This window comes from Archocentrus centrarchus, chromosome 24 (assembly GCF_007364275.1).
Source record: "Archocentrus centrarchus isolate MPI-CPG fArcCen1 chromosome 24, fArcCen1, whole genome shotgun sequence".
NCBI lineage: Eukaryota > Metazoa > Chordata > Actinopteri > Cichliformes > Cichlidae > Archocentrus > Archocentrus centrarchus.
The window spans coordinates 24,586,472-24,730,650 of record NC_044369.1 but is presented as its reverse complement, the minus strand read 5'-3'; the positions used below and the strand labels follow the sequence as shown (position 1 = coordinate 24,730,650).

Sequence of the window (144,179 nt, the reverse complement as noted above, 5' to 3'; positions counted from 1 at the left end):
GCACATAGTAAGGGATGGAATCAGGGATCTTTCAGGAATGATGACACTCACTGATGATGATGATGCCACTCCAGAGTAGGTTAGGTGTGAACCAAAAGTTACCCCATAGATGAACCGTAGTAAGAAACACCTTTGTAACAGTTACCTTGCTAAGCCCCTATCCTCCTGCATTGCTCAGGTCTCTGGTGTGATCCTACCTCAGCCCCTTAAGCCTGGCATTATTAACCTTGGAATCAATGGATAAGAGACATCTAGAAGAATTCTGAAAATACAACAAGTCTGTTTTCATCAAGTGGTGAGATTTGAAAAACTAGAAACAAAACTGACATTTATATTTCTGCTGGAACAAAATTTAAGCCTTACAGCAAAAAGTCAGCAAACAGCGAGCCTGACCTGAAAATTCTCACCTACAACTCCACCAAACCTGATGCAACAGAAACACAACAAATCCCACATGCTCTTTAGTCAAAGAAATACTAGATGGCCTCTTCAATGAAGGCGCCGCGTTCGGCTGCCTCCTAAAAATAGTGGCGGTTTTGCTTTTAATAGCAGACAGAGCCTGATCTTGGTGCAAGGCCCTCTGACTGGAAAGGTTTAATGTGTGTGTGTGTGTGTGTGTGTGTGTGTGTGTGTGTGTGTGTGTGTGTGTGTGTGTGTGTGTGTGTGTGTGTGTGTGTGTGTGTGTGTGTGTGTGTGTGTGTGTGTAATAAATTGAACACCTTTATTTTTATAGCACCTTTGGAAACTTTTTACAAGACAAGATTTTGGACAGACTGATAGGGCCTTGCTCGAGCATCTTATGCTGCAATCCGGCTCTTACAGAGTTAGCAGTTCACAGATGTAGGCTGAAGCCGGACCATGCAGGGCTTTAAAAACAAGCAGTAAAAGCTGAGAATCAATTGTAAAACCTGCAAGCAACCAGTGATAGGCAGCAAGGATTTCTTTCACGTCTTAAAAGCCCAGCAGCAGTGCTTTGTATTTGTACTGGTAGTCTTCTACTCGGGGGTGGAAGACACAAAGCTCTCCTTGGGCACATCCGACCAAGCAAATAATTTTTTTTTTCTTGGTGCAATATAAACTTTCCCTGCTTAACACATTATCACTGCCACTGCCAACAGTAAAGATTATTAAACCGTTAACAGGTAATAATGTAGGCCTGGATACATCAAAACGTCTATTTTAACACTGTGATAGCATGTTGGTGCAGTGGTTAGCACTGATGCTTCATAGGAAGAAGGTCCTGGGTTTGATTCCACCAGCCAGGTGGCATCTATCTGCGTGGGGTTTGCACATTCTCCCTGCACTTGCATGGGTTCTCTCTGGGCACCCTGGCTTCCTCCCACAGTTTAAATACATATACACAGGTTAGGTTCATTTCTAAACTGACCATGAGTGTAAATAGTTGCCTGTCTCTCTGTGTTAGCCCTGCGATAAGGCTTGTGTCAGCTTCTTAAAATAAAGCAAATATATACTAATGTAAAAGGCCAAAAAAAAAGCTACTGTCACAAACTTTGAGAGTCTCTTATTTCGAGCATTAAACTGACAGTAACTCAGCTTACAGTCAGATTGTGTTATCACACATTAATCGTGATTGTTATTACACTCAGAGTGCCAGTCCACTGACTGCTGCCATATACACACACTGTGAGATCAGCTTGAATTTTGGATCAAACCGCTCTGACATTGTGCATTAAAAAACAATTTCCCTCCTTCTATCAAGCTAAATGAATCCACTGCCAAATACAGCAGCTTGTTAAAGCCTGAACTTTAGATTTAACTGGGGCACAACGGATCTATACGTACTGGGGCACGTACTCCATCCAGTAAAAGGGGGTCTAGCAATGCAGTTGCTCCTGCTCAGACCAGCATGAAGCCTGTTGTAGCAGCTAATTGGAAAAAAGAAGACCACACCTGAATGACTTGAGTGTTAAAGTGAAGTGAAGACTACAACCCAATTTCAGGCCTTTTTCCTTCCACACAGGAGGCGCTCACACTGGAGTGTTCTGAATAAGTGTGTGTGTGTGTGTGTATTTGTGGTTCTATTTTTTCACATTAGCTTTTTTTTTTTTTTTTACAAAGCTGTGGGACCGCTGGACAGGGTGGATCCCACAACAAAAACAGGTTGGATTCTGTGTGTGTGTGTGTGTGTGTGTGTGTGTGTGTGTGTGTGTGTGTGTGTGTGTGTGTGTTGCGGAAGTTCTGAAAACATTTCGAAAGCACCTCAAGCAGTATAAGTAATTCTGAATTAGCATATTTATATTTTCATGCTGTAACCCAAACCTAAACATCTCTTTCAGCCTGTGCTCATGGACACAAACTGAGCAGATTTTTTTAAAAAATGCTATTTTCCACTCTCATAACTGCCTTAATTAGCTGCTGAGGAAAGTTCGCCCTCACTCACCTCTCTATTAAGAGAAGCCTGCACTCTTGAGGGTTGGAAAAGCATAGGGTTGACAAGCAAAATGGTCAACTTCTGTGTGTGTGTGTGTGTGTGTGTGTGTGTGTGTGTGTGTGTGTGTGTGTGTGTGTGTGTGTGTGTGTGTGTGTGTGTGTGTGTGTGTGTGTCAGATTAAAGGAGACAGTGATGAAACGATTCCTTTCTGTTGGTAAGCACGCAGAGAAAAAACAGGCAGCAGGATCCTTGACACCCGAAACCCGTGCGCCGGGTCTCACCACGGGAGGGCACCGCATCGAGTGTGAGTAATTACATGTGTGAGTACTTTGCTGCCCTGTAGTTTCTAAGAATCCCCGTCATAATTATCTCCCCACACAGAGCTGCACACACTCTCAGGCACACACGGCAAAACCGCATTCATATTGTTCCAATATGTCTCTCAGGCGCGCTAATTATGGGAATCAAGAATTGATTTTCGTGCGCTGTAACATCCTTGTGGGTTGGTCTCGTGTTTTAACAAATGGGATGGGTTTCTGTGGGTTAAAAGGCTGTGATAGCCACAATATACACAGTGAACATATTGGTCCATTAATCTTCTGCTACACTCAACAACAGCAACCTCATATACATCACGTGCTGTTTCTGAATGAGGACAGGATGTGGTCCGAGTCCGTCCTCCCGTATTGGAAAATCATATTTGCTGACACGAACGGGGGCACAATGGTGGCCTAATCATTTACAGCACAACAAAACCACCCATCTCGGTTACACTTAAACAATTGAGTTGTGCCCACTCCCCCCCCCACCCATCCACCACCCTCCACTAGCTGCACCACCCCCGCACAGTCCATAATGAGATTCCTTGCTGTTTTGCAATTGATACTCCATGATGAACTTTAATGAGATGCTTTTGAAAAGATGAGCTCAAATCAGCACTTTTTCCTGGATTACGGGCGGCGGCTCGGAGGAAGAAGAAGTGGAAAAAAAGAATCTTTTGCCAAGTGGGGGAAAAGCAGTATTGATCCATATGCATTGTCTCATTAATTTTGCCAGAGGTGTGGATTTCTCGTGATCAATATCCAGCGACTGCATCTTTATTCTTCTGTGTAACCTATTACTGTCTGTGAAATGCAAGGCCCGGACAACAATTAGAGCTGTGGAGCAGGCAAGGCCAATCAATAGCATAGATGTATGATCTGTAAAGTAGGAAGCAATAACTAGTCAAAGGTACAGGGTGAATTCTTCCAAGGCAAAAGGCTAATTTGGTTGAGTGACTCCACCTTAATCAACGGCCACCATGCTTCTCCAAAGCCCAGCCTTAATAAGAAGAGGGACCTTCAAGGCTTTTTACAGTAGAGCTCCAGGCCCCAGGGTCATTTCCATCAATCTACTGTTATGAAAGTAATGATCTGTTGACTTCTCTGCCTTTTGCATAAAGCTCTGTACTCCTGAAGAGGTCACACAGATTATAAGCATAAATATGACTGAGTAAAATAACGGAGACCCTGAAAAACATAATATGTACATAAAAAAGAAAGAAAGAAATTTAAAGCAAGAAACCTGAGAAACACAGATCAGGTCAGAAAAGTGCAAATACAAAAGACACAAAAAAATTATTTTGCAAAGTGAACTGTTTCTAAGGTGAGAGTTACCTTTGTTTTGACAAAAGCTCAAGAAATACTGGAACTTCAAGCATAGATGGCAGAAAACATGGACGTACCTTCTGGATTGGAAGAATGATGCCAGTGTGGAAACGCCTTAAACGTGCCTTCTGTCTGAAGACCATCAGATGACGACAGCTATGGTTGCAAAAGGTTTTCGGGTCCTACAGAAGTGAGTGGGGAAAACAGCTTTCTGGCTCCTGTAAAAAAGCCTTCCTGTTGAGTTTATGAGCTCAATCACTAGTTTTGGGTTATACTGAAAAAATTAATTCTGTTTCACAAATCTTGGTCAAACCATGTTTTAAAATGTAAGATTATTTGTGGGTTCAAAACAGAACTGGCATCACGGTAGCTACATCTATGTTTCATACTGTTTATAGGCTCGAGCTAAAGAAACCAGAGTGAACAGCATGATGTGCATATATGAAGAGGGCAACAAGAGGCATTAGCAATAGCAGTGGAGTGCCATGTTTATCTATAGAAGTATAAAAGTTAAACATTGCATTTTATAGCTAGCAGTGCATCACCGAGCACAGGTTATTTTATAGCTAGTGGACAGCTCTGTGAAGTGGTGTAAGTATATTCTTTTTTTTTCTCCTAGCAAGAAAACAGCTAAGGGATGCTAAACTGGAAAACATTACAAGCTTTATATAACATGAAGCCATGTCCAGTTATGTATATAGCTGTACATAATTAATGCTAGCACTGTTTGTAAAGCTTAACTCTGTGCACTAATGTAGCCACTCTGCCACTCTGCTTAACCTCAAAATCTCACTAATGTGCATGTTCTGATTGAGTTCAGGTTGACAACATTTTGGAACGAGGCTAATTATCCTTACTTCTGATTTTCTTCTGGTCTCTGCTGGACTCCTAAAGCTTGTACTACCACTAAAATGCTATGACCACAGTTCAGGGGCTAGTGCTGCTAGTTATTGTACTTCTGCTAACACTAGCAATGTTATCTCCCTCAGTTCAAGAGTTTTTAAAATGTGTCAAGAAAGGCTAACTAATTGTGATGCTAATTATATGAATAATGATGACATTAGAGAGGTGATTAGGACAATCAATGTTGCCAGGCCGGGGGCTGATGACAGGGCTGCAGCTGCAGAGCAAGATGACATCCTTGCATAGCTCAAAGCTTCCTCACCCAGCTGTATTTTCATATCAGCAGTACAGCGGCTGTTAGCATATTAGGCTGTCCTTTTCTGCCAGTCCCTGCCATGGTTTACAAGTAAATGGAATGACTATAAATCACCGGTAAATCACACAGCAGAACTAAGATTATGTTGAGAATAATGACATAGCTATAAATCTTCCATGGTGCTGACTGGACTAGACAAAAACACAAGTTTATTCTGGGGTTTGTAATATAATTTCCAATTCAGATTAGCCTGACATTGATGGATTGTATCATCATTCTCCCAAAATGCAAACTGACTTTTTTTGTTGACAGCCTGACAATTTGACATTAGTTTATTGTGTGGGTGGGCTGCTTTATCAGTGGTTTGTGGGACTAAAAAAATCAACTCAAATAGATTGCCAGATTTGCAAGTTTTATTAAATCTGTGCAAAAAGTTTGGGGGGCAAACTTTGCTGATAGTCATTTCGACATGTCTTCGTCGCTCGGGCAGTAGCAGAGAAGCAGCTTATAGATATTGGTGAACTACATGTCTAACAGCTTCCTTGCTTTCTTTTTCGGAGTGCAGAGGCACTTACTGGAGAACAGTGATGGCTGTTGGTCATTTGTATATGGATTTCACTGCCACGTTTGAGAAGTTGCGGCTCTCAGGTATTCACTGCAGCATGAAAAGCAATAAATAGCAGAGCTATCTCACTGTTAAAGTCCACTTACCTCCTGAGGGCCCAGTGCTCTATATGTAAATGAGAGTGCCTTGTAACAAGCACGCAGTCACGCACACACACACATTGAAATCCTACCTCTCTAATTCGCACTCAAGAACACACTTATAGTTACACACACACACACACATTCACCAAGTGACTCTGACGGTGTTCTGCCTTAGATGAAAACAAAATACTCATGAAGTTCTTTCCTCCAGCAGACTGGACGCGAGGTGACTGCGTCCTCCTCCACCATTCAAGTGCTTTTGCAAGCTCTGGTTTTTTTTTCTCTTGTTTTCCTTTTCCTTTCCCCTACTTCACACTGACTCAGAAACAATTGAATTAGACATTGTGTTTGCCAAGCTGTTAATATCCTGAAAATCACCAGGTGGTTTGGATCTTTTTTTGCTTCACTTCACATGGGCTTGTTCAAAGCGAGCCTTTAAGCTTTCCATCACAATATTGGGACAAGAGATGAAAGCCAGAAGTTTTGTTTGTTCGACCCCACCCCTCTGAGGTTCACCACTGACCTGGGAAAGTCTGAAGGTAATGCCAGTTAATCAAATACATCAGTCAAACTGAAGAGAAAGGCAGCAATGACCCCCGTCCACCACTCATTGCCATGGCGTCTTCATGACAGAAAGGGTTGAGCTGCAAGGAAAAACAAACTTCAAAAAATGAGTGGGTATTTAATTAACCATGACAACATAGTTTGGCGTAACGAGCATTTCTTCCCCAACTAAAGTCTGCCATCCATTCTCCTGAGCTTCTCACAGTTGCTCAGGGCAACTCAACATATTTGCCAGCTAGCCACAAAAATGAGTGGGAAGCTTGCCAAAGCTTTGTAAATATACATGAAGATGAAACAGCTCTGCCAACTTCCTTCTGGTACACTGGGAATGAAGCTTTAATGAAGTGTATTTCATCCTAACTTTTTTAATGGAGCCCACTCTGGCCTGAATGACACACAGCTGAACAGCTGCCCAACATGTGTTTGCTAATAATGACCTCTGAATAATGCTTTACTTCAAGACTTTTTATGATATCCAGTAAAAATAATGATTGTGAGTAATGAACTAGTCTGGTGTAACACATTTAAAAGCATTGCTTGGGCAAACCCTGTTTATGGGACCAAAAACTGCATGCATCAGTTTAACTCCTGTGTGTGCACGCATTTTTTTTTTAAATTATTATTTGCAATGGTAGCATTAATGGTAGCATTTTAACGCTACGATTAATGCTACCATGCTTTGGTTACAGCTCCTTGGTGGGATTGCTGTGGTAAGCACACATGCCGTTCTCTTTGCTACCATCAAGACTCACAGACTGGGACCCTCATTAACCATCAAGAGTTTCAAAGCAAATTGTGGGTTGTCTTACTGTGGTACATAAACTAGCCCTGTGCTTTAATACAGGGGTTCCACTGTATAAATCATAATGCAGAAGCACAGAATCGCATATAACTTCAGTGATTCATACTGATACATGAAACATTGCATATATAGGACATGGGACATTTAAGCTTGCATCAGATACAGCAAAACAATCACAAACCTGCATGCAAGGTTTTTGCTGGGATGTTTTAAGAACTTCTGCCTTTTTATTTTCTGGTAATGTTGCAATTGTTTTACGTTGAATGCTAAACTCTGAGCAGCCGCAGGAACAAAATCTCTTTTTTTGTCCTGTCTGCATTTACTGGCTGACTTCAGTCAGCTCCACCTGGTTATCTACTCATTTCTGCAGGGTGGGTGACACGAGAACTCTAAGATTACAGCCAGCCTGCCAGGCTTACCTGTATACTCACAATAATGAGCTATAGTTAGAACAAACAAACCAATATTTTGGGGGATTTTGCTGACTCTTAATTACTATTTATGACTGTTACAACTTCCATACCCCAATAATTACTAATATTACTTTTTAATATAAATTGCTATTTTGATAGTAATTATACTAACAATACAGTCTTTCTTTATACAGTACTTAACACAGAGTTCTGGCCAGCGGTGGATTGCCCAGCGCTGCGCTGGTTTGCTATCACCACAACTAGCAAGCTATAAATGTTCAAAATATATATATATATATATATATATATATATATATATATATATATATATATATATATATATATACATACACACACTTAACATTTTCAGTACTGAGCCTAACATAGAGGACCCCCATAACAAAACTGATAGATATACTGTGCAGTACTTTTGATATCCATTTTGGACCCGTTTGGTTACAAATCAGTTTTTTGTCCAATGTTAATGTTCGTGTGTTTTTAATATGCTAGAAGAAAACTAAGCAGTTAGGCAAATATCATTTATATGACTGGGGGAGAGAAAACATTACTGAAGCTGACAACGACAGATCAGAGTTCTGTAAGTATAATAAAAGCTTCCCAACAACTGTTAATTAATATATATTAGTTTGTTTAAACAGCCTGCACCTAGGCATTGTCCAGACTCTGTGTTCTGGGACAGATTGTAGATCTGCACTGTGTCTGACTCTATGTAGCAGGAGAACTTGTGGCTGAGTGGAGCAGGACATCCTTTCATATTTCCATATTCCTAGGTTTTCATAGTAAAAATGAGGCTAAGGTGTGGTCTTAAATACAACCCAAACCACTTGAGAGTATAAACAAAGTTGCACGGTGCTGTGGTGGTTAGCACCATTGTCTCAGAAAGAAGGTCCTGGGTTTGAATCTGTCGGCCGGGGCCTTTCTGTGTGTGTGGCCATTACATGTTATCTGGGTGGGTTCTCTCTATGTGCTCCAGGCTCCTCCCACAGTCCAAAGACATGAAGGGGGTTCATTGGTGATTCTAAATTGGCTGTAGGTACGAATGTGAGCATGAAATGATTGTCTGTCTCTATGCTTTGGTGCTGCAACTAGACTAGCAACTTGTCCAGGGTGCACTCTGCCTCCTCACCCTCCCCAACCCTGAACTGGATAAATGGAAGAAAATGGATGGATGAAAGCCAGGAGAAATTTATTTTTTTGTGATCCCATCTTAACATTGCTGCCGGGTTTATGACGACTGATTGTGAAATGGTCTTTGATGTCTACAAACAAATAATATTTACACTAGTTATCAATGTAGCACTACATTCAGTGTTGAAATGTGTTACCAGGTAGCAAAGGTTTATTAAAAGCTGAATTTCAGTTTGTTGTCACATACTCATTCCTAAAGCTTGTAGCTATTATGCAGTGAAAACACACATATATTTGCAACTTTTGTTGAAAAGGTGAAGCACATGCTGCAGTATTTCAAGGGCATCCACTTGGCACTGACAATGCATGCTGTGTCTCACCTAGAAGGCAAAGTACCCGAACAGCAACATATTTTTTTAATCAAGGACCAACAGCATGAATTCATTTCCAAAGCCCAATCCCGACAGTGTTAACTTAGACTCAGCTCCTTGTTCTTCCAAATCACAGATCATTAAAATATCCTTAAATGTTTGTGGTGAAAAAAAACACCCTGAGAAGTAAAGTGAGTAACTGTGAATCACTCTTAGATGTTATTTCCCTTAGCTGAATTGTTCGTGTTAAAGTTTTTTTATTTATAAAAGCATTCCAGTCGAAGCTTTTCTTGTTAGCTTAAATTCACTGCAGGCTTGAGACTGGAGCAAGCTATCTTCAGAGACAACACAGTTTTTTCACCTTTTTGTTGTGAAGAAAGGGTACAAAAATAGTTTCATACAAGCATAATATCCAATATGACAGGCTTTAGTGTGGGTGAGCAATTTTGGAGCGAACTACCCACCCCTGTCTGTGTATTTCTGTGCCGTAAAGCACTGCAAGCAATCGTAACCCATGCCCAGCTCGATCATAAATGAAAGTGACTTTGAGAGCAAACAAACAAACAGAGCTTAAGTGAATCAGTTAGGCAGAAAGAGGCATGTGGCAGGCAGGCAGGTGATGGATGGTGGCGCTTAGGAGCCGTGACTTTTGGGTAAGTGACAATGACACACATAAAGGCCACCATTACCCATTTTAAGATGCGGTTAAAATCCTTATCGACCCGCCCGCCTCACTTGCCAATATGCCAGAGCATCACGCCAGCTGGAGCTAGATGGCAGACAGGGAGTGATTTGCATTGACGAGAACTACCCCCATCCCCTCTTTATAACACTTGCACACGCTCTTTATAGACAAGTTTCCTTATGTGAGCAGGGTTTTAAACCCAAAAGAGAAAAGCACCCATAGTAGCAAATTATTGATGGATTCCAAATGCTGCACTTTGCAATTCGTCACAAATGCACTTCAGAGTAAAAGTGTGCTGCAGAGTCAAATTAATACCTTGACACCAATTTGGTTGAGGACACTTTCTTCCACATTTCCTAATGCTGCCAAGTGACTCTCACATGTGCCGAATAATTGCATGAAATTACAGCTTCTTCCACACTTTTCAAATGCGCACATATGCCAAAATGACACCTCGTATGATGCACCGATAGACCTACACCAAGCAGCAAATGACATTTTTCTTTTTCCGTGTTAAAAAGCATCTGTTCACGTAGCTTGCGTCCGTCAGACACTTGAAGATGGTGATTGTTTCAATCAGACACACCTATCCTATATTTTCACACTTCGGCGAGTCTACCTGTTTACCTCAAAGTTGTCTCTCTCAGTAGTCATTGAGATGTAAAAAAGAAAACTCATTTTTTTTCCATTTTAAAAAAACAAAGCCAGAAATTTGGGATGAATCGGGGCTGTACTTTCCTGCCTTCACGAGTGCTCTAAACACTATATTTCTGACCTAAGAACTGTTTCAAATAAACTAGCATGCTATTTACTCAATAAACAGCCAATTTTTGTTTTTCACTCTTGAAAGCTACTGGAACAGTTGGAGTAGCTCAGCACTCAAAATGTGACACAAACTGACTGTTGGTTGGCAAACTACAGTTGTAGGATGATGTTGTTGGTGTAACACTGTGTGCATCAGATGTTTGGGTTTCTTTTTTTCATGGGGGGCTGTCTATAGACCTTGTGAGAATTGGAATTGGATAACATCCATCATTTCATCCATTTTCTTCCACTTATCCAATTCAGGGTCACGGGGGGAGCCTCGGATAACATTTAATTAAAATTATGCCCAGTATTGATCAGGTACTCTAAGCCTCAAAATAGACTAACTGGCCTCGTACATTTTCTCTTGACAAAATGGAGCAAAGCCTGAAAACATGTGACGCGCCTCACTTGCCGTACAGGATGAAACTAAACAAACCCTCCCAGTTTGAAGGTCTTTTTAAAATTTTGCCTCTTTGCTAATAATAGAGAAAATCAAGTGTTTAATAATCAGAGTGCTGCCATCCTTAGAGTGTAGCTAGTACTAATATTTTGTCATTGTGAAAGTGGAATGAAAATGTTGCTATCAGAAATAAGTCCTGTCATTATATGAGTGGGAAGACCTGGCAGGATGTTTTATGATTGCATCCTGATAAAATCATGATGGAACGTAAGCATAAATTTACCTAAAGTCTGTTTGAATCATGCTGGTGTGACCAGAGGACATTTTTCTGTAAATTACATTAAAGTCCATCTTATATTCGAGACCAAGGTAATTGATAAGCCACTAAGGTCTGTCTGCTCATAGTTAGCACTGAAATTGTATCACTAATCCAGTTCCTGAAGGCTTATATAGCGTGATTTGTTGCCATAGAGAAAATAAATTCATGATCTGTGAAAGCACTTCTGATCACTGCCATTGATTATCCATCTATCAGCCTCCTCCCCCAGTAGGACATGCCTGAAATACTCCACCTAAGAGGAGGAGGCATCCTAGATCCTCTCTGTGAACTGTCACCTCAAAATGGTTGAGGGGTTTGTGTACCCTATTGATCCCAGGAGCTTTGTTGTAGGGTACAGTTTTCCCCTGGTAGGGTCTCCCAAAGGAAATTGGTCCTCAGTGAGGGGCCAGACAAAAATGATTCAGAAAAACCCAGGACAGGGTTACCAGGGTCCTACCTGGGAGCCAGCCTGGGGTAGAGGCTTGAGGGTGAGCACCTGGTGGCCGGGCAAAAGCCCATGGAGGTTAGCCTGAAGCAGCTATATGGGTTCCCCTGTGGGCCCACCACCTGCGGGAGGGACTGTAGAGGTTTGTTGCATTGTGGGGTGGGTGTCAGTCAGGGGCAGAGGCCTTTGCTGTGATCCTTGGCTTCCAAAACTGGACATCAAATAAGGTCAGTTTGAGACCAGACAGTATTTTTGTCTGATTTGGCAGCTACTACATCGGATTAGGTCATTATAAACACTTGCTGTGATATGGCACATTACACACGGGTCACAGCCTAATGTCAGTTTGCCATTTTTTTGGACTTGCTGGCCGTCATCAGGATAAAGGTGCCAAGAACCAACCTCTGCTGTAATCGTCAAGCCTAATGCATATTTCCAGGCTCTGTTTCTGTCTAGTTGGGCTATTTTCATGCCATACAAAGTCTAGACATGACATTGCATTTTGGTAAGCAATAACTGCTAAAGATTACTTCTAATAGCCTAAGGCTTTTCTGAGCATGTCGCTCAGAGTTTTTCGGATTTTGTTTTTAAAAGAGAAAAGGCTGGTGATTCTGAACTGAACTGGTAGTGTCTCTGGGATTACTTCCCAATGGAATGAAATGTTTTTTATATTCAAAAAGTTACTGTACAGTTTTCCGCTATCTTATATTTATTCAGACATCCAATAAAATTACAAACTGCTCAGAACTCCAATAAAATAAAGCATCTGCAGGGGCCATGATAACAATGAATACATATAAGACAAAATTTTTTAAAAAGGTAGTGAAGTATTTCAAAAATAATCAACAGACTACATTATAGACAATTGAAACTGCTCGGTGTCTGAGGCTCAGCTTCAAGGATTCTTAATGAATCATCTATGATTAACTTTGAATCAGCTGTAAATGGCTTTACCTCTATACCATCAGTTACTACTTTAGCCTACAAGCGTTAAGGAGGTGCTTAGTTAAAACAGCAGAATTCCTTCAAAATATTTTCATCATTACATCTACTGCTTGATTATAATTTTGAATAACATTATTTTCATAGTATGCACATCAAGCCCCAATGTCAATTTATTTAAATTCTACTTAATTTAACCCTGTAAGTACATAACACCCCACCCCCGCTGCCGTCATTGCTTCCTGTTGAATATACTGTGACCACAAAGTCATGTAAATCATTTCTGGGTGGGAGACAGCGATTCCAAAGGCCCTCAGTCAAGACTGAGGTGGGAGATGAAATGGATAAAAACTATGCATAGGGATTCTATTTCGCCCAAGTTAGAGCATGACACACACAGATACAGGGCACTCATAGAAAATCCATAAATGCAAATGGTGTTTCAGATGCACTGTGGTGGCTGCAGGACACAAGGAACTCCATATCAACAAGCTCATTGGCTCACGAGGGGGCCGAGTGGGTGCTGCATTGATTTCTGGCAAATGCCTTAAAGTTGATTTACTTATTCTTGGATGTTATTTATTTATTTACTTGCTTGCCTGTCATGTCTTTTTGCTGATGTTAATTTTTGCTGTTGTTCTGAACAATAAGTTAGGAGAAAGCCACATAACTGCAGACAAAAGTGTGGCGTTATTATTGTCATACATAGGTGTTTCAATTTTCTATCAAAACCGGTGGGAGGAAAATAATACAACTCAAAATTAGATGACTCACCCACAACTGTCTCTTATGTGACAGCAAATAACTCATCACAAACAGGGAGTATTATTAGATAAATTCTCGATGTGTCTGGCTGTGGGTGTGAGGGATGAAGTGGCAGCACTGGATTTTAAACTTCAAATGTCAAGTACTTGTTAATTTTAAACTAAAAATGACCTCTTTTGTCTCTTGAAGCTCAAGGTCAGCTTTCGCTTCATCTATTGCATGATCATCACTTGAGACCCTTTCCAACTCTCCAAAGCCTAAATGTCCGCAAACAGCCTCCCTGGTGCTTTGTGCTATGATAAGCAGATACCATGAGGCTGCTATGAATAGTCTTCTTTTTTCTCCCAACAAGAACATGACACATAGATGACACGGTGCTGGGAGAAAATCTATACATGCAAATACTGGTGTGCTTATTGTGGTAGCTACCGAGCGAGAGGATCTCCATATCAAAGCGCGATTAGCTAACCGGTTGATGCAGTTCAGCGGGTTTAACATTGATTTCTGAAAAAAAATGATCATCGTGGATGTTCGTGCTCTTCTTGTATCTCGTTTCCTGATGCAGAGAAGACGTGCAAATATTTCTGGGCCCAAACCATGTGTCAAGATAACCTAGCTTGTGCCTCTCTGACACTGTGAGTCAGGAAAACAGTCTGAAAAGAACCCTGAACAAGAGTGAATGGACACATAAAAGAAGCATAGTCATCCAGATTCTTTCATCAGTGCTATCCTTGCCCTCTCCCCACTCATTTCAGTTCAATTTAAAGACATTTTTGTCACAGAGCCAGAGGTTACACTAAGCAATGAATTTCTTACCTTGCGGTCTCTCCACAATGCTGTCACATAAAAAGAGTATAGAAGCTATCTAAAGTTGGCGAGATAAAATTACAACTTCTGAAAAGACATGGAGTAGGCAGTTAGGTATAAAAAGTGTTTTGATTTGTGTAAGTAACCTTAAATATGCATATATGCTGTGGTATATATGGGTGTTTAAGAAGCAATGACTCCTCCATACAGACATGAGAAAAACAAAGTATCCCTTTACTGCTTCCAAAGAAGTTAGGAGTATAAGTAGCTGCCTTGTGCTTCTAATTAAATGCACTTAATTAACTGATTATCAGCAAGTGTGAGCACCTTTATAAAAGCATAAGTTTTGTCAGTTTGCTGGTTTGAAGCATTCAGCTGTGTGTTAACATAATGCCACAATCTTCCCAGGAGCAGACGTGTCCACAAATTCAACACAAAGTCAGACCATGCACTCTACAGGCCTCAGTTAGCATGCTGTTTGTTATGGCTTAGGTTTGCAAAGCTGCATCTGAACAATCCACAGGATTTCTGGAACAATGTCCTTTGGACAGATGAGATCAAAGTGGAGATGCTGTGTTTGGTGAAGACCAAACACAGCATCTCATTCCAACTGTCAAGCACGGTGGTGGATGGGTGATGATTTGGGCTTGTTTTTTTCAGCCACAGGATCTGGACACCTTTCAGTCACTGAGTCCACCTTTAACTCCTCTGTAAATTATTCTATAGTCAAATGTGAAGCCATCTATTTGAGAGCTAAAGCTTGGCCCAGATTGGATCATGCAGCAGAACAATGGTCCCAAGCACAGCAGAAAATCTCTGACAGAATGGCTGAGAAAGAAAAAATGTGTTGTAATGGTCCAATCAAAGTCCAGACCTCAATGAAATGCTGTAGTGGGACCTTAATGTCCACAATCCTCAATGAACTGAGGCAGCTTTGTAAAGAAAAATGGGCCAAAGTTCCTCCAAAATAATGTGAGACTGATACAATCATAGAGAAAATGATTACCTCGGGTTTTTGCTGCTAAAGGTGGTTCTACAAGCTACTGAATCATGATGTGTGCTTAGTTTTTCACAGAACTGCACTGAGTCCTGTGAGAATTTTCTTTTTTACATGACTGTAAATGAGTCCCTCTAAATCTGCAGAAAGCTTATAGTGAGACGGTAGGGCCAACAATTTTTGAGGTGGATGGTGTGTGTGGTGTGACACCAATCAAACACAAAACATTCACCAAGGAAATTTAATTGAATCCTGCTTTAGTGATGCTTCACTTTATCATATTTCATTTGTCAGCTGGTGTTTCATAACGTGCAGGCAATCAACTCAAATGGTTAGATTTAGGAAAAGGCCACTCATTGGGTTAACAAATACACAACCAAGTGATGGAAAGCAAACTTGGTAACAACACCATTGCTGTTCTCAGAACAGTGGCGGGTGTGATTCCCTATGAAGACAGTTATTGTTATAAGTATGAAATGTGGCATGGCAACATAGCAGAGTGAGGAGACTCCATTAGCCACTGAGCGTACTCCAGATAATCATCCTTTCAAAAGGATCCAGTGCCCAGCTCCTTTCTCGCTTCCACACAGTAAACCAGTCACAGCTGTAAATGTTAGATCCTGGACCAATTAGTCCAGAGATAAAACAACAAAACCACAAAATCCACAGATCTTGTTATGTAACACAGCGCTCTAACATATTCTGCATGATTTGAAATAGCAGTTTTGGAATATGTGCCTGAGCACTCGTTCATTTATTTTTCTCTGGGTGGATGTAAACTGCAATCATGGATTATTTATTATTGCAGTCAGCAGCTTTTCCACAAGCGTGGATGTCACTGATGCGGATGTAAGGCATGTTAATGCTGATGAAATGCTTTGGACTACTTGTCACATTTGAATCATGTTAGTCAAAGAGATGTCAAACAGAGATCATCCAGAAATGTGCCAAATTAAAATATTTACATCTAACATGACATTTACACACACCCATAAAAAATCAGATCGTGCATTTATTCCAGTCTTTGACATATAAGTAGACTTTACTAACAGATGTGATTATCAGTTGTCTAGACGGCCAGAATGAGAGAAACAATTAGGCATCTGTTTTTAGAAGAATTATATCCACACAATCACTGTCTCTACAATTTCAGTGTTTAATAATAAGGTCTAAAAAACCAGAAAATTAATAAATGCAGACTTAACATTGGCCCTTCCCCTGTTAGCATGTGATTCAGTCAGGAAGGACTGCAGCTTTCTAGTGTCTATGCAATGGAATTAGTTTAGAGAAGTAATGGCAGCTGATTCAGCAGCTGAACAGGTGTTGTTGGAATTATATGACAGAATCTATTCATATTTAGGATATTCACACCTTGCATTAGGTAGCATAAAATCTACAGAAGAATTATTGAATTACATACTCTCCTGACATCAGTGTAAACCTGATAAAAGATCAGCTTCACAACCAAGGACTAAAAAACCACACACACACATACACACATTCTTGACTATTTTAGGACAGCATAGAATTTCTGCTCTTGTGCCTTGACTGTGAAGTGGAAATACTTTATTTCAAGAGGTGTTAAAACACAGAATGATGACTGCCACTGCTCCTTCATAAAGAAAAAGGGGCAAAAAGTCAGAATCTATACAAGAGAGCCTATAATAGATTAGGTTTCAGTTCCTGGAATGTAACTTTATTTAAAAAAACTGCTTTTTATATTTACCATAATGCAACTTTTAAGCCCCATTTGTCAGAAATGCCCTTATATATATATGTACATCGTCTTTTAAAGTCTAAGTCAAACATAAAAGGAATACCTTTTAGATATATATTGTTGTAAAATAATGAAATGAAACTGTCTTCCTGTGACAGGTTTTGTATTTTTTACAGGAAAACTGTTTGTTCCAAGTCATTGACCTCTTCTGTCATTTTGGTAGAAGACATGTGACAGTTGCTAGGAGAGCTTCTAGTGTTAAGCTAAGTAACTAGCTTAACATTGAGCTAAAATTACATATCTTAAGCTCTGGAGATTCATAGGTAATAAACTACAAATGCTACAAGCTTTGGCTGGTAGCAGGTGGGACAAGAAGGTTGAGGGGACTGGGTGAGACGAATCATGTGTTTGGTAGGCTTCGAGAAGGCATTTGACTGCGTCCCTCGGGCTATCCTGTGAGGACTCCAACAGGGTTCGTGATTTTCTAGGCATAGCCAAGCCTTCTGCCTTTTGCGGATGATGTGGTCCTGTTGGCTTCATAAGGTGGGGGCCTCCAGCTCACACTTGAGCAGTTCATAGCTGAGTGTGAAATAGCAGGTATGAGAATAAACACCTCTAATTCTGAGGCCATGGTCCTCAGCCAGAAAAGCGTGGAGGGCCCCACTTCAGGTCAGGGATGAGTTGCTGCCCCAAAATGGAGGGGAGAGGGGAGCGGGAGACTGACAGAGGGATTGAGACTGCAGCTCCATATTAAAAGGAGCCAGTTGAGGTGGTTCGGGCATCTGACTAGGATGTCTCCTGGGTGCCTCTTGGGTGACGTGTTCCAGGTATGTCCTACTAGGAGGAGGCCTCGGGGCAGACCCAGGACACAATGGAGAGCTATCCCTCGGCTGGCCTGGGAATGCCTCGGTGTACCCCCTGATAAGCTAGAGCAGGAGGCTGGGGAGAGGGAGGTGTGGGTTTCTCTGCTTAGGCTGCTGCCCCCATGACCCAGCCCAGGATAAATGGGAGAAAATTGATGGATGGTGTTTTAAGTTGCAGTTTTTAGAGCATGTGTAGCACCATCTTGTCCGCATACAGAATATGATGACACTGGGTTGTTAGTTGGTTGCCACTAACGTAGGACTATTAGCAACAACCAGCTTTTAAAATAGTGCTGATCGAATCTTGTGGGCTTTTGATCTGCCAGCTGATCGCCCCACTCACTCTGTACACCCGACCCAAGGAGGAAAAATCAAACAGAGAGTGGACAGCATCTTCAGTTTGTCAGTCAGATGAACCACCAGAGCACCTGAGTCAAACTGCTTCAGTTTCCTTGTTTTCCACTGAGTTATCGGTTCTGTCACTACCATTATCTTAAGGTGAAAATCTTAATTTGCATATTATGACAAAATTTAAGGAATTTTGAGATTTTGTTGCAGGAACCAAAAATGTATTTGACCATGATTCATGGACAAATACATTTTTAGTTCCTGCAGATAGCACACTAAGTACCATAACATCCTTAATGGGTGGAGATTATTGGAAAAGAGTCGGTCTGGCTGCAGTGATCATCTTCTCTTGTGTTAATTTTGGCACTTTTAAAATGATCAAAAGGAACTGAGCGTGGAACCCGTGAATGTATCTACAATCTGTAAGAGACAATCACGTGTGAACTGGATGCTCGCACAATTTGTGAGGATTTGAAAATTGCTTCTGCAGATCAGGCCCCAGAACTGCAACATTTGAAGCTCGGGTAAAATAGTGTGTAGGAAGTGTACAAACAAGATAACTGTGTAACATTTGTGTACATTCAAATCCTGCTTACTTTACCACCATCACACAACACCATCTGACAAGTGGTTCTGATGAAAGCATACTGGCAGCCTTTGCGCTATTGTGTGGGGAAGGTCGAGATTTGGTTGTTGTTGAGTTATATTGGGCTAAGTCAAACAGAGTTGTGTAACTGAGAAAATTATGATTATAATTGATTTGTCTGATGGCAAGATGGTGAGCAGACGATACCCCTGCCAGAACCTCAAGCTAAACAGAACCTTGACCGCATTCCTTCACATGGAAACATGGCTGGCCTCTCTGCTTTGAAAAATGTGCGGTCAACAGACTGATGTGACTCAAACATGATCTGGGAAAATGTTAGCTTGTTCTCACGCAGCTGGGAGCAAGACTACAATAACCCACCAGCTCACTTCATGCGATGTCCCCACTTGTGATTTATTATCACTTTCTGCGAGGTTAAAAAGTTATGGCTGACGTACTACTTGTCTTCCATATTAATTACATGAACAGAATAGCGTGAGAGGCAGAGATGGGCACTGATATTCCCTGGAGTTACACAAATCAATCAATATTGATCAACAATACCTTGATGTATGGCAACATCTCACATCCGAGACCTTGGGCAGCTTGAGCGATGATAGCATCCAGAAATGGTGCTGTCTCTAAAACAATTTCCCACAAAACAGACAGGATGGAATTGAGATCTAGGACGCAGACGCACACTCCCCCACACTCACTGCCTCATTGTTTCCCCCTCCTTCTTACTTACTTTCTTTCATGGAAACATGATTTTGTCTCAGCGCCCCACGAAGACACAGTCTCGTGGATCTTTTTCTCCAGGGTTGGTGAGATGAATACGAAATGAAATCCATATGGTTCTGTCAATATCATAGCTGCCAACACAGCTCCACGACTATTATAAGTGGCTACACCTCGGGCAATACGCAGGCTAATGAATAGTGCAAGCAACCAAAACGAAACATTACTTCATAGCTGCGCCATAAATGAATAAACATGAGTGAGAGTGTGCAGGGACAAAATGTTTACTCATAAAAATCCTGTTTCACTTAAACACATTTTGGATTTTCATTCTGACACTTCAATTTAACTGGGTGGCTTTTATTTAAATCAAGCTGGGAGGGAGGGAGTTAGGGAGGGAGGAAGTGAAGAAATTGAAGGATAAGAAATTGTGGGAGAGAGTAAACATGTATGCATCTATTTCTATACAATCGCACATGACCACACACCCTCACGAAAACACACACACACACACACACATACACATACACACATTCAAGGACAGAGGAGAATTAACAGAAGGCGGAGGCAGGTCTCTTTCCCTGGATGCCTTAGGCTATTTCAGGCGGCTATTTCAGGTCTTCTGTCTTCTTCCTGTGTCTCCTCTCTCCACATATCCATCTGACTGCAGCCGAGGGAGGACAGAGGAGTATTTTTAACGCTCTTTCTCAACAGCATTATTTATTTATTTTTATTTTTTTACCTCAGCTCCTGGTTTACCATTTTCTGTAAAGTGAAACGGAGAAAAGGCCCTGCTAGTCTTTAACACTGAGCTGCAAAAATGAAACAATGAAAAGCGTTGACACAGATGCCGATTCAGGCGAGCTTTTATTTATTTATTTATTTATTTGCTGCAAGAATCTGCAAGACCTGAATTATCAAGTCAATAAGAATTTCTGTAGACCAGTGTTAATTTTGACAGCAAATTTTGATTTAGTTTTAGTCATAGTCTTTTGACGAAAATGTAATTTAGTTTTAGTCATAATTTAGTCATCTGAATAGTTTTAGTTTTAGTCTAGTTTTAGTCGACGAATTATCGTAAGAATATAGTCGACTAAAATATAAACGGTGTAAAATGTAAATCCTTTTTTTCAGTTCCCTTGAATTAGTCATTATACACACAAAATTAAACACTTATTAAACGTTATGGAATATTATTAATAATTATAACATTAGCGTTTCACCTGCTTCCCACACACCTGATCATTACACCACCTTACTGAGATAATACGAGCATTTTACAGCAGGACGCTCTGAAAGGTACAGGGCAGTGTTCAGGACTAAGATTAGGAAAGGCTAATCCACCGTGGTGTGGAGATTTTCTCTAAACACAAACACTAAACTGGGAAAAACACTTTACCCTGCATGACATTAAAATTCTTACCTTTGCATGGAGATCTGGGTGACTGGTTTGCAGATGTCGTTTAAGATTTGTTGTGTTTTTACTCGAGATAGTCGCCCCACATGGTTTACACCTTGTTTTGTTTGTCACGTATCAAAGGACAAATGTGTCCATACATCGGCTCTTCTCTTTCTCCCTGCTGACACTGTTTATGTAACTTAGTTCTATCGGAAATAAAGACAAATCACAGGCTAGTTTGGTCTTCCTGGGTTTAGAGCAAATTTGTGCAACTGTGCGTTTGATTGGATGTTTTCCTAACTTGTCCCGCCCCCCTTTTATTATGACCTCTCACAAGTGGGTGATTTCAAGTGCAGTTTCAGCAATATGCATTGTGATGCATGTGCATCTATTAAAGTCAATTAAAATACATTTTTAATTACATCACATTTCACAGACAAAGTTACTTTGTCAGGAAACTTTTATCAGGACAGACAACACATTATTACACTGAATTAAATTGGCCATCTGCATCAGAAAAACCCAGCATGCATGAAAATAATAATAATAATAATGATGATGACAAACTAACTCACTTGGGATATCATGTTCAGGGAAATGATGCAGGTTCAGATAGTGCTGACATCTGTGTTTCACAGTGCCATTATATAATGGCAATGTCGTCCTGTGTTATGTGGAGAAACAAATGAAATCTCACACCTCTGGCACATTTTGTTTTTCACTTGCTGTGAGATAATTAGATCGAATGATTCAGCTGAATATTGTGTTCGGTGAGATGATGATGAACAACAGTGTCCTTCTCTGCTTTCACGGTCAAGATATAATGCATTAGTTATGTGACTGTGCTTCTGCTCAGACGTGTTTTACATCCACGTTCGATTCTGACTGACTTTGCATCAGACTGACTCTCAGATATTTCTAGAGTGACAAGCTGGAAACGAGTCTCTTTTTCTCTTGCAATTGCAATGCAATTAGAGCAAAAGGGAAAAGGTAAAAAATTGTATACACTTGGCTGTACAGCTGGCAGAGGATGTTTGGTACTGTGCCTCAGGTACAGACCTCACAACCTTGTCCCAGTTGTTTGGCATAGACAAATGAACTGTATCCCAGTGTGTCTGGGACTATAAGCAAAACTAAAAAAGTTGAGTAGGCAGTCCTTTCGAGGACTCACAAATTGGAAGATAGGGACAATATTCACATATTTGCACCCAACCTTATGAGGATAACTCATAATCCTCTAAAAAGCATTAGAGTGCAACATGACCATAAGTTTGTTCATGATCCAAGGAGGATTCTGAATCGAATGATCCAGATTGCTGAAAATTATAGGGTCAAACAATAATTCGCTCCTGTAGAGTAAGAAAACTAACACTAAAATATAGCTGAACCTGATGGAGTATGACAACATTGAGTGGTATCTATTGCAACGTAGTATCGGCACATAGATACATAAATTTTGCGTAGGCAAGGTATGTGCTCTACTGAGTGCCCTTCTAGTTTTTCATTCTGTAATACTTGTACATCGTAACAAGATAGTATGGCTAAGGTTACCAAAAAGATTAAGGTTTATAAGCTGATTTTGGGGTAAGGTATGATTAGGGTTGGGCACCTAACAGAATATCCATGTCAAAGCATGCAAAGTCAGTTAAAAGAGGTAAGGCAACACAATATAGGCTCAAAACACTACATCTAACAATATTTCAGACACAAAATGTCCAAATCATGTTTTGCATGTCTGGGAAGATCCAGTCAGAAAAGTATTAATTTGTTTGTAACTTTTGTGCGATTAGAAAATTGGCTGTTTGGGGCAAACAGAAGTGCTAAAATGTAAAATTACAGCCTGGTACAAAAAATACTTTGGCCTCAGTAGCGAGGTCTCCCCTTCATATCATCTCATCCATTGTTGGCTCAGTCACAACAGCAACTTCCTTGCAAGTAGTAAAAATCAGTTGTTTCTCAGTGATTGCATTGATTTTTTTTTTTTTTTTCGCATTTGGCAACCAATTGGAAGTAGTTGTATGACCAACTGGTCACCCAGAGGTTGAACGTGCAAAACCCTCAACCTCTGGGCGACAACTTTGAATTGCAAGGCAAGATAGATAGATAGACAGACTGACTCAGGCTCACGGAGGAGCAGTCATCTGCCTCGACCGGTTGGGGGTGAGGGGAGGGAGATATCATATCATATTAGATTAGATTAGATTAGATTAGATTCAACTCATTGTCATTGTGCACACAAGGCTCACAACAGAATGATCATTCCAGATCACTCATCCAAAGACGAGCACCTGCGGTCATGCACCCAGAGACCGGCGCTACTGTTAGGCAATGTGGTTTAAGTGTCTTGCCCAAGGACACAACGCACCGCAGGGACAGGGGCTCAAACCTGCAACCTTCCGGATGCAAGGCGAGCGCCTACCCACTGCGCCACTGCCACGAATATCATGGTCTTGATGCACTAAAGTTGCTTTTAAGACAACAACTGACTGCGAGTGATTGCAAACTTTGTCCCCGTCTTTGAAGCAGCCATTTTAAAGGCAACAAGATTGCAAGTTTATCGTACAAGTTCACACTGTTTTCCTCAGTGTGACTGCAGTCTTAGCCAATTGCTGTTTGGTAGATGTCACCGCTGCTGACTCCTGACCCTGTTTTTGTCGTGCCTTCTTGTGCATTTTTAATGTAATTATCTGACAAATAATGTGGCTTAATGTGCAGTACACAGCAAAAATTTGGTCTTAAAATCCGAATATTAGCCTGTTACTTAGCCCTGATTAGGTATCTGTCTATGCATTGCACCAGTACAGGATATGTATGTAGCTTGCTAACCAAGCTTGTGAATGTTAGCTAATACCATTTCACTAACTAGTCTAAATATGGTCAATTCTAGTTGGAAAAAAAAAAAATTAATAATAAAGTGCTAGTAGCCAAAATGCTAACACTGGGATTTTAAAATACAGATTCTATAAACCAATAACAAATTTAAATCAAATTTGCATGAAGCCAAATATCTGCTTGAATGCACCTTTAGAGTCTACAGCCATGCTTTGATAAACTGTACATATATGCATACCTGCTTTGATCTAAATGCTATTGTCAACTTAATAATCTTCTGATGTAGGAAGTATTGATGATTTTATTAGTTTTTGTCATGATCCTGGGCCTTTAGCCCAGTGTTTTGTGTTTTCTGAAGTTTTTTTTATTGTTGAATTTCTTCAGTTGTGTCTCAGTTTGTTTCTGGTTTAGGTTCTTCATGTTTGTGTTTCTCCATTTAGTTTGTTCTTCGTTCTGGCCATTTTGAGTTTTGTATTCCGGATTATTTCTCTTCATGATTTTATTCTCAGTCTTGGTTCTGCTTCCTTGTAAACTGTAATTATTCCTTGAGTTTGTTTTCCGGCCCTCCTTTGCTCCGTGTCAAGTCTGCGTCCTCGTCTGTGGCTCCTCTCCTGCTATGTGCTCTGTTTGTTCTTAGTTTTGTCTTAGATGAGGTATTTTTGGCTCCGATCTTGCTCTGTTTAAATTACTTTGTTTTTCTCTTGTGTACTCCAGCAAATAAAGCTGAGTTTTGACTTAATTCCTCGTCCTCCGAGTCCTGCATTTGGGTCCTGTTTTGCCTTCCACACAGCCGTAGCTTGACAGTTTTGCACGTAGTTGTATCTTTGTTTCAGTTTATTAATAGGGCAGCATGCAGTTGAAATGTAGTTGTCCAAACAATTCAAAAAGCAAAAGTGCCAACTTTTTGTTGGCGAGGGATCACAAAAGTAACAAGGATTTATCCTCAAGGGAATAAAGTTCCTAAGTCTGTGCATCTGATTATTGATATCTGGACCAAAGCCAAGGATCAGTAGACTGATATGGACACTACTACCATGGCCAAAAATCAATTAAGCTGCAAGTGCGGTTTTAGTCATTAGAGTTTAACATCTTCTGTATATGAATCCAGTTTCACCTGTTTTCAGTATTCATAATAAATAATGTTAAATTCTTGGAGGTTTTTTTGTTTTATCTTAAAACACATCTAGAATCAGATGTGCATTTGTAAGCGTCTCGTTTTGATTTGATTAGCGGAGACAGATTTTAAGGCCAGATTTGGACAGAGCCTGATGTTTATGAAGATATACCTGCTGTTCACACTGCAGTCACACTCGGTTTCCTGTAGCATCCCTCACTGGCTTATGAGTTCTCAGTCACCGCTCCTCTTGGGCAATGTCAGCTCCCACAAAAACAGACGTTCGGAAGCAGCGCCTGGCAGCTGATGTGGGACCGCAGCTGCTTTATGGATCTCTGCCATTTCTTCACATTTCCCCAAGGGCCCGGTGACAAGCTGACCAGAGAAGAGGAGAACAGGACGTATTGATCAGTAGCTAAGAGTAGAATGGAGCCACTCAGAGTATCAAGCCCAAAGGGAGAGGATAGAAGAATTGTACTTGTCCCCATGTGAGTGTGAGGAACTTGGGGAGGGGGGGGGGCTTTTATCACCAATCTGACAGGGCCCCTTGATGCCTCATTACAGTCAGCCATGCCTGTCCCGTACCCTTGTTTTTCCACTGGATATTTCTGTCTTTCTTAGAGCTCTTGAATCAAATATACCGTTGACTCTGAGGGAGAGATTTGGTGTAAGTAAATGTTCAGTGCTGAGCTGCAGCATAAAGCCTTCCTTTCTCTGTATGTCTGTCTGTTGAATCTGTTTTAAATTTCTCAGTGGACTGGGAACAAAGGAAACGGCTTGAAAGGTAATCAGCATTTCTTTACTGGTTGTAACAGTGGAGGGAAAAACTCATTTCATTTCATTTTCAAAGCAGTGGCTGTACAGCACCTTGCTTCGGTAATTGTTACCCTCGGAGAGCTGCCAAGTGGTTTGATGGCGTGCCAGATTAGCTGTGTGTGGTTTGTCTCTCACTTGGGCCCACCTTGTATGCGGCCTATCGCCCAGGCCTACATTGGCACGGGCCTGTACCATCTGTCAGAAACTTGGGCTTTGAACCACTTCCCCGCTTACCCCCATATGAAAAAGAAATCTTTCTAGCACAGAGAAATTGCAGTAACTGAAGACACCAATAAAAATATTCTTAAACTGTCTTTGCTGGGTTCTTTAAGTTTTAGTGCATGGAAAAACTTATGTAATTTAATCATTTCTCAGGTAGTAACAACGCTGGACCTGGGGTTTACTTTTCTACCACAGCACACCTCAACCAGTTGGTTTGGTTATCCATTTTACATAAATTAAAAAAAACAACTTTAAGAAAAGAACCATTTAAATGATTGCATACCGTGTACAGTAATTGCAACATAAGCAGTATACAGTTAGGTACATAATTTTATGGACAAAAGCACAGTTTTTGCCTCTGTACAGTGTATTTAAAATCAATCAGTATGTGATTAAAGTGCAGATTTTCAGTTTTAATTCAAGGGGTTTCACAAAAAACCGCATTAACTTTTTTGGAATTACAGCAATTATTTTTTTAATTAATTACTTAATTTTTTTACAAAGTTGCCCAAAAAATAATTGTATAACTGACTGACAGGCAGGTGAGGTCTGTTCCTGTGTTATTTCATGGCAAATTAAGCAGATAAAGGATCTAGAGTTGATTTAAAGTGTCAAATTTTTTATTTTATTGATATTTTTATAAATATGAGGTCCAAAGGGATGACCATGCAAGTGAGGCAGGCCATCATTAGGCTGAAAAATTAAAAAAAAAAAAAAACCTGTCAGAGAGATGACAAAAACTTTGGGAGTGGACAAATGAACAATCTGGTATATTCTTTTTTTTTTTTTTTTTTTTTTTTTTTTTTTAAGCCTGTCATGTCTGGTAGATCTTGCAAGCAGAATTGTGATCTGAATGCGTTGTTGTGCCAAACATATTTGCTATTTCAAGATGAGCTCTATAGGTTCTCAATAGGCTCTTCTTGTTGATGTTTTAACCCTTTATTTTATTTATCTGAGTTATTTTTCCACATACTATGTAACAGCCAGAGCTGACAGGCTGAAGAAGAGGAAAATAAAGAGAAGAAAAAGGGAGAGAGAAAGGGAGCAAAAAAAAAAAAAAAAAAAAGGGGAAAGAGCACAAGTCTATTAATCAGATACTTCATCACTTTAACATATAAAAAAATACTATCAATACTTGCAAAAATAAATTTGTGTGTGAAAAACAAAACTAACAAAGCATGTTACGCACACCAACAATTTTGTTGAGTTGTGATTGCGTGGGCGTTTGTGTCTGTGTCATGTTTGTGTCTGTGTCATGGAACGTACTTACCAATGAGGGCAAAACGCTGCAGCTCCACCCATCAGAAGCCAGAGGCAGGTACGGAAAGCCCCCGGAACCCCAGGCCACCAGCAGCCCACCAAGAGCCAGGAAGACCCCCGGCCACTCAGTCCAAAGACAACCGCACACCTACCCCAGCAGACGGGAGAGGGTGGTCTCAGACGGAGCCCCCCCAGTCGAGGAGCGAGGGCTCAGGGAACCCAAGGCGATGAGAAGCCAGCCCCCCCCCAGCGGCCAGCCCCCTGCACTGGCCGGCGGCAGGGCTCCCGGGCCCACGGCACCCAAGGACCGCCCGACCCTCCACAGAGCCCCCCCCCACGCCGAAGAAGCCAACGCAGCCCCGCACCGCACCCCCAAGGGGGGCAGGCCAGTACCCACGCCAGAACACCCAGCCCCACCCAGGAACCCCGAGGCACCCCCATCCCAGGGGGGTAGGGGGGAGGAGGCAACCAGCAAGGAGCGGCCAGGAGGCAAGGCACAAGGCCCAGACCCAGGTCCAGCCATACATACCAACACACCCAGACACCCGTGTACACATTTATACACAGATACTCATACATGCCCATACATACTTACCCACACACAGATATGCCATACATACACATTCACTCACCCACCCATACTCACGGAGACGGTGACAAATACACAAAGACACACATTCATCCATAGCTACCCACCCTCTGAAGGCGGGGCAAGTGGAAACCACCCCAGGGCCAACAGCGACCCCAGGACGCCACCAGCCCGGTCCCCAAGTAACCACCCGACCCCTACCCCGGGCGAGACGCAAGAAATCGGGGTGTAAGATGACCCATCCACCCCTCCTCCTCCCCAACTTGTAGGTCTATGTGTTAATGTTTGTGAGTGAATGAAGTGTATAGGGTGCAGTTAAAATTGAGGGGACAGTTATGCCACAAGCGCCAACTGTTGGTCGTCAGCGCTTGCCCACACTGCCCCCCCAAAACCCTCCATGTCTAAAGTGCAAATAAAATTTGGAGACAGACAGTGACGAGGATCCGAGTGGGGCCACCTCAGCGGCCCATCTCATCAACCTCTGAGTAACATGCCTGCCCCAAAGGTCCTATGTGTATCAGGTTGTAAGTGTGTATGTGTTGTGAGTTATAATGACTAAAGTGCAATTAAAACGGAGAGGCAAGTGGTGGTGCAGCTCTCCACGTGGCCTCTCCATCCTACATCTGTGAGTGATGTGTATTCTGTGTGTGTGTGTGTGTGTGTTTGTGTATGGGGAGGGGGAGGGGGGGGGGGGCATATGACCAGGAAAAATCCTGGAAGAAGAGAGCCAGCTGTCCGCTGGCTCAATAGGCACCCCGACCTCCCACACCCCAGCACAGGGCAGGGGGAGGTGAGCCCGGGGCCGTGGTGACAGCATCCCGGAGCACTGCAGCACCCGAGGTTGGCGCCCTCGCCCCCACCGCAGAGGGCGGCCCGCTCCTCCTAGATGCCCATTCACTCAACAATAGACACAAACAGGCGACAGGACATACTGGCCTGGGCATGGAAATGCAGTGCCCAGTCCCCCCCAACCACCCCACCGCGGCCCCATCCCCCACCCCACCCCCCTGCAATGCAGGCACCCCAGGGCCCCAAAAGCGTAGACCGGACATCCCGACGTCCGGCAAACCCACCCCCCCCGGCGGCGCGGCCGGGACAGCAGAGGCCCCCCCCGCGCCTGGGGGGGCCCACCGGGAGCCGGCGCGGCCCCAGTGCCGGGGCCCCAGACCCCAGCCCCCAAGCCATACAGGGAAGACCAGCCAACCGACCGAGGGCCGGCACCACCCCCCCAAGCACCCCGCCCACACCCCAGGACCGAGGGCAGCACCATCCAAGCCCCCACCACCATCAACCAGGACAGGCACACAGACATCACCAGAAGGTCGCCCCAGGACCCCAGCCTCAGGAGGCTACCAGCTACCCAGGCCCCCGGAGTCCCCCCCCACCCCCCCACAAAGCACATCAGGAGCAGAGCCCGCAGCCCACCACCCCCACTAAGTAATGGAGCTGAGCAGTGGGAACCAAAGAGAGTCAAATTCCTCCAATTTGTTTTTAGAAGAAGCAGACATTCTCTCTAAACTAACATGATCTACTAATAAATTTCTGTACTGAGTAATACATAGTTTATTTTTTGTCTTCCAGTTCATGAGGATCATCTTCTTAGCGATGCACAAGGCAGTAAGAACTATGTGTGATATATTTAACTCCATAATTAATTCACTGACATCACCTAAGATGCATAGTCTGGGGGAAGTTGGGATATGACAGCTAAACCATGTGGATAGATCTTCACAAATCCTCTGCCAAAATCTCTGAACCGGTACACAAGACCACAGAGCGTGTAGATGATTATCCTCTGAATTGCTTGTACAGTGGGTGCATATGTTTGAGTGTGTAAGGCCCATTTGGAACATCCTTTGTCCAGTGTAGTATGTTCTATGGAGAATCTTATATTGTACAAGTTGTATTTGGGGTCTTTTAGTCATTTTGAAGATATTTAAACATATTTCTGTCCATAAATTTTGATCCAGGTTGACAGAAAGATCACGCTCCCATTTTGTAATTGGGAGGGAAACTGAATCATCAGTTTTTATTAATAATTTATATAATTTTGATAACAATTTTGGGGTACAGAGGTTAAGAAATTCTGTTACCCAAGTAGGCATTTCTAGATTCAATTGATTAAGGTTAAATCTTCCCTGTAGGACGGACTTAACTTGTTGATATTCCAGAAATCTACCGTTGCTAATTCTATATTTTGATATAAGTTCTTGGAACGTGATAAAATTTCCATCTTGGATAATATGTTCTAAGTTATTTATACCCTTATCACGCCATAACGGAAAATTCAGCATTTTCTTTTTCTGACAAATATCTGGATTGTTCCAAATGGGTGTTAGTTTACAGGGGATGAGTGAAGACTTAGTTATTTTTAAAAATTCCCACCAGGCTGTCAGAGACGTATTTATACTAAGGACTTTATAGCAGTTATGATGTTTAATACTGGAACTAATGAAAGGTAAATCTGAGATTTTTATTTTTCCACAAAACGCCTGTTCTAGATCCAGCCATGGGTTGTCTAATGAATTGGATTTGATCCACTTTGAAATATACTGCAATCTACTGCTTAAGAAATAGTAATAAAAGTTTGGTAATTCTAGACCTCCACTGTGTTTTGGCTTTTGTAAAGTTTTTAAGCATATTCTTGACGGTTTGTTTTTCCATAAAAATTTTGAGATGTTTGAATCTAGTGACTTGAACCAAGGAATAGAAGGTTTATTAGGGATCAATGAAAATAGATAATTAATTTTTGGTAAAACCATCATTTTAATGGCAGTAACTCTCCCCATGAGTGATATAGGTAAACTGTTCCAACGTGTGAGATCATCCTCTATTGTTTTTAATAAGGGGATATGATTTAATCGTACCAAGTCTGAGAGCCTGGCGGAAAAATTTATGCCTAAATATCTAATATTTCCTGACTTTAGTGGGGTCCTAGAGGTTCTCTGGAAATTACAATTCAGAGGCAAAACTGTTGATTTACTCCAATTGATAGAGTAATCAGATATAGATGAGAACTTATCTATCAGTGTGATAGTCTTCAAAAGAGAGCCTTGTGAATTCCCAAGGAAAAGTAATACATCATCAGCATAAAGGCTAAGTTTATGGTCCATATTTTCAGTTTGAATCCCTTTAATATTTACATTTTGACGGATTGCTGCTGCTAGCGGCTCAATGAAAATTACAAAAAGAGAGGGAGAGAGTGGACAGCCCTGCCTAGTGCCCCTCTGCAGACTGAAACTTTGTGAAATGAGATCATTTGTCCTAACACGCGCATTCGGAGAGCTGTGTAGTGTTCTGATCCAGTTTATAAAGGATGAACCGAATCCAAATTTTTGCAGAACTGCTAGTAAGAATTTCCAATTTACCCGATCAAATGCCTTCTCTGCATCTAAAGACACGATTGTCGTCTCTAATTTGTTAATAGAACAATAGTCTATTATATTTATCAGTCGACGTGTATTATTGGCTGAGTGCCGACCCTTGATAAAGCCTGTTTGATCTGGATGTACAATAAATGGAGTAATACTTTCTAATCTTTTGGCAAGGGCTTTGCAAATTATTTTAAGATCTACATTAATGTGAGAGATTGGCCTGTAGCTGGATGGGAGTGTGGGGTCTTTGCCTGGTTTAAGAAGCAGGCTAATGTTAGCAGAGTTTAAGGTTGGAGATAAGATGTGGTCATTCTGAATCTGAGTTACCATTCTGAAAAAAATGGGAGCTAGCTCAGACCAAAATTCTTTATAAAACTCGGCTGGAAAACCATCTGGGCCTGGGGCTTTATTATTTGGGAGATGCTGTAGGGCTTCACTAAGTTCAGACAATGAAAGAGGTAAATCCAGAGCTGCAGCCTGGCTGTCATTTAGTTTTGGTAGATTTATATTATTAAGAAATTCTTCAATTTCAGTATCAGATGGGTTAATCTGTGGTGAATATAAGGCTTCATAGAAGTCTCTGAAAGAGTTATTTATTTGTTGTGGGTCATGAGTAATAATACCAGTCGAGTCTTTAATAGAAAAAATAGCTGTTTTTTCTTTATTCAGTTTTAATTGCTTGGCCAGGAATTTTCCAGATTTATTTCCATGCTCAAAGTTTTCCAAACGCAGCCTCTGCAACATAAATTGTGTCCTTTTATCAATTATTTCATTTAGCTCCAGTTTCAGTTTCCTCAGGCTGATAATTGTATGTTCTTGTGGTGAAGCGGCATAGGCAGTTTCTAAAGATTTAATTTTTTGTTCTAATTCTAACACAAGTGCTTTTTCTTTATTTTTCCTATGCGAGCAGTAAGATATTATTTTGCCCCGCATTACTGCCTTTCCTGCTTCCCAAAGAACACATGGTGATATTCCTGGAATATCATTATATTCTAAGTATGCTGACCATTCCTTTTTGAAATAATTAATAAAATCTTCTTCTTTAAGTAATGATGTATTAAATCTCCAGTTCCTGATTGGTGGTGTGACTCTTTTCTGTGTCAGAGACATAGACACCGGTGCATGATCGCTAATAGTGATAGGGTGAATCTGAGTGTCTGTGATATCCATCATTATGGAGCTGCTAACTAAAAAGTAATCTAAGCGGGAATGAGATTTGTGTACTGGTGAGAAATAACTATAATCTCTCAAAGTAGGGTGATGTGAACGCCAAGCATCGCAAAGTCCAAAATCCTTCATGTACTGTTTAAGAATGTCTGCAGACTGCCAGTTCCTCTGACTCACTGCTGTACTGAGCCTGTCAATATCTGCATTAAGTACCAGGTTGAAGTCTCCTCCTATTACAAGTGTGGTGTCAGAGTGATCTGAGAGTGAAGTGAACAAAGCATGAAAGAAGGAGGGGTCATCAACATTTGGTCCATATATACTAGCAATACATAAATCTGTATTCTGTATAGATAAATTAAGTATTATAAATCTACCTTCAGGGTCTATTGTACTGTTGCTAATGTTAAAGTTTATCTTCTTGTTAATCAATATAGCTACACCTCTTTGTTTGGAGTTATAGCAGGCTGAGTACGTGTGAGGGAACTGTGGAGAGGAAAGAGTGAGCACAGATGTTTTGGACACATGTGTCTCCTGTAGAAAAACAACATCTGCTTTTAAGTCTTTTAACCGATTAAAAATTTTTAGTCTCTTTTCCCTCGAACCAGCCCCGTGCACATTCCATGAGACAAATCTATGTCTGGTATATTCTTTAAAAGTAGCATCGGTCAGCTCAGATTATTATAATACAACGACAGTGGACGATGACAGAATAACGAATTCTTTGGACAGATGAAACCAAGATTAAATTAGCAGTATGACAGGAAGAGAAAGGTATGGAGAAGAAGAGGAACAGATGATGCCATTTTTATCCATCAAACATGGTGGGGGCCATATTATGGCATGGGCATATGGCTACCAGTGGAACCGAGTCACTGGTGTTTATTGATGGTGTGATTGTGGTAGAAGCAGCAGGATGAATTCTGAAATATTCTCTGGGCGACTGAATGTGCAGGACACAGTTGGAATGTTTAGAGGTTTTAATGAACAAAATCTTCAGTAGAACAACAGCAATGGAAATCACAGGTAAGGATCTTTGAACGGTCTGTTAGGCAGGAAGAAAAGTCAGATAAGTGTCTTTAGGTGGGTTAACAAACAGTAACAGATGCAGCGTCTTTCTTTGTTCTAGTTCAGGTGAGTTTCTCTGGAAACTCAGAGCTGCTCCTCTCTTTCTCCAGGGCTGAGCTCCAGTATTCTGTGCAGGTAAGCAGCGAAGGCTGGCTTTTTCTTCGAATTTTTTAATGATTGCTGATTGTTAGCATAATCAGGGATCATTAAAAAAAAAAAAAAAGGCTATTTGTTCTGCTTTGTTTATGGGTAAATACCACTGACAAAAAATATGGCCAAAGTAAGTCGTATACCTAGAAGGCTAGAAAAACTATCACTCATTAATATGAGAGGTGCTCGAGGAAAATATGACAGCGCACATTAGGAAAATATTAACCTAAAGCAGGTAATTTTATGCTGCTGGGTGAAACAGAGGTTGATACTGGAAAGAGACCCTGAGGCGGATGTCAGAGTGAGATCATTTTCTTACTGATCTGTGGAATAGTTTGCTTTGCCAAATCTGCAGATAAATATCTTAGTTAAAAGACTTACCAGCAAATTGCCTGCAATGATGAGTGATGATATAATGAGCAGTATATACATTTTGCATAGCCTTTGTCCTAATTGTGTAATAGTAGTATCAAAACTCCAAATTAACTGAAACAAGGGTGTGTGTGTGTGTGTATGTGTGTGTGTATATATATATATATATATATATATATATATATATATATATATATATATATATATATATAGATATAGATAGATAGATAGATATATGTACTTCGTGGTGCTTAGTGAGTAATCATATGAATATTAATGTTCAGCTGCATGGAGTTCACATATCACCATTGGTCCGCTGCTCCATGACACAACCATTTGAAATAAATAACTTTTTCTTAGAGTGACATAAAGGGTCAGTATTTGGAAGCCTGTCACTTCTAATCACACTTTGCGGAAGGGTCAAAACACGTAACCTCGCTAGCCACGCTTGGCAGCCTAGAAGTAGGTTTGAGAGACAGCAGACAGTCTGGACCCAAAGCACTCCAGGGAAGGGCAAGCTTGGCTACAGTATTCCCTGCTGCACACAGGCATACACATACATACACATATATAAGTGCTCTTCTCTCAACCTCCTGCCCCCATTTCAAACATTACACCAAAAAGCACCTTGCAAAAGAGCCCCACCTGCTTGTCAAAGCCATGGTTTGAAACCACCTGATCACTGGTGCAGATGGATGGTCGTGGACAACCAGCAAGATAACGGAGAAAGCGAGAGAGAGACTGGCGGAGTGCAGGGACGAGGGATCGAGGGGCGGCGGCGTTCCTTTGATGTACATGCTGCAGCTCTACCCCTCAGAGGAGCATGTAATGTTACAGTAGCAGACAAGATTTGCCTAATCTAGAAACCCATTAAGTGTCACTTTAACACCCTCTTTCAGCTGCTACAGTTCCTAATTATGCACACCCAAGCACAGAGCATCATTTATAATTTCTGTTCTTTAATTTGGCTGCCTCAAAAACAACTCCTTCTTCTCCGTGCTCTCTGTGGAAGAGAGAAGATGCAAATGGTGCAGCTTCCTCCTGCCCGAGCCCTTTAAATACATTGTTTTGCAACTAATTATAAAGTAGATGCGGGGAGGAGAAGGTTGCCTGCTGAAATACAAAACCTTTCACCAAGCTAAGGCACATATGTCAAATACAACAGCAAACGCATACTAGATGTAGCAGTAACATATATCGCACCACCACTGCAAGGTTTATTTATGGCCTTGTAAAAGTATTCCGTTAGCTTTGCACTGCTTGCACTCTTCACAACAGTTTTCTTTAAAGTCCAAAAATAGATTAACCCTGTTACCCACAATGCAGCTCCACTGGGGTAAATCTGTGCTTTGAGTGCGCCTTTAAAAAGAAAAATAGTGAGGGGAGAAGTGAAGGTTGAAGAAGGCCAATGCAGTGCTTTCCCTTTCACATGACTGTACTGAGCTATTTGAGAAAATGATATAACCATAAATACACAACTCCTGTCTTAGTGCAGGTTATATATGATAAATGATCCTTTTACCATTTTTGTAAATGGCTTAAATAATTTTTTAAATGTAAAACCAGATGTAATGAATTATGAATTCATGCAGAGTAGAAGGAGGAAATGGTTGAAGAACCCACACATTGGTGGGGAACATTTTCCCCCTGTTGGAGACGTGTGGCAGCAGCAGCATAAAATCAAACTAACATGTGATACAATGATTTGTTTGCATATATGTCTGAACAGCAAACTTTATCTTTAAATGAAACACATTAGCAGCCGGTGTGGCGTGCATTAACTGATGATTCAAAAGTACTTCAGACCAGGCTGTTATGTGAAACATGTTCAGTGACCTCAGTGTTTTATTTGTCCTGCGCTTAATAACACCTGAACCTGCAGGTATTACAAATGCACCATTCACTCCTTTACTCCACGCAGGTGCAATTTTCCCAGCATTCCTGCTGCCTGTAACTCCAAATGAATGCACATTTTATTTGCAAGACTTATGACTTTGTATATTGTCTGGGAAAGAAAATGACAGATTTTAATTGAAAGATTGCTTTAAGATAGGGCGCCCTGCTGTGCCATTAATTCTGCATAAATTTATGTACAACAAAAAACATCTATGAAAGCTATTTTACTGAGGCCTCCCGACTGATGATCCAGTTGATTTCAGTACAAAGGTTAATATCAGTATTTATCAAGTGGATTAATTAAGCACATTGTGCAGGATTATATATGCTGGGGTTATTGGTGGTTTTATTGTAATTTGGGGCGGGAGTGTATACCCATGTAGCTTCACTCTGCATACTTTATCTTCATTGTTTTACAGATGCATCAGCAAAATGTCCTCAGCACCTACTTTAAAGGGCACCTATTATTTTCAATTCCAGCTCCATATTTCTATTCTAGGACTCTGCTAGCTTTGCACAAGATCCAGTTTATAATTTATGCTGCGCCTTTGTGCAGCCCATGAGGTCATCTTCCATTACGTTAATCAAGCTTTCTTCTGATTGGCTGCCCCCCGCAAACGCAAGGGTTGGATTGCAGGTGGGTGGGGCTTTTGTGTCACACAGATCCAATACTAAAAAAAAAAAACAAAAAAAAACTACAAGGTAAGGTTATAAAGTAACATAACAGGCCCTATTTTAATGAATTAATGTTTGGAAAAATGGATCAGTGGTGTGAAGTTTTTGAAAAAAAGAACAGGGTAAACTAAATGAATTAGTGTAGGATTTAAAAGAAATACACTGCCTGAGCTGAAACCTAAAAATGTCCATCTCTCAGATATGAGCTGTAGTCTTTTGTTTTCCTTCAGCCAGTTGTTTGGTGTCGACTGTGCATGGAGAATGCACCGACTCATGGCTGTTTTCTTTGCTATTTGAAGGAAAATTATTGTCACGGTTCATGAGGACTGAAAGTGACTACATATCCAAGAGATTCCTGATATTTTTTGCTATCATATATACGTGTGTGTGTGTGTGCGTGTGTGTGTGTGTGTGTGTGCGTGTGTGTGTGTGTGTGTGTGTGTGTGTGTGTGCCTGCGCTCTAGAAGAAGAGGAAGAAAACAGAAAGACACACACATCTGCACCTGCAGTGTGCCGTGTGGTATTTGCTTTCTCCCCTTTTAACAGCAGCCCATAAAAACTTTACTGAGAGCCTTCCCTTCTGCTTTCATCAGCATATCACTTTGAGCTGCTATTATGCAAATGAAATCACAGCTCTATAAACCATATGTAAATGGAAAACACAAGCATGTCCAGACAAAATTACAGTCATAAATTTGATCAGCAGCCCTCTAATAATCAGAACAGTAAGTGAAGCTTTCCTGTTCTCTGCTACTCGGCGAGATCTTTTCCATTCATGAGCGCGACATGGCAGGTGAAACGTGTCAAATTGCCAGAATTTGAGGTCTGATTGTCGGGAAATATGTTGCAGCTTCTGTAATTGTTTGCTGCATTTCCAAGCATCTTTGTAGAGCACTCAGAGTACTCTCATAATATACCCGTGGCAGATAAAAAGGCAGTCAGCCCGTGTCCTTCAAATCAATCGCCCGTGCATTATAGAGATTTTCAGTAATTTACTTTAAATGTATCCTCTCTGTGTAACTGTGATGTATTGATCAGCTGGATACAAATTTCAAATCACACATATATATATATACTTTTCACACTTGAAAGCACTGAGATTTAAAAAGCCAACACATCGAGTAGAGAACAGAGTGAGATGGAGAAGCAGATTTAAAGCCCGTGTGGACTGAATGGATCCCATAAGCTTCTGATTCCCCATCACATTAATAATGAATATAGCCAACAGTAGACGTTAGTGGGATCCAAGCCCATGGAGCGATTGCTTTGACAGTGGGAATATAAAACTGATTCATCATTATGGGTAAGTGCATGTCCGAGACAGAAACTCGCAGCTGAAATGTCATCTAACAGATTTCCATTTGAAACTTGTCAATTTTGGTAAAGCTGCTGAGTGCAGCCATATGTAGGTGGCCTTTAAATAATATGCAAAATGATTAAGTCTGCTAAGCATCACTGAATTATGGATACCTGCTCGATTTCAAGCAATTGCTTATACAGTATACCCTTTTAATGTAGTAATCTGTGAGGCTTGATGCAAAGATGGTGTAAATATTTCAAATAGCAGCTTAACGTACAGGCGAATGCTTATTTTTACTGGTTTAAAACTGTGGCGTGTTTATTTTTAGCATGTTTGCCCAGTGCTGCTTGCTAGATATTTGATTTGTCTCAGTATTGATGTTTAAACCATTTATTTTTTCTATTTTGTTGCAGCACAAAAAGCTCTAAACAAGTTATTAGTGTAGAGGTTATTATGGCTGATGCATTTGTACATATTCAGCATATTGGAGCATCAGCAAACCCTTATATATAACCCTTATCCTTAACTGATGTGTGTTTATATATATATATATATATATATATATATATATATATATATATATATATATATATATATATATATATATATATATATATATATATAATTTAAGTAAAACTTTGTTGTCATAGGTGTTAAAAAAAACAAGACATGTTCAAAGTTCAAATGTGGACTTTGTTGCTTTTCAAATGAGGACCATTATGGGTTGCCATCCAGTGTTGCCCCAGTACATCGAGGCCCTCGATGCCAAAGAACACCTCGTGCATAGCTTTGCGTCACTAGCGGATTTGGTCTGACTCAAAGTATTTGAAGCCCAGGGTTCACCAAAGTTTAAAAAGGTGTTAAATGAGTTTTCCACTGCAACATCTTCAAACACTCTCTGAGTCTCAGGGCTCCACTTAGTAAAGCTCTACCATCTTTGAGCCTAAATTAAAATGGCACACAAGGATCCATTAAAGCAAAGGGTCTACAAAATAATGAACTGTCAGATCAATAGCCAGCATCACCGAGTATATAAATCTTTAAAGGTAACACATGAATTTATTCTTAAGTAATATTCACAAATCTGATGAGCAGGAAGTGTTCTCAAAGGGACAGCCAGCAGATTATCAGACGGTGCCCCGGCTCTTTGTTTGTCTCCTGCTGTGTTAATGGGCACTGGTCCACATCCAGAGAATGACCAGCCCAGCATGAAGCTGGTTACTTTAACGTTCACACAAACTGTGACGCTGTCACCTTTATAGTTGCTTCACAAGTGACTGATCACTGGTTGTGTTTGGTCAAACAGGGGATCTTTCTGTCTGTAATGGCGTATGCAGTGAAGGCCTTAAAAGCCTCATGTGTGGGCTGAAGAAAGCGCACTAACAATGGGTCTATATTTAATACAGACATTATGTGGCTCGATAGATTGTGTGAGAAATGAGAGCAAAAGTTTGCTTGATTTTCTAAAATGTGTCCTCTTCATATGCAACGACCATGAATCCAAATGCTTCACCTTAATTTATCCATTCATTTGTTAATTATGTAATTGAGAGATTTAAGTGGGATTTTTTAAAGGCAATTATATGTGAATGAATGGCTGTAAAATATTTTAGTGCCTTCTGTGGATTATTTGCAATTATGTATTTGAGGTAAAAAAAAAAAAAAAATTGAAACTACTAGAAAGCATTACAGTCAATTAATATACTACACTGAAAATTGGGGGATATTTTCATGCATTTTATTTTATTATCTTTTTTGAACCCCTTCAAACCATGTGCACAATTCAGTTTATACACACTTTCTCATCTGGGTTTCTACCTTCAGAAATTAACTTTATAAACATTCATCTCCGAGAACTCTTATGAATGAGTTTAGTGAAAAAAATTAACCCACATGATGGTATTTGATACGAGCTTCAAGGGCTGCTTCTTTGTTCCTTGAAGATCAAAATTGATAATTAACATATTTGCCAGCAATAAAAATTCAAATACTAATACTACTACTAACTATAACAATAGTAACAGTTTACAAAAAGTGTGGCAGCTTTTAAAATTAAAAAAATTCTGAAAATGGTTAAATTGTTACTTTTTTATATGAATTAAATTAAAGGATCTTTGCCTCTATTACCAAACACTTCACAGTGTTAGGGGCTATATGTAGATTAAATTATTATTATTATATATAATTTAACATTTTTGCTTCAAAGCATGGGAAAAGATGTTGAAGAAAGAAGTGTAAATGCTAGCTATATCCTGGGTATCTGAGAATAATTGGGGGGAATGTAAATTGTATGCAGCTCCTTTTGTTGTCCCTGTGCTGCTTTAGGAGCTCATTCACAAAAGAAATAACTGTGATGCAGATGAACTGACAACCTAACCTGTGGGTCTCAGGCTGCCTATTTCTGTTCTAATATGTAACAAGATTTTGCACATAACTGTTTATAAGCCACTGGGGGGAAATGAATACATCAAAATCCATTTTGCTTCATAAAATTCAATTTCCCCATGTCTGTGTTGGCTTCTTGGCTGTGAGCACCACTGGGCATGTCTGAACCTTTGAACTCGATGCGTTAAACGCTCCTGTGTCTATAACCGGAGTCTGACCCGGCTGTGCCAGGACAGCGGTGACACGGTCCCTCTCTCACAGGCTGTCACCTTCAAGTAAATGTTCAAACAAGCTCATTTCTTTTTCAGGAGCCACTCACAACATGCAAATAGCACCGTGTGCAACCTGCTCGCTCCTCAGATCAAATATAAAAGTCCACGCACATATGGCTTAAATATGCCCAGATGAAAATTTAAACACAGGGGGACACACACCTGCTCACCAACTGCCCATTTCCTCAAATACTCTTCCTCTCTCCCCACACACACTAACATCTCGGGCTCTGTCTTGCCCGAGGGCTGATCAAAACCACCATACAAAAGCTGTCTTGGTTCCCAGAACACAGATTCACTCTCTGAGTCTCTTTCTCCCCCGAGGCTCCTGAACCATCCTGCCCTGCCATCCTTCGCATCTGAGGCAACCCAGAGATGAAACAATAATTACTCACGTATCGAGGTTACATGTCACATATCAAACAATATGGATTTGGCAAGTGGGGTGCAATCAGATATTGGCATCTTAATAAAACACTGTCCTCTGCATTGCAGAGACTTGCTCGGCTAAGGAAAGGTCCAAAATACCGTCCAATCACCATAGTGGAAAATTACAGTTTTACTATTTGATTACTTTTTAAAAAAAATATCACATTCTCTTGTTTATACTTCAGGGTTTATATATTTTCTATGACCCTGCATCAGTGCACAGAGAAAATTATTATGTCTGAATGTACCCAAACAGCTGTAATACAACATCTGTAGTTAACAGTTAGTTATGAAGAGGCTTTTATTTTGACAGGACACACATACATCACATGACTTAGAAATACGCTTCAGTGTATGTATTGTTCATGCAGAGTGTAAACTCAGAGTAATCTTTTTATCTCTAGTACTTTTCCAGCAGTGACAGGGTTTTGTCTGCCTGATGATTGTGCAAGTGTGTTGTCAGTGTGTTTAGTCCGTGCTGTATCTTGTTTTCCGAGTGCAAAAAAAAAGAAATAAATAAATATTCAGCTGCCATTCTGCCCCAGTACACCTTTTCATTAGCACTGCTCATGCAAAAGCCAAGCGTTTAAAACCTCACAGTGCCCTCTAAAGCCTCTGGGCTCGCAATGTCCTGGACTTCAATATTTTAATGCTTCAGAAATGAATCAGTGTCAGGCCTGCTAAAAATTTTGGTGCAGAAATAAAGTCAAGGATCGTGATTTTTGATAAATAATTCAAACCACACAGCGAGAAAATAGCTGGTCGTCTCAGACACTGTGTTAACTACAGTTTGTGCTCATGAGGGTCAGAAGAGGGTTCTCAAAGCACCTGAGTATATAATATCTTAGTACAGGTGTATGTAATTATGTTATTACAGTGTTATTGCTACAAAAATTTCAAATAACAGTTGAAACTAAAAACTGTGTACAATTTGATTTAAACAGCAGTTACTTTTCTCAATTGTGCAGTGTTGCTGTATCATCATCACCCCCCCCCCCCCCCCCCCCCCAATTTCCATTATTTCAATATTATCTTATCATGTTTAATTAATAATTCATCTGCAACCTAATACAGACTCTGTGCCCTTTTTATCATGGCACAAATGTGAGAAAGAGAGTGCATTTTAAAATACATCCTGTAATGGAGCTAAAAGCACAGTGAGTGGTTATTTGGCTGCCATCACCATAGAGTTACATCAAAGCCTGTATAGAGGGGACAGTTCTCTCCTCTTTTTGGTGGCAAGGAAGCAAAATATCAACCCCCGCGATACAATGCAATAGACACTGGATGTTAATATAATATTCTGAGTGAAAATGTAAATCTAATTGGCAATTAAAGGCAAATTTGTTTCATTGTGTACTGCCGTTTTTATCACTTAATTTCCCCAGCAAGTAGTAAATGTCAAGACCAGTATTGCTGATATTCTCCAGATGAGGTTTACAGTAACAGAAATATATTTATGTTGAACCTATTTAACCCATAACTCTCTATCTTACCATGGTTTTGAGCTTAATGTTGTTGTTGTTGTTGTTGTTGTGTGGGGGTTTTTTTACATCTCTATTTGGAGCTTTCAGACATTTTATCATAGCACTGACTGAATTTGGATAGTGATGTTGGACAGGCAGCATTCAAAGACATTGCACAATTTATTGTAGAAAGGGCCTAAATTTTACAAGACCTCTGACATCATTGTGTTATTCTGTACTTCAGAGTTTTAACATTAACTGAGAGTTGTGAAGGCAAATCAATCAAAAATGTAGCAGTTGGAAAAACTAGGAAAGCTGAAATTCTAACATGTTATTTTTGAGGAATAATTTATTACATGAAGTCCAAATAGCATTTTCTCCACATATGACAAGGAAAAAGAGAGCAAATGCCTGGTCCTATGAAATAAAATATCTACCTATCAGTGCTTAAATAAAATCTGCCCATCGCTATTGTACACAAGCATTTTCAAACAAGCAAAACACACTGAAGCTGTATTTTTTAAAAAACGAGATTTATGTTGAGAGGCAATTCTTGTTGTCGGCACACCACACAGCCCTGCCAGTAAAGATCTCAGCCAATTCTACACTGTGTATAATGTCCAGTTTACATAAACTCAGGTAAACACAGTCTCATCCAAACTGACAGCCTTGAAATTGTTGGCAAAGTTCTGCATGAATTGCTTCCCACAGCAATATGGTTTTGAACCATCTGTTCAAATTGCACTTGAAAGAGTGTTAACTCCCCACAGAGTTCAGATCAAGCTCCTCACCTTTTGTAGTTTTAGTTTGATGCCACATATATTACAACTACTACTACTACTACTACTGATAACAATAATAATAAGTAATGAGACATATACTGGTAAAAAATTTATTATTAGATATATTCCCCAAGGTATTAACTGCTTGATCACTTCAGCCAAATCATTGCAGAGTGAATGAGCCTTGATAGCAAAGATTTAAGAAGCGCAAAGATCTTGAGCTGCATTTGGGTTAACATGGGAATAACAATTATTGTTATTCTCAGTGGTCAGTCCCATCTTAGAAAAGATTTAGAACTTAGAAAAGATATGAATAAAGCAGTGTGTCATCTGCATAAAAGTGTAAGCTAATACTGATACGGTTTTCTAGTTTTTATAGGTAAATGGAGGAAAAACAGGGGTGCAAAGACTATTCCTTGAGGCAAAAAAAAAGGAAAGAAAGAAAGAAAAAACCTGTGGAAGCTCTATGTACAACCACCAATAGCAACAGATTTGGACAACTTTAAAATCTGCTAAAATTAAATTTATTAGATTTATGAAAAATCTATTAATTTAAAAAAAAACAACAAAAAAAAAGACCAGTTGCTAAAACATTACTGAGCTCTTTTTTTTTTGGCCACAGCAGCTTTATTAGCAGTAGAGAGTGACAGGAAATCGGGAGGAGAGATACAGGTGAAGACACAGGAAATAGGCGACAGGTCGGGACTTGAGCCTGCGCCACCCGCACTGCTACGCCGCTTATGAATACAGTTGCCTGCTCAACCACTGAGCCACCCCGGCGCCCTATTACTGAGCACTTTGATGACTGCATATATATACAGCTGCTACAATGGTGGATTCTCATACTAAATATAGCCAAAGTTTTAAAAAAAAATGAGGTCTGTATAAGACATCACTTTGAGCCGGACGGTCGGTTTCATAACATTTTATTTTGTTTGTTTGCTTTATTTTTTTTTTTAATCTGCTTTTGGCTTTGAATGATGTCATTAAGAGTGGAGATTCTGAATATAGTTATAGCAGGCATTCAGCAATGGCTATGAGCACAGAGGCCCCACCCACACCATCCATTTGCAAGGGGCAGCCAATCAGAAGAAAGTTGAGTTTAAAGGAAGGGGAAAGGAGTTAAAACAGTGGCTGAAAACAATGGGTCAACTGAGGGGTTAGTACAAGAATAGAAATTTGAGTCTGCAAATTAGCATGATGTATCCACTTTAAACACTCTAGCAATTAATGACACACTGTTTGTACAGTTTCTGCAAGGTAATAGTAGCTGCTGAAATGCTGTGTGTGCACACGCGTGTGCGTGCGTGTGTGTGTGTGTGCATCAGACATTTTTGTTGGGATGAAAATACATAAATGAAATAGACACATCTGTGGAGTGACTGCAGATTTCTTTGATCCTCTGTAGTTGGGCATTTGCATTACAGCTGTCCTGTGTTAACACATGCTTTATGTACACAGAAGGTCTCCATAAATCATCAGTTTTTGAACAGATTTATTCATAAATCCTTCATAGCCACTTTTACACAATGGCTTTGAATTTACACGCGACGCTTCCAGTTGTGAGGAGAAATACAAAACTGAAGTCACAAAAAAGCACTATTTTAAACAAACTAGCAATATGTTGTAAAATCTAGGCTTGTAATATTTTTCAAGGCTAAAATATGCAAGACCTGACGTGCTTCCTTGAGTCTGCTGAATAGTGAATTTCACAAAAACGTATGTGACCCCATCTAGAACAAAGCCAGAGTCCAGACACATTCCCACTAAGGCCACCGTGTGCTCATGAGTCTGAAGCCGGCATTTGTTGTCTCCTTCTGTGCCCTTGAGTTTACTTTGTAGAGTGAAACATGCACTGAACCAGTTTTAATATCCTTCTCTCTTGTGATCCTCCTGCTGGATGATCTCTTTCCTTATGGCAGCCTTTCCTACACATAAAGCCACTTTGGCTTGAGAGGATTTGCTTGCTTTTCCAACACAGCACATAGCATTACGTAAGTTTCTGCTCATATTATTTGTCATTTTCTGTCATTTAATGCCTGGACCATCATATTTATCATAATTGGCATCCCTGTGTCTTATCCTAGTCTTTTTTTCCTTTTGCGGTTTTAGTGTATGGCATGTATATTATATAATTGTAAGGCTTGGTACACTGATTCTTTCTACCAAAGTTCATATCAGCACATCAAGTAATCTAGTGACTCAAATAGGCTGAGATGGAGGATATTTGACCATTGGAGTTGCTGCAATAAGAAAACAAAATTCATTTATCCTGTCAGTGCTTGAAGGCATGCTTATAACATGATCAAATCGTCAATGTGACTGTACCCTGTTGAACAGCCTGGCCCCATGAGAGATGCTTGCAGCAGCTAATATTTTATCATGCCATCATTTTAGCTTCTGCTTCCATATAAGATTGAATTTTTGGAGCCCATTAAATTCAGATCTTAAAGCAGGAGTAGATAAATTTGGGAAATATGTTTATTTACTCTCACAGGGGTGGATGGGAAGGAAAAAATACCGCTGTTATAGCTGTCCGGTGAATATGAAGCCAGGAGCATGGAAATGGTTAGGTTAGCATAAACAGGGGGAATCCAGGAACTGTATGTAAAAAAATGGATGTTGCTTCCAGATCTGATAAGCAAAGCCAATACAGAAAAGGAGGATGAATCAGAATATGCTTTGTGGCGAGTCAGGCTTGTGATTAAAAAGTCGCAGTCGTATGTGTGTGCGGTGTCCTCTCATCTGGCGACAGTGAAAATATCCGGTTCGAGACTTCACGACAGGATTTCACAAGCCAATGGGTGAAGACACGGTGACTACATCTGTTTTTTATGTACTGTCTTTGGAGGAAAGACCCAATCGTCCTTCTCTCAAAAGTAACAAAACCCATTTTTAAATAAATCATACTGTACTGAAAAAATGCTCACAACCAGGGAAGACCTAACAGATAGCCCCCTATGACAGCGCAAGTTGTATTTTTATTCTTCTTCTCTTCTGAAAAAATCATGTCTGCAGCCTCCTATAACTTTTATTTTATTTTCATTTCTAGTGGACGGCTCCCCGTGATCACATATGGTCTAAAGATCAGTCCATTACAGGGCAGAGTAATACATCTGTCCCAAGGATATAACATAGAGGACTGGGTCCTCCCGTAGTTTCCACTATTTTGACAAAGTTATAGCAAAAACAACCTCGCGACAATCACAGCTATTGTAGGCATTAGCACACCAGACAGACAACTAGACAACATATATGTTTTAAATCTCTCTTTCCATCCCTCTGTGAAGCACACTGTGTATTCTCTTGTGTCTGAATGCAATTGTACAAATAAATTAGACTTTTCTTTTCCTGTCAACCCGGCTCCTCTGCTTCTTCTTTGTTGTCTCTGATGTACTTTTAATGAGTTTGTGTCTAGTCATTTAGCATGTTAAGCAGATGCCACTCTGCTGTGTGCAGTGGACACTGACTTTCATATATGACGGGACCGCTGGGTTTTGTTTCTCTCACCTCGCGGCTGCTAACAATGACAAAATCAACTAAAAATAAGTTCATTTGTGACCTTTAAAAGTTTTGGTTGGCTGATTTTTTCCAACCAGCAGAACAAAAACAAGACAGATTTCCCTTTTTCCCCATGTTTTCAGTCTCTAGGCTATAGTTAGCTGAGCTTAAAATCTCCTGACCTACAGCTTTATTTAAAGAATAGAAACAGCAGTATCAGTCTCCTCATCTAACTCACAGAAGAAAGCAAAAACACATCTTTACCCAAAATGTCGAGCCAAAGCTCAAGATGAAGCAAGCACAATTCCTCCCACTCGTGTGAGTGAGGACAAGCTGTACAAATGCAGAAATGGTCTGCTCATGTTTGTGAACTCCTTCTTTCCTAAACCCAGCTGGACTTGACACTAAGTGGACGCATTTGACAGAGTAAAAAAAAAAAATGACAGAACTTCCCACTGAAACCATAACGGCCAGACCTGTCGCCAAAACTGAAAACAGATGTCTAAATGTGTTCTAAATACATTAATGTGTCACATCAGCTCGTGATAGCGGCTCGTGAAGAGGCTTTGTGTGGTGAAACAATGACCAAGCCTCTGCTGCCAAGACAGATTCAGATGTTTCTTTTGAATGAATTTACCAAAACAGCAAATATCCTTGTGTCACTTTCAAATTCAAATAGTCGTCTTCTTCCATTCTATTACCCCTCTAAAATAAGGTCTACTGTACATCCACACTGCTGTCGTACCATTTTTGGCTTCAGAACTATTGCACCTTGTTCCACAAAACAACAACAAAAGCCTAAATCAAAACCTCGGGGTGGATTGATTGCTTTATCCATATGAGCCCCCTCTATTCCTCCTCCACTCCTTCAATTTACTTTGTTCTAGTGAAGTGCACCTTCATGCTTGCCTTTGCAAATTGCAGTTTTTACTTAACAGAACGCTTAATTGCAGGCACATGCTCGAGTGGTCACGGTGCCCATCAGAAGCAAAATGAGTCACAGCAGCGCAGCATAGATTATTCTGGAATCAGCAGTAGCGGTGCCAGGCTCCCACTTTAAGCTCCCCTGGTTGCAAACCAGAGCCGAGTCCATCTCATGGGCAACAACACCAGATGGCAGAGCCAGTAACAGAGCTTTCGGGAGGGAAAAAATGGCAAGTAGGAATGAGAAATTGAAGGAGGAAATGAGAGAAAAAGTCAGAGATTGAAAAGAGAGGATGGAATGCATTTGCGTTCAGTCTTATCATTAGATTTCTAAACTCACACGGCTGCGGATGGATTTGCATAGCCTAAGGTTGGCAGTGGCCCACTTTCCCCTCACTGGCTTTCTGAAAGACTGCCAGTGCATTCCATTATTTGTGTCAAGGCGGGTTCTGTGATGAAGAAAATAACAGTACTGGCGCATACTCAGAGTTTATGGTCTCTCCCCTCCATTCCCCTCCCCTCCCGGTTTTCGCTGTGTCTGGCTGACTCCTGAACGCAGATATCTGCTGAGGAGGGGAGGCCGAAACAATGCAGACAGAGGCAGACATACAATAAGTAAGTGTAAGTGAATTGAAAAGAGAGAATTTGTTATGGATTTAGAGAGTGAGTGATCAGTGGATGGCACACATATACAGATTCCTCTGTCAAAGCTGCTCAGCGTTATTTGTTAATACTCAATTAAGAGACCTTATGGGGGGGGTCATAAATTTTGCCTCAATTAAGCCATAAGTCCATCTTATATGGGCCAGATGTGATGCGACCTTTCCACCAGAACAGGCCCAAACTCGCCGTAACCCGTGTTAGGTCCACTTTTGTGTCACGCCATATTTGTCGGTGCCATAACTGAGCTGTAAATGCCAAAAACAAAAGCCCAGATTAGGTCCAGATGTGTCCGCTGTCTGAGCTTTAATTATGTTTTATGTGCAGGAAAACTAATAGTATGCCTATTATAATATAAATAGTTTGTAGAATTACATATTTCTTACATAAAAATATTAGTGCTGTGATCATAAATTAGCAATGTGCATGCAAATTCACTGCAAGTCTACCCGAACTATGTTCAAAATAACACAGTTGAAAAGTGACATTGTATCTTATTTCATTTTAAATAGTGTTTAAATGCAAAATGACATATAGTAGCAATAGTTTACGCCTTAATCATTTGAGAATAATGCTTATAACTGCAGGAAGACACAGGTGCTTGGCAGCCTCACTTTTGTACAGGACTGCACGCAGAATACAACCAGCTCTCACTGGCACAAACTCAGATTTATTGCAGCAATCTGTCTGCATTTATAAATTAGACGGCAATTATTTGCTAACCTTCACCAGTCATGTCTGAAAGTGATTGCAGTCATTCCAAGTTGAACCACAGCTGTTTGGAGACAGGTTGCCTCCTGCCAGGCAACCTGCTTGCAATTGTCATCAAGCACAAAAATAAAATGAAATCACTGGGCAGCCACTGATTTTTCCAAGTCACAAGGAGGCTGCCGTCATTTTTTTGCTTTAGTGTAAATGAGTCCTAATTTGCAGTAATCGTGCAGTATTCTTGAGGTTTATGATGATTCCTCTGATGATGTTGAGTTGAGTTTTTGTAAGGATATATATAAATGTGTTGGTGTGTACTGCATTTACACATGATTGACATTTCATGCCTTTGTTCTCATGCTCCTAATTTTAATATTCAGCGTATAATGTGTTTTTATTTACTGCAAGGGTCAAAGTCCCTTCTCAGCTGCCTCACTCTCACTGATATTCTGTGAATTACAATGAATGCATTCTACAGGAAGCTCTTGTGGTATGGGGCTATTGTTATTCATGGGCAAGGTGTTTTCACTGTCTCTGCATATTTTTAGAGATTTGAATAACTATCCCCCTGTGGCTCAGACTCTGCTGACCTAATGAGTCAACCTGACTGATTGACACAGGAGACCATCGGAGTAGCCATTCATCATCTTGTGCGGTGAATAAACATTGGAGATTTCATCCTCTCAATGTATGCTTGATAATGGATCATTTTAATCTTGTTGAAGAAAGAAATGTTCCCATACAAACTGCCAACACGTCCCTGACAATGCCTGATCGCTGTCCCATGTCTGAAATCCATAACTGAAGGGTGTGGAGACTACCAAGAATTTCAAATATATGAAATTATTATCGCTTATGCAGTTCATGAAAAAGCCCATTCTACTATAAAATTGCTGGTAGCACTAAAAAAGAAAAAAAAAAAAAAGAAGGAAAAATGCTTTTTCCCCTTTAAAAAAGTAACTTTGGATGACAAGTTTAAAAAGGCGTCTTTAGGACAGCAATGAAATCCAGCACATGAATGAGAGTGGCGTGAGTAAAATGTGCTGGAAGCTGTTTTAATAATTTTTGTCTCTTCTGTATTCAGAGGCTAACATCAAGCTGTCACTGAACAAGACTTCTCGTCATGCATCACTGCTGGTCTGGTTTTGCCTTAGAATAGACCCAAATCTCCTAAATTTAGCATTGTCCTGTCAAAAATGAAGACTGTTTTAAGTGGTTGCGGATTCTGAGGTGATGCCATGAAAGGCTTTCACAGTTGATGGCAGTATAATCTGCCCAGCCCAACGGTCCGCAACCTCATCATTACGACATCATTAACTTAGCACAAAAAGTAAGAAAATGTGTGTTTGGTCGATTACTTCTTTATTGTAACAGTGCTTCTTGGTAATAAATCTTATACCGTTGGAAAGCCTGTTTATTTCCCCTTAAATAGAGCCACATTTGTGGGTTGAGTAGCAGAGTTGAGTATGTGGGTTGTACCCATGAAAAACTCGTCAGATCTTCTCTGCCAACACCAAACAGCTTATTCTGCTTTTGACTCTTTTTGGTGTCGTTTATTGGATTGGATGATTGAAGTCTGAAAAAAATTAGACATGTTGGCAATTTAACAATTTATTCATTTAACAAACAGGGGCTTCAGTAGCATGTGGAAAAACCATATCAGCCTGGCACCTCCTCCTCATGCTGGTCTCCAGTTTGGTCACACACTGCTGTGGGATGGCATCCCATTCTTCAACCAGCATTTGTCCCAAGTCAGTCAATGTGTTGGTCAGTCTGGCACGAACAGCTGATCCCACAAGTGTTCAGTGGGGTTGAGGTCAGGACTGCATGCAGGCCATTCCATCCTCTCTACTCCCGAATTCTGGACGTAGTCTCTGATAAACCCCCGCTCTGTGGGGGCGAGCATTGTCATCTTGGAGGACAGAATTCAGCCACAGACTGGAGAGGTGGGATTGCCACTGGTTGCAGAATCTCATCTCGACATCGCTCTGCATTGAGATTACCTCCAATGATGACAAGCCTGATTGTCAACACCTGGAGTACCAGAAGCTCAAAATAAGAGTCAATAAGAGAATAAGCTGTTTGGCGTCGGCAGAGAAGCTTTGGCAAGTTTTTCATGAGCGCATACTCAACTCTGCTGCTCAACCCAGAAATGCATTTTCCTTACACATGTTGCACCATTTAAGGGGAAATAAACAGGCTTTCCAACGGCATGAGATTTATTACCAAGAAGCATTGTTACAACAAAGAAATAACTGACCAAATACAAATTTCCTAACTTTTTTCTGCTAAGTTTATTATATCATCCAATCTCCACAATAGCTAACATCTTTGGCCTCCTCTTTGCCAAACCCACCTGGACTCTGGTAATGAGTCCTACCCAGAGTCTCAAGCTACGTAAGTCCTGGAAAAGTTACATGTGGTTCAAAACTACATTCACCAGGGTTCTTAGACCCTGAATCCTGGTAGTGATAGCATCTACTCTCACTACCATACACTGGCTCCCAAAGCCTTCTGCGTCCCTTCTCTAATACTATGGAACGTTCTTCTAGTTAACATCAGAAATGTTGAAACCCAAAGACAATTTAAGTCATTCTGGCATTGGGGTTTGCACACCAATCTTGCTTGTTGTCCCCTTGATATAATGCTCATACCATTAGCTGCCTTGGGCATGTTGAATGCTTTTATAATTTAAATCTACTATTATAATATGGAGGGGGAAAAAAGCCAGGCCTGTTTGTTAACATATTATTGTTAACAGTAAGTATTAAATGCAGAAACAAACCTGGAAGGAATGCCTGGAAAATCAAGGTAAGAAGAGGAAGGCACCACAATTATACAAGTCAAGTAGCATTTTAGTTTTCAAGGGTGAGGTTCAAATGATTCAATGTGCTTTCATTTCACTTCAACTTGAGTGGAGATGAGAGGCTTTACATTCTGTAACCACAGTCAAGCATTTAAATAATATCTGAGGTACAAATATTTTGCTGTTGTTCAAAGGAATTGCTTGACACCAAAATTCTCTTTCTTGTTGAGAGTTAGTTGAAATGTTCAATATCCTTCTCCTGGATTTGTCAGATAGAAGCTACAGACAGCAGTCGGTTCGCTTGGTTAACACAAAGACTGCAAAGACTCTTTTGGAGGTAATTTTTCTGCATAGACTTGTCTCGTAGCTTCCCCAAAAAGGGTCTATACCATTGCTATGTGCTTTGTGCCAAGCTAGGCTAACCGTCTTCTGGCTTGCTGATGCGGCTTTGCACAAAACATCTGTTCAGTTCAAGCAAAAAATTGCAATAGATCTGATTCTAAACAAGGATCTCAGACAGAGTGTATGCATATTTCAAGTCTAGCAATTAACTGATTGATGTGCAGCATTTCTGATTTCCCTGAAATGTTTACTGCAGAAGATGTGGATCTCAGAAATTGCATATAATAGTTTTTTGATGAAGAGGGCATGAAAAGCCCTCTTCATATCCTCCTCCTCGTCAGCATTCTCCATTCCCCATTAACATGTGCATCGAAACCATTCATAAAGTAGCCTAATGCTGGCTCTCGCTGAGGAGTGTCCATCATATGTCAGCAGGAAATCTGCGGTTTAATGGAACCCTTGCTACCATTTATACTGCAGCTTGGCCTGATTGCTCAAACAATTTAGCAAGTATGCGGAGATTGTAGAGAAATTTTCCAAAACACCCTTAGCCCCCCCTTCATCTGGAGATGACTTGAGCACAGAGTTACTTTAAAAACTGCTTAGGCTGGAAAACACACAGTAGGCTTGCCCTTTATATCTTTGGCAGTTCAGTCGTAAAATCCCTTAGGGAGGCACACACCCATTTAAAAGCTGTTAAATGATGATTGATGAGGCATCCTCACAATGAGTGTGCCCCCATCCACTACTTTGGAAACAATCTGTTATCCCCAAAACACCAAAAGCCAGGCCACTTTGTTATATTAGGCCCCCTAATTTTCTTGTATCAGGGGAATGGGAGGCATTAGCCATTTAAGTGACAGCAGAGATCTTCGAAGGGCAAGATGGAAAGTCTTCATTCTAACTGGGGGTCAGAGGGCTGCCTGTTTGTTGAAACCCTCGGGGGGCTTCACACTGCACACTCCACATGCTCTCTGTTAAAGATAGCATATGGTCAGGAGTACATATCAGGGGAAAGCAATGAACAAGTAGGGTTACGTTGTTTACTTCTCAGTTCACCAGCTTCACGACAGAATCTATTAAAGATGTCTGCTCTTTTGTTCTAATATTTGGCAGCTGCTGCTGTTCAAATCGTCGAGCACATTCTGTATGTTCACTTTGCATATTTAAAGTCTGCCAGTTAGACTTTTGGTTGTGCATGCTCTGTAGCTTTGCATCTTATAGCATACATAACCTAAGCGTTTTATATTCATAAGTAAAAGCCACCTTCAGGCTTTGTTTTACACTATTTAGTCATAAAGTTCCATTCAAAATAATTGAAATTTGAATTTGCTGACATGTAAAGCCTGTAGCCCTCGGTTGTCCATCCAACAGCACTTAGGCGATGCCCCTTGAGCGCACCGTTTCCAGGAGAACAAAGGATTGCAATTATGAGGTGCACTTTCTGTATAGTTTCTGCCTGCAGTACAGTACCTTTGTCATATCATATTTGCATATAGGGACTACAGTTAGCCTACTAAAACCAGCTGTGTATATGGATGTAGAAGAATAATCAGCACACATGCTATTTTATGCTACAAAAAGGTTTGAATTTATATAATAAATATTTTTTTTTAAAATAATATAATGTAAAAAATATTGTGGGAAAATACACAATGTATTTTATTTTCTTATAATTAATTGTGAATGTAACATAGCCAATCGAGTTAAAGATGTATAAATGGCAGAAAAATTAAATTAGGGATAAATTAGCTACATATTTAAAGAGTTTTAATAAATTAATAATTAGCCAAACAGAATTAAAGACTGTAAGTCACAGGTGGGATTTCAGTGTTAGCATTTTTAAATGTAACTCTTTGAGCTGTTGAACCATCAGCATATGAATACTATGAGCTACAACAGCTCTGTTTTTGCTCGGTTTGACTGTTTAGAGTTTAGCTAGTTAGAGTAAAGGTAAGCAGCATACTCACAGGAAGAGACTAAGAGCAATAAAGTGACTGGAGCCACTGAGTCTGCTAAATTATGCAACTACAGGCAAAATAACATAGCTCAACTCTGAAGTAAGCAATCATCTCTGTGAGTGATACCACTTATTAGGTTTGCCTGAGTCAGAGACTGGAATGTTTGCTAGCAACCAGTTGTCAGTTGTTCAGAGATGGGCAACAATCACTTGCAGGCCTACAGAATGGCATTTTAGCGTTTAGATCGTTACCATAACCAAATTAGATTAATCTTACGCTAACGGCTGAATACTTAAAGCTAATGTCGCGCTACCTCATGCTACCTGCCAAATGGTGAAGGATTAGAATGAGGCAGGACTAATGTCTTTCATTTTGTTACAGCACTCAGTGCAGCACCGAAATACTTGAAAACAGCTTGTTTGACATTCTCTTATTGTCAAAATAGAAGGAAAAAGGGAGCACTTTGGTTCCACGCGCCCATCAAAAGTGACGCAACCTTGAAACAGAAATTGCTCGAGACTGCGGTAAGATGCAAACAACACATTAGAGGTAAAGACGGCTTTTCATTGAGTCCCTGATGTTTGGAGCATGAAGCGTGAATTCACTACACATGGTACACGTCCCACTTCATTTCACATACTGCCACAAGTTATAGAAATCATTTCTGAAATTGCATTGAAAATAGGCACAATGTGCCTCTAGCTCTTGTCTGCCTCTTTACCTACTTTGAGCGGAGCTCAGTGTAATCATTATCTCGTCCTTTAGTATTATTTTTTTTTCTGTTAGGACTAAGTGGAACATATGCAGGAAAAACCGCCTCTCACAGCAACAGTGTCTCCACTTTTATTTGACTACCACTCGCATTTGCAAATCATCTGTTATGTGTCGTTCTTTCCTTGTGTTGACGGTACATCTGAAATATAGAACTGTGGTTTAAGAGTAAGAAGATAAAATAAAAAGGAATGTTTGTCATTGATTGGGAGAAGCACAGACATACCTGTAAGATGTGAGATGCATTCAACAATGGAGATACATTTTGATTCGGGACACAGTCTAGAGGAGAATTGATTGTCAGGCAGGTATTTTCATCCCCCCCCTCTTGTCACAATAAATTGTCCACTCTGGACTGGTATTGATGCCCCACAGCAAAGGTACAATATGTGAAAACAAGGGAGAGTAACCCAAGAAATAACCCAAAGGATACTCTGAGAGACAGAAGGAGAATCCAGAGGCAGAAAGAGAAAGGATTTCACGGGGAGGATGAATTACCAGGAGAGAAACAAAGACAGAGGAAAATGAAAAAAGAGTGAGAGGGCTGAAACTGTCCCAGCACCCAATAGAAAATCTGTATTGACTTCAGCGGCGTGAAGAGTTAAACCCTTTAAAGGATTTTCTTTCATCAATGCAACTAACTCTGAATGCCCTGACTTATCAGACAAGAGCCCACTGAGCCCTTTGCCCTCAAATTACAGATTTCCTACAGACAGCAAATGGGAAAACTCGATTCTTTGTTTCTGCTTTCTCTGTGCAAACAAAATCTTTTTCTGATTATTGGATGCGTGTGGGGACTCGGGCATTATTGAGATATCGTATTTCCCTTTACCAGAATTGCTGCATGTTTCTGGTCACTTACAGAACACTGCGAAAAGTTTGAAAATGATGCAAGTACCAAAGAGAAGCCATAAAATACTTGCAAAGCTGATCTCACACTAAAGCTCTACTTAATATTCAGTGATATAAGTTCATTAGATTAGTATGCACGTGCCCTGAGGCTCAGAATAACCAAAGCCTTTAAAGCTATGAGTTCTGTTTGTTGTAACTGCATTCATTCATTGGTAGTGTGTGTTTAATATGTACAATTAAGGCTCATTAACACCTGAAATCTTCGGATTCTGCATTAATACTGAGCTCTTAAAGGAGCTAAAAAAAACCCTATTTTCTCAGTTAGTATCTTGTTATGTGGAGGAAAGATTTGTATCTTGCTCAGGTTGTACTTGCTCACGTGTAGCAAACAACAGGAAATGCTCTCCATCACAAGTGTTCTCCCTCCTGCCTTAGGCAGAGATGCTGCCTGGGTGCATTTTATAGGAAGCAGGATGCACAATGTCCACCGGTTCACCGTGAAGTCTCCGGGCAGTTATCGTCCTATTCTCACACTGACTTTGTACAAGGTAGCTGGCAATAACAAAACTACAACTGCTACTGCAGTGCATGTGTGAAACCAGCTTAGGACCTCCATGCACCATTCACAGCTCAAATGTGGAAAAAAAAAAAGACATAAAGACGTAGGGCTAGAGCCTGAAAACAGCAAAAATCAGCACGTACAAGTATACTTTACCTGCTTCTTATTAATCAGGAATGATCCCAACAGCAGGGTTGTGGTCTGGAACAACCAAACTATACACTACAAGTAGCTGGAAACTGCAGTGCATGATTAGCGCACGTGGCATCTTTCAAACAGGCAGTATGTGATTTTTCATTGTTTTGCATTCAGGTTTGTTCATATTCTACAACAAATTGTGCCTGTCAGTAAGCGAACACTAAAAACTCCATCCAGAAAAAAAAAATCTTTAACTGCTTCCATTAATTAATGTTTCTCTGTCACAAACCTGCAGCCCAATCTGTTGTCAATACATCCTGATGTATGTGTATGAATTAAATACATGTTCAGTTCAATATATTCATTAATGAGGATGTAAAAAAAAATAAATCTGGATTTAACTGGAAAACCCTGACTATCCTACTGCCTGCTGGTTGTGTGGTGAAAGAGGCAAAGAGACTCATAATCAATTCAGCCACCACCCACTCTGAGTCATCCACTCTCTACCTTGGGTCTTCTCCCACCTCTACCCTTTCCTGCCCCTGATCCCCATCCTCCTTTTCACCTCTCAACCCCCCCTTGCCCTCACACATCCTGCAGTGAAGGCCCCAACCTCCCCCCCATGCTCACACAGTTCACATGAGGCTTTTCCTTGACCCTGAAGTCAGCGGACACACTGCCAGTCTGATCATGTCAGATTAGTGCCTCTCCTTCTTATTTGACTCAGTCTCCCCCTCTCCATTTGTCAGTATCTTTGTGTCTCGCTGACGTCTTCTTCTATTTCTCGAAAGATAGCAGACAGCACGAGGGAGACGGAATCAAGCGGATAACGGGAGAGGCGAAACAACCCATTGTGAAGGGCTGACACGACGGCCATTATCATTGCATGATGGCCAATTATAACCTCTTTTTCACTATTTGTGTTGGTGCAGTAGACAGGATTTCAAAGTGTAAGTAAAGTGTTGCCTCTTTAATGACAGTTTACAATGAGAGTTTCTCTTTATCACAAAAGCTTCCGCCAGACAAAGCTAAAAGTGTCAATTTAACACAGCAGCTTTGAGTCTGAGGCACTTGGCCACTGCAGGCTGTAAATGAGTTTCATTGTCATTGCAGAGCTGCAGTGATGACAGTTTAAAGCAGAGGCTTAAGTAAGAAAAAGCAAAAGTGGAGTAAAGTAGCAATATGGGTCAGAAGTTATGCTACAACCCAGTCTGATCAACATTTTTTAGAAATTCATTTGGGCAGTTTATTTTAAGACTCCTGATATATTCAAAGTGATTCAGAACAAAAAGTGAATGTGAAAACCTCGCTCCTGTTATGTGAATTTCCGCCATGTCCGGTTAATATATTCTGGAACACGGTGACCTTGAATCTTTCCAAAGGGATATCTTGACATTTAAATACAATGTGTAATCAAGGCTCCAAATCCATGCAACCTCCCACTGGTAACACATTTTTACCTTTTTAGCTTGACAAATGCGCTCCTCTGTTCTCAGGTTGTTAAAGCTGCAGTTTAACTGGCACTGACACGGCAGATTCACACTCTGCCACTGAAGAACTGTATAGAAATTATTGGGGTGGGAAGAGATGCTTGAATTGAATGCACAGTGCAGTGCACTCAAACTGCAATAGCATCCCCCAGCATTTCATGATGGAAAATTAAAAAGATTTTCCAGACGGTCTGTGAGACTGTGCCGAACCCATGAATGCAAATGTTAATGTCATCATGCCAGCGCGCTCTAAATCAATCACACCGTTAATGTGAGCAATTAGCAGTAAACACAGAGTGAGTGACTAGTTTTGCAGTTAGTCATAAACCAAATCAAGAATGGCACATACAGATAGGTCCATACATTTTTGGACAATGGCATAATTGTTATTTTGGCTCTGTATACCACCAGAATGGATTTTAAATCAAACCATCAAGATGTGATTGATGTTCAGCTTTAATTCAATTGGGTTTCAAGAACAGGTGAGGCTGGTTCCATGGCAGATTAAACAGATAAAATATCTGCAGTTGATTCCAAGTGTTGCATTTGGTAGCTTTTCAGTGGCACTGTGAATATGAGGTGCACAGAGTTGCCGATGCAGGTGACGGAGGCCATTATTAAATCAGACAGATAGCAAAAACTTTAGAAGTGGGTAGATCAACAATTTTGTTCACTCGTAAAAAGAATGAATCCAATGGGCACTAGCATTTACTGATGATGTGACTACTGATAGAAATACAGTAGATGGGTGAAATGAAGTGTACAGGGCTGTACTCTCGGCTCAGGTTCAGCCAAATGAAAGAATAAAACTACTAAGATTGCTGAAAATACTAAAACTGGGTTAAGAACTTTCTAGTGCATTACTAAAACATGGAAGGATAGTGGTGAACCATCGTCTTCAAGGAAGAAATGTGGTCAGAGATCACTTAAACATTTGGTAAAATCAAATTGTATAAAAGTCAACAATAGAACTCGTGGCTGTGTGTGTAAGACCATTCAAACACACACAATGCAAATGCAGCTCACAGGACTGGGACTAAACAGCTGTGTAGCCTTAAGAAAGCCACTTATCAGTGAGGCTAATCAGGAAAAAGGCTTCAGTTTGCTAGAGAATATGCACATTGGACTCTGCTGCAATGAAAAAAGATCATGTGGTCGGATGAATCCAGATTTACCCTGTCCCAGAGTACATCCATCATGCCTAATGCCTGCTGTAAAGGGGGGGGGGGGGGCATCTGGGGTTACTTCCCCTGGTCAGGATGAGGTTCAGCTATGTTATGTGTTAATAAGGTTATCTTACTCCCTGAATATATTGAATGTTCAGGTTTTCCATCAGTGGATTTTATCTTCTGTGATGGGAAAGGTGTATTCCAAGATGGCAACGCCAGGATTCATCGAGCCAATCGTTTTCACTCAAGGATTGTCCACCACAAAGTTCCTTAACCCCACTGAGAATCTTTAGTATGTGCTAGACAAGACTTTACGCGATCTTGGTGAAAAATTAATGCAACTCTGAACATCAGAATAAGCATAAGCTTATCGAAAAAAGATGCCACTGTGAATGTGTGCTGCTATCCAAGCTAAAGGGGGTCTAATGAAATACTAGAGTTGAGACTGTTTTTGTTTTTGTAATTTCCATCCATTACGTCTGCCACACAGTGACACCTCAATCCATATCAGATTTGATTCCCTTGCAGTTCCACCCCTCTACTCAAAATAAAACTGAAGCTGGAGGCTCCCATTCTGACACAGTGGAGGAGATTCAGTGTGATCCAAATGTAGCAGGAGCCCTGAGAGCGATGCAGTGCTGCACAAGAAGATGACCTTAAAGGGCAAATTTAATTCGGGTACATGTTTTGCTTTTTAATTGGCGCAATCTTGTAACTTTTTGATCACAGTTTGTACACAAAATTTCTTTATGTCAGTCAAGATTTAAGTTGTAGACCAACTGATAATACAGCATCTAGAGGGGATTGAAAAAAGGTTTAATGGTCCTCTCTTCGCCTTCCTTTAAAACAATAAGAGTGTTTTCATACAGTCCCTGGCCTGCTTGCAATTTGCAGTTTGTGTGTGCAGGCACGTGTGACTCTTTCTGTATTTGTGCGCTGATAGATGCAGGAATGCAAGAAAGGCACCGTAATAGAGTCAGTCTCTGCCTGTTGAGGGCATTTTAATGAGATGAGACAGTGAAAATGTAAAACTGGAATCAACCCCCTAAACAATTATACATCTCCTTAATATCACAAATCAAAGCTTACATCCAATCACTAGGCCTGTCTTTCCAGTAATGTGATTGCAAGAGTGGCATCATATAATATCACAATTGCCTTTTCTGATTAATTGCCCTCCAGATGCGTACTGCATATAGCCCAGCACTCAACTCAAGGACAGCCACCTGGCGTCTGCAGTGTGCTGTGAAGAGAGCTGCCTGCTCATCACTGTTTGATCCTGCAAGCGCCAGCAAACCGGTGTTTTATCGGGACAGCTAATTATAGGCAGAGAAGGATGTGGAAACGGCATCCTGCCTCCGGAGCAACGCGGCGTGCCCACACATTCATTTAAACGCACATGTGCTGAGAGGCATCCACAGGCTGACTCAGGGCCTTCATGTGATTTGTGAGCACGTGTGTGTGTGTGTGTATGTGTGTGTTTATTCGTCCTCTGAGGTTCACCGCTAGCCATCTATCAAGAGGACAGGACAGCAAAATGACACGGCTAACTGCGCTGCTGTGGTTGGTCAGTGACAGAAACATTTCTCTGGCCTCAATCTGAGGCCCCTTGAACTCTGCGGTCTTTGTTTTTATCCTCCTGTAACCCCTGGTTTGGAGATTTGTCGAGGTTGAGCCCAGTTTGGAGAGGTGAACATCTCACTGGACTTAAGTGGAAGTTGCTCGTGCATGCCGAGGTTGCTAGAGTTCACCTGGAGCGGAGTTCACATTCATTTTTTTTCACAGAACTGAGCTCAGTCAAAAGAATTGTGCCTTTAGCTTTGACAGTCACGGGGAAGATAATGGGATTTTGTATTATTTATTAAGAGAGATAAAAGCTTTTTATATAAATTGGAACTTTTCCTGAAGACAAATAAATAAAATTAGACATTTCTATTCATCAATAATTAATAGCCGAGTTACTATTTGCTTATTGTTGTTTGCTGTTTATCTGAAGCTACATTTTTTGTAGAGAAAATTAAAATTAATATAATGAAAACAATCAAACAAATCAGCACAAAGAACTTTTTACAGTTTCGTAAACAAATAGTGAGGCTGTGCTGCAACAAACAAGTCCACGGCTCAGTTGTAGACATTTGGCGGCTGATTTCAGATCCAAATTCACTCACTGTGGACGAGTTCACCTCGGGTGTGTCGGCCTTCAACCCCATGATCCCATCCATCTTTTCAGCTTCCCGCTTTATTTGCCAGTCACACATCGTAGGCCCACGAGTAATAAGGTTTGTGTGGAGTAGAAATGGAAAATAATCCTCAGATTTTGCGTGTGTACATGCGTGTGTACGTGTGTGTGTTGTGTTCTGCTTTCTGTTCAGATACACTCCCAGCATCTCAAGGATGTTAGTAGACGGCAGTATAACCTTGGATGCCTACTCCAGGGCACGAGTCCTAAAACCGCTACTTTTACAGGAAACCTGCTTTCACCTGCTTTGAGTTTTCTTTTGCATTTTCCCACCAAATTTCCAACATCTCGCAGAACTCCTTCTCTGAGCGCAGACATGTCATATAAGTTATTATCAATAATTTTTATGGTCATGACAGAAGAGTGTGAGCTGAACTTGGCTCCTCTTTGCAGCAGAGGCCCCTCCGTAGGGTCCCATACAGAGCAGAAGATGGAAACACTGATGTGCGCCGTTCATCTTTATGTCAGGGCTGTGCATGTGTGCATATGTGTGTATTCCATTCTGTGAATGCAACTGAATGTGTGTGTGATGTATTTTATTGATAGATGTTCTGACAGCACGTCATCTTCAGACCTGTCTGAGGAAGAAGAGGCAGCCTGTTCTGATTTGTGAAGAGCTCAGAAGCCGCAGATGTCAGAAAGCAGAACAGTGAGTGGTTTGTGAATTTCTTCCTCTCTGTCTCTACTTCCAGCCGCTGTTTAATACTTGAGCATGCAGCTGCAGCACATTAATGCCAAATGCAAATATTGACATAGTGGAAAGCTGATTTGCAAATGAAAGAATGATGAATGAATAAATAAATGATTTAAAAACCTCAACGTTTCTAAAGGAAAGATTACCTGCGCTAGTTGTAGCTCAAATGTGGTAAAGCACTGCAGTGTGCCATCACTTAATGTTTTTGGTAATGAAACAATAAAAAGGAATCAGAAAAACACAAACTGCATTTTTAAATCACAAGCAAAATCAAAAGTTGTATATGTTGTAGTGGAAACACATACGGTATACAATGCTACAATGCCATACAATGCCATAGACTGTATATAAAAGATGGACAAAGCCACCATGACATCACCATGCTAGATATTTTAGAACCAGAACTTACCATATTTGGACAAGTTGGTGGAATTCTAAGTTGTCAGCTTACATAGCAAGTTTGGTTAGCAAGTTGTCAGTATTCCTAAACTGCATGGGTATAATGCACAGGCACACATATCTGCTACAAAGTGCATAGTGACAACCAGCAAGCACTGATCGCCTATGCCACTTTTCTACTAGTACCTACTGGACTCGATTCGATTCATCTCAACTCTACTGTACCTGGTTTCGTTAATTTTCCATTACAATTGAGATGTCTCGAAAGTCCAGTGACATAATTTGCATGCAACACAAACTTCCTCTGTATTCTGTTGTTAGCCACCAAGCACATGGCATGCAGTCTGTTGACATCACATGTTTGGATCGACTCGGCTTGCTTGGAACCCTGGCTGAGTACCGTATTTTTCGGACTATACGTCGCTCCGGAGCATAGGTCGCACCAGCCAAAAAATGCATAATAAAGAAGAAAAAACATATATAGGTCGCACTGGACTATAAGTCGCACTTTTTTTGGGGGGGGGGGGGGGGGGGGGGGGGGGGGGGGGTGGGGGGTTGATAGAATCCGAGACTCAGAGCACAAATTCCATCTTGAACGGCAATTTAAAATAATAATGGATTAAAGAACAGGACGAACACGGTTACACCTACGTTATGCTAACGTAGCACATTCAGCTACATGACGCACAACGAACACGTGTTCGGTATTGTAACGTTGTAAACACACTTCCAAAGTCGGCGATATTCACAACAAAGGTCGTCTTTATTAACAGAAAAACGGCTGCTGTAGGCCACAGCCACGCCAACCACAACTGCAACAGCGGAACAGCAACACACACACAGGCAAGCTCTCGGTCTTTTCTCTCTCTCCATGCTGCCTTCACGAACCTCCCGAACAGTCCGAAATCCCACAACATCAACACGCTCTCTAACTAAGAGAATCGCTACAGTATGTTAACGTAACATTAAGTTATTCAGATAACCATAGCATAAAGAACATACTAACAAGTTAACCAAACCATCAATCCATTGAATTCTTCATCCTCGGTGTCACTTCTAAACAATTCCGTACACTCCGTAGACGAAGCGCCGCTTCCTCTTCTGTGTCGCGTTAGTCAGACTCGTCGTCAGCTGCAGTTCCAATTATTCCAGCCTTTCTGAATCCCAACAGGATGGTTTGTCACTGAAGCCCATGTTTTCTTGATCCATCCAATGACTTCCAGGAAAGTTGGGTGGCGCATTCTCCCAGTTGCCGTTAAGCTGTGCTCTCCATCCATCATCCACTGCGCCCACAGGTTACGCAAGACTGCCTTAAAGCTGCAGTTCACGGAGATGTCAAGTGGCTGGAGTATTTTGGTTCATGTGTTATAAATGTCACATATACGTCGCTCCGGAGTATAGGTCGCACCCCCAGCCAAACTATGAAAAAAAGTGCGACTTATACTCCGGAAAATACGGTAGGTACTAAAAAAGTACCTGGTATCAGGTACTTGCACCTAATGGAAAACCCTAAAAATTGAGCCAAGTCCTGTCGCGTTAAGTCAAGCTGAGGAGCTACTATAATGGAAAAGCAGTGCTAGAGCTACCTGTCTTAGGACACCTGTCAATCAAAGTACTGTAAAGTTGGGTATTTTAATGTGAGACTCTAATGGGCATTGACTCGCTCCTGGTCTCAAGTGGCCATTAGAGGAACTGCAGTTTTTGTCACTTCAGTGTTGGCTTCATTTATCAGCTCCAGAGACTGCTGCTTGGTGTGATTACTGAGGCAGATCATAAATATATTGCACTCAAAACAGCTGTTGAAACAGACACCACAGCCTTGCAACACAATTTTACAGCTCTGATTGCTGCCAAACACAGGTGACTAACATCTAATACTGTATCATAATGCCTGAAGGGCTAAAGTTGCTTAAAACTGATTAAAATATGTGGGTTGTGCAGACACAATGTAAAGGGTTTGGCCATACTGTATGTAGAAATGTAGAATGGTGTCAGACAAGCATCTTCACGGCTCCAAATGTTTCTGGGGGGAGGTTAGGACAAGGAGGGTGTTGGTTTACCGTTTAAGCTCCTAAGTATCAGTAAGTCTGTAAATATCTGAATAAACCTGCGTGCTGTAGAATTACCCTTTCTCATTTATAATAGTTTTAGGCTGTTGGTGCATGACTTTAACAGATTATTTGTATTACATTGCTGCTCTTTTCCCTAGCGGCTGCTTGTTAATTGACCAAATTAATCTTGAGGCTTAGGTTAGTGCTCTGTCACTGTTAAGGTCTATTCCAGTGGAGTGCATTTTGGATCAATTATTCTCAAGTCTGGCTAGATTTTTCATGCATCTTTTTCAGATTAGGCTCTTGACAATCCAATGAGGAAGACAGCAAGCAAGTTCTCATCTCTTGCACTGGTCCAGGGTCTGCCTTAAGGTCACATCATTGCCAGAGTCTAGAAAACACGTGGATGTAAATTCCAGGTCTGAAAGGGGAAGTAAATGCAGAATTGCCTGCAACCTGCAGTTTTTCTAGGGACCACCAGGGGAAGTTTTTGCTCTCGAGTCTTCCTGTATATAGTGTGATGATAATTTTGTAAATTACAGTCAAATTTAGTCTAAATGGACAGTGAAGCACTTATTCCGCCCAGTTTGATCTCCATGGGGTTAGACCAGTAAAACAACTGGATACAAACCTATAGTATTAAAACAAGACATTGAATTATTGTCTTTCTTTCACTGGAATGAAATGCAGGTACATCCTGGAAGCATTCTCATTTAATGAACCAGTGATTTACAAAACAGATGAAAAATAGGTGCAATTTCAACCACATGTCTAAGTTTTTCCACATTCATACCTCTATCATTATCTTGTCTTAACCGCCTTACCTCGATGTGGAATAGTAGGCAATGGGTAATTTCTTTGTCAGTATGATAGCTGTAAATCTGAAATGGAAGTTTTCCACCAGCCACTCTAATGACATGATCCATTCTTAACAATCTGCAACACACTCTGGTGCAAAATACAGGGGAAAGTTATACATACATACCAGTGACGTGCAGTCAGGGGAGGCAGGTGAGGCACGGCCTCACCTGTCATCGTGGAAATATAAAATTAAAAAATAAATTAAATGGTTATATTCATTCAGTGATTTGTATTTTAAAGTTCTTTTCCATTTAACTACACCATTTTTAGATTAGTTTTTTCAAAATCGCTGAATTTTCGCATTTGCCGGTCAAATACTAAGAGACGAACGGTGAGGCACCAGCCCGGCGAGCCGCACCACGGATTGCGCAATCCGTGGTGCGGCTCAGTATAGTCATTGCCAATGACTACTAACTGTGCTGGCATGCTATGCAGTGAGACCGGATTACTTTCCCTTTGCATGTGGCTATTAAAATGTTCTAACACTTTTACTATATGAACTAAATTTCCATATTTTAGCTGGTGTATATAATGCACAGTTTTTTTTTTTTTTTTTTTCATTAACAACTGTATGTGTGTAATGCATTCTTGTGTTGAGCGATCATGAAACTGCTGCGAAGAGACACTAGGTGAGGCACGCAGTTCTCGTGCCTCATGGTAGGGGGCGCTGGTGATCCCAGGGACTCTACGACTCCTCGGCGGCAAGCTACCATAAACAGTTAGCAAGGCCAGTTAGTTTTTCCTGTTGCTTGGCCTTATGTTCAACATGGAAGATTACATAACTCAACTGAAAGAATTTTCTAAACTGGACTTTCAATCGAAGCAGAAGATAATAATTAAAGGAAGACCAACACCGGAGCTAAAAGGTTTGCTTCAGACTATGTTAATGTTAAACAAAACAACTGTTGCCAATCAAATGGTGAATAAGCTATATGTTTGTAAATCTGATGTGATGACGTCAGTGCCTCACCAGTCACGACCCTTACCGCACGTCACTGATACATACATATATATACATATATATATATATATATATATATCTGTGTGTGTGTGTGTGTGTGTGTGTGTGTGTGTGTGTGTGTGTGTGTGTGTGTGTGTGTGTGTGTGTGTGTGTGTGTGTGTGCGCATCCAGCAAAGGGCTTCACTCATATTAGAACAATGCAAACACCCTTGAATGAATCTGGAGTTGTAGGGTATTTTAATTTTAATATATATATGAAATGTTCACAATTAGCAAACCCTTACAGTTGGCTGATTTGGACCCTTTGTTGAGTCGATAGTGGCCCACAGGCCATATGTTTGCAACTGCTGCTTGTCGATGATGAGTCGCTACATCTGGGCGTGAATAATGTCCTTGGGATCTCAGTCACATCCGCCCCTTGGTCCTCCTTAAGTCAATAACATCATTCAAATATGGTCACTTTTAGCTCCATAAAAAACCAACCTGGGGCCCACGCCCACAGAAGACTCACAGTAAAGCCATTCTTAAGCTGAACACATAGACACGATGTCTGAAGCCTCCACTAGCTAAACAGGCTGATGTCCTGTTGGCTCCCACCACACAGGAATAGAATAAAATATTTCAATGACACAGCTCTTTTAGACTTTCTTAGTTAGTGAGTTATAGTTTGTGACTCTCAGAAAATTCATTTTCAATGTGTATTTTCCAGTGCAGAAACTACATTTTTAGCTGGATTTCCATAATGCATTGCTAATAGTCGATTTCATGGCACCAGCTATGCTCCTGGCAGGTTAGTTAAGTCACTGCGGTGGCAGCAGCCATACCCTCAGTGGTGTCTCTCGGTCTACCTCTAATGAGGGTATTGAGAAGTAAATGAAAGCAGCCGAACTGTTGACCAAGCAGAATACATTTGAAACTCATCTGAAAAAAATATGAAATACTATTAAAAAACAAAATGCAACATGCAGTGATACTAAAAGAGGAAGGCAAACAACCATTGTATAAACATTAATATGTCTAAGAATCTGAAAGTATCAGGCACTGGAGACCATCATTCTGACTTAACAGATGTCAATCATCACAGCTGAACACACACAGCACAAAAACAGAGATATGTCAGTATAAAACTGCATTACCAAAATATGCTACAGCAAAAAATGGATTTATCTGCAGAGCTTGACTGCCAAGAGCTTTATGGAGCTGGTGTCATTCACTTCACGACGGGCCTCGCTTTTGCTTTCAGCTCTCGGATTCTTGGTGCTTCATCTTCTTTATTTCGGGAATTCCAACTCGATGAGCTTTCTGCTTCTCCTGACAACAACTCACGAGATAAATATATCAGAAGCTCGACCGTGTGAACTGATCTGAGAGTATATCCGGACACAAACAGCCCAACTGGTCCCTGTGTGACGGCTGTGTTTAAGCTTTGATTTTTAACACTATGTGATCTCGTCATGGTCCTGGGTCAGTTCGCCGCAGCGTTTGAGGTTTTTGGTCTTTCTAGTTGTGTTCGTTTAAATATTCCATGAGATTCTTGATTTGTTTAGGGTTCATATTGTTTCTTGTATATTTTCCTCAGTTCCTAGTCACTTACAGGGGTTGGACAATGAAACTGAAACACCTGTCATTTTAGTTCGGGAGGTTTCATGGCTAAATTGGACCAGCCTGGTGGCCAATCTTCATTGAGTGTGAAGGTTCAGTTAGCAGGCTAAGAGCACAGTTTTGCTCAAAATATTGCAATGCACACAACATTATGGGTGACATACCAGAGTTCAAAAGAGGGCAAATTGTTGGTGCACATCTTGCTGGCGCATCTGTGACCAAGACAGCGAGTCTTTGTGATGTATCAAGAGCCATGGTATCCAGGGTAATGTCAGCATACCACCAAGAAGGACGAACCACATCCAACAGGATCAACTGTGGACGCAAGAGGAAGCTGTCTGAAAGGGATGTTCGGGTGCTAACCCGGATTGTATCCAAAAAAACATAAAACCACGGCTGCCCAAATCACGGCAGAATTAAATGTGCACCTCAACTCTCCTGTTTCCACCAAAACTGTCCGTCGGGAGCTCCACAGGGTCAATATACACGGCCGGGCTGCTATAGCCAAACCTTTGGTCACTCGTGCCAATGCCAAATGTCAGTTTCAATGGTGCAAGGAGCACAAATCTTGGGCTGTGGACAATGTGAAACATTTATTGTTCTCTGATGAGTCCACCTTTGCTGTTTTCCCCACATCCGGGAGTTATGGTGTGGAGAAGCCCCAAAGAAGCGTACCACCCAGACTGTTGCATGCCCAGAGTGAAGCATGGGGTGGATCAGTGATGGTTTGGGCTGCCATATCATGGCATTCCCTTGGCCCAATACTTGTGCTAGATGGGCACGTCACTGCCAAGGACTACTGAACCATTCTGGAGGACCATGTGCATCCAATGGTTCAAACATTGTATCCTGAAGGTGGTGCCGTGTATCAGGATGACAATGCACCAATACACACAGCAAGACTGGTGAAAGATTGGTTTGACGAACATGAAAGTGAAGTTGAATATCTCCCATGGCCTGCACAGTCACTAGATCTAAATATTATTGAGACACTTTGGGGTGTTTTGGAGGAGCGAGTCAGGAAACGTTTTCCTCCACCAGCATCACGTCGTGACCTGGTCACTATCCTGCAAGAAGAATGGCTTAAAATCCCTCTGACCACTGTGCAGGACTTGTATATGTCATTCCCAAGACGAACTGATGCTGTATTGGCCGCAAAAGGAGGCCCTACACCATACTAATAAATTATTGTGGTCTAAAACCAGGTGTTTCAGTTTCATTGTCCAACCCCTGTACATTTACTTCCTTCCTGTGTTCCTCCCTCCTGAGTCAAGTCTCCTGTATTAAGGTTAATCTTCTGTTTTTAGCACTGTTTTACTTTGTTTTGTGTGTATCTATAGTCTCTGTCTCCCCTTGTCCCTTGTTGAACTGTCTGCTTATGTTCCTGTTTGCCTTCCCCCAGTTTGTCCTAGGCCTAGTGTGTTTTTCTAAATTTATGTTTCAGTCATCTTTGGTCTTCAGTTCCCTTTTGAACTTTATGTTTCTACCATCAGTCCAATAAATGGCTCGATTTTTGTTACACTCTGCCTGCTTCCACGAATCTTCTGCATTTGGGTCCTTCTCACTACAGCTGGTCTGCATTCTCCGCAGACCTCAACAGATCCATTTGATTAAAAAAGACAAATTATAATGCAATTGGCTTTCCATACCTTCTGTGCACTACTTTACCATAATTAGTGAGACCCTTCTACATAAGATATACATTCACAGGACACTTTATTAGGTACATCTTGCTAGTATCAGGTTGGACCCCCTTATGCTTTAAGAATTGTCTTAATTCTTCTATGATCAGTAAGGGTGCAGCAGGGTGGCGTGGTGGTTAGCACTGGTCTTTCATGTTCTCCCCATGTTTGTGTGGGTTTTCTCCGGGTACTCCGGTTTCCTCTCACAGTCCAAAGACATGTAGTTAGTGGGGTTAGGTTAACTGGTGATTCTAAATTGGCTGTCGGTGTGAATGGTTATCCGTCTGTGTTGGCCCTGTGACAGGCTGGCGACCTGTCCACGGTGTACCCTGCCTCTCGCCCTATGGCAGCTGGGATAGGCTCCAGCCCCCCCTGCGACCCTGAAAAGGATGAGTGGTAGTAAATGGATTGATGTTCAGAAAGGTTCAACAAGGTGCTCGAAACACTCCTCAGAGATTTTGGTCCATATTTACATGACAGCGTCACACAGTTGCTGCAGATTTGTCAATTGCACATTCATCACACAAATCTCCCGTTCCACCACATCCCAAAGTGCTCTACTGAGGTCTGGTGACTTTGGAGGAAATTTGAGTGCAGTGAAACGCGTTGTCATGTTCGAGAAACCAGTTCGAGATAATCTGAGTTTTGTCACATGGCTCGTTATCCTGCTGAAAGCAGCCGTCAGAACATGGGTGCACTGCGGTCATAAAGGAATGGGCATCAGCAGTAATAATCAGGTGGGTCTGGCATTTAAACAATGCTCAGTTGGTACACACCACACACCATTACAACACTACCACCAGCCTGAACTGTTAATCCAAGGCTGGATGACCCTACCATCTGAATGTTGCAGCAGAGATTGAGACTCATCATAGCAGCCAATATTTTTCCAGTCTTCTATTGTCCAGTTTTGTTGAGCCCATGTGAACTGTAGCCTCAGTTTCCTGTTCCTAGCTGACAGTAGTATCACCCCAGTGGCTTCTGCTTCAGGTTTGATGTGTTGTGTTGTGCATTCAGAGATGCTCTTCTGCATACCTGAGTAACTGTTGCCTTCCTATCAGCAGTCTAGCCATTCTCCTCTGACCTCAGCAGCAGGTTTGAGTCCAAGTTGTTCTTCCTGAGGACCCTCAGGAAGTGAAGTCGCTGCTGAGCCTTCTTGATAACAGCTGTGATGTTATCTGACCAAGAGAGATCAGCAGAGATGAGGACACCAAGAAACCTGAAGGTGTGGACCCTCTCCACACGCTCGCCATTGATGTAGAGGGGAGCTGGGTCAGTCCTGTGCTTCCTGAAGTCGATGATGATCTCTTTGGTTTTCATGGTGTTCAGTACCAGGTTGTTCTCTGAACACCAGGCTGTCAACTTCAGGACCTCCTCTCTGTAAGCTGCCTCATCTCCCTTTGAGATGAGTCCGACCACTGTGGTGTCGTCAGAAAATTTGACGATGAGGTTGTTATTGTGGGCCAGGCTGCAGTCATGGGTGTAGAGGCAGTACAGGAGGGGGCTCAGCACACAGCCCTGTGGGGAGCCAGTGCTCAGTGTGCGGGTGGAGGAGAGATGGGAGCCAAGTCTCACAGTCTGGGGCCGGTTGGTTAAGAAGTCCTTGATCCAGGAACATGTGAGAGGGGGGAGGCCCAGGGTGTGCAGTTTGGTGGTGAGAATGTCCGGGATGATTGTGTTGAACGCTGAGCTGTAATCCACAAAGAGCATGCGAGCATAGCTCTGCTGCTGCTCCAAGTGGCTCAACACAGAGTGGAGAGCTACAGCGATGGCGTCCTCTGTGGATCTGTTTGCACGATATGAAAACTGATGGGTGTCGAAAGTGGGGGGCAGATGGTCTTTGATGTGCTGGAGAACCAGCCTCTCAAAGCACTTCATGATTACCGGTGTGAGGGCCACAGGGCGGTAATCATTTAGGCTGGTGACAGATGACCTTTTGGGCACAGGGATGATTGTGGCTGTTTTTAGGCAGGGGGGGATGACTGCTTGGGCCAGGGAGAGGTTGAAAATCCTGGTGAGAATCAGGGTGAGCTGGTGGGCACACGCTCTGATCACCTTGCCAGGTACTCCATCTGGTCCGGCAGCCTTCCTGGGGTTCACTGCCAGGAGCACGCGCCGTACCTCATGCTCCTGGACAGTGAGTGGGGTGCAGCCTGGTGAAGGGGGGGGGGGGCAGGACTGGAGCAGATGGGTGGTCCTGAGGCATCTCAAAGCGAGCAAAGAAACAGTTAAGTTCCTCTGCTAGTGACACACTCAGGTCTCCTGCAGTCACATCACAGCCTCTGAAGTTTGTGATGTTCTGAATGCCCTGCCACACCTCCCGTGTGTTATTGCTGGACAGATGGGACTCTATTCTCCTCCTGTAGTCCGTCTTGGCTTTTTTAATTCCTCTTTTCAGGTCAGCTCGAGCAGCACTGTACAGAGCTCTGTCGCCTGACCTGAAGGCAGCATCACGGGTTTTGAGGAGTGAACGGACCTGGCTGTTCATCCAGGGTTTCTGGTTAGGGAAAACCCGGATGTTTTTGCTAACAGTCACATTTCCGATACAGAATTTAATGTAGTCCAGTACCGTCCCTGTGAACTGTTCACCTGGGGCACAGACGAAATATATTTGACTATGGCCTAAAAGGTATTTTGAGTTCAGGTGTTTGAACAAGGAAATATTTCAAATGCATGAAGTTGATTTAGATTTAAGCTGCATGGCCATGAGTACCCTCACTCACAAATAAATGTCCAAGTACTTTTTTTCCTTTTTTTTTTTTTTTTTTTGCTTTTAGTGAATTATATTATATCCTTGCCCTTTTGCTCTGTTGATTTAGTTGTAATGAGTTGCATTAATATGCCCATACAAACAGCGAGGCCCTGAGTTAACTGGATGTTTTGATGTCTGGACTTAGAATGCAAACAAGGGAAAATGAATTTCTATGATAGGCAGTTTCCTTCAGAGGACGATAGATAAGAGCTGATAAACACCTCAGAGAGTCAGAGGCAGTGATTAGGATACACAAATGCTGCCTTTTTTTTTACTCCTTTTCTCCTAAAAAGTGTTGAAGAATCCAAACTTGTTCATTACAGACACTTAGAGATGCCCCACGTCTTCCTGAATAAGCCATAAAAAAAAACCCACGTGTGTGTGTGTCATGGTTGAATCTTTGTTTTTGACTTTTTGTTGGGGGGGGGGGGGGGGCATCATGGGTTGCACTCTATTAACAATTCAAATGCGTCTACTGCGGCGCGTATGCTGCCAAAATGTAAAAGGCATATAAACCCGGTGATACTCTTTCTAGCTTTTCATTCTGCTGCGGTTTCATTGCTTGCAAAATCCACCCAAAAGCAGAGTAAGCAATGAAAGCCTTTTTATCAGCACAGCTGGTGCCCAAATATCCCGTGAAATAGTATTTAATATTCTCTCCCTCTCTCTTACTGAAGAGATGCCGCCTCATTTCCTTTGTGCTGTTGGATTGCAGAAAGTCAAACCTGCCCTGTGCCTACCTGCTGCTTGTCATATGCTACTCTGATGTAAGCTCTTTTAAAGGTCCTTTTAGTGTTCTATTATGCTAATGTGCACTAGCAAGCTTTAATTATGCTGATTCTAATGATTATGCTTATTTGACTTTAACATAAAGCAGGGAGTAAAATATTGACATTAATTGGTGATACAGCTGTGGGCTACAATTCGTGCCCTTTTTTTCCGGGCAACATTTGTATTTGGAAATGCTAGCCATTGTGATACCTAAGAAATATTATGCTAAAGAAATGTTAATTCTCAGGCAAGTTCTTGAGTGAAAAAGTCTCCTTTCTCCTATGATTTCTAAGTGGCTTTTAGGGCATTTATTTTAGGTGCTTATCTAAGGTAATGATCATGTTAATGGAACTAAATGCAGTCCTTGTGCGTCTCACCAGTGTGTTTAGCTCTTTGATGAGCTGGCTTGGATACCTGTGGTGCACATGCTGGTAGGATTGGAGGAAGCCCGGAGCCACACATTCAAAATACAGAACTTGCGAGTTGCCAAGTGGCAGCCGCAGCAGAGATGGTAAGCTGTCTGAAAGCTGTTGCCAGCTACCCCTCACTACACAAGCTGCATGTTAGTGTTACATATCAGTTAGCCATCGTCCTCAAAGCCTTCTGGGCATTTTTTTTTTTTTTTAGATTTAGAAGCAGGTTTGCAACACATACAGCTTGAAAGCCGTACTTAAGCTGGGCAGGGGGACCGAATTGTTGGGCCCTGGCTTCACTAAATTATCAAAAGATGCAATTTAACCATGTCAAACATGAGTGAATTGTTTATTTTTAAATAATGATTTAATTAAATATGAATAATGTGTAAGCGGTAGACGTGTATCTGATATCCATGTCTACGTAATAATTAAACAAAACTTTTTAATACGTATCTGTGCACACTTGAGTTCATTCATAGCTTTGGTGAAACTGCATCCACCTACAAAAGCATGACTCAAACTGCACCTCTGACTGTGTTATGCTATGAGATCCTAATCTGCAAATATTTCATAAGTGAGTCACTTGACAACATATCGCTAAGCGACTGAAGTCTGAAGTCAAATGTGGTTCCGGCCGATGTTTAAAATAATTGTTTTTGTTTTCAGTTCTGCAACTCAGGCTGAGAATACTGTTCGCTCTCAGCTCATTAGCTCCATAAATGACGCCTCTTATGTTTTTGGGGGGTTTTTTTAGACCACAAACAGGCCACACAGGAAGGTGGTCTCAGCAAACTCACATCACGGGACAGTTTTGTAGCGTCCTATTTGGTGGATCACATTTACAGTCAAGATTTTTGAACAGCACTGCGAAATCGTGGATTAATCATTATAGGGTCCTTAAGGCGACTGTTGTGACTTGGAGCTACATAAATAAAACTGAACTGAACTGAACTGACTCACTACACTATATAGGCTTATGTTATGATGTCATCAAAACATGTAAATGGCGCACAATTTCTGACACTTTACCACTTCGTGACATGCGATTTGGCCAGCGCTCAGAACAGGGCTGCAGTGTCATTTGCCCCAAAAACATGACGTGAAACACTAAAAGGCATAAAATGCACCAAATAGCCTTCCAAATGCCTCAGGAGCTGTTTCATCATGCCAAGCTGGTTGCTGAAACCCCCTAAAACTATTTTAATACCAGCATGGTGCTTTGAATAAATGCATCATACCTAATATACATCCCAATTCCAAAACAGCTGGGATGCTGGACAAAATGTAAATAAAAACAAAATGCTATCATTTGCAAATCTCATAAACCTATATTTGATCCACAATAACACATAGAAAACATATGAAACTGACTAAGTGTACCATTGTAAGAAAAATAGTAGCTCATTTTGAATTTGATGGCAGCAACTCCTCTCAAAAAAGGTGGGACAGGTCCATGTTTGCATCATTTCCTGTTCTTTTAACAACAGTCTGTAAATGTCTGGGAACTGAGGAGAGCAGCTGCTGGACTTTTAGGAAAGGAATGTCGTCCCATTCTTGTCTAATAGAGGATTCTAGCTGCTCAACAGTCCTGGGTCTTCTTTGTCCTATTTTTTTGTTTCATGATGCTCCAAATGTTTTTAATTGGTGAAAGGTCTGGACTGCAGGCAGGACAGTTCAGCACCTGGACTCTTGTACTATGAATCCAAGGCCTTCCCTGAAAAATATGCCATCTGGATGGGAGCATGTGTTGCTCTAAAACCTGTAAATACATTTCAGCACTGATGGTGCTTTTTCGTGCAAGCTGCAGGTTCTATAAGCACTGATAGACCTCCATACCAGCAGAGACGCAGGCTGTAGCACTGATAACGAGCCGGGTGGTCCCTCTCCTCTTTAGTCTGGAGGATGCCCTATCCATGTTTTCCAAAAAAGAATTTCAAATAGTGATTCGTCTGATCACTGATCAGTTTTCCACTTTCCCTCGGTCCATTTTAAATGAGCTTTGGCTCAGAGAACATGGCAGCGTTTCTGGATCTTGTTCACATTTGGCTTCTTCTTTTTCTGATTAGCCTTAACCTGCATTTGTGGATGGCACAGTGAATTGTGTTCACAGACAGTGATTTCTGGACGAGTCTCTGAGCCCATGAAGTGACTTCCATGACAGAATCATGTCTGATTTAATGTTGATTTTTAGCTTTGTCTCGTGTGCACAGAGATTCCTCCAGAGTCTCTGACTCTTTTGGTGATATTATGTACTGGAGATGATGAGATATTCAAAGTCTTTGTCATTTTATGTTGAGCAACATTATTCTGAAACTCTTAAACAATATGCAGATACAGATTTTTTTGCTTCTGAGGAACTCTGCCTGTCTAAGATGGTGTTTTTATACCCAGTCGTGTTATTGACCTGTGGCTGATTAACCTAATTATCTTTCTTCTCACTGTTTCTTTTTAGTACTGCTTATTTTTCCAGCCATTTGTTGCACCCGTCCCAACATTTTTGAGATGAGAATAAAAAGCTCGACAGAGGCAGCAGCAGCGTTCTCAAACCGAAACCTGAGCCCCGCATTGTGCTTATACAGAATTAAGCTTACTGCATGCTCGAGTTGGACTGTCTGTCTCTCACCACCACAGAAGTTCTGAGTATGTCTTTTAATTCCTTTTTTTGTCACAGACAAGCAGGGATATTTCTTGGACATAACTCTGCTGGTTGATTAGTATTATATCCAGTGGGAAGGAGGAGTTCAGCTGTATGACAAGGAATGTCACCGTTCACTGCTTCCAGCCTTTCAGTGTGGCTGACCTTGAGCTGAAATACGGGCAGAGCACATAACTGCCGGGGAGGTGCTACGACATTTGTTAAAGAGTGACAATGAGCGAGGAGTTAATGTGAGCTGAAGAAAAGTGAGTGACTCATTCTGTAGCTGAGAACTGCGGCTGTCATTAGTGAAGGGAATGAAGCGTCAAAGCAGACCAAAAAGACTTATGAAATATTTTTCCTTTCAGAAGGTGGTTATGTTTCTGCTGCAGTGCCTTTATATGGATATTACCAGAACTGATGGATAAAGCAGCACTGGTCAGTTTCTGACTCGCTGAGCCCAAGAAAACTTTCTGCACGGTCAGAAAAATATCAAAAACAGCCTTTTTTTTGTGATGTAATAACACTTGTAAACTAAAAAAAAAAAAAAAAAAACATCATCACATAGGGGTTCACAACAAATGCAAATAGACAAACGCGTGTGATCTAAATTGTGAGTTATCCCTGAACCCTCAAATTTAGTGGTAAAAGATGCTGAAATGTTAGCCTAGCGCTGTGGGCTGCGAGCCAGATAGATGATGGCTGTGGCGCACATCACATCTCTAAATGTGAATCCTCCTTAACATGAGGCAGTGGCAAAAAAGAAAAAAAAAAAGCATCAGACTCGCTACTCACATGTTTCAGTGTCAGAAACCATAGCCTGGTAGCCTTATTGAAGTCAAAGCATAACTTTCAGCGCCATGAAGTCTATCAAATACAATTAGCTTTCAAACTTTTCAAAGCTTACTCCTCTGATGGCCTTTAAACCGTGTATGCAGCATAATAAATGACTGCTTTGGCAGTCACTGTCAAATCACTGCCAAAGCAGTCCAAAAAATCAGAACAATGAAACAAAGTGAGCAGTTTTTTTTTTTTAATTGCAGTCCAGTTTTTTCAAAGCTGTGCGGTCACATGACTATTGTAGCAACAGAGCAAAGGTTTTTATCAATGAAGCAGGTGTATCTTACTATTACAAACAGAGGGCTCCCATGGTTAGATACAGCCATATCCTTTAATTATATTAAAAAAAAAAAAGCTTAACTATTCTTCCCCCACCTGCCACATATAATAAACATCAACAAGGACTAAATTATAGTTGTCTTTTCTCACATGCAGATACTCAAGTGTTCGGGAGCCCAAAAAGAAAACTGCATTTATGGCTTTTGCTAATATAAAATGGCAATTTATCACTGAAAATTGAGGTCAATGAAGTGTTGATGACAAATTAACATGAAACAAAACACTAACTTTATTAAAGAAAAAAATGTCATTAGAAAAAGTCATTAGAAGTTCTGTATCAGTCTGGGGACGTATTAAACTCGTCTTTACACTTGTTACTGTGTAGAACTGAGAAGATCGGCCTTTAAAACCACAAAAAATTCAATGGTTTTATTGCAAAAATGGAGCAATATTTATAAGGCCAGTTGTTGGGATCCTACACAGCCACTGTCCCACTTTACGATTAATAATTATTATTATTGACTGGTCTATTATAAAATAATGTCCCAAACAAAATCAAAGTCAGTCCCAGGACTGTGTGCAAAAGTTTTTCTTTTTTTCCACTTTTTACACTGGAGCAAATCTGATTGGCGGGTATTTATAGTGTCACTGTAGAGGAAGGGGCATGGGGCTTTCTTCACTATTATTTTTAGATGGGGTAGCTTTAATTGAGATTTTTGGGCCCAGCTTCTGCCTGAGCCTGTCCACTCACTACCTGGTGCATGGTCTGTGGAGTGTTCGTGCTGTCTGTGTAATGTGTGGTGAGTGAATAAACTAAACCTAAGTAATCTAAATGTAAGAGTCTGAATCTGCTATTAACGTCAGAGTTTGGAGTGATCCTTGCGTGTCTCAGCATACAGTTTAACAGGGAGCCAGGCTCTACATACAGATTTAAGTCATTTCTGCTACACAACCGTGCTGCAGACGGTGAGCTTTATTTCAGCTGTCTTTGTTGAATTATCACCTCTCGAGACCCTCCCTTCTGTTCCCGTGTTTTGCGGAGCCGTTAACAACACTCCTACAACCTCAATGAAAGGTATGCGCGAGGCCGTATAAAGCTATAACTATCTGGAAGCAATGGGCCAGCGAGAGGGATGATTCATCTCGACAGCAGACCTCATATCACTCGGGGTGTAAAAGGGACATCACTGAGAGAGAGAGAGCATACCATGATATGGATGCCATCATGGAAAGCTGAGACAATGCACTGCTTAGCATTGAGCCCACATGTGCAGCACAGAGCACAGGATCGTCCTGCACACACACACATCATTTCCACCCAGTTTGCACAGAACACCTGAATAAACTTTGCTCAAGATCTAGGAATAATAGCTCGGTGCAGTCCTAATATCGGCCATTATATTGGAACTGATTTCATAAATATGCTCTTATCCAGTGTGGGAAGTCAAATCAGTGAGTCCATATTTAAGCGTGAACAGCTTCTCTCAAAGCCAGAAAAGGTGAACACATCCACAAACCCAGGCTGTTGTTTGGCTGCTTTTTACACCTTATTTGGTGCAGCTGAATCAGATCCGGGACTGTTTACCCTCTCTGTGTTGGCTCCCGGCAGGAGTGGAGCACGAGCCAATCAAATCAGATCTGCATGAAACAACAGCTCCCCGGCCAGCCCGACACAGGTGATTTCACGCCACTTCCAACTGAATCCTGGAGAGGACAATTTAAGGTGAGGATCCAGTCAAAAACGAAAAAAAAAAAGCTCTATCTGTACAAAACCCAAAGCCCCCCAGATTAAATCTCTAGTTTTAAAGACAAAGTGAAAATAAAAATAACTTTTGGACAATAATTATTTGAATCCCCTCGGATTTTATTATAGTATGTGGAAACAGGCTGATTTAATTAGTGGTTTTTATGAGCGGGTATAATACAAAAATCCTTAATGTCATAGCAGATTCTTGGACCTGCAGTAAAACAATATGTAACAACTTCTAATAGCAGTGACCTTTTCCAAAGATTCATAAGTTTCCACAGTGTTTTATCCAATATCCAACAGCCGACCTGAGTGTGACAGATTACAAATAGCCTCTTTAAATCCTATTGTCTGCTGTTAATGGGAAACAAGACTGAACAAATGAAAAACAGCGACACAATTTATGATTTGCTCTATTTCAAGCAAACTAGGTGAGAAAAGGTAAAGCTGTGAATCCCGGGAGAGTGCAAATGCAATATCCACAGAAATGGGGGGATGATGTAGAACCTTAGCGTGAGAGGATCGAGGGATTTTCTGGATATGAGGCAGTATATTTTGGCTCAGAACTAATAAAGCGGTTTTAAAATGAAGCTGATTTCCTTATGCCTACCTCAAGCAAACATTTGTGTGAAGTCACGAAATGAGGCAGACATGGATATTTTATGGGGTGACTCCAGCTTTTACATCTCATGACATCATAGGGCTGGGAGTTAGCGGCTCTTGGCCCCTGAGCAAATCCTTCCTGTTGAAGTTTTTTTTTTTTTAGCTATCCAGGGAGAGGATTCGTGACTAAACGGGATGAGTGATTATTCGATGTGCAGATACTCAGGTTCCTGCTCTTGATTTGTATAAATTGGCACCCAGACCCAAATAATTCACTACCCATTCAATAGCACAGCTGTCTCAGAGTTAGATGAATGTCTACTGACATCTACTGGTCAACAAAAGTAATTTCATGTGTGGGACCAATCACAACCAGAAATGATGCAGTCCCACAATCAAAGTCCCATGAAGTATTAAGTGTATTCAAAGTGGCGTCAGCGTACAGTGCTGTGCAAAAGTCTTGAGCCACCCTTCATTTCTTTAGATTTTGCTTCCAAGGCTTTCTGCAATTTTTGAAAGTGGTTTTGAGAAATAGTTCTTTTGGCTGCTTTTTCATACATTTTCAGTCCAGTGCTTGTACCTGACCATTTTCAGAGGAATGTTTTTCTGTTTTTTTAAGCCACTTAACATTGACCTATGAATCAGTCAAGCATAAAAAAGGCACCTAACTCAAGGTATGAAAGAGTGTTGTGTCTACATAACAGACAAATTAGCATGGAACCATTGTTAATTGTATCTTTAGGCACTTTGTTGCTAGCAGCCTGTGATTCAAAAACACATCATTTGTTCCCATTTCTTTAGTTAAAGCTCAAAAAAAAAATGCCGAAATAGTATAGTAAATAGTATCTGAAAGTCATAGTATTAAGAAATAGAAATAAGAAAAAATAAGAAATAGAAATGGTTTGGGGCTGCTTTTTGGGGAAAAAAAAAGAATTAAGATGGCATTATGAGCACAGAAAAGTACCATCAGATTTTGAGCCATAATGCGATACCACCTGGAAAGCATCTGATTAGCTTCATTTTTCTGCATGTCAGTGATCCCAAACACACTGCCAGTGCAGTAAAATCATGCTTGGATAGATAAATACACAGTGGAACACTATCAAATGATGTCCTTCAAGAAGCCTGGAGAACTATTCCTCAAGACTACTTAAAGAAATGAGAAGAAAGCTGCCTCAGAGAGTTCAGACTGTGCTGAAGAATCAAAGTGGTCATACCAAATACTGACTGTTTTTACCTCATATACAACATTTCAATGCATGCTTGCTGTGCTTCAATAAATCGATGTACCTATGTTTTCACAGCAGAATATTTAAAAAATACAGGTGGTTTTTCATAAAATATATAATGTGCATTGTCTCATCTAGCACTTCCTGTGATTACATGAACTAATTTTGTTTGTTTTGTTTTGTTTTTTCATTCGAGGACTGAAAAGAAGAAGAAAGATGTCACACCACCTCTTTAAATGGGATATGAGTTTAAAGGGCACCTATCCTATAAAGCCCTTCCTTTTTTAATGTCATATAGGGTATAAAAGGTCAGCGTATGTACAAGTCACCCCTGTGAGCCTATAGCTCAGACTTCAGCCTGCTCTAAAGACTCTGTTCAGACTGTTTTATTTCTATTCTTGGCTCAGTAGCACGTCAGTGGGAGTGAATATCCTTAATATGGCCATCTCAGGCACTCATCTCTGCCTGTGAGCACAGATGTCCCACCAATGTGGCCGATAAACAATGTGTTTGTGAGGGGCAGCCAGCCAGCAGACATTTAAAGAGGAGAAATGAGCTAAAATATAAGAATTATTTATTGATCATTTTAACTGTGAATAATGCAAACCTACTCAAGCAGAGAGCAAGAATAAAGTTCCCTCGATATCTGGATAGATATCTATCATTTACGTTTGGGATGGTCCACAGATATCCCAGTTATTAGCGTTGCACCTTTGTGATATCCGTGACAGGAGTTCTGATATCCGTGACCCTGAAGCTTAAGTTTAAACCTTTCCACCTGTGCATTTCCTGCTGCTACATGCCAAAAATATAAGCAGGAGGAAAGGCTCACAAGTTTTCCAAGCTTGTTGGTTTTTGTGAAAATATGTAATTGTAAAGCTTTTTTTTTTATATAACGTTACACTGAAACTATAAATGAAGTTAAAATTCTCAAATACGAATAATTTATATATAAATATAAAATATTTTTTAAAATGTTTCACACACAAATTCTTAAGAAGTTACTAGAAAAACAAATACATAACAAATTGATAAATAAATTGGTAATCAACTAAAATAAGATTTTTGATTTGTATAGCTCTTTGTCAAACAGTTTGTTTGTTTGTTTTTTGTTTTGTTTTGTTTTTTTTGTTAAGTGTAAGGCGTCGTGACTGTTACGTACACGCGGTGGGTGACGGCACTTCCGGGTCTGGCCGTGAGGAGACGTTCCTGTGGGCGCAGCATCCCGAGATACAAAGAAGACCTCAACAATGGCCGATATCTCCCTCTATCTCACTAACGTAAATGTGTCGATAGGACGGAGCATGGACGTGGGGCCGGTCAGTAAACAGCTTTCCCCTGTATAATTACCGCCGTTAGCGGAGGGATTACAGAGCGTTGCTGATGATCCAACTGCAAGCTTGTTGTCACTTGTCAGCTGTGTCATGTTGGACTGCTTACTGAAGATATTACACTGCAAATGTTGTGTTCATAAAGGCAACACAAGCCTCGCCGCGCTTTGTTTTCTCCTCTAAGACCTTCACTGATTGGCTGCCTGCTTTGTGAAATAGTCCAAACGCCTCTGCGTGTTTGCTTGTTTTGTCTCCCCAGAATCAGAGTCCAAACCCGGCCAACGACTTTGAGAGTGTGGAGCTGGAGGAGCTGGAGAGAGGAGAGCAGCAGAAGGAGAAGACACCCCGGCGCATCATCCATTTCTCCAGTGGTGAGACCATGGAGGAGTACAGCACCGATGAGGAGGATGAGGAGGCAGAGGACAAGGAGCCGGAGAGGAAGGACCTGCTGTCCTCCCCGGTCAATGCGGTGAGGGTGAGGACCAGTGAACAGACAGCAGATTTTTTTTTTTAGTATTCGTGACAGAGAAGCCATTTCATTTATTTATGTCCTTAAATAACTGTCACATTTGATTTGTGTTGTAGTCAAAGATGACCTGGGGGCCTTTCTTCTGGTTCCATATGTGGAGAGCAGCAACATCCACCATCTCAGGTTTGTGTAGTAACATTTTTTACATATTCTGTAGTACTAATTTCTTATAGAAATGAAAAGAAAGCAACTGTGATTTGCATATATATTTTCACTTGAAGTGAATGGTATTTTGATGTGTCATGCAGGTGTGAATCATCTTCAGGATATGGTTAATTAACTTGCTTATTTATAAATGTAAGATTTTAGTTCAAATATTCAATTATTTCTGTCCTGCTACAATTTAAAGTTGACATTAAAGACAGAAAAACAGACAAAAATAAAATTGCTCTTCTTTCATAAAGTCTTGCATTATTTACTTCAGTGCCCTATATTATTTTATATTTGGATGTCACAGAATAGCTACATTTTCAGCCAGTAGCAGGTCTCTATAAGCATGTTTCACCTGCACAGTAATTAAGCCATCAGTTTTTAAACCACAATTGTATAAATTTAATTAAATCTACTTTAAAACCAGCTGTCCATCCGTTGTCTGTAACAGTCTCCCCCCACATCCAACATTTCAGGCAGGATAGCAACGCCTTCCCAAGCCAGCTGAGGGACATAATCTCTACAGAATGTCCTGGCTCTGCCTCAGGTGCTTATCCCAGTTGTACATGCTTAAAATACCTCAGGGAGCATCTTTAACATATACCCAAACCATCTCAGCCGGCTCCTTCTGATGCGGAGGTGCAGCACCTCTACTCAGAATCCCTGTCCACATGTGATGCCAGTCGCTCATTGCAAATTGCTTTGTTGCTAATATTTGTCTGCTAGTGAACATTAGGTAACCCTCTATTATATCCCCCATCGTGTCATTTGTCAGTTAGCTGTATTCTTTTCTCCTATTTGTAATCGCTTGCCTCTTAGTTTCGGTTGTTTATGATCGGTCAGTCGCTGCCTTGCTGGCTCTAGTCCTAGTCTAGCCTCTCCCAAATAACTGAGCTCTTGTTCCTATCTCAGAAACTTCTGCGCTCACCATTGTTGTCCTCATGAATGACAGCGCACAGAAAGTGACAGCAAACCTGCGCTTTAGCTTGTGCGCCTTATTTAATAAAATATCGATATGTGGTGTCCCTGTATCGCCACGCAAAGTAGTGCGATCGCTGCGTGTCCTGTTTTGACTTCTATAGCTGCGTTTCCATACGGAACGACTCGGCACGGGTCGACTCGGTCAACACAACTCGGCACGGTCCTGTTGTGTTTCCATTGCAATTGAGGACCACCACAGTGTGGGTGGAGTTGATACAGCAGCGCGGGCAGTAGTCTCATGACGTAACTCGTATGCAGCTCAAAACACAACACAACAATAGATGAGATAGAGGCAAGCTAACAGCTAATGCCAGTTTAATATCATCATCATTCATAAGTCCCCCGTATAATGTTTTAATGGATGAAGGTTATCGTTGTTAAGTATAACCCTATACCACCGAACATAATCGGCTCAGTGTACTTCAAAAGTGCCACCGTTAGCAGACTTACGGCAACAATTACTGTAATAAAACCACAGTAATACCCTATATCGGTTGTGAAGTGCAGTTTCTCAGCTTTCAGAAACCATTTGAATTTTTCCGATAGGACAAACGGTCGCGTTATTACGGTAATTCAAAGTTCCTTTGATCAGCCGCCTCAGGCTCTGTGCTAACCAGCTGTTCAGCCAGTAGGGGCAGGTAACGGGTGCTTCGGCGGTGATTGCCCAGCAGTATAGGGTTATAATATGTGTGTAATATAATATGTGTGTGTGTTTCAGATGGCTCTCATGTTGCAAAACTACCACGGCAAACTGTCGGTCTGGGCATTCAACCGGTGCTTTGCATGCCTCCAGTTTCTTGCTGTGGGGTTTTAAAAATGGCAGGCTTGATTCTGGTGAAGGAGTCGCTCTCATGACTCCACTAGTGACGACACTCCCTGGCTAATCAGTGCCATGATCCTACGCGTTACATTTTCGTATCGCCTCAGATCGCTCAGAACCTCAGGTGAGTGAGTACGGAAAAAGGACCGGCAAAGTGTACTTGGTCCTAATGGAAATGTCGTCAAATCGCGGCAAGCCGAGTCGACCCCCGGCGAGTCGTTCCGTATGGGAACGCGGCTTTTGATTCCTATACCAGCACCAGTGTAGGAAAGACCGTGTCAACCGCAATCACAGCTTAAGGGCGAGCACAGACACACATGCTGAGGAAGCTCATTTCACACCTTGGCGATACGTGAGGGGAGGGTCCTATAGACCACTCTGAATTTGGTGTCAGCTCTGTTTCGCCACAGCAGACAGGTACAGTGTCCCATCACCTGCCAGTCTTCTGTTTCATCCCCCCCCCCACACACACACACACACACACACTTGTGAGGTCCTTGAACTCTTCTGCTTGAGGCAGCTGTCGTCAGGCAGTTTGACAAGAACCGTGACCTCTGACTTGGAGGTGCTAATTCTCATCCCAGCCAATTTGCACTCAGCTGCAAACTCTGCCATGTGCGAGCTAGAGGTCACCAGTTGATGAAGCTGACAGCCAGCTGTGAACGCCCTGCCAAACTGCCCAGCTCGCTAACACTTAAAAACAACCTTGACTCACTGCTGCATGAGTTGGAAGAGATTTAATCAGCTCGTATTTTATCATCATTTATCTTTTTTTTTTGTTCCGCAGCCTGTGACTACCTCGGGGAGAGGATGGCCTCCCTCTTTGGGATAACGTCAGCCAAATATCAGTATGCCATTGATGAATACTACAGGATGAAGAAAGAGGTAGGAAGCGCTCTAATTCAGAGAGCATGTTCTGGTGATTTTGTGTAAGTTAAATTTTATTTGTGCCATTTGGTCAGAGGGAGGAGGAGAAAGAGGAAAACCGGCTGTCAGAAGAAGCTGAGAGATCCTTTGAACACCTACAATCTCAGGAAGAGGTGGACAAGCCAGTCACCGTGACGGACCACATAGAGGTGGAGGTGGAGGTGACGGCCCCTCACCCCGATCGGGCAGAGAATGGAGATCAGGCAGCTCTGAACACCATCCGCGTCCCTGCTATCGTGACAGCAAATTAACCGTCCCCAGAAAAAGGAGCTTTGCTCCTCAGTGTCTGTTTTTTAAAGAAGGAACACCGTCTTGTTTCACCAGTCTGTTTGGTTTGTGTGTGTGTGACGCGGCTTTAGATGGGCAGCGCTGCTGTACTGCGATCGAATGGCGAGGACAGCAGAGGTGCAGCAGCGCGGCATTCGAGGAATTAACTGCTGGATAACGTGGTAATGTATTTTGATCTTTGAATAGATTAAAATTAACAAGGGGTGTGTTGTGGAAAAAAAAAAAAAGAAATATAACTCAACAAATGTTTATGTGCCAATTGATCTGCTAACAGTTTTCATTCCATCGTTTGCCCTTTCAGGGCAGGTTTCCATTTTGATAAGTTATCCCCCCCCCCTCCGTGCTTCCGATGGACCGGATATTGTGCCTAAACCACAGATCCAGCCGAGACAGTGCAACTACTTGTCTTTGCAGACATAAAACAGCCTTTAATTCACTGAGTGCACTCCACGCTGGATACTGTGTTATAAATAGGTTTTAAAGTAACTGCTGTTTTGTCCAGATCAGGTCCTTCTTGGAACACCTGGCTGCACCAAAGAGCTGGCCGTTTGAACGCCCCTCACATGCCGATCGGTCCTCTCTTTCCCCTCTTAATGTGTATTAAGCTTGCGTTTCACTAAATGTCTATGGAAGCACTGAGCAGATTTAGTCTGGGTTATCAGAACGTCTGCAGACCACAGGGGCTGACTGACATGTTTTAAAAAAGCAAAAATGCAATGGAAATGTGTTTTGGTGATCTGTGTTGCTCTTCTGATCTGCCTTTTCTACTATAAACACAAACATAGTAGATGTAATGTGTAAGCCTTCGGTAATGGCAGGGAGCATTCTGACACTAAGTCTGTATAAAAACATGCAAACTTACATTTTTAACTGTTTTTAGTACAATTTTTTTATATTTATGTATTTATTTTACTGAACTGATTGAGCACTTAATTTAGGCATTTTTCTATAGTTTTAGATAACACTATAATAAACTGTTAATAAATTTATTGTCTGACTTTTATACTTGTCTGTATATTTATTTTAAAACAGCAAACATGTCCAGGATAAATGGAACCAGCTTTAATTTCCTAAGTCAGCACTGGCAGCTCTGCTGATTTGTCTCCTTTAAAGAGTCATCGTGCAGCTACAGCGTGAGTGGCACCAGGGTTTGGCTTTGTCAGTTCTGACAAAGAGCCTGTGTCATTGTGTATGCAGAGCGCTCTGAGGTCAGAGACCCTGTCCACTCGCTGCACAATGCGTCCATTTTCAGGGCCGAGTGGGTTTCCGTGGTCGTGAACGACCTCCTCTGCAGTCGCTTCTGATGACATACACAACGCACGCTTTAGTCCGACTCAGAGGTGGACAACATGCAGAGTGAAAGCTGGCAGGGCTGGCAGCAGATTACACTCCAGAATCACTATATAGATATTTCAAACCAATTCAGTACCAAACTATGCAACTTTTAGTGCATTAGGGCCATTCAAGGTTAGTACCACTAGTGGCAGTAAGTTAGTAGGTGGGGGAGGGAGGTGATATATTGAGAATTAACACGTCTGAAGTTGTAAAATATCCAATATTCTCTGAGAAGTATCTCAAATTTATGAAAGAAATCCTTAATGATTTTTTAAGGATTATGAAGTCAAAAGTTTATTAGAGAAAACACGTGTTTAGGTGAAAACCTACATGGATCACTAGAAAAAAATGTCCTTTTTGCTGCAGATTTGAATATTCCACATCTACCTGTGGTGCTTGATGTAAACTTGTAAAAACCAAAATAATTTTTCAATAAATTAAAGGAAGACTATGGAAGTAATTAGGCAGATTACTGCACTAGGCTCAAAAAGAATCAAACTAAGACTGTATATAAATATGTAAATATATTCATATATAGTCTGTGGTCAAAAACAAAGTCTTCTTCCAGTTCCTCCTTTTAGGGGGTCACCACAGCCGATCATCTGCCTCCATCTCACCCTCTGCATGTCCTCCTTCACTACATCCATGAATCTTTGTGCCCGGCAGCTCCATCTTCAACATCCCTCCTCTGCACATGTCCAGACCATCTCAGTCTTGCCTCTCTAACTTTGTCTCCAAACTGCTCAACCTGAGCCTTCCCTGTGATGCACTTATTTCTAATCCTGATCACTCCCAAAGAAAATCTTAACACACATTTAATAAATAAAAAGATTTACAGTAAATTGACTAATTTAAACTGATATCACACTTTTTTAAGTAAAGTAGACAAGAAGCTGCAGCCAGTGGCCCAATAGCTTAGCTTAGCATAGCTTAGCTAAAAAGATCAGCTAACCCTCCTCACACAAAAACTCTTTGTAGTTGCCAGGAAATTGTGCTTCAGTTGTTGCGTAGGTTAAAAATGTTAACTAAAATTTTTAAAAATGTTAACTAGCCTGTACCTTGTTATTTATTGGGGGGAAGGGGGGGAGGGGGGTCAGAGTATGCATTTAATTTTTGACAAATACGTCAGTAAGTATTTTTGGCTCATTTGGCTAAAGGTCCAATGAGCTTATACCACGACGAGGCGTCCAGCAGTCTTTTTGTTTCCGAAATGCTCAATTTTTCCCCCCTTGTAATCAGAAAAATCTTTTTGTTAACATATTAAGTTTCATTTTGATTTTTTTTATGCAGATCAAGTTTCTGCTTGACAGTGCCAGAAAGAGCTAGTGCACTGCGTTAGGATCAGTCAAACTAGTGTCGCTAATGCTGAGAACAAATTTTAATGCTCACGAAAAACCAACACGACAAACTGGAGGTTTTGAAGTGTGAGGAAATTCCACTTTCAGAGTGGTTTCACTTATTTTCTAAAAATGAAACAAGGCGAGAAAAAAAAAGTAGTATGCCAGTATTTTAGGGCTTGATGAGAGCCCGAATGACTTGCGATGGAAATGTTGGGTGGTGAGCATGACAGGAAAAACAACATTTCCCCTTCAGTGTAATCACTGCTTTCTGTGTCCTTCTGGTCATTTAGACAAGCTGGGAAATTATATATTTGGACACCTAAAACTGCAAACTTTCAAACAAGCTAGGAAAGAAAAGCTTGTTGGTGGATGAGGCTGCATTTGGTGGTGGCTTACATGTCACAGCACATCATTACAGTCGTGCCATGATGAGACAGCTCATCTCTAATTCTCAGAAAGTGAAGTGAATTCACTCCACAGCCAGGGCCACACAAGGCATCCTCACACAGTATCCACATTGAGAGACAGTACCACCCACTGACAGGCTGCGCAGCCCCGTACAAAGTCATAGCACACTGCTGATAATTCATCATGCTGGTATTTCACCAAACGGAGACGGGGCACATTTTAAAATTATGTTTCCAATCTGAGTTAAGCTGTGACATTCATATTTTTGTTAAGAATATTGATGGAGTTACAAGCCTGAAGGTTAATCCATGCCGTTGTTTGTCCAACCTGCTGTATCTGAATCAAAAGGGGCTCCTAGCAATTTTTTATCAATTAGTTATTTTGTTATTTTGTCAATTCTGCATAAATTTAAAATCTCAGTTCAGCCTGGGGTTTTTGTTTGTGATTGAACTGAATTTTCTGATATGCTGCTCAAAAAAATTAATAGAACGCTTTGAAAATACATGAGGTCTCAATGGGACAAAATCCTGCTGACATCTATACTGATATGGACCGGGTAATGTGTTAGGAATGAAAGGATGCCTTCACTTGATGGAAATGAAAATAATGAATCTACAGAGGACTGAATTCAAAGTGAAAAAATAATGCGGCAGGCTAGTTCATTGCAGCGTCTCAAAATGGTGCTTAGTACTTTGTATGGCCCCCACGTGATTGTATGCTTGCCTGACAACTTTGGGGCATGCTCATGTTGTCCTGGGGGATCTCCGATGAGATCTGGACCAGGGCATCACTGAGCTCCTGGACAGCCTGAGGTGCAACCTGGCAGCGTCGGATCGACTGAAACATAATGTCCCAGAGGTGTTCTGTTGGATTTAGGTTGGGTGAGTGTGGGGGCCAGTCAATGGTATCAATTCCTTCATCCTCCAGGCACTGCCTGCATACTCTCGCCACATGAGGCCAGGCACTGTAGCATAGGATCTGATGGTGGGTCCAAGGATTTCATCCTGATACCTAATGGCAGTCAGGATGTCATTGCCTAGCCTGTAAAGGTCTGTGCATCCCTCTATGGATACGCCTCCCCCAAATCATCACTGACCCACCACCAAACTGTTCATGCTGACTGATGTTACAGGCAGCATAATGTTCTCCACGGCTTCTCCAGACTGCAGACTGTTTGAGGCAGAGACATTCACACCAGTGACCTGCTGGAGGTTGTTTTGTGGGGCTCTGACAGTGCTCATCCTGTTCCCCCTTGAACAAAAGAGCAGAAACTGGTCCCATTGATGGGTAAAAGACCTCAGCACAAACAAATTATACCAACTGTCAGCATGGTGTTGGAGGGATGATGATTTGGGCTTGTTTTTCAGCCCCAGGACTTGGGCACCTTGCAGTCACTTAGGCAATTTAAACCAGGCAAGTCTTAAAATATACACAATTTATTCAGAGACATAGAATAAAAACAAAACTGAAAATACAACAAGTTTAAATAAGAACCACCAGGGAACATAATAAAAGAGTATGTTATACTTGAAGCAGTGATAATCAGTAATAATATAAGCCTCTCTGGTCTCTTTATCTTTGGCAAGTGTGCCAAATCTAACAACCAGTGGTATTTTGGCATTTGCTTGCACTTTCTGTCAGTTGCCCCTAATGGGGTTTAAATCTTTTAACCTCAAAATCTGATAAGTTTGCTAACACAGTCACGAACACCAAAGTTGGCAGTGGCAAAAAAACACTCAGCTCGATGCTACATAATGGGACCTCAGTCATCAGTGGGTGACATCATGGCTAAAACCATCTTTTATACCATCTATGGTAAAAATAATAATGATAAAAATTAAAAGGAGCTGCCTAAAAAATTAGAACCCTCAACCTTTCTAGAACCTCTACTTCAACTGGTAGCAGCAGTCCGGCAGCGCTGATCTTTACTCAAACTTTACTTTGTTCTTGTTGTATTTTTATTGATTATTTTTGTTTTTGTCAAGTGCTGATGGATACTTCTGTGGGGAGAAGAGTTTTTTTTTCATTGAAATGGAGCAGATCTGGAGGATTCAAGCCTGTTCCAGCTGAGATAAAGAGATGTTTTCATGGTTGCCGTGGTGGTGCAAAGGTGAAGGCTTGGCAGTGGAGATTTAAGCTCTTTCTGCCAGCATTCATCATGGGAAACATCAACTGTCTGCCCAACAAAAGTGATGAGCTGCAGATATTCCTGAAGACTCAGAAAGTATACCGCAGGTTCCACGTGAAGTTCTCCATGAAGCTGTTGCTAGGATACAGACTAAACATCCAGAGGCCCTCTTCATAATTTCAGGAAACTTCAGTCATGGTTTTTTTTTTTTTTTTTTCCTTCCACCAGACAGACACACAATATCTTGACTGCCCTAGCAGAGAAAATAAAACCTTTGATCTGCTGTGCGCCAGTGTCAAAGAAGCTTGCAGAGCTACTGTCTGTGGTGGTAACCAGTTACAACCACAGAAGCCATCCTGAACAACTCTGATCACCCACTTTATAACACCTTTACGGAACGAAAAAAAAAACCATGAGGACTGGAAGACTCCTCTCGCTCCGTTTTACAGTGGAGACACAGCAAAAATCATTCGTACCCACAGCCATCAGGCTTTTCAGTTCTCATACAAATAGCAAATGAGCTTTCAGACATGGATTTTACTCTGGGATCAGTAACGTTATTCTTATTCCTCTTCTAAGAGGGATGAGTTACACTAACTTAAACTTATTTCCATTTACAGTCAACCCACTCACTGCTACATTGTGTGTCCTTCCTACCCCAAAAGTAGAGTAGCATCCCGACCAAAACCAGTAAATGCATCCAAGATACTTTTATTTGCTTAATACGGTTTTGCTTTTTAGCAACTTATTCTATAGTGCCATTTTTTTATTAGTTTTGGGCGAATAACAGCAGGCAAAATTGAGCAATTCCGTATGAGTCCAGCAGAGGGTACTACTCTCTTTAACAGGAGTGACAAACTGAGGTTAGTATAGGCCAAGGGGGTGCATTTAAGCTGAAACAGCACGTGAGTACACGGACTGTGAAGTAAGTTTGTTGATGGTACATTTCTTAAATGCTTTGACAAAATAGTTGCCAGTGTTAAAATGTAACAACAGCGTGACCTCATTAAAACTGAAAACCAAACAGAATTTAATCATGATGAGCAGGTTTGAGTAACAGGCAGATCAACAGAGAGGAAACTGGTCCATTTATGCTGCTTCCTTCAAGGAGATGTGAGACGCGCTGCAGTCATCGAGCGATCGGTGATTAAGAGGGAAAATCCAGACTTGAAAATTAACAACGGCATTCCTTTTAACTTAGTGTTCACTGGCGCTGGCATGAGTGTGCACACGTGCACAAACATCCTCAAGCAAACGCGCCTGCATATGCAAAAGGGTCAGTCCCAAATGCTGCTTAAGCATTCCTATTTCAGTCCCCTCCCTGTCCACACGACAGACTCGATTTGCCTGCAGCTCCGAGCATACCTGGCATTTTTGTGGGTTTTGAGAGGTGGGGGGCTGGAAGAGAAGGTGTTTAGTGATCAGGGGGGACCCATTCAGTGAGCATTTTGGCTTCTGAATTGCTCATATGTAGTGCACAATTTTAATCATGGATCCCAAAAAAAATGTAATACGCCATTACTAGACTGCCATATGTGCTGATACCGCCAGTCTGTGATTAATCAGGGTGCACATGCTGTTTAGTCACTTGCAAATTACTGTTCTTGCACAAGACTTGCAGTGCAGTTTGTACTCCAGATGTAAGACAACCTGCTAATCAATCTGGCACCTGGCTGGCTTGTCCTTGAGATGCTACTAAGAACTCCTAAGTGTGAAAAGAGACATGTAAATAAATGGAAACAGAAGAGAGGAGGTAAGGACTGCAAGACATACAGTGAGACATACAGAAAGAGGGAGGATGATGAGAACAGCAGCAGCCCCTTTGATGTGGGCCTCAGCGGGGCCCTGTACGTCTAAGACGAGGCTGAGGGAAGGGGATTTCCAGCACTGCTTGAGCTTCTGTCTCACCCCCTTAGCCTTTGCTTCCTCCGTGGGCTTTAGGTTTAAAAACAGAGAGCCTGTCTTCAAAGACGAAGCCCCTGCAGCCAGGGCCATGACTCGAGAATGACAGCCATTGTCATTTCAGTTATAACACACTGATCCATTCCTGCATTCCTTAAGGGGGGGTGGGGGTGGGGGGTGGGGGGTACAGAGGAATACAATATGATAAAGTCTGGTCATGTTTGCATGCTACACAATGACACTGAGGAATTATTGTTCTGAATATGCCTCCTGGTGCAACATTTGCATGCCGTCTTGCAGTAAAATCAGTTTTACAATTTTCATTTTCCCATACACACACACATACACACACACACACAGACTCGCGCTGATTTTTACATGCATCGAAAACACACGATGCACGATTAGGATCTCCGCTTCACTACTGCCAGAGCTACTTTTCTCACACATGTTGCAGTTCACACCACACTACACTCACTGGCTGTCTGCACACAGTGCCCTTTGCACACCCAAACACACATGCACACACCCAAATGCAGAAACATGCACTTTACTGTCAAGTACTGGTGCGCGCGCGCACACACACACACACACACACACACACACACACACACACTGTGGTGGAAAGTCCCTGGCTCTAGCTGCCTACTATCTCAGCTACAAGTTTGCTAGTACAGGTGGCTGCCACAGTGACAACAATGGTAAGACTGTATAACCTGTAGGCCCACACTGTACTGGCCTGCAAACACCAGGCACCAGATAGATGTGACATACAGGGTCACCGAGTATGGCAAGCTCACATGTGCAATATTTTTCCATTATGTAGCATATTTATTTATATTGTTAAAAATTAACAGCATATTGTAAAAACTGCTATTTAATGCACAGGAAAATGCTAGTCTTTGGCCAGCAACAGCCTCGCTGTAATTAGGAAGTTAAAGACTCACTTTAACAATTAATACATGTAAAGGATATTGAAAAAAAATATGTGCAAACTTTTTTCGTTGTTGTAGTTTTATGCTTGACTTCATGCTACCTTATTGTTGATTATTTAGTAAAACCTGCAAAATAAAAAAATAAAACACTACATCTATGTCAGCCTCATCATAACTTTTTGCTGCTACAAAAACAAGACACTCCATTTAAGCATTGTTTTTTTTTGTTGTTGTTGTTTTTTTGTTGAAGTGCATCTGTCTGCAAAAAAATTTTCTTGCAAAGTAAAATAAAATAAAAAATCCAAGATAAACACATGTATGAGTCAGTAAAAGCACCTGGCGCTATCTTGTCCTTATCGAGCCATTATGACTCAAGCATCTGACAGCAATCAAACCAGTGTGTCCTCAATTACAATCTCTAACTTTGTCCTCATCTGGACACAAGCCGTGATAAGTGCTGACGCTTTGTGAAAAGTCCCAGCATGGAACTGACATGAGTCTCATTTCCCAAAAGCATCTTAAGGTTATGATGGTGGTAAAAATCCTTTTTATGAACCTAATTTAACATTTAGGTGTTTCCCAAAAGCAACTGAATCATGCTAAATCACCAAGTACCTCCTAACGATTATTAAGAGGATAAAAGCACCGTAAAAAAGCTCCAGAACCTGCAGCTAGAACAAAAATAACTTTTCTTTTTTTCTTTTTTTTTTTGGCTGATACACATTTCCTGATGGAAAACATTCTGGTTCTGTGTGCTGTTTTGTTTGCCATATGCTTAAATTTCCACTGCAGGTCTAATAGCCTACAGGAAAAAAAAGACTATTATGTGCAGTATAATGCTGACTCCTCCCACTAAGCTGCTGTTTAATGCAATAATTTAATAAAAGTAAACAAATTGTATTTATATATTTCCAAAGCACAATTGCAAACTGCAACAATCCAACAGCTGTGCATGAACAAACTGCTGGCGACAGCAGGGAGGACGAAACCTCTGGCAGGACTAGAAGCGGGAATCACCTGCTACCAGTTTACACATGCTGCATGGAATAAAATAGGAAAAAAAAGGAAGAGAAGAGAGAAAAGAAGAGCATGACCATCTTAAATCTGATTGGCTAACCCTCACTGGTTTTTAACTGTTATGGATGGATAATGAAAAACAACCTGCACAAAGAGGCACGCAGTGATGTAAAACTACTAGAATAGAAAAAAGAACATCAAACATAAAGAAACCACAAATTGCTGCAATGTGGCTGCACAGTGAGAGACAAAATAATCACAAAGAGACACAAGCTAACTAAAAAAGAGACTCAAATTGACTGAAAAAGAAACCAAAAACTGCCACAAGGAGTAGTTCAGGGTTTTTTAGACTCTGGGTTTTTCAGTCGGGGTGTTTTGCTGCTGTGTAGGAGGGATGGGGAACCTTTTACATGTCTGTCAATGAACCTACAGTTTGCTTTCATTATTCATGTATTGTTGCATTCAGTATCTGAAGCATTAAGGTTAAAAAAGGTGTGCAAACTGTTGACCTTTGACATCTGCCCTGCAGCTCCAATGTTATTTTCAGTTTGAAGAAGTAGCAGTGAGTCAGATTATTTTGGGCGTTTTGACTTCTTGAAAACCGGAATGGTCAGTGAGTGTTATGCTTTGAAGGGTGGAGGCCTGCTCCCTTTTTCCTGAAAGGTTTATGTAACTACTGGTCATGGCAAACAGTAGTGAAACATCCTCCACAGAATAATGCGCCTGCATGGGTGGAGTGAGGCACTGCAAAGGACATTCAGGTCCAAATGTAAACTTTAGGTACTTTCCTCAGTAAAGAGCAACACCCCCCAAACACCCCTCCCCCACCGACTCCCCCACATAGTGTCAGTCACTGTTCGCACATCTGAACAGTGTGAACACGGATCTGAAACAAGAAGGCAGTAAATATGTCAGGAGGCCTCTGGGTCAATTACAAATGGCACAGCTTGCGGTTGTTGGCACTAGAAATAATAGAATAGGAACTCGTTTTCTGTTTTAACCAGACTGCAGTAGTACTGACAGGCAGTCACAGAAAGAACGAAGGGAAATTAGCGTTATTTGTCACCAAGTTTGAGGCCACTGGAAAAATGCTTCGTGGAACGTCTTTTTTAAATGTTGCATTTTCTACAGGAAGTATCCATACACAACACTGAAGACCTCTGCTAAGCAAGCCAGAGCCGTCTCTGTTCTCTGAAATGACTGAGGCTCTTTAATATTTGCCGGACGATGCTCAGGATGTTTATGAGTCTGTGGTGGCCAGCGCCATGTTGTGTGTTGCGGTGTGCTGGGGCAGCAGACACCAATAGACTCAACAAGCGGATCCACAAGGCCAGTAACACTGTGGGTGTGGACCTTGGCTCTGTGATGGCGGTGTTTGGACAATCCTTCACTCCCTCTCTATGACGCGCTGAACAGTAAAAGGACGATCAGCAAAAGACTCTTTCCACCACAATGCACCACAGAACGCCACAGGAAATCATTCCTACCTGTGACCATCAAACTGGAGCACCTTATTTTTACTTATTTTTATATATAGGATTTAATTTTTCTACCCTCATATTTTCTTTATTTTGACTGAACATTTGTAACAAAGCAATTTCTGTATTCTGATTCTGATTGATAGTCCTTTCTAATAAAAGTGGATACTGATGAAACAAAAGAGCCTGAATTACATCACTTGGCCACATTAGGCTCACTCCAAAAGTCACGCGTCTGCCTTATTTATTTATTTATTTTTTTAAAAAGCCTGAATTTACAAATTTACAGGTTTACAGACTGTTGCAAAAACTCTGCAGTTGATTTATTCTGTCATGAAAACTGTGCAAAATTACTTTTTTTAAATTTACGCACATAAAAGACTTAAAGTTATGGATTATGAGGGGCTGGTAAATACATTTTATTTAATTGCATAAGTTAGAATAGCCTATCATTTTATATCACTGAGAGATGGGCCTAGCAAACAAACCTAGCATTAGACACCCATCTACAAATAAACAAGACGGGGAGCGCCACGATGCAAAAGTTTAGACTTCAAAATGTTAGTTCACAAGACAGTGGGTGATGTCACTGTGGCTACATCCATCTTTTATATACAGTCTATGGTTATTTCCATATTGCAGTACAAATGTACATAAATGTAACGATAAACACAAATGTAAAGATATGTGTTATATATATTATTATAATAATAAAATGCACATAAAATCCAAGAGGCATAGGTAAATCCTTTAATTCTATAATAAATAGTAATATTCAAAAAGGATATTCTTTTAAAACAGGATAAGAAAAAATGTATATTCACTGGTGCCCGTTTGAAAATTATTAAAGTGAGATCATAATAAATATACAAATGGTATGTAGTATTTATAAACTGATACTGTATTTTGAATCATGCAATGTTTCCTTTTGCCCTCTTTGACTTTTTGTAGCCCAAACCAGAAAACAAAGTGCTAAAGGCTAAAAGGAAAAAAGAAGGAAAAGAGCATTTTATTTATGTGAAAGCTTAATAATTACTATTTAGAACTCACACTATATAGACAAAGGTCTCACCTCTTAATCTTTTTATTCAGGTGTTTTCAGTCCCATCACCACAGGTGTATAAAAATCCACCTTTACAAACACTTGTGAAAAAAATGGGTCGATCTAAATGGCTCACTGAATTTGAGCGTGATATTGTAAAAGGATGCCACTGTTGTACCATGTAAATTTGTGGAAGATTTTTCCTTCTATATATTTCATGATCAACTGTAAGTGGTGTTGCTGCAAAGTGGAAGTGTTTGGGAATAACAAGAACTCAGCCATAAAGTGTCAGACCATGTGAAGCTGCAGAGTGCATCGTAGTCGCCAACGCTCCACCTTCTTAATACCTGAAGAGTTCCAAACCATCCATCCATCCGCTTCCGCACATCCTGTTAAGGGTCGCGGGGGGGCTGGAGCCTATCCCAGCTGTCATAGGGCGAGAGGCAGGGTACACCCTGAACAAGTCGCCAGCTTGTTGCAGGGCCAACACAGAGGGACAGACGACCTTTCACACTCACATTCATGCTCTCATTCACACCTATGGGCAATTTAGATTAGCCAATTAACCTAACCCCAGTAAGTGCATGTCTTTGGAATGTGGGAGGAAACCGGAGTACCCGAAGGAAACCCACGCAAGCACGGGGAGAACATGCAAACTCCACACAGAGAGAGGGAGAGACCTGGGTCAAGGTGGAATCGAACCCAGGCCTTCCAGATGGTATTCTAACTGTGAGGCAGCAGTGCTAACCACTACGCCACCGTGCTGCCCGAGTTCAAAACCTCCTCTGGCATTAACATCATCACAAAAACTGTGCGCTGGGAGCTTCATGGTACAGTTCCATGGCTGAGTAGCTCCTACAGGTGTCATGTGTCGATGGCCCAGTCCTTTAGTCCATATAGTGTGTATTAGTATTATACAGTTTAGTTAATCCTTTAGAATTTATTTTTTTGAGTGCAGCTTTAAATGTAATTAATATCCAGGGTGCACCAGCATTCTAGTATGTGAGCTTCGAGCAATGTGGAATTCACAGCACAAAACTTACACTTGAAGCTCAAAGACTTTTCATTTCATAGTTAGATACACTGATCTTGAAAGAAGAACGTCAGCGCTAGTATTTATAGAGTGCCACTGTCTTGACTGCCCTTCCATTAAGGGATACAAATATGCGTAAATGACCTGTAGCGGATCCACTTTACTCAATATGGCAACCCAGGGTGTGCCCAGACACCTACATGGTCCTAAACTAATAACAGAAGAGAAGGCCAAATAAACAGTGAGTGTGAGTCTCAAGGAAGTGGTCATGTTTTATTAAAGACCACAGGAAAAGGAGAATGAGAACAAACCATCTGCAGAGAAAGACAAACATAAAAGACCCTGATTTCATAGAAATGTGAATACAAGATCAGGTTTGTATTACTCGACGCCTTTCATGCTTCCCGTCCCAAAAGATTTGGGAAGAAATTGGGGGAATTTGATGCCGTGCTCGTGTACAGGCCGAAAACTGACCCGCATCTCAGTGTACATCAGCGTTAACGAGAACATCCCGTCCCAAATCTTAAAATGCTAATACAAGGAAATCTCCCATCATGGTGGAGGAGAGGAAACTCCCTGCTTTTGTTGTGCTGTGGCCAGCCCACGCAGCAGCAAAACAATAGATATTTTTAACTCCTTTGTCAAATTTAACCCACTTACCAGTGCTGTTAAAATAAAATTACTATTTTGATTTCTGGAGGCTTTTTAGGCAAGCAGAGTCCTGTCTCCTGCTTTAATGAAACATTTGTGGCTGAAATTGTATGGCATTTTTCCTTTGTCATAGTAAGGACATGTGTGGTGAGGTGCATTCAGAGCCCACGTTACCAAACAAAGCCTCACAGTTAAGTGCTTGTTATGTCTGTGCCTCATACGCAGTACTGTATATTTACAGAAAGATTTGGCTCTTTTATCCTCCTTTTAAATTTCCTTAACACAAAGGATCCCACACCAGCCTGTTTGTCTGTCTGTGGGGAAACAGATCATGACACATAGAGGGAAATATGAGAGGAAGAACAGAGGAAAGCAGTTGACCAATTCATTGTCCTGAGGCAAGGATTCAGTGGGACAAAACATATGGAGGCGCACAGTGAGAGAGGAATTCCCCTCAGTAGGTTCAAATGATTGCAGATGTGCGCCTGGCAGACTGCTACTGCACACATCTGGGCCAGAAAGCTTCCCTGCGCACCTCCTCTTCCATCCTCAATGTCTCGTCTGTATAACACTGCCCTGCGCTCTACCCTGGAAAAGCAATTAGGTGGAACACATGGCCGTGGTAAACTACTGCTTGCCAGGCTGCCAGCGTACCGGCTGCGGTGGATCCATAGCAGAGCGAGTATCATGGGAGTCCTGAAAAGGCCATTATCTTGGCGGTGGGGAGGAGAGATTTGGCGTGTGGAAAGTTTGGGGGATTTTAGAAGGGAGAGATGCAGCCTCTAAGCAATGGTGCTACTGGAGGTCATCAGTAGTCCTCAACCTCTGCAAATTTACACTTTTAACGTAGCTTTGCAGGTATGTTCTTCCCAAAACAAATTTCACCACATACGTATCACAGTTTTATTTTGAAATCCACAGTCGAGTCTTGGTATTATCTGTGAAATACATATAAAACAGAGGCATTAATGGGTAGCTTGTTGTTACCTTTGGAGTACAGGATGTCCTCTTGAACAGGGAACTATCTTTCACTCATACAGTGCAACTGATCTGTAATAACGCTCCTATAAACAGGAGTCATTTCTTGGCATTTTTTTACCTGACACACACCTGTTTATGTCCTCAAAAGGAGACATGCACCTGAGTCAGTCTGACATGTTTGTGTTCAGTCAGAGACAACAGGCGCTTCACACAGGCTAGAGTCGCACTGAGCACATGCTCACTAGCACACAAACACACACACATGCACTAGTGGGAAATTCCCAGCAAAAAATTCCACTCTAGCAGTCCTCTGTGAGCACATTCCTGAGTTCTTCATAACATCTCACAGCTGAAATGAAAGCCGAATTTGCAGTTATGGTGCAGTTTTGAAGATCCAGCACACCCTCAGGCTGGCAATAAATCTTCCCTGACTGAGGATATTGCATGTAAGCTCATATCCCTGCTATATTTCCTGGATGCAGCTTAATTTGGGAATGTCAGAGAGCTTGAAAGAACAGGCAGCAAAAAAGGCTGAGGATGAGACCAAAGGAATTCTTTAGGTACTTAAATATTTCTTAACATGTGAAGGTGTATTAAGTTTAATGAACACATTAGCGTCCATGTTTTTGCCACACCATAGCTACGCATCATTTGGATAATTTTTGGGAACAGCTTTCCCGTTCCAAATTCCCCTTGAATTCCCATCGCTGACTTCATAGCTCAATGTAGCTATTTATTCCCGATCCCGTTTGACTATCTGACATAACCAAATAAGGTCGATGAGAGCATGATTTCCATTTGCGGACAATGTGGATACTCAATTAATGAATGCGTAAGTGTGCAAAAAGGGGGGATTTTCATAGGCGTACAGTAGTGTGCAGAAAATGAGTCATTCCTTTGGTAACTGGGATCTGTCACATTCTCCTTATTAGTGCACCGCAATCTATCAAGCTGTGGTCTGGCTTCAAGGTTGCTTAATATTTGGTAGCACAACAGTGTAATTATCTTGTATGTTGCTGACACCGGTTTGATATTTCTCTTTCTTCATCATGCATGTACTGGTCCAAAGCCCAGTTGGTTTGGCCGCTGCTGTCCAGTACAGTTGGCATTGCGGCGATGCTGCAGGGTGTTTCCTCTCTTCTTAAGCCATCAGGAAAGCACTGACTTCAGTCTGTTATTACTGAGGCCAGCACCAAATAACGGCCTACAAAATTACTTGAGATGGGCTTTCCAGCTTTGGTATCTGCCATCCCTCCATTTCCTGGAAATCTGTAGGTCTTTTTTCCATATATATCTTAGTTGCCTCTGAAAAACAATCAATAATCTGATGACAAGCAGTAAGTTATAAGTTATGCAGTGCTATCAACATAATGTTAAGTGGTTAATTAGTTAGTAGTTCATTTAGCATTGCAGTTGTCATCAAGGCAAACACTAGTCTGCTGGGACAGTTATTACTGATTAGCTTAGTTTCCCAGACATGGATTAAACTTGGTCTTAGACTAAAAGCTTTGTTCAATGTAGATTTATTTCTAGGACTAAGCTTAATCCATATCTGGAAAACTGAGTAAAGCTGTTAGCTGACCTGAGTTTGTGTTAAATCAAGCTAGCTTTAAGAGAACAGTTATTCAGGTTATCTATGCAATTAGCGTACTGACTTGCTGGTAGTCTTTTTTCTGAGAGTAACATTTGTTTCTTTATTATTGACTAGCTGGAGACTGTAGTGGAGCATAGCTGAGACCTAGCTAGAGTGACATCTGCCAACAGCTTTCCAGATGTTATAAGGCTAAGGCTTGTATTTACAGCCTCCAGTGTCACAAATTAAGACGACACTCTTAAAAATATCTACTTCTGGTAATGAAAACTATTTAATTGTCAGTAAACTAAAAAAAAAAAAAACTGTAATGGGATCTGGTTCTCCAGCCGCAAAGCCTGAGGGCAATGACTAAAGTTGCACTCACTCTCAGCTTGTGAGTAAGGCATCTCTGTGCTGTATCACAGTACGTTTGGCATTAGAAGTACACATGATGTGTTAGCTCTGTTAGAGACAGTGAACAGGATACATGGCATGGCTGTCAAAGCCTTCTAGAAAAGCCTGTCTGAATACGCCTGCTGGCATGTACTGAGACGCTCTGCAGGCTCAAAGAGAGGTGGGGGGGGCTTCGACAAAGAAGGAGCGGTTTTGGGTTTCTTGCAGCCCTGTGGCACAGACCGAGACATGTCGACTTCCTCAGGAGAAAGCGAAGCTTTGGTTGTTTTTGTTGGTTAACCCCCCCCCCTCCCCCCAGTTTGGATTTTTGGTTTGTATTCTTCATTTTAATTCTACGCATTCAGGCATAACTCTAATGTAGCCTATAATAAGCCCTGTAATAGGACTTATGTGAATCTATCCATCCTACAGGATAGGATAGCTTTGTGATATATTCAGGACAAAGAGGAAGTCTGTGGGAGGGAGAAGGCTGTGTAAAACCACTATTGATCTCACCCACCATTCTCACATCCAGCCATGTGGGTTTCTTTGCATATTTGCGTATTTTTAGATTAGACAGAGAAAGCACTGGCTTCAAAATAAATGCACTCAGCGTCTGTGAACGTCATTTGTCTTGTGTCTATCCAGGGGATTTCATATGCTATTCATGTGTTATTTAGGGCTTTTTTTTTTTTAGACTTTTATAATAGGATATGTGGGTTAAACCACGGATACCTCCCTCCCCTTCCATGCTCGCTCTATTGTTACCACAGACACCTGTTCTTAAATGGCTCACTCAGAAAGACCAGTCAGCTCTTGCTCACGCTTCATATTTGATTCATAGACTCCGTTTTTACTGGAAAAAGAACAAAGAACGAAGATTATGTTGAACTTTACTGACCTTTACTAATCATTACTGTACGTTTACTGTGCCAAAGTCATTACGATGGAAGAAACTTCTGGTGGGTCACAGCCTTGAAATACCCCTTTAATCACATTTATTTTAAATCACAAGAGAATCTGATGGGGGGAAAGAAATGTGCACAACATGCAGGACTTGCATGTGATAAATTGTATAACTCATTGCATGCGGTGTGATTGTGAAATCATAACTTCTGCTGTCAGCAGTTGGCTTGCCTTTGACTTTGGTTTAAGCAAACTTCACTGTCACTGCACCACATCATTATCAAAGTTCAATTCTCAATTTTCCAGCTGCAGCTCGACAAAATCAAACACGGATATTTTGGGCGACTGCATAAACATTATAATGTCCCAACCACTTGATATAAACACTTCTAAAGTTGGTCCATGCTGCATAAGAATTACGATATTGGCCCCCATCACGTGGACCCACAACACCAGGGTTGCAAGTGGTTGTTATTTTAAGTTGTTGTTTCCTGGGAGCAGAAAAAACTTGGATAAATGATGGAGCAACAAAATTACTCCATTATTTTTAAACTTTATGCTAAGTCCAAAATGTAAAATATTAAAGGGGCAGTACACATTTTTTATATATAGTTTGCACTTTATCAGTCACAGTTAGTATAAATGATCTCATGAAGACACTAGCATGATGTCTTATGTGGCTATGGGCACTTTAAGTGCTGAATTAGAGTAATTTGCAGCTCCACTGTTGGTTTCAAAGCTGGATTTAATAGTGGCTCAACACCGGCACCAACTTTTTAAAACCAAATGCAAGCTAAACCGAGAATGGCTTCACACAGAAAAACTACACTGCACCAGCCAACCTGGTGTAGTCCTTACCGTCACTGTTGCTGAGGTTGGCCACGCAGAGGAGCAGCCAATTTAGAAAAATTTTTAATTCTAGAAATTTGCTCACCATAACTGGAGCACAGATTTCTTGGATAGTCTGATACTGCAAATTTCTGCACAGCAGACCACATTATTTGCACAAAAAAAAGTGTAGGTGAAGTGAGTGGGTAGGGCCATTCACGTGGCTTTGCTCGCTGTGCTGCACGACCACCCACCCCGCTTTTTTAATTGGCTCCACCAGTACCACAAACTTGTGTGGTCCAATGTCTTAATAAAGCCAGGTGAGCTAAAACAAAAATGTACCTCCCAAAAGTTGCTATGAAGAGAAATATTAGCTATGGTGACCAAAACTGTTTATTTCTGTTGTACATTTTAACATGAGACTGACTGACAGGGCCCGAGACTGCAGAGCCAAACTCAAGTGGCCACGCGAGGAACTTCAGGTTTTTAATTGATTCAGAGCCTGCATTTTGATCATGTCTAACTATGCAAATCAGCTGGACGGCAGTAGAGACTCCACCTGCTAGCTGCTGCTATTTCATTCCCTTTCATTGTCGTTTACAAAGCAATTACATGGAAAGAACTGGACTTACTGGTATGCTACGCAATGGCTGAGCTGTGTTTCACTTTCCATTGTACAGTCAGTTCGGTGCACCCCGGTCTCCAACAGAGATGAGTAGCAGGTGTTCCAGTTTGATCATCAGAGCAGTGCTATAGTGAATACGGTCATGGCAGCAGAGATATTATTTAGCACATAGTGGATATTCAAAAAGTACAATTTTCTTGCAAGTAGTTAAGTAAATAAAAGCAAATAACTGGAGCACACGCGCTGCATACTGTACATGCTGATCTATGTCTAAAGTACAGCTAAAAAAACACGCATCAATCAGCTGTCATGCAAATAGGAACAAAAGCAATCCCTTTTCTATTTAATGCACTTCAGTATGATGCCCAAAGCATTTCCCAGTAACTGTGGCACCATTAATTGCAACACAACTTGAGGCCACTGTGCAACTATTTAACCATTTTGCAACATGTCAAACCACTTAATGATTTACAAAGAACAGCATCCAAATTCTAAAGAATATGTGTGTAGAAAAAGGAAGCAACGCAAAGCACTATCTCACACACACACACTTATATCATCTTTGCATCACTCAGCACTTTAGTTCACTTTAGATAAGCTGTTCCCAGAAGCTGTTCACTGCTTTGGGGTTCTTAGAATCTCAGTGCTGTGTTTTGGTTTGTATGATCATTTACTTTGCTCACTTTTATGTGTTTAGGTTTTTTTGCAGTATAAAAATTGACCCAATCGCCAGAGGAAACCAATGATTTCAGGGAAATTTATTTGGAATTTTTTTTAAATATACATTTGAGAATCTCCATGGTAATGGAAAGAAAATGTTTGGTGCAAAATGAGTCAAAACTACTAATGTTTCATCTTACACTTTTCAGAGAAGGGCTTCATCACACTGTTTCCTTCGTTGCTTAACATCTAAACCTTTGCACTTGGAAAACATTAACCAGACTGTGGCTTTGTGAAGAAGTATTTTCATAGATGGTGGAGATCCCCCTGCACTCCAGAAATCAGCCCCACGCCTCTTCTAGCTGCTGCGGGGGTGGGGGTCTTTCTGGTTTCAGATGCAAATGCTGCTGTGCAAATGTTGCACTGATGCAGTTCGAATGAGCAACGTTTTCATGCAATCAGAACAGAAGCTGGAGGAGAGAAAGACAGAGAACAGAGGTGTATAGTGAGGGAGGGACAGCTGCAGGTGGGGATGTATTGTGGTGCGGGGTCTAGGTTGTTAAATATCAAAGCAACAAAGAGGTGCATAAGCTCTAGTGTCATAACCGCGATGATTTCATACCATCACCATTTCTTTATTTGGCCTTATTTGATAGACTGATGCAGTTTAAGTCAGATTAATAGTCATTTTCCTCAAAACTGGACATTTAGGAGTTGCAAAATCTGTGTTGTAAACTGTTTATTTTTCTGCTGCACACTCATAAAGGCATGCTTGTGGTTTTGCATGAGTGGACCAATTTTTTCTTTTTTTTGTAATACTGGGTTTTGATCTGAGATGTTTTTTGTTTTAGACTATTACCATTGTAACACATCCACGGTGTGCGTGACTGAGTCACATTTAAGAAAAGGAGTTCAGTGATTAAATTCAAATCCCTCCCATGTGTGACATTTATCATTAATCACTGATGAAACCATTTTTGAAACAGGAAAATGTCAGTGCAAACCAAAGATCGGGGCTTTTTTTTGTCACAAAGCCAGAAACATAAAATTTTTAAAGGCAGCCCAAGATTCGACTTCTGCTCATCGTTCAACACGAGATAACACCGAGCAGACTTATGAGTCATTATCTGAATGTGGTAGTAACTTATAAAGAGGAAGCAAGCATCCTCTGCTCAGCTGTATGAGCTACCTGCCGACAGAGGGAAAATCCCAAATGACACACGGACATTTGTTGCTTATTCATAAACAAGGAAATGGGATTTGGCCATTAATCAAGATACCCAACAGTGATTTAGTTCCTTGAAATGATAATGATACCCGTGTTTGCTTTTTACATGGCGGCATTACTTTCAACTTGGCTTGTTATGTGATAGGGAGAAGCACATGTGTGGTATCTGTTCTCACTTTGGAACAGCAAGATATCATTTCTGTATCTTTTAAATATAGTTCATGCAGTATTATGTTGGTGTCTAGAGCAAGCAAAAGGGAACTGGTTTCATTTTGAGAAGGAAATATACAATTACTTGGGTAAAAATAGTTTCGCAAGAACAATTTATCAGGTAGCGCACATCATTTTCACAAGAAACTTTGTGATTTGGTAGGGAAAACACAAAGTGTTACAAATGCTCATGAATGACAGCATCTTTCCATCTCTGCACACCGGCGGAGATGGAAAGATTGACTGAAACACCCTCTGCACACCGGCGGTGTGCAGAGGGTGTTTCAGTCAATCAGAATACATTTAAAACTTTCCCAAAAAAAGCCCAGGTGTGAATATTGAAATGAATAACTGGCTCTTTGTATTGCACGCACTACCTCAGGGTCATGTGATAGCTCACTCTGCAAACAGATAATGCTATCTGTAACATGCTTTTTCTTCTATATTAAGAAAGACATGTCTAACTAGAATAACTTTTGCTGAATTCTCGTTTTCTGTATGACTTTATCAGTCTCTCACAATGCTGTGGAGGAATTTTGGCCCGCTCTTCTTTGCAGCATTGCTTCAGTTCATTGAGGTTTGCGGTCATTCATATATGCATGGCTCTCTTAAGGTCACACCACGACATTTCCATCAGGTTGAGGTCTGGACTTTGACTGGGCCATTGCAACACCTTGATTCTTTTCTTCACCAAATCATCACACCCCTCCTCCACTGTGCTTGGCAGATGGCATGAGGTGTTTGTGCTGATATGCTGTTTCAGTTTTGCCGAGCATGGCGCTTTATTGCCAGACATCCCCACTTTGGTCTTGTCTGTCCAAAAGACGTCATTCCAAAAGTCTTGTGGTTTGTTCAGATGCAACTTTGCAAACCTAAGCCGTGCTGCCATGTTCTATTTATACTGTCATTAACTTTAACATTTAACATGCTAGCTGAGGCCTGTAGAGTCTGAGATGTAGCTTTTGGGTTGTTTTCAGTTTCTCTGAGCGTTGCACAGTTTGAGCTTGGGGTGAATTTGGTGGGACGTCCACTCCTGGGAAGATTGTGACATTATGTTAACACATACCTGAATGCTCCAGACCAACAAACTGCCAAAACTTCTGCTTTTATAGAGGTGCTTACACTTGCTGATGATTAATTAAGCAACTCCATTTGAATATTAGCATTTGGCTGCTACTGACCTCTTAATTCCTATGGAAACAGTAAGGGTGCACTTAGTTTTTCACAGGACTGCATAGAGTCCTGTGAAAACATTATTTTCACATGACTGCTATATACTGATTTACAGCCTGCATGTAAGCAATCGACATGCTCTATGTAATTGTTCTGTGCCAACAGGAAATTATAAAATACATTACTTCCTCATAGTTTTTTTCATAGTTTTACAGACTGTACTGCTGTCTGTGTAAAATAACTGATACAAAATCAATTACTGTTTCCATTATGTTTCCCTTTATTTTGCCATCAATTGAATTTACACATTTAATAATGTAAATGTTTTGCCGTCATTTAGAGCAAAACTTCAACATTATAACAGTGAAAAATTTTCACTACTGCATCCATGTGTAAATGAAGCTGATCAAAGTGTAGCTACCACTTTTCTTCCTGTTGTTAGTTAAAACTCATGCTCATAAAGCAGTCTATAAGTCATCTAAACTAATAAACCCCAAAATAGCTGGCAAATAACTGTACATAGTGGGGGGGGGGGGGTTTAAGTGTTATACTTGTAGAAATTTGCCCTTCACTGATGGTACGTGTCAACCCACCATCACTGCCTAGCAGCGTTTTGGCAGGAGCCTTTTCGATTTCTAAGTGGGACAGTACCCGCTAAAAATCCAAATCTTCAGTCAGCATTTCTGGGTATTTCACAATCACCAGACTTCTATACAGGAACTGATAATGTAGTCCACGCCATCACTGACCTCCACGTTTTTTTGGGCTTAGATTTTGAGCTGCCATTTTTCTACAATTTATCTTCAAATATTTGTGTTAAAATAGCTTTTGAAAAACACCCTATTCAGCTTCCAAAGGTGAGTATTTTATGACTTCATATTTTGATGTATTATTCATCATATTGTGGACAGTATTTGTGCTCAGTCACATCAGTTGAATGACATCTAATTAATTCATCAATGAAATCCATTTTTAAAATCAATTTAGTCTTTAAAAGCTCCTTTTAAGAGCTTTCTAATGATACCAGGTTCATATAAATTTATCCACCTTTTTTGCCACATACCTATATTCACTGTAAAGTAGCTAATAAGCAGCCATGCCAAGTAAATGTAAGTAAAAGGCGTGTGAAAAGGAGCCTGTTTCCTTCTGAAAAGCTCTTACGCTATAAAAAGTTTAAAAAATAAAAAAATTCCCTTACCACCTCTAGCACTCTTTTTTTTTTTATCACCACAGAAACGAAGCAGGCCTCTGACACCGGATGAAGTTCGCGGCTCTTCAGTTTAACTTCCGGGTCGAAATATTGTGCATGAAGTGAAGTCTGCTTACAAATTCACTGGGACGAACTTCTTGGCCAACTTAACCTTTTACAATGTCCCGAGGCTCCAGTGCAGGGTTTGATCGACACATCACCATCTTCTCTCCCGAGGGCAGACTCTATCAAGTCGGTCAGTATGGGCATGTGTTTAGGGGAAAAGCCGGTTCGCTGACTTACTTGTTTGCTAGCTAGCTAAATGCTCTGTCATGGTTGGTTTAGCCCGGCTTATAACTGATAAAAACCGACCCGCCAAAGCGAAAGCAGTATCACATGTAACCACTACACTCTTACTGATGCTGTGCGAGTTGTTATTGTGGGGCTCCTTTTTCGACGCTGTTTTCAAACAAAACAGGGAGTCAAAATAGCTAGCTGTTGTTAGGCTAGTTAGCATGGTTAGCGTTGCAGTTAAGCAAGCTGATTCATTGCTGAAAGAGTCAACCTGTTATTAGGATAAATAGTTAGACCTTTTTTGTTTGTAAGTTTGTTTTTATTGCATAATGTTTTGCTTTATAGCAGTTTCTCTTAACCAGAGGAATATGATTTTATCTGACAACTGCAAGCTAAATAGATTGAAAGAGAAAATAAAACAATATTCTAAAATAACGGTGTTTCCTCTAAAAAAGCTGAACTGGACGTTGTCGTGACTTTTATTGCTGTCTTCTAATCAAGTAGCCATTCTACAGCTGCCTAAGCACCTCCAGCAGCAGTTAAAATCAAATCAAACTTCTGCAACTTTACTGAAATAAAAGGGTGTTTCAAGAAACCTTCACAGAGCTCACAGGACTGCTGACTAATTTGATGCCTGCTGGTCTATCAGATGACATTTGATAACAGTTCTTTACTTGTGGTTCCAATTTTCCAGCAGTACAAGACAACTCTGAATGCTGCCTCTGTTGTGTTTATTTTGTAATGTTATTGCTGCTGTCAAGTGTATGTTTAAAGACACCCTTTTGTTTTCTTTCACAGAATATGCTTTCAAGGCTATAAACCAAGGTGGGCTCACATCAGTAGCAGTCAGGGGAAAGGATTGTGCAGTTGTTGTAACACAGAAAAAAGTACCGGTGAGTTGGTGTCAGATTGTTGTTTTCTTACAGGTGTAACAGTATTCTGAGTATGGGGTGTAACTGTCTTACACTTTGGAGTAGCATCCATCCATCCATCCTTGCATGCATGTTCTGCTTTCTGTGTGGAGTTTGTATGTTCTCTCCGTGTCTGTGTGGGTTTTATTTCAGTATTCTGGCTTCCTCCCACATTCCAAAGACATGCATGGGTTAAGTTAGTTGGCAGTTCTAATTTGGCCCCAGCAGTGAATGTGAATATGAATTGTTGCCTCTCTCTGTTGGCCCCATGACATACTGGCAACCTGCCCAAGGTACCTGAGAAGTCAAATGTCAAAACTCGGGAGTGATGTCACTCCCAAGTTGAGTGCGTTCCAGTAGTAAAGTCAGAAAAGCAAGGAAAAATGGGATTTGTTTTGCTTCATAGCAAGGTAGGGTAGTTCATACATTACTAGCAACAAACAAAAGCAATGCGTGCTTTTTTTGTTTGTTTTTCCAGTTTACAAACACCACTGCGCTGTGTTCAGTAGTCTGTCCATAGCTTATGTAGCAAGTCACAGATGCACAGTGGTGGCAGCACAGATAAAAGGTTTCTTTAAACATTTACTCAACACAAAGCTGACATCGCACAAAAGATAAACTTCATTATCTGCCATCTGTTGATGTCACAGATGTTCAGACAGTGCATCTCTGCAGCTTAAGAATTAGCCATTAAAACCTTTTCTTCTCCTTCTTTCAGCTGCTCCCTTTAGGGGTCACCAGTATATCCACTATCCCTCCTCTGCACATGACCAAACCATCTCAGCCTCTCTTTGTCTCCAAACTGCTCAACCTGAGCTGCACCACTGATATATTAATTTCTAATCCTGTCCTTCCTCCTCACTCCCAATGAAAATCTTAGCATCAATTAACCATTAAAATGCAGCGGTGGCATTTGAGCTTTAAAATTTGCACAGGATAATACTGAGGACACAGATACCCTGTTTGGGTAAATTGGCACTGGACAAAACCGCCCAGGGAACCTGGTATTTATTGAAATTGACTTGTACTGCAGATCAAGAACTAGCAGCACCAGAGGCACAAGGAGGCCAATTAAAACTGATTAATATGAGTTAGCACATCAAACAGGTTTACCGTATTTTTCGGACCATAAGACCCGAAAAATACTGGCCTTATGTATGAACGGGTCTATTTTCATACATAAGGCGCATGATAAAACATATGTAGAGCAAAGCAAAAGCGTCATGTAAGTTGAACTTTATTCAACCCATTCACAGTAACTCAGAATATTGTTCAGTTGTAACAAATACAGAAAAATACTCACATTATACATTCATCATCTTCAGTGTCTGAGTTGAACAGTTCGGCGATTTCGGCATCAAGCATGCCGGGTTCCCTCTCGTCATTATCCGAGTCAGTCTCGTTGTTACTGTTTTGTTTTGGTTGCAGCACACAGCAACCATTTAATTGTTAATAAAAGGGCAACTTTTGCTGGCAATCTCTCGCCATCTTCAACATCTTAACAGACGCTACAATATATTCTTTATTAATGAGGGTAAGGACAAGTCATTTCTTCATTTTATATATAAGCCCTTCATAAATCCTGTGCACCAGTATATTTACCGATATAAGCAAAGAAAAATATTTAAAAAAAAACAAAAAAACAACAACACCGGAAACCTGAAAACTCAGCTGTCACCATGTTTTGTGTACATACAGCGCTCGTACTGCGTCCCATCATACACTGTGGCATCACCCGGACCTCTCTTTGGCACCGATGAGAACAGCACACACACCCCCGGGCCTCGATTCGTCCTTTAGCAACTTTTGAGACAGCCCACAGCGAGTTTTGTTGCACAAAAGTTGGCAACAGCGCTGGCCGCTGATCGCCAGATTACACACAAATATCCGGGGCAGCATAGATGGAAACAGGCCAGGAACATGTAGAATAAAATCCATCATCGTTTTCTGCAGTTTACTGCGTACAGTTTCTATTTTTGGAACAATGCTTCTTGTTGAATTTATCTCCGGCGGCTTCGGCTGCTTTCCACACCTGCTGCGCCGCACTCACAGCTTGTTCCTGTCTAACATCGTCAGTAGAGTAATTTTGTGAATCTATGATGGACTATTTTAGAGAATTCAATGAGGCCTTTGAACTGATCTGCCAGACCGAAGGAAATATCGCTGCAGACCACGCAACGGTGCAGTGGTGTGGATTCCTCGGCCATCGGCGGTCAGACGGCAGCGCTCAAATATTTGAAAAGCGTACGCTGGGTGTCAACCCCTTCCCCCGTTGTACGCTTACGCTCTGGAAAATTTATTAAACGTCCCTTACCAAAGTCGCACTAAAACATTTCGACAGATTTTTGAGCGCAGTGTACCACATAAAATTGTTTCAAGGTCAGTAAGCACAAGAATTTATACATAAGGCGCACCGGATTATAAGGCGCACTGTTGATTTTTGAGGAAAATTAAGGATTTTAAGTGCACCTTATAGCCCGAAAAATACGGTAATATAATTGTGACAGTTCAAATTCTAACACCAAAATCACAATAGAAATTTCAGAGTTCCAGTTTCCATACTGTGAGCTGGGAATGCTGTATTGCAGTATGCTAGTCCTGGTGAAAGCTGTACTGCATAAAGGTGATAATTGAGCTGGAAATACATCAGCATAACATAGTCAATTTTGTTCTTAATGCAATCATTTCCTAGTGATTAGGGCTGGAGTAAGAAGTCTTTAGCTCTGTGTTATTCACCCCAGCTGCAAACCGAGCTGTAGGCTACCAGCACAATGTCTGCCCAGCTTTCAAGGCTTGCCCTGATAAGCACGTTTAAGCCAATGGAAACCATTTGTGTGCTGCCAAAATGTTGCAGGCAGAACTGCTTTAGTTCGGGACAAATACACAAGCTGTTGCAGCCCTACTTATGTTAAAGAAAGTCACGTACCAAGGCAAAAACAATAGGCATCCATCTACAATAACCCTGTGTCCCCTTTCAGTTTGGATTTGTGTATCTTCCAACATTGTTTTATGCAGTGCAACTCTGTGTTGATTGAAGTACTTTTTATAGGTTTAATTAATATGGAAAATGTAGAATTTTTGATATGATGCATTTCTTTTTTCTTTCTTGCTTACTTTGTCAGACAGCAGCTTGCAACTCATTGTGTTCATTTTTTATTATATAAGTTGACAAAGTTATGATATACTGATTAATTTGAAAACTGCACGGTTTTCTTCTAGTTGCACATGTTATTATCTGATTATATCTTTCAGCGATTGATATTTCTTGCCTCCTGTGTGCATGCAATATTTTTACGCATTTTACTATATTGGGATCTCTTGAATTTGTTTTGGCTTCAGTGATGGGATCATGTGATGAAAGCCCTTTTTCATGTTCACGCTTTCCTCCTGTACAGGACAAGCTTCTGGATGCCTCCACAGTGACCCACCTTTTCAGATTAACAGATAATATTGGATGTGTAATGTCTGGGATGACGGGTAAGAAAAAGGCTGCTGATTATCTAAGTGACAATATCTTGGGTACATAGAATTGTGTGTGTGTGTGTGTGTGTGTTTTCCTCTTTATTTAATTTAATTTAATTTATGTGTCAAATTGAATAAAAAAATCCTGCACAACATTAAAATTGGACATTAAAGCACTGAAAGACTTTCTAAAGCATTCCAGATCAGGTCTTCTTTTAAATATATAGAAACAACTATTGAAGAAAAATATGGTTAAGATAAAAGTATTCCATAAAAAGGAAAAAATAAATAAGTCAGGGTACTTTTGAGTTAAACTTGGAGAGCCTTTCAAATCTCCTTTCTTCTCAGTCAGAGAGTTTACTGCAGCTGACAGTTCCTCTTTCCAAGGAACTCTTGCTTTTGCAGCTTTCCTCACATAAGCATGTTGTTAGAGATTAGAATTGCCACATTTAGTGGCTTCTTTGAAACAAATTGGCTTTTTAAAAATGTTTCCATTCCCTCTTACACATACTTTAATGTCTTACAGCCGACAGCAGGTCCCAAGTCCAGCGAGCTCGCTATGAGGCAGCCAACTGGCAGTACAAGTATGGTTATGAGATTCCAGTGGACATGCTCTGTAAGAGGATTGCTGATATCTCACAAGTCTACACGCAGAACGCTGAGATGCGACCACTGGGCTGCTGTGAGTATATGTATTCATTGTGCTGGTTCTTTGCCAGTGACCAAACCTGTATGTAATTAGATTGGCCTTTCTAATGGCTGCTGACCTGCAGGTATGATCGTGATCGGCATAGATGAAGAATACGGCCCTCAGGTGTACAAATGCGACCCAGCGGGCTACTATTGTGGTTTCAAGGCCACCGCTGCTGGAGTGAAGCAGACAGAAGCCACCAGCTTCCTGGAGAAGAAAGTGAAAAAGAAACTGGACTGGACCTTTGAGCAAACTATTGAGGTATAATAAAAGAAATCTCTTTTGCTGATTTAGCAAAGGTTGATGCAGAAGGGACATGAATGTGAAAGTAAAATGTGTGCCTTGTGTTGGCGGTTTCCAGGCATTCAACCTTCTTAGAATGAAAATATCATCACCTTACCTTCTTTTTCTCACCCCCCCCCCCCCCCTTCAGACGGCAGTCTCTTGCCTTTCAACTGTTCTCTCCATTGACTTCAAGCCCTCTGAGCTAGAGGTGGGCGTCGTCACAACACAGGATCCCAAGTTCAGGTAAAAGTTCAGCAATACAAAAGAATCCCTTTGTTGTATTGCTTTGAGCACTGTGAGTCATTAAATCTCACATTTGGAGGGATTTGATCTAAATCTGAATGGAAACTTAGCAAATGTACGGCATAGAAGTAACGTCACCCGTCCTGTCAAAGTGATGCTCATTCTCACTATTTCTCATAATTGTTGATTTATGTTCTTGATTAAATGTAAAAAAGTGCCAAATGCCTCTTATATTTTCCCCACAACATCAGCACTGTGCAAAAGTCTTGAGCCACCCCTTTTTTTCTTTATATTTTGCTTCCATGGAGCCAGACTGTTGTATTTTTTTCAAGTGGTCTTGAGCAGTAGTTCTCCAGGCTTTCTGAAGAACTAATTTTAAATAGTATCTTTTTGCACTTTAGATAACACAGTTTAACAGGCTTAAAGTAGTATTTTTGCATCAACGAGGTGAGTCCCAAAGAGCTGTGGTCCAAAAACGTGGCGTATCTCTGCGTGGTGTGCAGTGTGTTCAGTGTCAGGTGCAGAACAGAAGAAGTGGCAGGCTTAAAACCTTTAAGAAGAAAACGGAAAAGATCCAGCCAAGACCTAACACGAGACCTGACAGATGCATCTGGTCCCTCAGCTGATGCATCTACTGTTCACTGAAGCCTCATCAGAAATGGTCTCAGTGCAAGGGCGGCTGTCAAGAAGCCATTCTTAAGGAAAGGAAACTGAGAAAAGGATGAGTTATGCCTCATTACACAAGAATTGGACAGATAATCAGTGGTAACAGGTCTGATGGAGTGATGAATCCAAATTTAAATTTTCCAAATTTAAAAAATTCAAATCATTGTCAGAGGAGGTGAGGAGAGGTACAGCAGTGAGTGTCTGCTGCCATCTGTAAAACACGGTGGAGGCTCTGTCATGGTTTTGAGCTGCATTTCAGCCAGTGGTGTTGGGATTTTGTCAAAATTGATAGTTATGAATAGGCCTGTCACGATAACAAATTTTGCTGGCTGATTAATTGTCTCAGAAATTATTGCGATAAACGATAATATTGTTTGGAGACTGTTTTAAAGTAGTAATGATAATGACATAATAATGCTAGTACATCCTCTCAAAGATCAAAAAACTTTAATTTCAAAAGAACACTTAACACTGGAACTGGAACACAAAATAAACAAAAATAAAATGGACTCTCAATCTCCGTTAACAAAAAATGCACTTGAATAAAAACTAAACGCAACAAAAAACCAAACTCGAAATAAAAACTACATTCAACAAAACAGTATGGATTATTAAGTCTGTAAACTAAATTGCCCTTCAAAAACTGGCAGTTTTGCCCATCTTCTCTAGTTTTAAATGGAGAAGATGGGCAAAACTGCCAGTTTTATAAACGAAAAGTGCAAACTAACAAAACAACAATATTAAAGGGCAGCATCTCTTTAACGATTAAGCGAACTACACTGTCTGTGAGCGCACACCATTGCTATCCTTTTTGTACGGTGTCTGTCAATTAAATGCTCCAGTGATGGTGGACTGTCAGGAACTTGAAGACCGAGACGGCCCACCGGTTGTAGATTTTTTTTTTTTTTTTTTTTTCCCAGCTGGGAAAACTGCTTTGGATGATTGTGCTTTAGGTGCAGGTGCAAGTTTGTTGTATTGCTTCTCATAGTTGCTACCGTTTTATGACAAATACGACATACCGGCTCGCAAAGGTTCAGCGGTTCGCCTCGGTTTAAATCCAAAGTGCTCCCACACTGCTGCTGTTGCGTTCGACTTTGAAACCAATTTCATTTCGGGTTTTCTCCCCCAATATCAAATAGCGTTTCTTTAGTTTGCTAACTCCTTACGGGGCTCTAATGCTGCAGACGTACAATACGATGCTACCTGATGCGATAGTTCACTCCCCCCCCCCTACACTAATGAAATGAGAAAGGGAGGGGTCAGTGGAGAGCACCAGAGTTAATCCTTTTGCCATCCAGGGTCTTCAGTAGAAAGAGAGAGAGAGAGACACGAAGAAACAATAAAGCCGATAAATAAAAATTGCCAACCTCATTTTAAGTTATCGTGCGATTAATTGATTTATTGTTTATCGTGACAGGCCTAGTTATGAACACAGAAAAGTACCAGCAGATTTTGATCCACCATGCAATACCATCTGGAAAGCATCTGATTGGCAGCTTCTCTATTTTTCAACATGACAATCATCCCAAACACACTGCCAATGCAGTAAAAGTATAACTGGATAGAAAAACACAGTGGAAGTCATGGATTGGCCTCCCCAGAGCCCGGATCTCAACATTATTGAAGCAGTGTGGGATCATCTTGACAGGGAACAGAACAAAAGGCAGAAATATCTGAGACTTTTGCACAGTAGTGTATTTGCCAAAGAAAGTCTGTTACTTAAATTTTGAGACACTATATGCTACACATCTTTGTGTTGTTGTTTGAAATATAACTTAAAGAGGACCTATTATGCTTTTTCCTGGTAGATGTTAAACACAGTCAAAGTTTCAAATATGGAGGCGACTACATGAGCAAGTAATCCCAGCGGGCACATCCCTGTGTGCTTGGAATGCTTTGTTTCAGACCCTTTTTTTCTACTCTTAGCTCTGTATGGTCATTGAGATAACAGAAGCCCCGCCTACCTGCTGTTCAATCTTTTTTTACTCGAGGCAGCCAATCAGAAGAAAGCGGGTTTTTTTTGGTTTTTTTTCTTTTTCCAGACAGGATTAACTGAGGGCTGCACCAAGGCTAACTATAGGATAAATAGGGATTATATTGAATTGTGGATCATGCAACGCTAGAGTCCAAGAATAAAAATATGGAGCTGGAAATGAGCATAACACGTCCACTATAAAATCAAATTTCCTTAAAAATGTATAAATGGATTAGATTTTGGATTCAAAATTCTTTTCTTTTTTTTTTTCCCTGCAGGATTCTGACAGAGACTGAACTGGATGCCCACCTGGTGTCCCTGGCCGAGCGGGACTGAGCGAGCAGAGCGGTGTCGCCTGTTGGATTTAGTTAGAGCATGATGGAAATGCAGTTCCCAGATGGAAGGCTGGTGTTATCTTTGTTTGCTGTACATTTACCCCACTGTTTCATTCAACAATAAAGTTTTTGGAGTAAAACTATTAATAATGGGCTGTTTGTATATATAAAAAAAACAAACAGGACTTTAGGTCCTGTGCTTGTCACCTGAAACCTCTGTTACCACCTCAGTTTAACAACAGGGGAAACTGTTTATGGGAACATGCAGTGCTTCTACTTTTGAGCTTCCTGTTGTGGCTCTCAGTGCACTAATCACATGACTTACCAAGGTGCTGCGGAGAGATTATTTTACTACAAACTTGATGTATGACTTGATTTGACCTCATTTTCTCTACATTTTTGGCTTCTTTTTTTCTTTTTTTACGCACATGTAGCATGTCAGAAATAGAATACTTCAACTTTCCGGAAATGTCACCCAACACGAATAGTTTCTCTTTGCAAAGGGAAATTTTGCTGCACTTAATAGTTCAGAAGGGTTTCAACAAAATCAACGCAAGGGCTGAGGAGTCCATCTCGGCATCTGTGACGATTTTGTCATCGCCGTGATCAGAAATGATGTTAATATGACTTCAGCTTGTCATTGTGAGTCAGATTTAGAAAAATCCCCCTTCCTCATTGGATTTCTTTGCAGTCCACCTCAGTTTCTCCCTACCAGAGTTCTGCAAAAGTCTTCACATCTTTTTTTCTTTTTTTTATGTGAATAATTGAGCCTAAAATTGTTTAAATTGCAAATTATTTGTTCATTTTCTGTTAAACCTTTTTAAGTTTTTAACATCCACATTCATTTTTGATAGAGAGCAATACATGTCTTTTTGCTGCTGCAGTGGAATCAGTTCAAATGACCTTTTTTCCTTAAATGCAACAGAAGAAATTTTGTGTTGGGGGGGGGGGGGGGTTCTCTTGTAGTGCTGTTACGCAGCTTCCACTGTCCTTGACATGTGCTTTACTCACTGGAAATTCTCCCTGTAGTACTGTAATACTTAATGTTTACAACCCAGATAGGATACAGTAAACACAATTGTGAAACCGAGTCACTCTGGGGCATTCGAGCGTTGCTTTAGGGTTTACAGGGAAATTCATTCCAGTCAATTCAGGTAATTCCTTTCTGAAAAATTCCTAAGTACTATCAGCTGACAGGGACAGCCTGTACTTCCTTGTCTCCAGAGACGTTTCCTGGTCTTTGTGACAGAAAAAAAAAAAACCCCCCGAGCTCTCTGGTACACTTTCGCATATTTGTAAAACATTTCCTCCTCTGCGTTTCTACCCAGTAGCACCAGTTCCTTAGCTGCCATTCAGCAGCCATTCCAGGGGAGGGTGGAATATTTAAGCACATTATGTTCCTCTTATGCTGCCCAGGGACTTTCAGCGCAGTGACTCAGAGACCCTGTGACCTCGCCCAAAAAAAGGAAATCCCAAACCGTTCCAAGTGGCTGAGTGTGATCTTTTTGGGGTATTTTTTTTTTTTCCTTGTCTGTGTCTTTCACAAGTCTGGGTGATGACAGTACTTCATCGCTATAAGTGAGAAATGATGCTTGTATTACAGCGTGGAAAGGCCATGAGGGAGTCATCAGGAAGGAAACTAGTTCAAAGAAACACCAGCCAGTCAAAGCTGTTCATGTTCATAAATTCCTTTTTTATTTTTCTTCATAGTGTTTAAAATTCACACATTTGTACAGGTACAAAAATAATCTCTGTATTTACAATATATTACATACTTCTGGTATATACACATTATTTTATATAGTTATACAGTAACATGAGGACCATATAGAGGTCATGGTCTTGCTTTGGTGTGGGTTTTTTGGTGCAGATCGTTCAGTGATCTAGACCAGACTGGGCGCCACCTTCATACTCGTTTCTTGATCCCAGTGCCAGCACCTCTGGACATGGATGGGGTTTGAGGGCAGGGTTGCATGGACTGATCTCTCCCCCTACTGGGAGCCGTGGTTCGGCAAACCCAATAGCAGCTTCACATCACCAGTAGCCAGGCTCTTCTTGTTACTTTCCAAACTTTATGTCGTCATACAGCTGTAGATAAGAAAATTTAAAAAAAAATGTTATGGATTCATGCTTTAAAGTGTTCTGCCCACATCAGGTCTTAAGGTGATGTTCACTGTCTTGCTGTTGTGAAGCAGATACTGACCTCATCTTCCGACAGGTCCAGATCCTCCATATCACTATCATCTGATTCGCTGTCAGGCAGCTCCCTCAGCTCCTGAGCTGTTCTCTCGTAAAGCTGGCAGCGGATCGCTTCGTTCTGGCGCCCGTAGGTGAGGTGGTACGGGGTGAAGCCGCCGTAGTTCAAACAGTTAACGTCTGCGCCGAGCTCGAGGAGGCGACAGACCAGCGTGGAGTTCTGGAGGTCCACGGCTAGGTGGAGCGCCGTGCGTCCACTGCACTGTTCCTGCAGGAAACAAGAGAAGCATGAGGTTAAGTTTCTGCACGTGATTTGGTTTTTATTTGAGAATCTATTTTTCTTTATTGCAAAAAAATAAATAAATAAATCCAACTGGCTTCTGTGTTAATAACACCTACCTGTGCATTGATGTCTGCACCCAGCCGAATGAGGCTTTCCACCAAAGAAATGTAGCCATTGATGGATGCTAAGTGGAGGCAGTTGTGTCCTAAGGAGAGAAAAAATAAACTTGGTTAGAAAAAAAAAAAAACACTTCAAGAGCTGTGTTAAGTGAAACATAAGAGTTTGTGTTTGATTCTTAGGGGTCTTATTTAAACTCAGTATTTACCATTGTAGTTGGGGAAGGACGCAATGGAGGTGAGGTGGCGCTGGCAGTTCTGGGTGATGACGCTGAAGCAGATGAGGGAGCCCTTTTTACAGGCGATGTGGAGGGCTGTGTTTCCGCTGTCGTCGGCCAGCAGTGGGTCAGCACCGGCCTTCAGGAGCCTCTCCACCAACAGGGACTGCTCTGTGATCACTGCGAGGTGGAGGGCAGTCTGTGTGGGACACAATTGGAGCATATGTTAACTTAACTGTAAAGGAAACAAGGAAGGCATGTAAGGATCTTGCCATTAATCATTTGGTGCAGGCTGTTACCTGTCTCTGGTGGTTCTGTACATTGAGGAATGGGTGATTGTGGGACAGTTTGATCATCTGGAGAGCATGTTCAGAGGCTTCGTGAATGATGGCCAAGTGGAGCAGCCTGTGGGAAGGGGACAGAAAAAGAGAGGTGAGTTAAAATAGTGCTCTTCAAAGAAAAATTACGCACAGAGGAAGTGGTTCCAGTCAAATATGAGAGAACAAAGCCTGAGCAGTGGAGCGTTTCGCAAGAATGGAGTTTTGTCGGGTTATTTCCACCAGTTGTGGCTTGACACATCTGATGCTTTATCAGTTACTGGCAGCAGGCCAGGGACTTTCCTGAACGCGCAGAGCGGACTTTAGCACCGCCCAGACTGCGCTCTCAGCCAAAGTACACACAAACACACACACACACACACACACACGCACTTGAGTGCCCACAATAATGCGCACAATTTTTAAAAGACCATTATAGACCTTGTTTTCATGCAACTTTCCGACATTTAGCGTTTCATATTTTTCAAGTGCATTGCATTTCTAGTTTTGATGCTGCGCTCTGCTGCAAACCTTCCGTTAAATTTACTGGCAGAGACGAAATTTTGCAAATGCACCACTAAAGTGCGAATAATGCGCAAAAAACAAAACAAAAACAAAAAAAAACTCCACTTACGTGTCACCGTCTTCAGTCACCGCCGATCTCCAAGGCTCGTAATCCTGCGGGTGATCCTCGCTTGTTTTCACATTTAGCTCCTCGAAGCTGTTCACCAGTTCGTCTTCCTTAAGCGAATCCACGCCGCTGTCAAAACGGTCTTCCTGGCTAGGTAAAAATTTTCCGTGTTTGTGCTCCATGTTGTCAAAGTTACAATCCATTTGGTTGTGGTTAGACTCTCTGCTGATATCCATGCTGACTTTGCGTCTGTCGCAAGCTACAGGTCAGTCTCTTCAGAAGGTGAGAGCAAAGTTGTGCTATAGAGGGAGGCGCACTGGGTTTTGTCTGCGCATAACGGGGCGGCGCTTAAAACTGGGGATTTCCAATTGACTTATCTTAGAAAAAGCAAGGGAAATCACATCGGGCCTGTGCTTTTGTGAGAAAAATCCCCCCAAAAGACTCAGAATGAAAACTTGTAGTTTCCTATTAGACACCTATTTTCACCTGTGATGTAGGTTAAGGGACATATCTTTAATTTCAGTGAATGAGACATGATTGGCATGAATGAGAGGGAGACAGCCCCTGACTGGCTCTTGAAGAATTCCCTACTGCACTGGGGGAAATTATCTATTTCAAGTGGCTAACCAAAGTAGCACTGCATACTTTCCTTTCTGTGCGTTTAGCCAAATTTAAATACATTTTAAATAGAGAGACATCCAAATTTCCTGTATTTCAAAAATTACATACAACATGGGCTCTGCCCTTCACAGTTAACCACAATGTCGAACGCATATAACTCTGTGGTTGTGATTCTCACGTAATAGATGAACCTAATTAGACTGCAAAGTCAGGTCAGTGTTATGTGCAGCCTGGTATACGTTCAAATGCCAAAAAATGGATGGAATACAGCTCATGGATTGGCTGTGATTTTATTTTATTTTTGCTGTTTTGTTCTTTTTAATGAGTGGGAGTTTTTATAATAATAATAATAATAATAATAATAATAATAATAATAATAATTATTATTATTATTATTATTATTATTATTATTATTATTATTATTATTATTATTGTTGTTGTTGTTATTATTTTATTAGGAATTAAATCCATAGACTGTATATAAAGATGGACCCTTTCACCTATGGGCTTACATTTGGAGGGAGCTAGCTTGGTTATTAAGGTGCTTCCATACACTACATATGTGAATTGCACAGCATTTTAACACTGCAGTCTGCGGAGACTGACTCACCAGCCTGTATACATACATGTATACAAGTTTGTTAGCATGCAGCATGTATTTTCTATAGATAGATAACACAAGTCTTGTTATGCTCCTGGAAAATACTGTGGTAATTCATGCGGAGAATTACATCTCTTCTGAGATTTTTGGTAGGAATTTTTGATGTTTTCCTGATGTGATTTTTCTTGGGATCTTTTTTCTTTCTTTCTCTCTTTTTTTCCAGATAAGTCTTCAAAGGGAAATTCCTTTCTGTTGCACAACAAGGTAGCAAAGTGCGTGACAGAGCTACCTGTATGTGCTCCCCTGACATTTCACCTGAGAAAAAAAATCCCACGATCACTTCTGTTTGCATTGTGAAAGGTAGGCTTGGTGAAAACATAGCAACGGTATCCAGGAGCAGTGAAGCATTCACACCTCTGTGGGGCGATACTCAGTACAGATTACACTGTACAAATAAAACACACACACACACACACCCAGAGGGTCTGTGATGTCACTATCTAAAAGCCTCCTGTATCCCTGCCTAAGAGTCTGTGAGCATGCGTCACATCAGACGAGCGTCACTGCTGCAAGCATGCAGCATGCATCCTCTGTGTTACAAATTCCAGACATACTTTAACCTCCGCCAAGTATCAGAATGAGGGATCTGGGGACAAACTGTTCTTGCAGACCTCCGTGAGGTTTTGTTTTTTCCTGCTGCCTTGAGTGTGTGTTTTTGTGTAAATATGGTCACATATTAACTGTGTTTGAGAAATGCTGGGACTTCCACTTTACGTTTTTGAGAGGGTTTTTTTTTTTTTTTCTGAAGTGCGCTTGTCTCCACTTGCCTTGTGTTTACCGCTGGTTTCCATGGACACCAACCACTGAGAAAGCACTGACGCCGTGCATTGCCCTCTGTCTGCGTGCGCGTAAATTACCACTTATCTGAGTCAGTAAAATCGCCTCAAGGGGCTTCACACCTCGAAAGTCATAAAACTTTCCCATTTTCGTGGCTGACCAGCTCCAACCTCACCCTATACATGAGTGGGCCAGTTTATTAACTACAAGCTAAGGCTAATGTGGTCTTATACAACAGATCTGCAACAAATACTGCAGCCATAGAGCTGATAATGTTCAGCTTTTGTTAATAAAACAAAACAAAACACGCATCTGACCTTTTTTTTTTTTTAATAAAAATGGTTCAGTATAACAAAATGACACCCAGTGTAGCAACGTAAAGTTTTAGGATGTGTTCACAGGAAAGACAAAATGCATTGGGGATGTTTAAAATTTTCAGGACTCATTTTACAGTAATACCAAAATTTTTGGTATACAGATGATGTGCATGCTTACTTCTTCCAGTAAAAATACTGACAATGAGGAAGTTTGCATGTGCAGTGCATGTTTGTGTAAAAATCCTGGAGTTACAGCACTATCTGTTGAAACTGAAACAATGTAAATTCTGAAAACTGTCTATTTCTCTCACTTCGGTTTGAGATTTGGGAACATGCACGTGTTTACTTTCCTGCTGTGGTCATCTGCCTATGCAAGTATTCAGTCGTCTGCCTTCACACACATATGAACTTGAGTAATATTGCATTCTTAATCCATAGGGTTTAATATGATGTTGGCCCACCCTTTACTGCTATAACAGCTTCACCTTTTCTGGAGGTACAGGGCGTTCACCTGAGTAATGATCTCACCTGGGGCAACAGCACTTCCAGTCTGGTCAGGAAGGCACACCAGCGATTCTACTTCCTCAGGAGGCTGAGGCACGCTGGACTCGGAAACTCAGTCCTCTCCTCATTCTACAGATGTGTGGTGGAGAGCGTCCTGGGCTCCTGCATCACTGTGTGGCACGGAAGCTGCTCTGCAGAGAAGAAAGCTCTGCAGAGGGTGGTAAAGGCTGCACAGAGGACTGTTGGAGTCAGCTTCTCCACCACCTCGGACATTTACATCTCTCTGTACACACACGCACACACACACACACACACACACACACACACACACACACACACACACACACACACACACACACACATATGTATACATATAATTTTTTTTTCTTTAGATTATTGTTACTTATATTTAGTTCTACTTCATGCAAGTACAATGTGAATGACAATAAAGAATCCTTGAATGTGGATGAGAAGGTCTGGCTCACAGTCTCTGCTCTAATTCATCCCAAAGGTGTTTTATCAGGTTGAGGTCAGGACTCTGTGCAGGCCAGTCAATTCTTCCACACCAAACTCACTCATCCTTGTCTTTATGGACCTGCTTTCTGCCCTGGTGTGCAGTCATATTAGAACAAACCGTTCCCACAAATTTGGGAGCATGAAATTGTCCAAAATGTCTTGATATGCTGAAGCATTAAGAGCTCCTTTCACTGGAACTAAGGGGCCGAGCCCAACTCCCGAAAAACAACCCCACACCATAATCCCCCCCGCCACCAAACTTTACGCTTGGCACAGTGCAGTCAGACAAGTACTGTTCTCCTGGCAACCATCAAACCCAGACTCATCCATCAGATTGTCAGATGGAGAAGCGTGATTCGTCACTTCAGAGAACACGTCTCCACTGCTCTCGAGTCCGGTGGCGGCGTGCTTTAAACCACTGCATCCAACACTTTGCATTGCGCTTGGTGATAAAAGGCTTGGATGCAGCTGCTCAGCCATAGAAACCCATTCCATGAAGCTCTCTACGCACTGTTCTTGAGCTAATCTGAAGATCACATGAAGTTTGAAGGTCTACAGCGATTGACTCTGCAGAAAGTTGGTGATCTCTGTGCACTGTGCACCTCAACTGACCCAGCTCTGTGATTTTATGGCCGACCACTTCATGGCTGAGTTGCTGTTGTTTCCAATCATTTCTGCTTTGTTATAATAATAGTTGACTGTGGAATATTTAGTAGTGAAGAAATTTCATGAGTTGTACTTGTTGCACAGGTGGCATCCTGTCACGGTACCACACTGGAATTCACTGCGTTCCTGAGAGGGACCCATTCTTTCACAAATGTTTGTAGAAGCAGTCTGCATGCCTAGGTGCTTGGTTTATACACCTGTGGCCGTGGAAGTGACTGAAACACCTGAATTCAGTGATTTGGATGGTGAGTGAATCCTTTTGGCAATATAGTGCAGGTTTAAAGCCAGCAGACAGCGTGTCTGGAGCAAGGTTTACTGCTAGCCTGCATTCCAGAACACACCTTAAAGCACCTTTCAGACATTAGAAGCTATTATGTATAATCTGTGCACAAACCTGTTCAAGCTTAACACTGATTCCATAATTAGCAAACATGCACACCTTTATATTTTTAAGAGTACATGTCAGGGCATTTAAAGTTCACCAGTTTTAGAGTTGTGGCCAGAGGCTGTTTGAAGCCTATTCTCCCTGTATTTCATGCTCCAAAGCATTATTCAGTTTTACTCCATTGTATGACTACTGTCATTCAAAATTAGACTTTTAATACAAATTTGAAGACAGTTTTCTGGACAAAGGGTATCTGAAGGTCAGTGGCACGGTCTCTGACTCACTGCAGCGTTTAATTGATATTTCATGGTTTGTTTCTTTTTGATTATGTTGTACAAATAAAATTTAAAAAGCTGAGGATATCAGATGTTCACCAAGCAATTTGTGCTGTATATATGACATTCAGGAATATTTCCAGGATATGGCATGTATTTTGGATCACTTTATGCCTGCATTGTAAAAGATGGACATACTCACTCTGATGCCACCCACTGGTTTTGGACTCCATATTTTGAAACTTCCACACTGTTTCCATGTTAGTTTTTCAAAGCCAGAAGTTACCATGTTTGGATTAGACAGTGGAGTGCCAAGTTACTTGCTGATACTAGAAACGTTGCAAGGTTATTAAGATAAAAAACATATGGGTGTAATGCACACACATGCACGCACACAGGCACACCCATACAATTGTTGCGAAGGTGTAAATTATCCATAAAGTCCAAAGATAGGCTGTAAATATGCTTTATAACATGGAAGTCTATGGAGACTGGCTCACTTTAGGAGCCAGCCTTAAGGGGCCATTAGAGGAACTTTCTGCGTTAGTTTCATTTCATTCCAGGAGAAACCTGCGCAGGCACAGGGAGAGCATGAAAACTCCACACAGAAAGGCCTCAGTAGGGGGTTTGAACCAGGAACCTTCTTGCTGTGAGGCAGCAGAGCTAACCACTGTGCAGTGGTAAAAAGTAAGATGAATGCTCTCACTTTAGCCTGCATAATGTTGTGCCAATGATAAGCTTGATAATGAAATTAGGCATCCATCCATCCATTTTATTCCACTTACCCAATTCAGGGTCATGGGGGGTGGCTGGAGCCTATCCTGGCTGTCATTGGGTGAGAGGCAGGGTTACACCCTGGACAGGTCATCAGCCTATTTCAGGGCTAACACAGAGACACAGACAACCATTCACACACACATTTACACCTATGGGAAATCACCAGTTAACCTAACACCTGAAATTAAACAAAAAAATTAAAAATGTGTTAATTACAAGGATCTATGCATGTATCTAGCTTTATTTATTTATTCATTTATTTATTTAAATTTGCATGTGGCCAAGTTAGTTTTTACCTGAGGTTCTTAAACTTTTCTGACTGAGTGCCACTTTAGGGAGCCAGCACACATTCACACATCGAACATCAAAATTCAACATGTAACGTCATGTTAGAGATGGCTGTTCCTATTTTTTTTTCTAAAATTTACATATATATTTTATTCATTTGTAGTTCGTAACCCTAAACCCGAATGCTACGTGTACATATACAGCCTTTAGCCTTCCAGCTCTCACATCATATTTAGCATACAGACATGACTTGTATTAATCTTACTTGTGGAAGGAAATCAGATGTGATTTTTTTTTTTTTTCCAAATGTGTCAGAGTGCACGTTTCTGAAGTGTACGAGAAACGTAAACTGAATATAAGATAAGCAGAAAGTTTTTTTTGTAATCTTTTTTTTTTTTTTTCACTGCCGTCATCTGCATTGGTTGTCTTCAGTTTGGCCGTCTAAAAATAGCCCCAGCTTCCCAGATGTGTACCTGTCATTCATGACAACTTCCCTCCTGTTTCAGAAGGGAGCGATCACTCCATTTTTACAGTAATCACTCAGTGGACACTGACAGTCATCCATAACAAGTTCATTTTTTTTTTGCGTGGGCGCACTGACACAGCAGTTCTACACCCAAAGTTTACACAAACTACACCCACCTTATGTTTTCATGATGCGTGGCTTGATGTAAAAAAAAAAAAAGGAGTATTTTACTATGACAGGTTCACACATTGCTGTTTTCCATGGGTTATATTTGATAATGGGTAGGTAGGGTTAAATGATATGAGTCAGGATGTTTCTCTGTCAGAGGGACTTTACCACACTGATGCAACATAATTAGTTGTGACTGCATAACTGCATTGATAACATATCACATATTATATATGATGTGCTTTAATGAAATCATTAGGGGTAGATAGGCATTGCTTAATGTGCGTGACCTTTGCTCTTTTCCAGTGAACTCACTCAGTGTGCACGGACAAGGAGACGCACTGACCCCTTGTGTGTTTCCCAGAACAAATTAAGAAATGGTTCAAACAGGTTTCCATACCTGTTTCGGTGGCGTGTGTGGTCTTAAGATTTTGTGTTTCCTCCGCTTTCTTGTGCTGCAGCTTCTGAAAAAGACTCAGTGTTTTGATGAAACTTTCAAAGTGAGGTGAAAAGCTTTGAGATCCTCCCCTTTCTTCATTTAGTTTCATGCTGAATGTGCAAATGCATATTTTCTTCGGGGAAGTGTGGGCGTTATTCGGAGAAGGGGTAATACCTTTGTTACCCTTCCCAGGCATTCCCACGGTGTTATATGTGCATGCATATTGTAGCTGTAGGCTATACATATACACAGGTACATAGCCTGAAAAGGGATTCACTTGATATCTTTTTCTCCTGCTCTACGAGCTTACTGCCATCAGGCATCTCTCACGGTCGTAGCATCACTGTGAGGTTCATGATTTCTGTGAAGGACTTACAGCAGCATGCAAACACATCAGACAGTCAGGTCTCTTACAAGTACCATTTCCTGGTATCTGACCTAACCAATTATTTTTTGCTTGCTTCTGAGATTTATTGAAATAGCTTAACATGTTGGAAAACTCATATGACTGCACTGTAGGCTTTGAAGCTACAGCCAACAGCTAAGTAGCTTAGTTTAGCCTAAAAAGTAGAAGCAGGGGAAAATAGCTAGCCTGGCCAAATTGTACACAAAGTGTACAGCTAGAAGTTTTATTGTCATCATCACAAGGTCAACAGGCAAGCTAGCAGGGTTTCCAGGAAGTCTCTGTTCTCAGCTGAGGAAAAGTTCCAGCATGTGACTCCCTGTAAAAGAACTTGTTGTTTTTGTAAGTTATATTTTATCAGTATTGATCAAGCTACACTGGTAATGTAAGCTTTAGGGGTGCTTGGACTGAGCTGAGCCAGCTGTTTCCCTCATTTGCAGTCTGATGTATGCTAAGTTTATTTCTAGCCCTGCTGGATCTATAGCTTCATATTTAGAATACAAAGGAGATGAGGGTCGATTTCCTGTGGTCTTCTATACGACCAAAAGTCTTTTTACCCCCTCCTGGCCATTAAAAAGAACGCATTCGTTGTTTAAGGCACTTATATGTTGGAGTCATTTTTTTTTTTATGTCCACTTTTTATACTGTCCGTCCTAATGCATGTAGGCCTATGGAGGCTTACATGCATACTCAAAACCATCATAACTTGCAGAACTTCCAACAAATTTTAAAACTCATTTAAAAGTTTTGTTAAAAATGCTGGAACACTATTTACAAAATGCTTATCTTATGTTAATAATAACCAGCATAAATCCTAAATGTAATGCTTAAAAATAAATTTCCCTGCTCTTCTTCAAAGTTTCACTTGAAACGAGAGCTTCTACCAGTTATTTAGTCTCTTCTGCTCAGCGCTGTGGTTCATGAATGCCTTCTAACTGTTGGGAATCTACCTACAAACCAGTCCATGTGAACAAAGCTCTGTGTACTTTTGCAGCTACAATTTAGGTTCAGTTCCTTCACAGTATTAAAATATTGTAAAACAGCTTCTCAGCTGTAGAGCATTAGTCTCTCTTCTTCATTCTTTGCATTTTGTTCATTGGAACATGAAAAAACAGTGCAAACGTTGCTTGTAGAACCGCCCTTAGCAGCAATAACTTGAAGTAATTGTTTTCATACTGACTTTATCCGCCTCTCCCATCTTTGTGGAGGAATTTTGGCCCACTCTTCTTTAAAACACTGCTTCAGTTCAGTGAGGTTTGCGAGCATTCCTTTAAGCACAACTCTCTTAAGGTCTCACCACAGCATTTCAGTCAGGTTGAGGTCTGGACTTTGACCTTGATTCTTTTCTTTTTCAGTCATTCTGTTGTAGATTTGCTGCTGTGCTCAGGGTCACTGCCCTGTTGTATGACCCAATTTCAGCCAAGCTTTAGCTGTCAGACAGATGGCCTCACATTTGACTCTAGAATACTTTGGTATACAGACAGAGGAGTTTGTGGTCTACTTAACAACTGCAAGGTGCACAGGTACTGTTGCTGCAAAACAAGCCCAAATCTTCACTCCTCCACCACCGTGCTTGATAGTTGGTATGAGGTGTTTTTTGCTGATATGCTCTGTTTGGTTTTTACCAATTGTATCACTGTGCATTATGGTCAAACGCCTCCACTTTGGTCTCATCCGTCCAAAGGTCATTGTTCCAGAAGTCTTTTGGTTTGTTCAGATGCAGCTTTCCAAATCTGAGCTGTGCTGCCATGTTCTCCTTAGAGACAGCCTTTCCAAACCAGTCATACTTCTTCAGTCTTTTTCTAATTGTGCTGTCAGGAACTTTAACATTTATCATTCTAACCAAGGCCTTGTAGAGTCTATGATGTGGCTTTTGTGCTTTTTGCACTTTCTGTGAGTGTTGCACAATCTAACCTTGGTATGAATTTGCTGGGACATCCTTTGAAGACTGGCAGCTGTCTTGAATATTTTCTACATGTGAATAATCTTTCTTACTTTAAAAAGATGGTTATTCTTTTTCTACTCGAGCACTTGAAGTGCTTTATTACAGCACATTTACCCATTCACACAGACTCTTTTTTCTGCATCTAAGTGTTTTCTAGCTAACATTTGTACACACATTCAGACTCCGATAAATACATCAGGAGCAATATACCTTGACAAGAATACTTTGGCATGCAGACTGGAGCAGCCAGGAATTACACCACCAACCTTCTGGTTAGTAGATGACTTGCTCTACCTCCTGAGCCACAGCCACTTAAAGCTGATTGGAAATGGCCTAATAGCCCTGCCTATATTCATGGGCAGCTACAGTTGCTTCTCTAACATTACTGCAGATGTTTTTCCTCCTTGGCATCGTGTTAATACACACCCGAACACTCCAGACCATCAAACAACCAAAACTTCCAAAACTGCTTCTATGGAGGTGCTCTCAAATTAATTGTGTGCCTTTGATTATCAGCACCTGGCTGCTACTTGCCCTCTTAATTGTTATAAAAGCAGTAAGGGTGCACTTTTCACACACTTCTTTCACATTGTGTCTTAGGGTTTGTTAAATAAATTATTGCATAGGGTGATAGATCATGTGTTTTTGTTCAGTGGGAGTTTTACTGAAATAATTGTAGAACCTGCTAAGGCCTAGATGATTTCTTGTTATCATCTAGGCCTTAGCCTAGAACTGAAAAAGAGTGTGCTTTCATTTTCAGATGACTGTGGCATCTTAGTCTATAGATTTATGTTTATATGCAACTAAAGACAATTAGCTTTGGAAACTGCAATGATACAGTGAAGCTGTAGGGCTGTAGGAGCTCTGGCTGTGCACATGTAGTGAGTGAAACAGGCTGTTAGCATTTTAATAAAATTTCAGAGGGGTAAGCAGAGGAGGAAGGCTAATGGAGGGGATTTACCCCGATTCAAAGCTTGCCATTGGACACCGAACAAGCCTAAGAGCTGCAGTAGTTCAAAGGTGATAGAAAAGAAAACGCTTTATCTCGAGTGAAGGGTAGATCATAATGAAGATGACTTCAGTCCCATTCTAATGGAAGAATCACATCATTAATGATGTCAGAAGAAAAGGTAGGGCACTGAACTGTGTAAGCGAGTATGACCTGAGCTCACTTATTTCCTTTGATTACACATTAGTATCACAGTGCTGACGGTCATGTGACTGTACATGCAAAGCAGATAAAACAAAGCAGTGACAGTGAGCTAAAAATTTTCCAGCAAAGCTTTAGGTAATACAGTTGGAAGGAAATTAGGAAACATGCAGCATGACCATCGACTGTGTCTGTTTGGTCTTCTCTCTCCTCTCTCAAGTTTCTCATCAATTGTCCATTGTGCCAACCCTGCATTGTATGAGACTGTGAGAAAAAAAAGCATTACAAGTGTTATGAAATAAACCACAAAGACAGCTCAGACTTTCTGCTTGAATTCTGTGCTGCCCTAAATACAAATTACACGAGCAAAGTTTCCTGACACACTTAGAGCAGTGTGAAATGGATGTGACTGGGAGAGCGCTACACACCACGGAAATAGTGAGGGTACAAGATAAACCACAAATAAACTGAGCAAACTCTCTCACTGTCTAACGCTCTCATGTACATCTGTGCATTAGGTGAAGCTCGCACAGGCCTTCCATCAGCTTTGGTCTCACACATTGACTCAAGCTGCTCCGATGAAGCGCGCTGTTAAATGGGTTTATTTTGGAGTTCGGAGAATCAGCCGTCAGTTGCAAGAAGATCGGAAAATTTTGTGTTTTTTGGAGAAAGAAAAAAAATTTCACCCAATAGACACATAATGGACTCATTACTGAGTGTCAGACCATCCAAAAAGCCACAGTGTATTTTTGACTTGGCCTCCACTCAAAGCTTACCTACTTGTGGTCTGCTACAACCTCCCCCTTCTGTCTAGCTGCAGTAACACAGTAACAGGAGACACAGAGAGACTTCCAATGCAATTATAAAGCTTGGAATGGATCAAGTTGCATCCGAGGAGGAAATCATGGAAATCTTGAACAACTGGCTTAGAAAAGATCTTAATGGAAAAAAAAAAAAGATGTTTTCAGAGAGGATAAACTTAGGAGAATCTACCTACAAAAGGAAGGAAAAGGCTTATTTTATGTACATTTATTTAAATGTTTTGATTCATTTACTCTGTGTTTACAGGGATTATCATTATCAAAGCCACTAGTAAGTCACTAAGACCAAAGTGGCGAGGTGGCCAGTAGAGGATGCTGTGGATGTGGCTTAGTAATACAACTGGAAATTAAGTAAGTTCCTAAGACACAGAAATATGGCCAGGAAAAACAATTCTACTGGAGTTTATTTATATAGCGCCAGATCAGAACAAACAGTCTCCTTCTCGTAGTGCCATGATTGTATTTTTACTAAGTCCTCCTTCAGATCTTTTGCTTCTTGAGATTTTCCAGTGCAGTCGAGAAAAAAGTCTTAGGAAAAGGCACAGAATGCAATTTTTACCTCAACCAGCCAAAGGACAGATGAGCTCATGTCATGGCGAGACAGCCGTCATCTGCCCGTCAGTCCGTCCGCAGGTCACAAAAATTGCTGCTCCTCACACACAGTGATCAGCTAATGGGCCTTCATCCAAATTGTGCTCAATGTCAAGGTCACATTTTCCCAGCATAAAATTCACGCAGACTAGTTCATCAAGTTCTCACTCATGAAGTACCGAACAATATGCAATCCAAACCATTTAGCAAAGCTGTTAAGAAAAGATTCTCAGTGTTGATGAATTTTGTATGAACAAAATGGTGAAGAAAGAAATTCATATCACTTTGCTACACATGTTGTGCACCACTTTTTTCCTGTTAGATGGTGATCATGATCTTATTGGTCATGATCCCATGGTCCCATTGGCTGACTTCCACACTAGGAAGATGAGGTTAGGGGCTTCCTATCACCGTTATGTTGGCGTTAGTAATATGGTCAGTGCTATGGCAAGCTGATCATATATTTCCATGCTTTTTATACTCCTGAACCCAAACGCTTTTATTTGGTGGTGAATGAGATTTATTTGTCCTGCATATGACTGTCTGTGAGCTTCACTGATTTCTTGGTGGATATTCTCATTACTTTGTGCAATGCAGCCATTGCAACCATTTATGTGGCTGAATAAGTATCACTACATCTTTGCCTCTGGCTTCAATCTGAAATTTAAGTAAAGTCCTGCCAGCTAGTGAGAGTCTTAATAAAGAGTTAAGAAATCCTCTCCTGGCCAGAGCTTTAGTATTTCATCTTTTCATACCATTCATATAGCCAACAGCAAGCATATTGTGATACCTAAAGTTTTTTTGTTCATCTTTTATTTAAAATGTTCAGCCATTCATTCTTAAATCATGTAGCCTTTTATTGTTGTGATTTTATCAGTATTCTTAATTCTTTCTGTTTCAGTGTGGTTCACTTCAGTGATTTCAGGAACTGGGGAGCTTTGATGAACCACCATTAAAGATCTCTATCGCCCTCATGTGGTTGAAAGGTGAAGATTGTGGGCTCTGAGTGGGCATATCATACTGAGTACAATATAGTATGTTTTATGAAAGCAGATGACTAAAAAAAAATCAAACTACCTCATTACACTGATTTGAAAATAACACCTTAATCTATTTCATCATTAAAAACTGCAAAAAACTGCATTCACATTACCAAGAGAAATCCTTATTAAAGGAGAGTTTGGCGATTAGTAAATTAAGACAACCCTACCAACATGGAAGTAAGGGCTCATTAAATGAAATAGCTTATAGCACATAGTGCACATAGTGCCTATTCTGTAACTAATACCTAGATATAATATCAATAAGAAAGCCAATACAGTGTTTGTCTCTTATCCCTTGATATGCAAAAAATACTGAACTACACGACAGTCCGAATTGTCACTGTAGAGGAACACTGGGATCCAGCTGATCGTTTGGTGGATTTTAACACCATTGGACAAGTACTGATTTTATATCACTGAAGTGCTGCAATAACTTCCAGTAAGAGAAAATCCATTACCTTCATTCTTCCAACTGTCCATCACACTACAATACAGCATCACGACTGCAGCCTCCACTCACTCTTCAAGTCATCCATCACTGCCACCCAGGTGAGTGAGAATAGAGTCAAGCATCGAGCCGTGACAGCTTTAACCTCGGGGTGCTTGAATCATCTGCCACTCAGCTAGCAGAGGCTCTCTAACACCTCTGCAATGTGTTCCTGCAGCTGCACCGGGTGCTTAAAAACCTGTCTGCTTCCAGAGCCAAATAAAAGCCTCAGACCTGCAGGACTAACACGCTGTCATTCATGAGTCAGCTCCGATGAGACTTTCTCTGTGCTGTGCTTCCGGTCTCCATGTTCATTAGAGCTCCACACCTGCAGCTCAAGTGGTCCCCTGCAGATGTATTCATACTTTTAAATCCTGTGAAAACACTTTTTGTTTTTGTTTGCAGGGCCATAGCTTTGTTGTTTATTTGCAAGTAACATTTTTAAGAAATCTTTGAGTCAGAAAAAACAGCTTCTGGTTAGTCATGATGTAAAATAAAATCATCTTGCCTGTTGAGTGAGTTTAAGTTAATGATAGTCCACCATAGTCTAAATGGTGAAACATTTAATTACAATTATTAGGTGGCAAGTCTAAAAAATGTTTTTAGATGATTAATTGAAAAAAAAAAGTGAACTAATGTGCCCTACTTCATTTTTCCAGCAGCTCATGGGACATAAATTTAATTAGAGGAATCTGCATTATGAACTAAAGTAAAAAGGGCAACACAACAACCATTTGGAGGAACCTATAAACCCGTAGGGAGGGGCTTATACTTCTGTGTTAAATCTACACCATAGGTACATTATAACTGCCAGACCTTCTGAAATGGCACACTATAACTTGACATGCACCTCCCTAGAAATGTAACTACACGCCACCGTCAGTGCAGCCCACAGTGCTGACAACGGAGCTGTCCGCTTAAATAGGCCACGTCACAAGCACTACATAGATTTGATGCAGAAGTGTAATTCATTCTCTAATTCAAGTATTTTTTTTAAAGTTCCTCAGGTTACCCGCTGCCTGAATCAAGCAGTATTACCATCACCCCTCCCTTTCTTCTGATTGGCAGCCCCTCACAAACAGAAGGTTTACAGGTGGGTAGAGCTCTTGTGCTCTCAGAGTTGTGTGCCTGAGGTGGCCCTGTAAGGGATATCTGTTTTCAGTGATATCATGTGGAGCCAAGAGTTGAAAAAAACTGTCTGTATTGGTGCATTTAGAGAAGCTTGAAGTCTGAGGTGTGGGATCACAGGGATTACATTTACACACACTAAACTGAGTATTTGAAAGTGTGGCCATGTGAGTATCAGACAGAAAATTAGAAAAAACAAACCATAACTGATCCCCTGATAATAGAGTAGTAGTAGTATAGTAAACTATAAGTAATATCTACTTATAGGGCATTTGTAGGTTAAAAGGGCTGGTGATAAGATTAAAAGCGAACGTCCAAAGAGAAAGTGAAAAGCAGAGATAGATGTGTTCATTTAAGAGTCTTTAAATTGCTGTCAGTATTTAACGTTTAAGTTATGTGCAGAAATATAATTCTTACTGAAAAAAAGAGGCGTTGGTCGGTACCTTAGACTTTATATAAAGAGACGTTTTGAAGAAAATAAAAAAACAAAACAAAAAAAAAAAAACTACAAATCCCTGAAAGCTTCCGGTCGAAAGCTCGCTCACAGCAGCATTTGATTGGACAAACTCAGTAAAGCTTCTTGTGATTGGTTGACGGTGGCCATGTTTGTATTTCCAGCTGGTAGACCCAGGCTAGCTAGCCGGTTAGCTTCCTCTGCTGCATTTACCTCATACTTCGGGGTGAAAAATTAAGCAACGGCCGTGCCACCCCGTTATCACCGGCTTATCTGACAGTCGCAATGCCGGTCCACCCACGGGAGAAGAAAGAAAGCAACCACGAGGAAATGGAGGTGGACTTTCCCGAGCAAGACGGCAGCAGCACAGACGAGGAGGACACCGTGAGCTCGTCCGTGTCTGAAGATGGAGACAGCTCGGGTGGGGAAAATAGGCCTTAAATATTAACCGGCAGTTAAACTCATGCTACCTACTCGATTGTCAGATATGTGTCTAACAGTATGCGTGATTTCTCTTAAAAATGAGCTGACCTTTTGAGCTGGGAGTGTGGTGTTTTCACGTGGATGGGGATTAAAAAGCAGTTGATGCAGAGGTGTTCTCAAAGCTGTCATGTCTCTATGTGAACAGAGATGGACGATGAAGACTGCGAGAGGAGGAGGATGGAGTGCCTGGATGAGATGACCACACTGGAGAAGCAGTTCACTGACCTGAAGGAACAGTAAGATCTCTGACATGTTGTTTCAAACTGAAAGCAGCTTTGATTTCTGGGACTTTGAGGTGTTGTTCGGATACCCTTTGAAATGGACCGTGGATCTTGGTCCATTTCAGGATAATATTATAGATTTGTGTTTTTGAGACAGCTTGTATACACTACTGACTCTGACTCCATCTACCTGTCGGCCCAACTGTAACCCATCCCAGGTGTCATAGGGTGAGAGGCGAGGTACATCCTAGACAGGCTGTCAGTGAATGACAGAGCTTCATCATACTTAGGGTATCTGTCCCTGATTACCTGGGTGTCTGGGTGTCATTTTAGATAGTAGTTTTAAAATGGAGAAGCAAGTAAGTGCTGTTACCAAAATCAGTTTTTACCAACTCAGAGTCATTGCCAAGGTAAAACCTTATCTCCCACAGCAGGACCTGGAAAAAGTTATTCATGCTTTTATTACTTCCCGCCTGGACTACTGTAATTCTCTGTATTTTGGCATAGATCAATCATCTGTGCGCCGCCTGCAGGTAGTCCAGAATGCGGCAGCTCGTCTTTTAACCAGTTTAAAAAAGCATGAACACATTACCCCAGTCCTGTCATCCCTTCACTGGCTCCCTGTCCGTTTTAGAATCGATTTTAAGATTTTATTGCTTACTTTTAAAGCCTTAAACGGACTGGCACCTTTGTATCTGTCTGAGCTGCTTCACTGTCACACCCCTGTAAGAGCTCTGAGGTCATCGAACCAGCTGCTCTTACAGAGGCCTAAAACTAGACTAAAACAGAGAGGTGATCGAGCTTTTGCAGCAGCAGCACCAAAGCTATGGAACGATCTACCTCTCCATATCCGCACAGCTCAGACGATACACACATTTAAATCTCTATTAAAAACACATTTCTTTTCCTTGGCATTTGGCTGCAGTGCTACCTCCTTTTAGATGATTGTTTTATGGTATTTTATGGTACTTGTTTTAAACGTTTTAATTTTTAATTTTCTTATGTTATTTATTGTTCTTAATGTTTTTATTTATTTATTTTTATTTTATTATTTTATTTATTTATTTATATATTTTTATTTTTATTTAGTATAGTCCTTGGGGTTACAGATCTTGTACAGCACTTTGGTCAACGTCGTTGTTTTAAATGTGCTTTATAAATAAACTTGACTTGACTTGACTTGACTTGATTACCAAAACATTATCATCAGTTATCAACTGGAGGGGGTCTATCAAGGGTTTTCCAATCTTGCTGTCTATTGCAGAGTTGTATTTCATGAGGGAAAGATATTAAAGTCTCTAAGAAAACTGCAGATCCACTTACTATCTGCACACTGAAGTCCGCACAATCTTGATGATGACATTTTACAGAAAATTGATTGGTCAGTAGGCAGTGTTTTTGTGTGTTTTGATCGCTTATCTCGAACATAACCTGCTCTGGAGCAGGTTGGTGTGCAACAAGTGACCCTGACGATATACCCCACTAAGAAGTGAATCACCCCTGTAAGCTTGGGGACAAAAAAAAAATTACAATTTGAATAAATTTTAATTTACAATGTCAGTACTGTTTTGTACATTACATTACATATACGAGGCAATTTCCACCTTGTGGCATGTGGTTGGAGAGATTTTTTTTAAAAAAGCTACTTGCCATTCACCAGGCCAGGCAATGTCAGCGAAATGTATGCACCAGTTCAAAAATGGGCCTGACCACAGACGTTAGTCTAGGTCTCAGTATTAAAGAGCAACTGTTTGCCATTCAGGTTGTATAAGGAGCGCCTGAGCCAGGTGGATATCAAGCTGCAGGAGGTAATGGCCGGTTGTGCCCAGGAGTATCTGGAACCTTTAGCCAACTTGCAGGAGAACATGCAGATCAGGACCAAAGTGGCCGGTGAGTCAAATGCTGTAGTTGTCCTGGAAATATATAGGACTGACTGAGACAAGTTTATGATCATCTTTAAATAAATGAAAAGACAGTTATATTTGCAAGTTTTTGAACCTAGTTGAATTACCAGGATTTCTGCAAGAATTACTCATAAAATAAGATCCGACATCCATCTGAGTCACAATTACAGCCAAAGGCATCGCTGTTCTGCTTAATCATGTTTTATGTATGTGGCTAGAGACCAGCCACTGTTTCACTTCATCTGTATTTCGAGCGTGTGTTTATTGATCTTGACTTATGTGTAGAAATCCTGATAATTTAAAGGGTTCACTGTATTTGCCTGGCACTTTAGGTTACCTAAATATTAACGTTATATTTAGTAACAGTTCCAGAGGTGTGCAAAAGAGGAGGCCTTATAAGCTGCACAATTTTCATCTCCTGCATGTGCGGTTCTCACCTGCATTAAAAAAGGTCTTATTGTTCTTGCTGATTGGATTTCTTTGCAGGGATCTACAGGGAGCTGTGCTTGGAGTCAGTAAAGAACAAATATGAGTGTGAGATCCAAGCAGCGTGTCAACACTGGGAGGTGAGAGGCCAAGTCAAAATACATCTTCTTCAAACACATTTTTTTTTTTTTTTTTTTGTTAAAGTAGTAAATATGTATGTAATTTTAGATTTTCAGATTTTTCCTCAACCATAGAGTAAATTCAGCCCAGTCCTTCTACTGGAGGTTATCTTTGATTTATTTTAGGTTGATGTTGATGTGTGTGTTCCGGTTTCTGCCTTCTAGAGTGAGAAGTTGCTGCTGTTTGATACTGTGCAGAGCGAGTTGGAGGAAAAGATTCGAAGATTGGAGGAAGACAGACACAGTATTGACATTACCTCAGGTACCAAGAAGAGCTTCAACAAACTGTTGTTTCATTTTAATTATCCTCCCGTACACAATAAAGCAGGAGGATATTGTCTTCATACCGTCCATCTGTCTGTCCATGAGGTTTTACCTTTCCGGTCTGTAGCCTCCAAAACCAGAGGGAGTTGAGCTGTGAAATTTGACATATGTGTTCTTTACTCTTCAAAGATGTGCAACACAATATTCATATTCCTGGATGTTTAGTGCCCTTTGTACACTTCGGTTATATTTATCTGAAGTAGAGAGTAAATGGCATGGAAGTTTTCAGGCTGTTAATACTATGATAATATGTGCTAATGATGTACAGCCTCTTTCACATGCCTGATTGGCTTAGCCTAATCATGTGATCATCTTGGGCCCCCAAGATACTTAAACTCCTCCACCTGGGGCAGCTACTCGTCCCTGAGCTGGAGTGGGCCTTCCACCATTTTCCAGCTGAGGACCATGGCCTCAGACTTAGAGGTGCTAATTCTCATACCTGTCGCTTCACACTTGGCTGCACACCGTTACACTGCAAGCTAGAGGCCACCACCTGATGACGCCAACAGCATTACATCATCCGCAAAAAGCAGAGATGAGATTCTGAGGCCACCAAGGCGGAAGCTTCCTGCCACTTGGCTACGCCTAGAAATTTTGCCCATAAAAATTATGAATAGAATCTGTGACAAAGTTCCCTAGTCATACTGTACTGTAAATAAAAGATGGTGAAAAGTATGGTATGCTTTAGGGTGAGTCTACCTTATGATAGACATGTTTACATCCTATGAGCCTTCAGTGTCCCTCAGTTTCACAGTCAGATCCACCCCTCATTTCAAAACTCCAAGATAACCAAGTAAAACCACTGAGCTCGAGACAGCTCTAACCAATGTGTGACATTAGTGACTTCATCTTTCTTTTATATACAGTGTGCCGCTACTTACCTAGTCAGGTGAGCATACCAAAACCTCACATTGTTCGTTTTATATCGCTACTGTATGAAACCGTTTCATTGAACAAGCTAGCCAGCTAAGAAATGACTCTGTAGAGCCTACTATTTGTTTAATGGAAGCAGTAACATACAGTACAACTACACAACAGTGTACAATGAATACCCCGATCCAATAATAACTGAATCAGCCCTGCAGATTTGATTGTTAAATTAGCTGACCATATTTCAATTGGCACACACTACAATTAAATGTAGAAGGAAGTGGTGAGAAGCACAGTTGCTTTCCCCTCTAATCTGTCCTCTTTGTTTCCAGAGTTGTGGAATGATGGATTGCACTCACGGAAGAACAAGAAAAAGGACCCGTTCTGCCCGGTCAAGAAGAAAAAGCCTGTTGTTGTTTCTGATATCCTTTGCTGCTATTTTGTCCTTGTCTCATTACTCACCAGTGTTCATCTCAATCACACATTTAGCACTTCACTGACTTGCTGTTAAGACCAACGGGTTTTTTTCTGTTTTTTCCTCAACCTCTATTACGGCCTTATATTGTTTACATGCTGCAAGACCTGGATATTCTTGAAGACTGGACTGCAATAAGAAAGGTATTATTCTGAAAGCAGAGTTTGTATCCAAGTTGTGGTTTGACCTCTCAAGGTGTGTCTGTTTCCTCCCCTCCCTCATAGGCAATGGCATCGCTTGGGCCACACAGGGTGAAGGTGGACGGTAAGGGTTTCTCCTCGTCCTCAGTTACAGTCAATACCTGGCTGAGTGCAGCAATCGACCCACACTTGGCACACAAGGGGGTTTGATTCAGTACTTTGTGCTCAAAGGAGACTGCCTGGCCTCCTTGGAATATTTTGTATTTCTTTTAACCTTAATCTGTCCCTGTTGCCTGTCTTGCAATCTTTCCATCTCTTCCTCTTGCTCTTTCTCTTCTTCCAGTGCCTGCAGTAAAACCTGACAGACATCACCACGTAGCACGCTCTGAGGATGGCCGACTTTTCTATGACAACCAGTGGTACTGCAGGGGACAGGCCATCTGTATCAACAGGAAGGACGAGTACCCAACTAGGTGTGTGGGAGGAGGGTTTATTGGAAACTATGAATTCTGAATGTGTGTGTGTGTGTGTGTGTGTTTGTGTGTGTGTGTGTGTGTACTCGTGATGCATTGTGCAAGGCTGCATAACTGAGTGGCTCTTTGGCCACGTGGTGGTGAGACTGTGAGTATGAGGCTGAATGTTTGTGGCTGCACACTCTGCATCCTGCCCTGTGTGCTGTCAGGAAAGGATGCACTGTCAGTAGAAGGAATGCACTGATGCCACATCACCTTCACCTCGCTTTCACCGGCACCACTGAGTGGCAAAAGAAGCAGGTGGTGGTTAGGAACAGTTAGAGCTGCGATACTGGCATCAGTACACAACAGCCAAAGAGTGGCATGTGTACATTCATATATAGCCAGTGTACTTGGACTCATACAAATATATATAAGTGCCATGTATAAAGGATGGGGAAAGAACAAATGCAGCTGTTTCCATACAGATCTCTGAATGAGTGATTTACTTTTAAACTGATTAATATTAAATAATTCACCCTGCAGATGAATTCCAGCATCACAGTCTTGAACTGCAACTGGAGACAGTAGTCCTTCTTGAGCTTGATGTAGTAGCACACAAACCTGTTCTCTAGCAAGTGCAAGTTCTAGTTAGTGGTCTCCAACTCACAGTGGCCCTCCAGAGCAAACCAAGGACTGTAGTCCCAAGACAGTGTAGTTGGAGTACCTCTGACCACGGGATGAGATCCTCCCTGGTGAAGCAGCTGAAATACGAACTTGAACATCACTTCCCAATCCACAGCGGAATCCCAGTTCATTCTACACAAGTGTGAGCAAATTCTTCCTTTGTCAGCCTTTCACAGGAAAAAGTCCTCAACATATACACAGCATCTGCTGCACTCTTGCAGAGGTAGAGGAAGCTGTTGCTCTGAAGCAACTAAATGAAATGTCTTAGAAAAGGACATCAAGCCAATTTACAGTTGATTCCAGGATTCAGATAAAATCTTGTCCTTTTATATCTTTTTACTGGGTAAGAAATGGAAGATTTATTTTTATCTAATGTTCAGTATAAATGAAAATTACATTTCCATTTTACAGATCCCATGAAACTATAGTACTCTGTCAAGAAAATGATTCTTTTTTAATTGTAGCAGTGAAAGAAACACAAGCAGTTTTGCCCATGTGTAGAACTACACATCGGGTTTCCAGTACAGATTGGGTAGTGATAAGTAATCCTACAACAGTGAGCCAGTTAACAGTGAAAATATAAGATGAGAAGCTCTGGGGGTAGCCATTCAGCAGCGACTGAACTATCAAAATAAGAACCAGGAGAACTGCCCACATGACCAAAACTGCTAAAATGAGACACCAGATATACTTGAGTAGCCGTGGTACTGGTCTACGTGGGAAACACTGCAATTATTTCAGAGCTGTCCTGTTATTTAACATCAAAAAGGTAAAATGTAGATGTTTTATATAGTATTCATTTCTCCTGTGCACTTCTAGACACTCAAAGAGTGCATGACAAAAGATCCGTTTATTTTTGTTTTCCCACATCAGGGAAGACGTAGTAGACAAAGAAAAGCCTGAGGGCATGTAGACACCTGAGGCTGGTGTATCAAACATTTGTAGGTTTGCAGCTCAGATCTGTGAAAGCAAAAGTGTGTACACGGAGTCTCACTGTCAGATTTATGTATGTGTGTGTGTGCATGGTTATGTTATATTTCTAACTCATTATTAAACTTATTAAACCATGTATTTAAGTATTATTTAATAAATTATTCTGCTGGGAAGGTGACTGTGTATGGGAATAAGTTTCCATTTTTTCCCCATTAAAAAGTAACTCCAGTTCTGTCAGTAGACTTGTATGCAGAGGCCCAAAAACCAAACACAGCATATCTGCAGGAATACCTCATACTGTCGAGCATGATTTGGGCTTGTTTTGTAGCCTCTGGACCTGAGCACCTTGCAGTCATTGAACTCCTCTGTATACCAAAGAGTTAAAATTGAGGCCATCTGTGTGACAACTAAAGCTGGGCTGTCAGACAGATGGTTCACAACAGGATATTTGACCCAGACTTCAGCAGAATCGCCCAGTCCAAGTCCAGACCTCAACCTGGTATAAATGCTGTGGTGGGACCTTAAGAGAGCCGTGCATGAACGAATGCCCACAAACTTATTGAACAGAAGCAATGTTGTAAAGAGGAGTGGGTCAGAAGTCCTCCACAGCAGTGTGAGAGACTGATAAAGTCATACAGAAAATGATCACTTCAAGTTATTGCTGCTAAGGGTGCTTCTGCAAGCTACTG

At 41.1% G+C, this 144,179-nt stretch overlaps 4 protein-coding genes across 5 annotated transcripts in view; 3 read left to right on the top strand and 1 right to left on the bottom strand.

The window, feature by feature from the left end:
* Positions 1-82,004: 82,004 nt before the first annotated feature.
* LOC115774173 (protein FAM177A1-like) lies at positions 82,005-86,845 on the top strand. 2 transcript variants are annotated; one of them, XM_030721312.1, is made up of 5 exons: positions 82,005-82,149; positions 82,421-82,630; positions 82,747-82,813; positions 85,429-85,526; positions 85,604-86,845. In XM_030721312.1, exons 1-5 carry the CDS (start codon positions 82,081-82,083, stop codon positions 85,817-85,819), a joined length of 660 nt encoding a protein of 219 aa, XP_030577172.1. In that variant the 5' UTR covers positions 82,005-82,080; the 3' UTR covers positions 85,820-86,845. The 2 variants fall into 2 exon arrangements, with proteins under 2 accessions (XP_030577172.1, XP_030577171.1); XM_030721311.1 differs by having other exon boundaries at positions 82,421-82,636.
* Positions 86,846-108,968: 22,123 nt separating this feature from the next.
* Positions 108,969-117,900, top strand: psma6b (proteasome 20S subunit alpha 6b). The gene is made up of 7 exons (XM_030721196.1): positions 108,969-109,147; positions 109,984-110,078; positions 113,492-113,573; positions 114,085-114,240; positions 114,332-114,510; positions 114,683-114,777; positions 117,697-117,900. The coding sequence occupies exons 1-7, from the start codon at positions 109,072-109,074 to the stop codon at positions 117,752-117,754; spliced, it is 741 nt and encodes a 246-aa protein (XP_030577056.1). The 5' UTR covers positions 108,969-109,071; the 3' UTR covers positions 117,755-117,900.
* A 1,525-nt stretch (positions 117,901-119,425) lies between these two features.
* LOC115774112 (NF-kappa-B inhibitor alpha-like) lies at positions 119,426-121,821 on the bottom strand. The gene is made up of 6 exons (XM_030721195.1): positions 121,518-121,821; positions 120,866-120,971; positions 120,558-120,765; positions 120,349-120,437; positions 119,957-120,217; positions 119,426-119,841 (listed from the first exon to the last, which is right to left on the bottom strand). The coding sequence occupies exons 1-6, from the start codon at positions 121,748-121,750 to the stop codon at positions 119,812-119,814; spliced, it is 927 nt and encodes a 308-aa protein (XP_030577055.1). The 5' UTR covers positions 121,751-121,821; the 3' UTR covers positions 119,426-119,811.
* Positions 121,822-136,568: 14,747 nt separating this feature from the next.
* brms1lb (BRMS1 like transcriptional repressor b) overlaps positions 136,569-144,179 on the top strand; it is a 10,089-nt gene continuing 2,478 nt past the window's right edge. The window contains exons 1-9 of the mRNA XM_030720786.1: positions 136,569-136,817; positions 137,025-137,115; positions 138,863-138,990; positions 139,491-139,570; positions 139,775-139,871; positions 141,136-141,225; positions 141,357-141,421; positions 141,503-141,542; positions 141,762-141,891. Coding sequence (XP_030576646.1) covers positions 136,682-136,817; positions 137,025-137,115; positions 138,863-138,990; positions 139,491-139,570; positions 139,775-139,871; positions 141,136-141,225; positions 141,357-141,421; positions 141,503-141,542; positions 141,762-141,891 — 857 coding nt within the window. The 5' untranslated portion in view covers positions 136,569-136,681. The remainder of the gene's footprint in view (positions 136,818-137,024; positions 137,116-138,862; positions 138,991-139,490; positions 139,571-139,774; positions 139,872-141,135; positions 141,226-141,356; positions 141,422-141,502; positions 141,543-141,761; positions 141,892-144,179) is intronic.

What these genes read in the sequence shown, in the direction of transcription:
- LOC115774173 (XM_030721311.1), top strand. Translation starts at nt 82,081, where the DNA reads ATGGCCGATATCTCCCTCTATCTCACTAACGTAAATGTGTCGATAGGA. An exon ending in AGCAACATCCACCATCTCAG is followed by an intron (nt 82,814 to 85,428) that starts GTTTGTGTAGTA and finishes TTTGTTCCGCAG; the next exon opens with CCTGTGACTACCTCGGGGAG. An exon ending in ACTACAGGATGAAGAAAGAG is followed by an intron (nt 85,527 to 85,603) that starts GTAGGAAGCGCT and finishes CCATTTGGTCAG; the next exon opens with AGGGAGGAGGAGAAAGAGGA.
- LOC115774112 (XM_030721195.1), bottom strand. Translation starts at nt 121,750, where the DNA reads ATGGATATCAGCAGAGAGTCTAACCACAACCAAATGGATTGTAACTTT. An exon ending in TACAGAACCACCAGAGACAG is followed by an intron (nt 120,766 to 120,865) that starts GTAACAGCCTGC and finishes TGTCCCACACAG; the next exon opens with ACTGCCCTCCACCTCGCAGT. An exon ending in GTCCTTCCCCAACTACAATG is followed by an intron (nt 120,438 to 120,557) that starts GTAAATACTGAG and finishes TTCTCTCCTTAG; the next exon opens with GACACAACTGCCTCCACTTA.
- psma6b (XM_030721196.1), top strand. Translation starts at nt 109,072, where the DNA reads ATGTCCCGAGGCTCCAGTGCAGGGTTTGATCGACACATCACCATCTTC. An exon ending in GGGCAGACTCTATCAAGTCG is followed by an intron (nt 109,148 to 109,983) that starts GTCAGTATGGGC and finishes TTTCTTTCACAG; the next exon opens with AATATGCTTTCAAGGCTATA. An exon ending in GATGCGACCACTGGGCTGCT is followed by an intron (nt 114,241 to 114,331) that starts GTGAGTATATGT and finishes GCTGACCTGCAG; the next exon opens with GTATGATCGTGATCGGCATA.